Source organism: Tinamus guttatus, unplaced genomic scaffold, assembly GCF_059628265.1.
Source record: "Tinamus guttatus ecotype Peru unplaced genomic scaffold, ASM5962826v1 Tinamus_guttatus_pri_ptg000058l, whole genome shotgun sequence".
NCBI classification, from domain to species: domain Eukaryota; kingdom Metazoa; phylum Chordata; class Aves; order Tinamiformes; family Tinamidae; genus Tinamus; species Tinamus guttatus.
Window position 1 is genome coordinate 1,636,359 of NW_028288592.1, and position 144,179 is coordinate 1,780,537.

The 144,179-nt window shown below is 38.3% G+C and overlaps 1 protein-coding gene across 3 annotated transcripts; it reads left to right on the plus strand.

Moving 5' to 3' along the window:
• Positions 1–30,202: 30,202 nt before the first annotated feature.
• Positions 30,203–82,796, plus strand: RBM26 (RNA binding motif protein 26). 3 transcript variants are annotated; one of them, XM_088540279.1, is made up of 22 exons: positions 30,203–30,351; positions 43,705–43,823; positions 44,357–44,493; positions 45,390–45,478; positions 46,279–46,490; positions 47,150–47,410; positions 49,218–49,457; positions 50,755–50,922; positions 51,290–51,430; positions 52,366–52,477; positions 53,247–53,406; positions 54,813–54,977; positions 57,566–57,697; positions 59,132–59,203; positions 62,261–62,389; positions 64,670–64,744; positions 65,375–65,545; positions 70,266–70,370; positions 72,965–73,174; positions 74,435–74,521; positions 77,901–78,014; positions 81,964–82,796. In XM_088540279.1, the coding sequence occupies exons 1-22, from the start codon at positions 30,281–30,283 to the stop codon at positions 82,051–82,053; spliced, it is 3,060 nt and encodes a 1,019-aa protein (XP_088396405.1). In that variant the 5' UTR covers positions 30,203–30,280; the 3' UTR covers positions 82,054–82,796. The 3 variants fall into 3 exon arrangements, with proteins under 3 accessions (XP_088396405.1, XP_088396406.1, XP_088396408.1); XM_088540280.1 differs by having other exon boundaries at positions 50,755–50,895; XM_088540282.1 differs by lacking the exon at positions 62,261–62,389 and having other exon boundaries at positions 30,204–30,351.
• The last annotated feature ends 61,383 nt before the right edge of the window (positions 82,797–144,179 follow it).

Genomic DNA, 144,179 nt, shown 5'->3' on the forward strand with positions numbered 1-144,179 from the left:
TGCAAGATTGATACTGTTGAAAGTTAACTTGAAGATGGGAATCTGAATTCAGATGCACCTGAATTTAATTACCCAACTGCAGGCAGTACAGGATCGTTAACAAATTTAAACTTATTCTGTCAGTGGTCAGCAAATAAGGAAGTGCTATGCTTATCTTTATGCTTCTTTCCCTCTATACATTTTTTTAATGTTTCTGATGGAACACTACATAACATGTAGATCAATTTTATTTTAATAAGTATGCATAAAGCAATATTGCATTTTTATACTATTTTACTGTTTGATACTATTTAAAATAAATATTATGCTTACTATGCTGTTTTGCTTACTATACTATATAAAAACTTGGAATGAAAGTTGTGCATTTATATCAGAAATGAAGAATAATTTTAAACCTCATTTTTTGTAACTTAATTTTGCATCTTGAAGTCATGGTTTTCAAGCCTATAATCCAAAAAATATAATGGAGAAATAAATAGATTTTTTCCAAAGATAAACTTAAAGAAATTAATGTACTTACCTCATTTATTCTGGACTGACCTGAAATCAGGTTATAGCCTCACTGTGTTGTTTCCTTCACTGCTTGCAAGCTGTGGTTATAAATTATTTAGTTTTAATTCCATGTTCTTGGTTATGCAAACTGCCTAAAATTTCTGATCTCTGTATGGACTTTGATAGCTCCTCTAAGAAGGAAGTTGGCTGAGAAAAAGAACAAAAATGGATTTCTCAGAAAGAAACAGCAGGAGGTTGGCTTGGTTTTCTTCGTCTTTTCTTCTTTTCTAGGCAGCACCGGCAATGCCAAAACCATCATTACCAGGAACACAGGGCTACTTTTAAGATTTCTCAGCTGAATGCAGAGTTCCAATTACATTATCATCATCTTTGGTGTTTGTATACAAATGTATAGCCATGAAAAGCAGGTCCAATGTCACACAGAACAATCTGAACCAGCTTTAAACATAAGAACTGCAGCACAGATCTCGAGGTGGGAAACATCTCAAATATTTGCCTTGGTTTGGGCTGGATTTTGCAGCCTACACAGATCTGTGCACAGCCACAGCCATTTCCTGTTAGTCATGGAGACAGGTTAAAATTAGCTCAGGTATATCCAGACAAGCTTGTCACAGGTCTGCAAACGAAACGTACACCTTGCATAAATCGGTAGTGTGTTGCTTCCTTATAGCTTGTACTGAAAACCTTTACTGGGCAAGTGCACAAGAATGGTTAAAAGAGAGTAGCAGCATGGCAAGGAAAAGGAGCTGTCAGACAGATAAGGGCAAAATCAAGGAGGCAACTCCCACCTCAGCATCAGCACATAGCTTCTTGACTCCGTGTGTAGCTTCTTCAGTAAAATCTGGTTGATTGTTTTTTTTTGTTTTTTTTTTTTTTTCAAAAATGTAATGAGCTGCACTGAGACATGATCTGCTCAGCCAGTTTTGTGGAGTGAGCCCTGGAACGGGCTGCCCAGAGAGGTGATGGAGTCTCCTTCTCTGGAGATCTTCCAAACCCACCTGGATGCCACCCTGTGCCACGTGCTCTAGGTGTCCCTGCTGGAGCAGGGGGGTTGGACTAGATGATCTCTAGAGGTCCCTTCCAACCTCAACCATTCTGTGGTTCTGTGTGTGGGTCTCTGAGAAGGGATTCCTCATAGGAAGTCACATTTCCATGTAATGTGGCAGAGACTAATGATAACTATGAAGAAAGAATGGAAAAGCAAACACCGTTTCACTCCGGTTCCAGGTTTTCATAGTGAGCAAGAAGGATCTGCTAAACTTCCACTCCGTTAGAGATGTATATGTTCTTTGAAAGAAATCAGCACAAGGCAAAAGAATTATACTAGCAAATAGAGTGCTTCTCAGCTTAAAATTATCTTAAATGTAGTTTATCTGTTTAAAAGCTGTGGGTTTATAACCGTTTGTGATGAAAATACCTTGTAGTAAAATCATTTAAATATTTACATGGACACTGCTAAGAAAAAAATAATTAAGTAAAAAAATCAAAACAATTTTATATACTATAGTTTTCCAGTATTTTGTTCAAGTATAGATTTAGTGTTAAAAACCTTGCCTTCAAAATACCCCAAACGTGGTATTATGGAAATAAACAAACAAAAAAAGTCCCCATGTGGCTTTAAAGTTTCAATTTAGCAAATGGACCTGAATGTCTCAGACAGACTCAATAAAACTGAGGGGAGTAATGTAGAAATTCACTTTAAAACATATAGATACACACCAACATATGAAGGAATGTGGGAAATAGGTGAGAAAACTTATCAATAAAGACCAAACAAAAATCTTAACCACATGAATTCTAGTGGGAAAACATGGAGGAAATGGTAGAAAAATGCAGCCTGCTTGTGCAGTGAAAGTCAATACAGACTGGTGATGGAAGAAGAAATCCACTGGTATTATGAAGATCTTACTCGGACTAGAAATATCCTCCACTTTCAGCATCAGAATGAAAGTTCTATTTATAATTATCCAAGTTAGATGTAAAATAAAGCTCTGTGTAAGTTATAAACCCCTTGGGTTAGGAACCAGCCTATTTATTTTGTGCTTGGAACACGAATGCATTAAAAGCAGTGCAGTGCTGCACTGCTTCCTCCCACAGCTACAGTGGCTCCCCGTAACACTAGTATAGTTTCCTTTGGAAGAAAGTCAGAGTATAAACAAAAATATAATATTATTATATCATTAACTAAGATAACATCAAGGAAATCTAGCGAGATGTGACCCTAATTCATTCTAACATCTAGCCAAGACCCTATCTCCTGATCTTTCTGTTGACAAACTGTAAGCATTCTGTATTTTTCAAAGCCCTTCAAATGACTTTTAGAGGATAATACGTAACTCTCCACATTTAGAGATGAAAATCTTCTACGGAGCTAGAGCTGCCTGTGTATGACCCCTTAGTTCCACAGGTAACCTGCTAAATAGGGAAAAATGTTCTTTTACACTCGAATAGCACGTTAACCTCAGCGTGTTGCACGGACAGACTGCACTGTGCTGTTTTGGGTAAGCAGTGGAAGCCACCCAAGCTTTCTGCAGACACACCTCAGGAACTCGCAACGCACAAACACACAGTCACCACTGTAATTAGAATTGCTCAAGTGTTTCCTTGCTCTTGCTTTCAAAAGCACGTAGCTTTCTGGAAAGAAAATGCCTAATGCACTGAAGCTGAATGGAAGTATCTTCCAACATTTGGGCTGATCTGGCCCTGAAGTGGCAGGAAGTTAAAGTGAAATTTGAGAAATAATCTCGAATGGAAATTTTCACTGAAAAAGCCTCTCTCCTGTTGTGTGCGGCATGTACGTAACTGCTGGGATACAGTTTCAGCATTCATATCAGTTTCAAGGCAAAATGTGCTGCACTTGGATGGCTTAAATGTATGTATTTAGTGTAGAGAATGTGAAGAATGTACAAAGTGGTCTGAACTCAGAAGTTCAGTAAAGGTTTGATCTTGCACAGAGCGCTCAGCTGGGAAGGAGGAATACCTACCTCGAAATTCTTGTTGGCTGTGTTGTCCAGATTTATTCCACTCAAGAAAAGTTACCTCATCTAAATTTAGATGTTTCTATAGAAGAGATCTATATCTGATCCAGACATCTAGACTTTATTTATAGTCAATGGAGAAGAAGAGGCGCTTTCAGAATGCACTTCATCGCATCCTGAGAAAAAGGCATAGAGCAAGTCTGATGAATTGCTCTTTCTAAGTGTCTGTTTCTCTCCCTCTACTACAAAGGGATTCTAGGATGACTAGCTCAGCTGTACATGTCTATACAATAGACGTATGAGTTTTAAGTGAAATTAGTCTTACCTTAATGCTCATGCACTGAGATCAGAGTATGTTGACGATCACTACCCAGTGAGAATATAACAATTTAGTTTCTCTTTTTTTTGCTTCTTGCCAAAGTTATAAACACTGAATTGAGTAGTCCATAAGTAAATGGACCAAAACAGTATTCCAATTTACACAACTGCATAATAATGTGTATGGATAAATACATTCAGAATACATACAGATTTCTACTGTTAGATGACTCCTGGCCATCAGAAAGGACAATCTGCATCTCAACCCCACCAGCAAGAAAAAAAAATCTCAGATAATCACAGTTACTTTAAAGTAAATCTTCCTTGGCAGAGAGGGCTGGCCATATGAGTCACAGGTGGAGACCTTAGCTGAGGACTATAGCAATGTTCTGCCAACCAAAACATCAGCTCTGCCCATTTTCATCCAAGACAAATGCTACAACAAGTAGATATTGAAACCTGGCTTCTTTGTATACCTCCGATAAGGGCATGTTTCTCAGAAAAAGAGCAGAAGTTAGTTCATTTCGTTGTTAAACCTGAGGTTGCAGTCTTGGTTCATTAGTTCTTACTGGCATCTTCATTTAGTTTCTAGGGTTCATTTAAATTGTTCCCCCAGGCCTCAAAGGCTTTGAAGTCTTGCTATAAATATCTTAGTGTGAAGCAGGTAAAATACAGGCAATCCATTTTATTTCCAGTGGAAAGTTGAGGACAAGGCCTCTAGAGAACTTATTTTTCTAATCTCAGAATAAAGGGGAGATGAAGACAGTGGGAAAGGATCCTTAAAAGGTTAATTCTAGGTATAGTAAGCCACTCTCCTGCACTTCTGGAACTTTTGTTCATGTCTGAGTCATAGTCTCTGCATAAATCTGGGTATGAAGCAGCTACCTCCCCAGTTCTGCAATGTGGCCTTAACAGAAAAGAAATGCAGAAGGCACCCACCTGAGACAGGAGAGCAGGGGAGAGGCAATCAGGACCACTGCATGTCCCAAGATAAGTGCACAACTTAGTAGTTGTACAGATTAAGCAGGCTTAATTTCCTTCTATTTTTGGAACACTGTAACGAGCACTTCCAGAAGAGCCAAATCATGTGCTGGTATTAGCATCATTAGGCTGCTTGCACTGACAAATGCAATACCAAGCAAGACAGTGGCAGCTGAAGATGGGAGCCTACAAAATCTACAGGGTGATGCTAAGCCTCAGAGAGAAGAGAAGGCTCCAGACTGGAGGGGAAATGATTTGCAAGAACCTTTTGCAACCGAGTTGCTGACAGACGTGAGAAACCAAACAAATTTAAAAAGTTGCCTTTCAGAGAATTTGACTGGAAATAAGAAGGAGTCCTTTCCTCTAGGTATTTGTGGGTCTAAGATCTCTTTCCATTTCCTCAATACTGTTTTCCCAGAGCACACCCCAGCGTTTCAGAGACAGACTCGCACATGTATCATACCCAATTTCCTAGCCCTTTCTCTCTACCCTACCACGTTTCCACAGAAAAGAAGCCCGGAACTGGAGGCTGAATGGGTGCTTTCCAACTTTGGTGCTTTCCAACATTTTTCTGGTATAAACAACTGGAGATGAAGATCTTGGAGTCAGGTGCAAGAAACAGAACAAATGAATCTGAAACACAACAGTTATAGTCAAATGTCAGTATGCAGTAAGGAATATGACTGGAATTTTAAGCATCAACATAAAAAATGTTGCTTAATAAGCACAAAAAAAAGTCTATTTGGAATCATCGGGAATATTTTTACTCTGAGGCAAATGTTCCAGTCACGAGGAAAGGTAGTATACCATTTGTCTTATCCAGACAACATGAAAGTTATGAGCGGCAGAAAAGCTGGTACTGAATGTATAATGTTCCAGTCGTTCTGAGGTATGAAGTCTCACAGAGCTAAGGCACGTGTAGATAAGACCACGGTATCTGCATTTCAAAACAGTTCTGCCAAGCAGGTGTTTTCAGGAGGACCTGTAGAAGAATTATTTGATCTCAGCACTATCAGAATTGGAATAAGAAAAGATTAATAATTCACTCCCCTTGGAGATCAAGGAATGCATTTGTAGTGTATCCTGGACCAGGAAAAGTCACAGGAAGATTCAGAAAATATTTAGGACACTACATGTGGGATTGAGTAGATCAAATACGGACATCTATTACAGAGTGAACTCTTCAGACTTGTTAGCCTTGTAGCCCAGTACCTCTGGTGCTACCATTGCTGGTAGCACATTACAGGCTTTGTATTAAGAGAAGAACAGGCCTCAGGACTTGTCAAGATTTGCCTGGACCTGCCTTGGTCTGCCTGGAGCTTTATTTTAGCTTGATTAGCTGTAACAGCAATTTTCTGATAACCAGGTGACTATTACTTCATTATAAGCTTTCATATAGCTTTATATCATCGAATGGTGCAACACATTGTTATCTATCTGATAGATATTAATAGCATGTAGGATTTTTTTTTCCTATAATGAACTATCTATGACCTGAGAATAAAAAAACATGTGGTGTGGAAGAGTGCAGGCAGGGACGATACCAGGAGCCTTGAAGTACAGACACGGGCTGATAAGAGAGACCCCAGGGCCATAAACAACTCACCAGTAGTCAATTACTGGCCATCAAAGGAATGCAACCTTGGAAACTGGGTAGAAGAAGCCCAGTTAGGAGTTACGAAAGAACAAGCAAGCATCTGGCATATGTGGAACACAGCATACATAGTGCGTGCATTGGGAAGCGAGAGTTCATGATGAAAGAATAAGTGGACTGCGTTAGTCATCATATAATTGCCTAGAGAAGGCTGAGAGGAGATCTGATCAATATGTACATGTACATGAGGGGAGAATGTAGGGAGGATGGGGACAAACTCTACTCTGTGGTGGCCAGTGACAGGACAAGGGGGTAATGGATATAAATTAAAACACAGGAAGTTCCACCTCCATGTGAGGAAGAACTTATTTCCCATGATGGTGACAGAGCCCTGGAACAGGCTGTCCAGAGAGGCTGTGGAGTCTCCTTCTCTGGAGATCTTCCAAACCCGCCTGGATGCCACCCTGTGCCACGTGCTCTAGGTGTCCCTGCTGAAGCAGGGGGGTTGGACTAGATGATCTCTAGAGGCCCCTTTCAACCTTAACCATTCTGTGATTCTGTGATGATAAACATACTAAGCAGACCCAAGAGTCAGGGGGAAGAAACCATGAAGTTCGGCATCATATTTCCTGGAGAGAAGAAGAGGAACTCATTGTGCTACTGACAGTGAAGGGATGGGTGCTGACGTCCTAGCATTACACCCACATCCAAAGACTCAAGCTAGCGATGTTGGGATCCAGAGTTACAGTGGAAAGGTGAGCATAAGAGCAGTGAAAGGGACAGTTGCTAGAAAGCTTTAGCATTTCAATTTTAACTGTAGCATTATTGTGATGAGCTGTAGTAACTCAATAATCTGGACTTCACTAGTATCATTTGTCATTAGATGACAAATCCCCATCTCTGCATAAAAAGTGTGTGGTCCATATAAATGCACAAGTCGTAGTGCAACAAATTGTTGATTGCATTGATTAGATCTCCACTGACTATAATGGCAGCTTAGATATCTACCTTATACATAGATAACTGAGTTTAAGTACCTTATTTAAGTACCTCATTTTGAAACTCATCATCAATATACATCTGTTGTCACCAGATTGTACAGTAGATTTGCAAACATCTCCTAGCAGGTGCTAACTTCCCTCATGTAAACTCTTGTTTTCAGAACGATCTCTAGAGTGGTTTTTTTTTTAGAAATAGGAAACTACGACACAAAGGAAATTAGAATCCTACCAAGGCATAAATATTTATAGCATCAGATGTTTGAATGACGGGAAGACCCTTAAGATTCAGAATTCATCTGAACCAGGTGCTCATACAAACAGCACTAAGGGAGGAAAAAAGAGAAATTTTTCTGGCTTATCTCTGAATCACTGAAAGAAGAACACTGCTTGAGTACTGGAGAGATTTTTGTATAGGGAGCCTGTAGACACGTCTATAGAATTAGCCTTTTTTAATTATGAAAAGGATACCTGTCACCACACTGGTGATAACAGACATAGAAGGTGAGGTTTAGCAAAGGAAAAAGCAGTATGAGCACAACTAGATGCTGTACTGTTCCCAAGCGCTCTATCTGATATCTGCTATGAAAAACAAAGTGCTGTGATTGATGTATCAGAGAACGCAGTAGTCAATCCATCGATATTCAAGCAATCAGTGTTGAATAAAGGCAAATATTGTCTGTCTTTAAAATAATGCCAAGAGGCTGATACCATGCTCTTTTATTGAAAATATAAGTGGCAAATTAATATCTCAGGTAGAAGATGTTGCTAATTCCATTCACTATGAATACTGTGGCTAGTAAATGCGAGTAATTATATGTAGTGTTCAGGCTTGTAAATGCCATTAGAATTGGTTTATGTGAGCAGCATGGCATAGCTGGGTCATAAGAGTTCTTAAACTGGAAGACTTAAACCCCCATGCAATGAAAAAAAAATTATGTAGAAAAGAAACAAATGAGCAGGGCAAAATGTCAACGAGAAAAATATACCAAGGTCTAGCTCTATTTTTTTTTTTCTTTCCAAATATATCCAAGAAAATATTGATGGAAGTGGCTTACAATACAGCCTGCCAGGATCTCCCTGCTACTGCTGGAGCGGGTAAGAGTCCGGTCCCTAGTCCTGATACTAAGCGACACTGACCGGCTTGTTTTCCAACAGCATAAATAAGAAAAAGAAAAGGAAATAAGCAGGAAGGAGGCTTCTTTCATTCTTCATATCTTCCATACAGAGATTGGCAATGTTCAGGACACACAAGCAAGCCCCAGCAGACCTTGCTAACTAGAATACTCCAGTCCTAGGTATGTAGACCATGTACACCCAACCAAGAATATTCACAGCTCAAAATACAGATGCTTGGTACTTCAGAAAAAAATAAGCCATTGCAAGTTGGATCTGTAGTGAATATTGTGCAAAGTCCAAGCTTTAAATACCTGCCTCCAAATCTGTGATTTGAATCCATGATAACCAAGAAAAGAGGCAGAGCCACAACTGCTCTCTGCTGCTTTTGCAATATTAAATAGGCAAGAGGAATGCCTATGATTTGTGAATAGTCCCTCCATGACTCAATATTTCTTGTAGGGTATAAAACCTGATGAAATTTGCCTTCTTTTTGCTTCAAAGTGCAAGGTATCATCTAATTTTCTCTCACAGGCAAACACAGGCGATGACAAAAACTGTCTGGTTTCCTTCACGATGGCAAAGCAAAAGAAATGTCCGATGCTCAGCACCACAGAGGCTGGTGTCTCAGCAAGATGGTGGCAGTGGCTGCAAAAAGACATAAATATAGTGTGGCTGCTTATGAAGATGGCAAAATGGGTTTAAATGCCAGACTTCAAAGTGCCCACAGCTGAACATCCTGGCCCAAATCCATTTAATGCTTTGCAAGGATGTACAGCAAAAGCTGCAATTGAACAGCCTGCAGCCATATCTGTCCTTGCCCCACAGACATATTATCTCCTTTTGCAAATTTGGCTGGAATAGTCTTTTTAACATGATCATATTTCAGCTATTTTTTTTTCCTGTAACTTCCATCGATAACTGCAAGGTAAATATTTACTTAACACAAACTCCAAAGGCATCTTTTGTAATTATGGTCATTTGAAAAATATAACGGGAGTTTATTAATAGTTGTCTGTCACAATAGCTGAATTTTCTGGTGTTTGCTTTTTAATAGCACATAAAGTTTGTCTTCTTAGGTCATAGAAGGATCCAAAATTTCTTGTTTGGTGTTAAGACTGTTAAACAAAAGTATATATACAGCGGACCGCAATGAGATTATAAGGTTATTTCTGAATTGCAGGTAAATGCAGTGGCAATGCCGTTGCTCTGAATCTTGTTATAGAAAACCCAGAAAGGCATAGGAATGAACTCTTCCCAAAGCCCTGTTTCCTTCCTCTGAAGTTCTGTGGAACAAAAACAAATTTCCTGCAGAAGATGCCATTCACCCCAATGAGAACAGAACCATATACTTAAAAAGAAAAGAGGTTAACAAGGCTACTTATCAGCTAACTTTAAGGGAAGTATGTTTTCCCTGGCTGCTATAAAGGAGCTACTGCTTTGCCTGGCATTGCCCCGAAGCCGTGTCCTTGTCAGCACAGAGGCTGGATGGAAGCTCTTGCGTCACCTTTTATCAGAGGGAGACACCATTGCTAAAGATGTTGTGCCAAAGTACACATTAGTATTTGTTTTTTAAAAAAACACCCTCATGTCCAAAGATAAAGAACAAATACAATCTTATATTTTCCTATATTCCGGTACAATAACTTGTCGTCACTTCAGCTAAGTATGAATAATTCATTTGATTAATCACTATCTTTTCTTTTTAAACAAGTATTTGGCCTGAAGTAGGGTAATAGTGCCTTTTGCCAAAACAGTACCACAGTAGCAGAACTACCTAAGGGTACAATAAGCAAATTTTAAACAAGTATCTTTGAACTGTACGGGACAGATATTCTGTACCTCCTTAAGTGTTTTGATGTGCCTAAAGGCATCAAAGAGCTATAAAACCAACATTCACATCTCCCTCTTCAAAGAGGGAGTAATTCTCAGATGTCATCAAGCTGCTAAATTGTTCCAAAAATCTTTTTTTTTTTTTTTTTTTTTTTGATTTTCTGGAATAAAGTAAATATCCCATGAATCAGAATGTGGGACAGCAGTATTTAGAAGAAACCTAAGAAGACAGTATTAATTTTGGCTGATGTATTTGCCTTCAGTTCAACAAAGAAAAGCTGGATAAGTGCAATTCTTCTCTCTTTTTGTTGCCTCCCTCCCAATTACAGCTCTGCTACACAACTTACCAAACCAACCAAAAACTGGATCTTAGCAGAGACCCCAGCTTTTGGAGGGGTCTGATGACATCCCAAGCCTGAGGGCTTTTTAGATACTCCTAGATGCCTATATTTAAGCAACCTTTTGTATCCTTTCTAATCATCTACCCTTTCTGCTATTTCTCCCCCTCCCTCCTCTTTCCCCCAAGCCAATACAACAGTCCCCTGAGGAAAAAAAAAAGAAGCTCACAGTAGTAGTTAATTTCTGAATGGATAAAATTATCTTACTGAGATATCTTTTTTTTTTTTTAGATCTTAGATTTTTAAAATGGAGAGACTGGTTTCAATTTTCACAGAAACAAACAAATAAATGAAGGAGGAACAGCCTGACAACAAAGACTCAGTAGAAACCTGAAGGATATAAATCACTGAGTATTTAACTGATATTTTTTAGAGAATTTCTAGGCAAATAATGGATTAATTAAAATGATATAGAAGTTCCATAAAGGAGAAGAAGTTTGTAGGTTACATTTCAAAGACTGTATATTTTTTTCAAATCAGCTGTTCCCTAGCAAATGAAAATCACTCTCCCCCAGGTCTTCCGTTCTTTGGGTCCTTAGATTGTCATGAAAATTACAACATTTCTTCAATGTATATTTGACACATCAAATAAATCTTAAATATTATCTGGGATACAGAAATAATCAAGTATACTGAGACTGCCCAAAACTTGTTGACAGATTCTTCTCCAAATTTTATTCTGCTCCGTAGGAAAATTCCTTTTCCTGGAAGTTGTACAGATAGAGAGCACGTCCTATAAGATTCTCCCTGGAATCTGACTGGCTTCCAATCAAGTCTTAATGAAAACTAAAAAATATAGGCAATAATTAGACAAGTCTAATAACTCACTAATAGCCTCATCCTCTCAACCATCTCATACTTAAAGAACATGTCTAACTTTCAGTATTCATATTAACTTCTTTATTAGGTATGTAGAACAGATAGATATGCTTTACTTGTGCAAAAGGAGTTCAGAAGATGCTTTGAAATAAACATGACACCAGCTGGTAGTGGCTTATTTTGGGGGTGTCAGAATACTAATAAGGGAAGTTGACTGTGAAGCTGTAAGACACTGAAAGGCTGTGAAAAAAATATGTCACAATTAGAATTAGCTGAGTTGCTCTTAGAACACTCTTTTTTGAGGAATCCAAAATTAAGATAAGAATATCTGAAAATGCTAATAAAACAAGTCTGTGGATTTTAAAGCTCGGTGAATGTTATGGCTGAGCTCGACAAACAAGGAGGCCATCAGATTGTACGGCAACAGGAGGAACAACAGGAATGATATGAACAGTGTTTTGATAAAGACTGGAAAACAACAATTAAGAGCATATGTCTCAAATAGTGCATGTCTTCAGAGGCAAAATCCCTGAAAAAATATGATAAGGCAGGAAAAAGAACTTATGCATGAGACTTACCACGTCATACAAAATGTCCCCATTCCCCAGGATCTTGCTCCCCAAAGCCTCCAATATCAGATGCTGAGAGAAGAACAGGACAAGGAAGACGTAGCGAATATTTGCCTGCCCTCCAGTAACTTGTGGCTCACCCACCATATGTAACATCTTTGTATCAACAATCCTTGGAAGGATTTTCTTTCATTAATTTGTTTGTTGTCTTCTGATCTCTTGGAAAGCTTTAATATTCCAGATCTGTATGGGACAGAGTGCTACCATTGTGTGAAAAACTATTTCCTTTGTGTTTTCTAACCTGTTAATCTCCAGATTCATTTGATACCCCTAAAAGAGAGCGAGCAAATGATGTCTCTTCATGCCCTTCACCCTACCTGTGTAGACCAGTGTTGTGTCTCTCCTGAGGCTTGTCTTTTTCAGACCTCCTAAGTCTTGGAGTGAAAGGGCCAGTGCAGAGCTGGTGGTAAAAACACTATATAGGGAGCTCTGTGAAGAAAATGGAGCAGGACAAAAGGAGTGTGGGAAGGTATTATTGAACTGAAGACAGAGTTCTGATGGAAAATGAAAAATTGGAACCTTCATTCCAAAGAATACAGTTAACAGAATTACAGAGAGAAGACTTGAAGTCAAACTGGAAGTTTGAAACACTTCTGACAACACTACAAGAAGTAGAAGAGCATGGAAGAGTTTGGAGTAAAGTACGATACTGATACATTAACTGTTTTTTCTTAGTAAACCAATTTGAATATTTATGAACAAATGGGTACTTAGGTGAAAGTTGCTCCCTTAAAATTTTCACTGTTCTTAAGGCCAAAAGATGCCATACACATCAGGGAGATAAGTACAGGCAGTGGAGTATTCATAGCTTTGAGCATCTGATGGTGGGGTTGTTATACTCAATTGACATCTGAAAGTTGTTAGTTTTTTGGCTAGTTTTTAGACATAACTTGCTCAAAATTTCACTGTTTTAACAAAGAGGATAAATAATTATAGGCAAACCAAATCAAGGCATTGATCATACTATTTTTATCACAACTCTTTGGTGGTGAGTCTTTCAGAGGGTATAAATTATGTACAAGTGGGCAATGGAAGGAACATTTCTGGGTACTAACTGAGCCACCAAAGAGGGGAAAATCCAATGCAGTGCCTGGAATCTGGCCTGTCTCCTCGCTATCAAGTTCCCTTTGGCATTAGGGGAGAACTTTCTGCCCAGTATTTGCTCAAATATTCAGGCCATATATATATATATTAAATGAAGTCTATAATTAGACCCCAAATCCATACATTTAAGTAACTGGACTGTTAAAATTGTCAAGCATCTGGACATTTCAACCTCAGGGGCTGGTTTATAACAAAAAATCAGATATACCAAGGACTGTTCTCTTCTCCCTAGCCCTGTTTAAGTTGCTAGTGTGCGCACAGTAAGCATGCCTACGTGCTTTTGCAGAAAGGTTCACTTAAACTCCAACCTCTCTTTGTGTTTCTTTATAAAATTTAGAGAGGAAAGACCTTCCATTCGCCTTCACACCTTTCCTACGAAACTGTGGTATTCTGTGTAGGCTTTCACTAGCTTGCTTTCTTATCTTCTTTGCTTGAAAATCCAAACTACAGTCCCCTCTCTGGTGTTAAACAGTATCTTCCTTTGAATAGTCCATTCACATCAGTGGGATTGCTTGTGGTGGAAATGAATGAAAAAGGAGTCACCCTGCAGCTTACATGCCTTGATTCTATTATTTATCTATTTATTTTGGTCTGCTTGAAACTAAACCTGTTTGACAATGTACTAAATCAGTAAAGAAAAGGGAAAATTTATAAACTGAAAAGTTTCTGCAGTAAAATTAAAGCTGTACAAAAAAATGTCATTCATTCAAATATTGAATGCATTTAGGCTATCTAGCAAAAATACGTATATGGTTACTTGATTTGGAAGAAAAACATGTCAGGAACTTTTCCAAAACCACTTTGATTCCCTTTTATAAGCAGAATGTATCACTTAATGCTAAATTTCCTTCAGGCATAAGATGTAGTGATAATGTCCTGTGAGGGCAGAAGAACTAGTTAAAAGAGCATTCTCAGTACTACCATAAGGATTATATGAAACGATAATTTAGGTACAGGAAAATTCCTGGAGTTAACTGACAGTAGAGAGCTGTGTCAGAGTGTAATCTTATGTTTTAAGACAGCAATATTCTTTCAAACCTCACATTTTGGGACTGCTTCTTTTCAGCATTTAGGAAGTCAGGGTAAGAACAGCACTCTACTTACAGTTAAATCTAACGAGGCATGGTGTTTTGAAGAAAGTGGCAATTAGCAAATGCCTAATTCTTCTATAACTGACAATTATAACCTGAAAGTTGATTCAAATTGAGTTCAACCAACAATTTAAAATTTAATTTTAAAAGTTTCCTTATCTTCCATTTTGATAAAGATCACAAAAAATCATATAAGGAGACTCAATTCCCCCTGATTCTCTATAATTTTTCGATGCTATTTACTTTTGGTTTCATTATAGAATGGAATTATCTGCACAAGAGATCTTGAAAACGTATTTAGGATTTAAAATATTGTAAAAGAGAGCATCCAAGTGGCAATAACACTTAACATTAGAGCATCAATTTCCTCCATAAATAAAAGACTGCTCCCTATTGTGCATGCAGCAAGACTTCTAATCATTCTGATAAAAAAAATAAAAGGAAGAAAACAACATCATAACTTTGAGGAGAAGCTTTTAAGCATCCTTTTAGCATCTGGTACAATTTTCAGACTGGCTGCATATTGTGCTTACATATCCAGTTGATTTTTCTCAACACTTTAGATATATCAGGTATTCAAAAATAGATAAAATAAGTAGTGGGATAAATTTAATATATTTTTTTTCTGATTTTCAGAGAAGCTTTCAGTCTCTTTTTTGCTTCTGAGATGACATGCAGGGTAAAATCCATCCTTCTATTATGCCAGTGAGGTAAGGAGAACTGCATCAGAAATTATTTACCCCATACCATACATATAAATGTTTATGCAGAAAGCTTGCCTGATGACCCTACCAGGGTCAATCAGACTAATAAGGATATCTCATGTACGTATGATGTATTGAAATTTTGATTCGTATTTGTTTATCCAGGGTCTTCGCATTTGGGCAATGTAAAAAGCTCCACATTGATTCTGAGAGTTCAAACTCCATTTGAAACCCTGCATTCAAAAGGTTTGATATCAATAGCGTAATCATAAAATGAGTAATACTTGGCAAAGTAGAGAGACATTACCCATAAGTGCACAGGAGGCTACAAATTCTAATATATCTGAAATATTTATTTGTGAAATAAATTCAGGGAACAACAACAACAACAAAAAAAGGGAATGAATTCTTAGAGTATTATAGTAGAAATGATATATAACAATCACAGCTGAAAATACTATTTTTTTTTCTAAAAATTGAAACAATAATCTAGTATCATTTATTATCACTCATAATCATATAAAAAAATCTGGAGTTCTGACTCACTGTTACAAATATTTTCCATATAGGTCAGGACTGAAATCTGGATTTCTAAACATCTCTCCTGACTTTCAAATACTAATAAGACTTGAAGTGATATTTCTCTTTTATCATAGCATATATTTTTCAGGAGAGAAATAAACAACTAGATGGGATAAGTTCCTTCCGTATTTGAGCAATGACTGCTTTAAATAGCAAGGGCATGAATACTAGTTTTACCGAATATGCTTTTCATAAAAAATACACAAGGATCATATGAAACCATATTTTAATATTTTTTTCTATCATTCATGTTGGTAATGGTTCTACATATATCCACCAAAGTACTGTCTGGTATAATTTAAAAGAAAGAGAACAGCTCCTTTCCTAGGGTTAGCTCAAGCTAATCAGCTGACTGAGTTAAGAAAAAATCAGAAAAAGACTGAGCAGTCTTACAGTATTTGCTGTAAAATCTGGTAATATTTCTGTGAATGCATACTTGAACTACATTTAATTAATTAATCTATTATAGCTATAAATAAATAAATAAATAACAAAGAAGAAAGAATTATCTTTGAATCTAAAAGAAGCCATAATATCAGCAGGCAAAGAAGTAAGCACTGATTAACAGGAATGTAATAGGCTACCTAAGGACAAAAGTCAGTGTCTGAAAGGAATATTCTGGATCTTGGAACAGGAGATGTAACAGTAATTAATTTTGCTGAATGATGAATATGGTTTCTACAGGGAAAATGTGCCTTGTCTGCAGCAGGCTGCAGGAAAATGACTTAAGCTTCTTAGTACAAAAGGACTAGGCTGAACAGTGCATGTTCCAAAGTTTCACTTTGCAACAGTGAAAGCATTAATGTTGCCAGTAATAAAAAATTAATAAATAAATAAATCAGATAATTTGAATAATGATGGATATAAATGGATATATGACATAATATCAAGATCTTTAAACATACAATAAGGCATGGGCATAAAATGAAGCAAGTAGGTTATTCAGGAAGTATTCAGGAAGTAATTTTCCTTATAACATGATAGCAAAATAGACACAAGTCAGACTGTACGTTAGAGATTTGTGTCATAGACTAGTAAAAATTCGTCTGTGGCTATGTAAAAAGTCTAGAGTTTACAATAATTACGGAAACAGTTTGTACACGTCTATGGACGAGATGCTGAAAATAAACAATGGCAATCTGGCCTTGTTTCAGTGCTCTGAAATCCTAAATTTGCACCCTGTTGTGAATTAGAAATGCAAGCAAACTTCAAAAGAAAATATACATTCCCCAGGCTAACAGACATGTGTGTGCCTCAGGGCACTAATGTTTGAAGACAAAATACACCGTGTAGTAGCAAGAGTTGTGTCAGGAACACCTACTGTTTTGAATGCAGGATCACATTCTTGCTTTGAATTAGTGTGAAGAAAGATATTGTACCTCAGATCACGAAGAAGAGGGGTACTAACAGGCAAAGTGATAGAAGAAAAGCAACATAAAAGTGAAGTGTCTTGGTTTTGTATAATGAAGGATTATATGCAGGAAAAAACAAGATAAAGGTCATAATGCATAGAACACTAATAAAGCTTGAAAAGCCATGGCTATAATTAAGCCATAATCTTAATATACGCATTTGTGCAAGTTAAAAAAAATAATAATAAAAATAAAAGCCTATAATGGCATATACCCTGGAAAGGAAAATACTGAACATTTTCACATATATACTCTGAACGGGAAGGAAATTTCCAAGGAAAAAAACGAACAGTGTTATCCCTACTATCGATTAATTGTTGTACTTTGTCCCCAGCATGTTATTATTAGCATAAATGCACATGATTATATATCTAAGGCTACAGATACAGCTACAGAATGTATTTATATAAGCAGAATATGTCACAATTATTGTTACACTGACAAAAGATGCAAGATAACGTGGCAGCATGAATGGTACATAGTCTATTTATAAATTGAAGAAGAAAGCTTTCCTTCAGTAATTCAAAAAAAAAGTTCAAAATCAAAACATATCCATTTGCTATGAATAGAAGGAGTTCCAGCAGGAGAACTTAAATTAGCTTTTTATATTTTTACTGGTGTTGAGACAAGCTAGTCATTCATCAGTAGTAGTTGAGCATTTACTGAAGAAAAGAGAGACCTGTCCCTGCACAAAGGCTCCAGATTTCAGATATTTTTTTCTGTTATCTGTGCTCTAGCAAGCGTCTGAGCAGCTATGGCATTGAGCAAAAACAATTTAGTCCTTTTTTTACCTTGGTATCCAACCAGGGCCTTCGGGAAGCTGGGTACAGCCAGCCAGGATAAGATAGGCCTGAACTAATTTTAGGCACCTAGCATATTGACAGTTAGATCTGAGTTATCTGTCTGGACTATCTTCTTAGTCAGTGAAGAAGTAGGCAGTTTTATGGCATCATTCATCTCAGTTAAAACAAATACTCATCCTAAGCAGCTCAAATTAAACACAGCATTAACCATAAAGGAAGTCCGAGGTGAGTAAGAGCCAACATAAATCATTGATTCACAAGACAAGTAAAACAGGAAGGGACTCCAGGATGTCTCCGGACTCACCTCCAGCTCAAAGCAGGGCCAGCTCTGAGGTCAGACCAGGTTGCTCAAGGCTTTATTTGGTCAGATCTTGCAAACATCTAAGAGATGACCGGGACGGCACAACCTTGTGGCCTGCACTGCACTGCTTGGATGTCCTCATGATGAAAAAATTCTTCCTTATACCCAGCCTGTTGCAGTTTGTGCCTCTCCTCCTCGTGCCATGCGCTGCTGTGAAGAGCCTGGCCCCATTTCCTTGATGGGTGTTACCCCGTGGGTAATGCAGCTGCTCCGAGCGACCATCCAAGGACATCATCCAGCTTTCTCAGCACTCACAGATACAGCCCAGAAGGCCGTGTGTAGATGTTTGGAATGAGTCTTCTCAAGTAATCCCTGACTCAGTCCTAATTCATGCCTGGTATTTTCTCTCTTCTTTGAAATCTGTGTCTAAACGCAGAGGCCTGGGATATGTTGTGGGTAAAGGCTAAAGCAAAGAAGATATTGAGCACCTATGTTTATCTGAGTCTGCTGTTAGTAAATCATTCAGCAATGGCTCCACATTTTCTCTGCTTCAGTCCCACATTTTTCTTGTTGGCATAATGGACATAAAACTAGTATACTGCATCATAATTCTTTTTAATATACAATGTATTTCAATCAAAGGCAAATTAGGAGTAAAGTGTGGTATGCTAAATAGCAGCACTGTGTAGCACCTGCACTAGTGCAGTTTTAGGTAACTAAGTATGCTTCATTAGTAGTGTCTTTGATTACTAAAGTGCCTAAATTCTGAGCAAAGTGGAAAAAAAAAAGAGATTCTTAAGTTTCTTCTTGTGCTGTAGTCAATTAATACTATGCAGACAGAACCTGATTTTCTTTGGGTCTACTGTCAGCTCAGTTGTTTGTACATCTGCAGAGCAGACATCCTTGCACTTCATTCAGCTAAACCAAAATGGTTATTTTATCCATCAAGCCCTTTCAACACTTAGTGAGGAGAAGCAGCAGTGAATCATTTCTTTGCTATGGCTGGGTCATTAGCTTGACAGTCCTCGGGATGGGACACAAAACTGAGAGCATTTTTGCTTAATCTCGTGAAATATAAAGATGCCATAAGACTGCAAAAGGTATAGGTGGTTGTGCAGAGTGCTAGTCAGCATTCCTGCTCGAAGGGATTTAGAACCTGTTAACTTTCAGGACAGGAAGAGCTTAAGTTTATTGATTTCAGCTGCGCACACTGAAATGGCTTCCTAAATTCAGGATGAAGGATGCATTAAAAGTGTGGCTATTGTATTTGCCTAATGCATTATCACCAGGAAATTCATAAAGCACTTGGAAATATTTAACATATTGAAGATATTCTACTAAGCTGATCTGTGACTTCAGACAAATCAACTTCTACTACTTTTTTTTTCTTTTTTTTCTATTTTTTTTTGTGCTTACACTCTACAACATTAATAGCATGAATTGTCACATACAATGCGTTTGTCCAGAGCCCATAGTGTCATTTGGTATTTCTATACAGTTTAAAGGAGTGATCAATAATACATAATGCATATGCATTCAATAATCTACTATCACTTATACTACCTGCTGTACTTTATATTATCATTTTACAATACTCTTAAAAACTTACTAAATACTATGTCTAATTTATAATACATGTACCTACCTACCTGAGATGCAGGATTAGTCATTACAGCTTTCATAGGTTATAAACTATTCCAAAATCAGCTTAGCTTTTAACATCTAACATCTATGTGGTTATTACTACACAAAACAAGTGATTCAGAAATATTTTGTATCACAGAAAATAAGTCAGCATCTGTTCTCACATCTGGAATTTTAATACATAATCTTAAAATGAAAAGTATGTGTTATTTTTTCCCATTTGGAGGACTATATTACACACATCAATGTAATTTGCATGTAATTGAAAGTTCATTTGGATACTTAAAATAAAACCAAACTACAAAGTAATGGCATTATTCAAGCTAAAGCAAAAACCACTACCAGAATATGATATCTAAGTCACGCAATGAATTCACTTGACATGTAGCTCTTCTTTCGGGAGGCGCAAAGGATGCGCAAAATCACCACAGCATTTTCTCAGAGAAATGTAAGTGCTCTGCATTGACATTTTCAGTATGTGCAGTAGAAAGATGCTGTATGTAAAGGGATAGAAAAAGGGACTGGAGTGTTAAGTGATCACAGGAAATGTCTCAATTCAGAAAGCATCTCTGCTCAGGACAGGACGTAAGCAGCTCTGGGAGTCTCTTTGTCTGTGTCTAGACTGGCCGACGGGGGTCATGCTGTGGGGTCCTGAACTCCTCATAGAACAGGCACGGAGGCAGCTATGGCTCTCTGCTTCTTGTCTAGCCTCAATACCTCCTTCTTTTCCTCTGAAATAAGAGCCGAAGAGTAGACAGGGATGCCAGTACGTGCTAGTGTCTCATAGCTGGCTGCACATCTGGCCTGAGAAATGGGAAAATATTCCTGAGTCTGCTAAAATGAACATGAGTGGTGCGGTCACAAGCTGCTCAAGTAGCAGAAATGCTTCCTACGGAATGGTCAGAGCACAGAAACTCTCCGCTGCCAACAGCACTTCAGGGACACGGGAGCTTCCAGTTGGGAAAATGCCACTGTCATTACCAGGGAACCTGGCCCAGGCTGCCAAGTGAAGGACAGAGCTCTGGTCTTGCACAGAAATCATTAAATTGGCTTCAAGTCCCATTTCTGCCAGAAAGCCTTCTTGTATAACTTCAAGCAGCTTCTGCTCCTTATCCGAAAAAGAAAAAAAACGAGGCTAATAATATGTGTGTTTTCTGTTTAGCTTTTTAACTTTTCCTCTGCAATCCTTCACTATGTGTTGCCAATCTGGCTGGCTAAGAACTCAGCTGGACTTTGTAGGTATTAAAAAAGTGGAAACAAGAAGACAGAGAGCAAGGGTGCATATAGCAACAGCAAGGCTTCAGTCCCTGAGCTGAATTGCTGCCAAATAACAAAGACATCCTATAGCTATATCCTTATTTTGAATGCCTGAAAGAATCTTTTTTTTTTTCTTAAGCAATATAAAATATCTGCACATTTTTTTAGTAATGTTAAATTGCAAGATGTTTTTACTTTAATTTTACTTACCAGAACAGTTACTTAGGAGGGTGGGGGAGAAAGAGTTACCCTATTTCATATTTTGGTTATAGTTTAGTTAGCTTTGCAACTTGTGATACAAAAAAAATAACTTATCTCCTCCAAAGTTACTCTCTGAGGTCACTTTGCACCGCTAGCTATGACATCCAGCTGCCTCCACATGCAGATTGACTTGGAGGGGGCCATGCTCGAACTAATTTAACCCACTTTGATCTGGCTGCCCTTCAAAGCCAGCCGGTATTTTCCTCGCATTGCACAGTGGAGAACTCTCCTGTCAGCTAATTCGCGTGTTCCCCTTGCACTCATGCTCTGACACTCCATTTATTCAAGGGCTTTCCTCATCCCTCATCCGCCTCGGGCAACGAGGAACGGTGGTGTTCAAATCACAGGGATTATAACAAATATTGACAGGGTCTTACAACATTTAATATATCATTTGAAATTACTTTTGTAATTATGTGTTTGGTATGCACCCTTTTATAAAATATAAATTTATATGAATTATTTCTGTCGATGTTCTATTGTAAACTGTGATTGCAAAGAGTGTTGTCATCTGCCATTTTATCTGTATTATCATCCTCTTCAATACTTGAAAAACTTCTGATATCTATTATTTTTACGCATGACATCCTTTCAGATCACTCAAATGGGATTTTTCCTCCACATGTTGATTATTTACTACTTATGATTATTTACTATTAGTAGCATACCAGTAAATCATTTTTGGTGATCAGTTTATCCTAGGTGTATTTTTCTAATGTCATACACATCAGGGCAAACACAGCCAAAAGTATGTGACCAGTTTTCCAATCCGAACCCTTTTTCAAAACACAAACAGTGAATTTTCTTTATTTTGATGTGTGGCCCAATACATGCCATTATTTGTTTGGGTGGTTTCTCCTTCGAAAAACAAACAAACAAACAAGAATAAGTTAAAAATAGACCAGTAATTATTTATGATTCCCTTTGTTGTTATAGGAGTGTTTGGTTTTGAGAAAATGCTATAATCAGAAAATATTTAGCAATTCCCCCTCAGAAAACCTGTGCCTTTTCAGGTATCTCCAGATAGATCATTACATTTTATATAGTGAAAGTCACAGGTTGAATTTTGAAAAAGACAAACATGGAAAAAAACCTTTCCCTGTTGAAATTCTTGGTAAAACTGAGTGATTTCTTTGGGGATAGTGTTTTTAATGTAATGATTTTGAGATATTAATAACAAACTTTTTTTTTTTTTTTAAGCATGAAATTAAGGATCTTAGCTAGTGCATTAGCTTCTCATGAACATTTTCTATGCATCCTACTTCTTCCTTTTGGAGCTCTGGCCTCCAGTTTGTTTACATCTCCTTCATTAGATTTAATTAATCCACAGGTACCGTAGTGTATTTATAGGCAGTATAATTCCCTCATGGATACCCTTTGCTGATGAGACTAATTTCTATTTTTAGTTGAACTACATATTTACTGAGCGGTGATGCAAGTGTTTAGTTTCAACCTTGTAACACAGGCAACTTTTTCTGAGCCACCAACTTCCTCGATTTATTACTGTGTGTGTTAACAAAGATGTCAAATATTTGTGTACAAATCATATTTAATTTTTATATTTCCAAAAAATATATATATCTAAAATTCTCTCAGCTTCACACCTAGAATGTGTGTGTTTTGCCGAGTTCCCCTCCAGAAAATATATATCTACATCAAATAATATATCTCTATAAAGTGAATATAGTGGTAACTACCTAAGAAAAAGTAATACCAACCTCAATTTTGCAGCACAACGTGGCAGAGGTGAGATGTGATTCATCTGAGCCTGATCTAGCCATTACCATGCTCTTCACACTGTTATTGGAGTGTCTGTTTAGAGAAGTGTCTGTCGCTGGAGCTGTCCCATGAGTATTTTGGGAGAGCCCTCTCACAGGGGTAGAGAAGGGTTTTACAGAGCTGTTTATTTATTTATTAATTCATTTATTTTCTCTCTTTCTGATACACCACATACTGAGAGATAGGATGGACAGAGAGAAAGAAAAAAGGGAATTTTGCTAACATAACTTAGAGACAAAAGAAGTTATAGATCAGACCAGGTCAGATTGCTTCTCTTCCCTTTCCCCACTCCCTTCTCCTCCTCTTCCCCATTGTAAACTGCAGTAGAGAGATGAACAGAAAAAAAATCCCTCCAAATGCTCTAGTTCTTGTGATTTCAACAGCAATACAGTAGATGTGAGCTGCAGAAAGGATTTGTGAATTTGACCACCCTGCAGTGTTGGGAACTATTTTCTCAAGGCAGAATCCACACAACAGCAAATACTATACCCAGGGTAAGGAGGGTTCTCCCTGTCTTGTTTTCATAGCAGCCAAAGTAATTCTATTTTGTGGAGTGTATAAGGCCAAGGGGTTCCTGGCCTGCATTAGGAGGAGCGTCTCCAGCAGGTCGAGGGAGGTGATCCTGCCCCTCTCCTCAGCTCTGGTGAGGCCACATCTGGAGTATTGTGTCCAGTTCTGGGCTCCACAGTACAAGAGGGATGTGGAGCTTCTACAGAGGGTCCAGTGTAGAGCAATAGGGTTGATTAAGGGACTGGAGCATTTATTGTATGACAAAAGACTAAGTGATCTGGGCCTGTTTAGTCTGGTGAACAGAAGGTTGGCAGGAGATTCGATCAACATGTTCAAGTACCTGAGGGGTGATTGTGGGGAGGATGGGGACAAACTCTACTCTGTGGCGGCCAGTGACAGGACGGGGGTAATAGGTACAAGCTGAAACACAGGAAGTTCCACCTCCATATGAGGAAGAACTTCTTTCCTGTGAGGGTGACAGAGCCCTGGAACAGGCTGCCCAGAGAGACTGTGGAGTCTCCTTTTCCGGAGATCTTCCACATTTGAATTTAATCATGAACTCCTTAAAAGGGCTTCATACAACTCCTGTCTTAGGAAAACAGTGTGACTCTCCTATGTTAAATAGGTTGGGCAGTAGAAATGATTATCAGAGTGCAATTCGTCACTGCTCGTTTTCTGAAGCCTTTCTTTAAAAATCAGGAATATCTAAGTAGTATGAGAAAGAACAACATTTACTATTAAAAAGTTGGAGGAAACTTCATATACCCCTGGTGTATTTAAAATAATGTTTTTAATACATTAATAATTTTACTGAAAAAGTAAATGAGCTAAAGTCAAATTATGTGTATGACAACTCACCACAGAAAGGGTTGGTAACACGCTTAAAGACACTTTCTATTATGAGACTAAAGTGAATCAAACATTTCTAGTGCAGTTTTATCTTGATAAGCTTCAAATTTTTTAGGTACTGCACAAGGAACTGTAAAAAAAAAACAAAATCTAAAAGGTGCTACAATGGGAAACTCATTCTGAGCAGCATTAACAGCTAAAAGCACAAACAGATTTTGTGATTTTTTCTTCTAGATTCTTCCAAACATCCAGTTCTTAATTTTGCTGTCATTAAATCACATAAAAATGAGGTTGGCGGGAAAGTCTTCTAGAATGTCTCTTCTAAAAATAAATTCAATGTTTTTTTTCTATGACAAATAATCAAAGCCATCCCTACAGAGTAGTCAACAAGAAACAATATCTGTGCTCCCTCTTCTGGCTTTCTGGGAGTATTAACCTGAACAAATCCTAACGGCAGCATAAAGGATGAGGCCTGTGAGCACCAGCACTGTGAACACCATAAAAATGTAAAGCACCAGATTTCTCTTCAGCTTCACTGAAGAGAAAAAATAAAGGGTATTTCAAATGGAAACTCAAATCTCTAAAAAATATATATTTTATTTCTAAACTCCCCAAAATAAGATATTCTCCAAGATCCAACAGCTGAAAAATAAGTTTCCTTGTGTATTAGATGATCACACTTTTTCAATATCTGTAATACTAAAGTAACTTGTAATGATCCAGCCAGTTACAGAAAATCTGATCTCTGTAGTGGCCAATCTTAAAACAGTAAAATAATGTCATATTTTAAACAAATTCTTAATAAGAAATATTTAAATAAACCTTTTTTTGACAATATTATATCCTTTTTCATCGGCTAATCTGTAAAACCAACAATTCTCCCTCCTCCTCCCCAAATAGCTAATGGAAATAAAAGAAAGAGTTATTCTCATACTCTGAGAAGTACTTCAGTTATATTTCTCTAGGAAGAACTTACACCACCAAGACTTTGCTGTTTCACTATCCCTGATTCCGCACTGAGGAGTTATTGAGGTTTACGGAGGTTTATTGAGGAGTATAACGGATACTGCAAATGATGCAGCTCTCAGCCCAGTATTCCAGGAAGCACCTTTCCGAATTCCTGGAATTCCCGGAATTCCAGTGCCCTGAACACAGGGCGCATCCAGCTGCTGTGCGGAGCTGCCTTCGCCAGCCCAGTGACACACAGGGCCATTTTAAAAGGTGGCGGGCACGCGGTTTTCCCTGAAATGCTTACTTAACTTTATTTATAATTAAAGATAAATTACTGGTGTCAAGGTAAGAGGACGCACTTGGATGGATTCGTGTACAATTTGTCACCCATGATTGTCATTTCATTTACTACAAGCTCGATTGTGATCACAGATAGCTGAGGTAGCTCCGGGGAAGAACGGGGTTCACACCGTGACTCAGAAATGCCCTGATTCGAGGGTGATGGAACCTGCACAAGTACAGGCTTGGAAAAACCCTCTTGCTCTGCACTTGCTGAAATTCAGCTCCTTGGGAAGGTCGTCTGGGCACTCTGCACAGCAGGAAGGGCGACATCGAGATCCCCACGTCCACCGTTCCCATATACGCGCCGGCGACACGGGGCAGCGCTCTGAGCTTCGTCCTGCCCCATGTCACTCTGCGAGGAAGAGGAGGCATTAATCACACCCTGGGCCCTTCTCACGCCTCCTGCCCGCGGCGTTTTGCAGCAGAGCCATCCACAACAAGCTGCCCCCTCATTACCTCCAGCTGCCGCGAGCACCCCTCGCTGCAAAACCGGCCCGTCTGGCTTTTCAAAGCGCAGTGACACTGGGAGATGCACGAAAGAGCTTGGGAGTGTAATACGGCTTCAGAAGTGTGATGTTCGCTGTGAAATATGCACTGCTAGTAACGTGTCTGCACTTAAACAATGACAACAAAGCAAGGAGCATATCCATTGGATTCTCAGCTCATCTGGCCTTGGCTTTTGAGAAAACCTGTCTAACCAGTATTAACATCTGTTTTATAAGCAATACTCAGCTGTATGACTTACAAACTCAGGCTAAACGCTACATGCATCAGCTTCACAAAAACTTGCAGTTCAGGTGTCTGGAAAATGAAGAACCAGTGTCTATTACTAGGGATAAATCAGCATCAACAAAAATAAAAATTTACAGAGAGATTTTCAGCCATGGATAGTGACTGAATGATTTACAAAACCGATCCTCCCTTACATAAGAAAACAGAGGAAGGGCAGGATCACAGCCCCTTTCAAGGGCTGTATATTCACTAATGTATTCGCCTGGAAATTTTAAATATGGAAGCATCCCACAAAAGACAAATCTGTTAATCCTAAATATAAAAGCACATGCTTAATTTAGTGCCTATAAATAAGATAAAGGAACAAAATGCAACAACTCTAGCAGATTTTAGGGATAAAAAGAGACAGAAAACCTGGCATCAGAACTATCTGGCTTGGGACATTCTGCCAAACCCTTTTCCAGCGGTGTCGCCTTTTTTCCTGCAGTAACAGAAAAAAAACAGGAATGATATACAATCCCATAACTTAATTCTGTCCCACAGAAATACCATTTCCATGGAAATGTCCTCTAATACCCACAGCTTCAGCTATTCGTAGTTTCAGAATTGGAGGGTCACATTCCCACATCACAGACCACGTGGGCTGTCAAGTCCCAGTTTTTAAGTGCCAGTGGTTCAGTTGGATTCCCCTCACTATGCAGAAGTAAAAAAGCAAAGGACTGACTGTTCAGAAGAGCACTGATCTGGCCAAAACAAGGTCGAGTAATGGTAAAAACCTGCAGCTCTCTGGAAGCACTGGTACGTGCATTCACACAAAAAGGTCTCCTGGTGCCGCAGCTTTCAGGTGCCTGGAAATTGGGCGGCATTTGCTACCTGCGCAGGATGGAAGGGTGAATTGTGAGGTCTGGATCAGATCCCTAGCAGCCTCCCCAGAGCTCATACTGAGACCACCTGAGGTGAAATGCGCTCTGTAGTGGATGAGGAATATCTGAAGGTAACACAGTTCATCTAAGATCTCATAGTCTCTTCTCAGCATTAACATACAGAGCCTTGGTTGCCTCAGGAGCTTAAATTATGTGGAGAAACCTGGGTCCCTAGGAATCAGGGGAAGCGAAGGAGGATGTCTGTGTACTGTGCAAAAGACGCACAGTACACAGGCATCCATCTCTAGAGACGGGAAACAAGGACCTAACAGCAAAACCAAAACCTAAACCTAACCGAAACTGAAGTACAAAATCCAAATCTGAACAACAAATAAAAACATTCTTGTTCTGTACAGATGTTCAGGTGCCAGCCAGTTTCACTGACCCTGTCATCACCTTCCACAAATAGCAGCTATTTTAGCCAGGACTCTGATGTTAGGGGCCGTGGGAGGTACATTGCAGGGCTTCCATTGCATGGAAGCCTTGATCTCCAGACCACGCATTTACCTTCATCCAGACCATAGCTATCTCTGTAATATGTAATATTTTCACTCCTTTTCAATTCAGAAAGATATTAGGATCCCCAGGCCTGGAACTGATGGATTACATCCATGATACAAAATTAAACTCACATTCAATGCTAGTAGAAGACCTACAATCAGAAATTAATGCTTAAATCAGATGAAGCATTTGCAGATCTGGCTGAAGAACTTCATAATGCTACAGGCCACTCTGAGACCTTTCAAAAATAAAACTCACATGAAGCAAAAAAAAAAAAAAAAAAAAAAAAAAAAAAACTAGCACCATATATGTGACATAAACCCTATACCCTATAACCATATACGTGACTGAAAAAGTAGAAAAAGTTTGGTAAAAAGATAGAGGTGCCCAAAAGTATCTCTCTTCAACAAGTAGGGTTTGTTTTTAAAATTTTAAAAAATAAGAAAAAAACCCACCAATATTCAAGAAAATGTCACCTTTCAAAGAAACTTTTTCGACATTTACAACACTGGCTTTATTCATTGACAAAGACCGTTAATGAGCAAAATTCCAATGGCTTTAGCAAAGAATCACTTCAGAATGAGAAATAAAAATTCAGAAATCTCAGGAAGGATGGAAACGTCTGTCTCGTTCGCAAGAATGTTGGCAACATTCAGCCCTCATGTAACTGTGTGAAGCTATAAAGAGTAAATACAGCCTATTATCTTTAGACATCACATATATTGAGTTCAATATAGACAATATGCTGCAAATTAGACACAAAACGAGCCTAAAGCTAATATATAAGAAAACATATCTGCTGCTTTGAGGAACTCAGGACATTTTAAGAAATCACATTTTATGGGTAGGAGACTTAGATACTGTGTTTTTGTTGTTGTTCTTGGCTGTTGTGTATTCAAGGATCAAAGTTAGGTGTGAAGATGAAAATGACGCAGACTCACAGAGCGCTATTAATGTTGTTTGCCTGAATTACTGCCATTGGTCCTGGTTTTCACAGAGGATTAAAGGATAGAAGAAATTTAGATTCTTATCACAGTCCCTAATTCCTGCGTGCCTGTCTCTTCAAGGAGCAGCCCGAAACCCAAGCTAAGTGATCCCTATTACATGTTCAAGGGGAGTTAATTATAGACTAAGAAACTTTGGGGCGCCCCAAGTTCCTGGCCCTAAATGCACACCTCCAATACGTCTTGGTTTCAAACCTGGGAAAACTGCAACATGGAGCCTCCCTTCTCCCTAAGTCCTGGTTTTCACGGAAAGAAATCCATGAAAATTGTGTAACCCAAAGTTTCCTTGCGATGGCCAACACGGGGGAGCTCAGGACTCTGGTAGCTGCCAGTGCTGCTCCTCTGCTTTCGCAGATGGACTTTCAGCCCTGGTGACTACCTTAAAGCGGCCACAGAATGCCACAAGCTTGGTGATTATTAGCTTTATGCCATTTTAAACGTCCAGCAGTCTACAGAGAATCGCAGCCTCTGGAGGTTTTCAGGCTATTTACAGGAAGGGCAGAACCAGACGCCATTCCCCACCACGCGAGGAAATCAAAATACACCTTATAGCCAGAAACCCTCACAGAAGCGCCGGCTGAACCGGCGGGTCATTGGGACGACTTTGGCTGCCCGGATGCCAACCCGCTTCGCCTGGGCAGCGGCAACCTCAGCAGGGACAGATGAGGAGCTTCCCGAGACACCTTTTTTTTTGGAGGGGGGTGTTCACTGCACTTAGCGAGACAAACTCGCCTCATGAACAGCCAGCTGACCCGGGGCGGACGAGGGCAGTCTATACGAACATGCAGCCCTGTAAACACCGGTATTTATTACGACTCTCCCTACATGATGAGTGTTTATGTCCCCGCAGGTGTCGCCGCTCATATCACCATTTCCCTCCGCGTTACCGGCCCTCCACGTCACCACCACGCTCCCGCCCCCCGCCACCGCCCACTACGCGTGCGCGGGCACCGCCTCGCCGCGCTCCCGGCGCGCCGCCCGCTCTCGCGAGACTGCTTATTCTCGCGACAGCGCGCCGCCGCCATTTTACTTGCCCGCTCGCCTGCCCGCTGGCCCGTAGCTCGTTCCGTGTCTCGCTGCAGTCGCGGGGGCCGCGTGTCGGGGCCCCCGGCGCTGCCGCCGCCCTCCCGCCGCCTGCGCCGCGGGGAGCCGCGCGGCGGCCGAGAGGAGCGGGGCCCGCAGGGAGCAGCCGCCGCCGCTCGGCTGGTTCCGCCCCCTTGGCAGCGCGGGGCCTGAGGCGGCCGCACCGGGAGGCGGCCTCGGTCGCGGGAGCCGCGGCGGGGGGAACGGCGCGGAGGCCGCTGCTGCCCGCGTCGCTGCTGCCGGGGAGGCGGGGGGCCCGGGCCGCTCTGGATGGTGGTTAAAATGATCATAGAAAACTTCGAGGCGCTGAAATCTTGGCTCAGCAAAACCTTGGAGCCCATGTGAGTATCCTCCCCACTCCGAAAATAAATAAACATAAACAAATAAAGCCTTTCTTTGTAAAGGCGGGCGGGGGGGAGGAGGCTTTACCTTCCTCTCTGGGACCCCGCGCCCCCCCCTCCCCCCCGCCGCGCTTCTCTCGCCGGAGAGGCAGTATTGTCTATTTATTTTTTACCTTTATTTTTTTCTTTTTCCTAAGGATTCAGCTTCCCTCCCTCGCTAGCGACCGCGGCATCGCTGGCGCCGCCTCCGTAGCGCGGGGCGGGCGGGAGGCAACGCGGCCCGTGCCTGAGAGCGGCCGCCCGCCCCCTCGCAGCGACCCCTCGTCCCGAGCCTTTGCCCAGGACGGGCCCTTTGTGTGTGGGGATCCCCTCGGGAGCGCTTTCCACGGGCCCCTGGCGCCTCGTTCCCGCTGTTGTTGTGGAGCTGCCCCTCGGGAGTTTCCCTCTCCCCAAATAAGAGTTACATCAGTTTTGAAGGGCTCTGGGGAGGCAAAGCCCAGCAGGATAATTTGCCTGTGTGCAAATACGTGTTTGGCCTCAATGCATAATGTTCTTGTGAGTAATTGGGACTCCTCCTGGTCCGTGTAAAAAGGCATGTCTGCTTCTCTGGATAATGTTGGGGTGGAATCAAGGTGTTAAGGGCTTCATTTTCTGGGAGTATGGAGTCTGTACAGACTCCTTGGACTAAGGCATACACGTGACAGGTCACCCACAAGCACCATTTCAACATAAGTGTATTTATTTGCTGGAACTTGACTCAAATCGATGTAATGAGATCTTGAATTGTACTCACTTCTGAGATGTTTGAGCACCATTGGCTGCAACACTGTTGAAAGGGATAAAAGGCAGTTCTAATGCTTATATTTGAAGAATGTATGTGTACAGTTTGTGTGGCTTATGTTGGGATAATTTGAATAAGGCTCAAGAGCGGAAACTTTTTTTTTTTTTAGGATAGCTTTCTTGTGATAGTTTTGAGATTTGCTTTTCATGTCTTTAGAGCCTCATCTGCAGTGGGCTTTGCACCAGGCCTATAGAACTGTGATGGCTTTTCTATTATTTTTGTATATATATTGTTATTTATTCTTTAGTCATAAAATATATCTTGTGAAATGGAAAGATGCAGTTGCACAGAGGTGAATGAGTTTTCCTTTTGTGTGAAAAAGGTGGTGTTACAACAACAAAGCTTGTTCTGTTCTGTGGTAGTAGAGCCTACTAGTTCTCTGATGCACTGTGATTCCTGTTAGTCTGAAATGCTTTCTTGCATGTGTGTTCTGTTAATGGCAGTTGGCAATTTGATATAAATATTTAACATGTGTGGTTCCAGAGAGCTGGGACAGGTAATTTTTAACTTGAGAAGAAGTTGTGGTTTGCAGATGTTGGTAATTTGAAGTGATAGGTCCTGCACACTGGCCTTACAGTTTATCAGCAATTGGAGATTGATATTTACAAGTACTGTCAAATTAGGAGAAACCTAAAAGTGGAAATCTGCCTGTGACATTTGCAGCAGGGCTTCAGTGGGCTTCAGAATTCCTCGTTTTCTTGAGTAAATCTAGTCAATGCTTTTGATTTTGCAGGTCTCTTAATTGTGTGCCAGCTGCTTAAGTTTTACTTTACCAGTTTGTTGTAAAACAGATTTGTATCGATTCTCCGAAAATTATCAAAAATTTATCAGACACCATTAAGCTGAAAGTCAGGATGGTTCCTCAGTCTGTCTTCAACCTCATTAATTTGTGATGTATGATGGTAATTTCATATCCTGGTAACACACACAAGTTGTTCGGTGTTGCTGGATCTGTTTGAATATTTGAATATATTCAATATATATCTGTTTTAATATAGGCTGCAGGCTGCTAGCACTAGTCAGCACGTGAAGGATGAAATTGGGTTTTTCAGCTTTTGGAAACAGTGCTTTTTTTTCTGCTTTGTGGCACTAGAATGGCCAGCCTGTTGCCCTTAAGTTTGACGTATTGTGTGAGCAGTTCAAATGTGGTTCTTAGGCTGGAAAAAGACTTTGTGTGGGATTGAGTTGCTGACCCGGAGGGTACTCTGAAATCTTTGTTTTTGGAGGAAACAAACCGCCAGTAGCTGCCATTCAGTTTTGTGCAGTTGCTTCTGCAACTTCTTCCAATCAATGTTGGAATTAGTAGAGGGCTGTTGATGTCACTACTATTGGGACTCTTTCTGCTCTGGTTATATAAAATGTGTGTCTTAGACTTCTGGCTATGTGCAGACTTTATAGTATGTAGCTTATAAAGTAACTGCTGATGGGGTAATGCTGACACAAGGATGACCTAGGTGCTGGTCACCTGGAGGTGTCACCATAGCCCGAAAATATTTTTGAACTTTTCTTTTAAAGAAGCAAAAATGGTCTTGCTGTTTGATTTTATTGCTCTTCTAGAAACCTTTAGCTATATTATGATAGAACCAGAATTTGGTTCAAACTACATTCAGGAAGACATCCTATTGGATCAATGTATTCAAAACCTGTGGAAATGTTGCCTTTGTAGTTGTAAGGAAGATAATATATTTAAGAAGATGTGTATGTACATTTGTATGTAGACTTGTATATAGATCTAGATTTCTGTACTAGATAGTAGCCTCGGTAATTGGAACATGCCTGCGTTTTCCAGGTGCCCATTTTTCAGGAGTAAGGCAGTTACTAACAATAACCTGTTTCAAAGGCTGTCATACAAACATACCTTAGGATTAGAAAGAATATTTGTAAAGCTTACTTCATTTCATCACAAAAATTTATATTCAAACCGTTTTAAAGCATTGTCAAGAATGCTAACTTTTCAGCATACTGGTTTACATAGCTCCATGGGCTGAGCACTATTGGTTGTTAGACTGCTTTCTTGTGGTGCCTCTGGGAAATCCTGTTCATGGGCAGGAATGCTTGAATGGGAAGGAGGTTATGGAAATAGTGTTTTTTGGATGTTTTTGGTACTTTTGCATTTGGCAAAATCTCAGTAATCCTCCATACAAACACCCCTGTCTTGGTTATGGAGAAGTAAGGCAGGAACTGTACAAACGCCACCACACCAGAGTTTAGCGGCTCCAGCTGTAGTTGATTCTTCAGCAACTTTCTGCAGCTCTCCAAGGTAGAGGCTTGTAACAGTTTTTTTTTTTTTTCTCTCTCCTCTGTGGCTGCATTGTATTTGAGTAAAACTGCCTTGCGTGTATAATTCAAACCAGCTCTGTAAAGAAAACATCTGTCTTTTCTTCACTGATTACAGACTGCACTATACTTACTTTCTTCTGCTGTGTGCTTTCACCTTATCCGTGGCATATCTTTTGTGAGTAAAGTATCTGAAAGTAATGTTAAAGTTGGAATAAAATGTTAATGTCTGTAACTTCTAATTTCTTTACTAGCAAAGTCTTCCGAGAGCTGTATCTAATGCAATGGATTTTCTTTTTCTTTTTTTTTTTCCTGCTGTATGTCTGTTCCAGATTCTATATAAGCTTAGCATTTAATACTTGCTAAAACATGAGAATATAGGTTGGCAAAGTTCCAAGGAGGTACAGTGTTTACGTTTTCTTTTTTTTTTTGTTTGAGCTTCCACCTGTAGAAAAAAAAATGCTCTTTTGTACAAATGCTGCACTGTACGTTTTGCCCCGTAAGTAATTGTAATGTGTAGGTGAATCTTTTGTCCCCCTTGCCCTAATTCTTTATGGTGGAGCTGTATCTTGTTTTTAACTGTTTAGTGTAAAATAAATTTAATTAAAATCTTCTGCCACATTTTTTTTTTTTAATCTTTGTTACATTAACTTTTTAGTTTTTTGTTTGTTTACTAAATCAGACTAGTAGGGAAGACAAAAGGAACAAAAAAAGAACTAAAGCAGTATTCATGCGCTATTTGAGCATACCTCATTAAAATGGAAAGGAATTTTTTGCATTGGTTAATTCTGTAAATGATTGTGGTGCTGTAACTATTTATGACAAAGGGAATAGAATCCAAATTGTTTAAAATATTCTGAATATATTTGCATATCATTAGAATATTCTATGTGAAATAAATAGGATGTGTTGGTTTTGCATTTCCAGCATCATTCTTTCGTTTTATTTTCCCAACCTTTCATAATAAAACCTGATGTTTTTATAATATTTGGATTTTACTTAACAGGTGCTAGATTAGTAGTTAATTATTTTCACCTGGTTACTTAAACCCAGTAAACCAGAGAGATTTAACAATGTTGTAAGTAATATTGTAGTAACCTGAAGATCTCGAAAGAATAGGAATAAGTTTAAAAAATGTGGGCATTCCTTTCCGCATAGGTTTTGCGTACTGTACTACCAGTAATGCTCACCAGCTTCCAGGATGTTTCACTTATATTGCTTTTAGACTTAAAAAATAAAGTTTATCTTCATTTAACTTAATCTAAAATGTTAACAGAGTATTTATAACACACACATCAAATATGTGAAGAGTAACTGCAGTAATTTGCTCTTTGATTCACCTGACTCAGAAAGCTGCTGTATTTAGGAATGGGAGTTTCTTAATTTTCAGTAGTGATATTGTTAAGCTTATTCAAAAAATACTCTTATAGAATTAAAATAGTGGTATTAATGAAGAGGGGGTAGCTGAATGCAGAAAATAAAAAGGAGAAAATTATTCCTGTTGTTATGAAATTTTCTTCTTGCACTGAGAAACTTCAGCAAGAGAGCTCTGAGCTGTATCTAAAGTCCTAGAGACAAAATGGGTGGGTTTTGCTTTCTGAACTCGAAGACAGTCCGAAGACAACCATATCCATATTAACAACCAGCAGCTGCTCTGCCTCCCGACGCTCTTGGAAGGCTCTTAGGAGTCTAGGTGTGGCATTAAGCTTGCTGCTAGCTGCTATGAACATGCAAATCTGGTACCATCATAATTAGAACGAATAGCTTGTATAACAGCATTTCAAGCTGTTAAATTACTTGAGGAATTCCTCAAAATTACTTTTAAAGATTTTGCTGAAAGTGAGCGTTGCGAGAGTAGCCATTCCCATCTGCAGCAGGCATGGCTTCAATTAATAGCCACATCTTGCTGAATGAGCCTGCCATTCATTAAACTTACCCAACATTGTAACTTATTTTATAGATTTCGTTGAATGTAGAATCTAAATGATAGCAGCACACCTGAATTGGCACACTGGCCTACTTCGGATTAACTGTAAGGCCCAATATATGAGGTACTCTTTTTCTCTATGCACCTGAATGGCACACTGCCTACTTCGGATTAACTGTAAGGCCCAATATATGAGGTACTCTTTTCTAATGCACTCAATCCTCCTGTTACACAAATAACATGCCCTCAGCCTTCGAAGTATCCATACCACATGTCCTCAGCACTTCAGAATGTATCCAATCACTTGGTAGAGCATAAATATTAATCTTCAGGGGGCCAAACTAGACTTTGAAACTAGGACTTGAATTAGGTTTAAATTCTGTGGACTGGAGCGAGCCAAAATGTGACACCTGCAGCACCTTTTTTGGTCCATAAATCTATAAAAAACAGGCGCAGCTTCTTTAACGAATTAAAAAAGTGGTGAGTGCACTAGCTGCTTCCAAAGTGAATTGTAGGGTTGGGTTCATGATGTCAGCTTGAAATAAAAGCAGTGAAATATATTTGAAATTTTAAAAATCATGATTTTTGGTTTAGAGGGGGATTTGATGATGATTTTTTTCTCCTTCTTCTCAAATCCACTTCTCCCTCTAACCCCCCAAGTGTAATAGTATTTGCTTTGTGAGAACCCTCAGATTATGGTGTGAAAGGTTTAGCTTGGAAAATATATTTCCAAGTAGCCAAAAAGCTAACCAAGTGCCTTACACACAACACTAGCTATGTAAGAATCTTCCTTTGAGAATTTGCATACCTAGGCCACATGTATGTTGTAGCAGAGGAAGGTTTGAGTATTCTGTGTAGTAATACTGTGTAGTAGAGTGAAGAAAAGTATGAATTAAGTTATAGTGCCAAAACGCTTAAAGAAGTCACATAATCTTCTGTATTATGGTAGATTTGCTGTCCAACTACCACAAAAATTAAAGTGCCCTTTGCCATGCTAAGGGAGCATTTCAGCAAAATTAAGATATAGCCTGTTGTTAAACTGAATTCTCTAGTATTGTTAATGTCCCATTGTACCACATGTCCTCCAAATACTATGAATGCTGCTGAGAAATTGACCAGAAATGATGATTTGTGTTATTTTCTAAAGCTCTACTTCGGAGTGGCTACTTTCTTTGTGAATTACTGACTTAATTGATGAAAAGAGCAGGAAGAGCTCTGTAGCCCTAGAGATTTGGGGGGGGGGGGGTGTTCTGAGAGAAGGAAATTGGATCAGTGAAGCTGAGTTTAGGTTGTTAGGCCCTTTCCTCATACTAATTTGAGAGGTGGCAGCTTGGTATTTGCAAAAGATACCTGTAATACATATCTTTGCTTGCTCTATGCTTTCAGACTTAGGAAACATTGAGGAAGTCAGATTTAGAGCAGGACAGTAACATTAATAAGCTATTTAAATATGTGATTTTTTCAGGTAAGTTTTCATTAGCCTCGCAATCTTCTTGATCATTCTTAAGTCTACTTGCTGATTCTTTAATTTGTTGCCTGTATTCCTCTTTAAAAAAGTTTTACATTTTTTTTTCAGCTGATGTTAGTATTGTAGGAGTCTTTGTGGTGTTATATTCAGTATTTGCTTGGTAGGAGGCTCAGGGCCCTGTGGGAGACAGATTCCCAAAGCTCTCAATTCTAGGCAGGATATTTAGTCCAACAGACTTTTTTTTTTTTTTTTTTTTTTTTCCCCTTCTTATACCTTTTACATATTACATAAAAAATATTCAAGTAAAGAGTGTGTCTTGTGCTCCAGTTTAATAGGTGTTTTTACACTGATGCCTAAAAACATTCATAGGCACTAACCTGACAAAATAAGGCTTCTGTATACTGTGCATGTAGGTTATTGTATCTCTTAAGACTTTAAATGTGTTTGCTGTGTGCTTATATTCAGTATCTTTTGAAGTGGTTCTTATGCAATATTTATGGATACAAAGATATATATTTTTCTCTTTTCTTTCCTCATTGAGTTAATTTTAGCTATTCTGGCAGCCCTTTTTTAATCCATATAAGCTATATTGTTACCAAGAGGTTTTATGATGCAGCTACACCTGTAATAATTTTTTTATAAAACACATGCAAGTTTATTCCATGTCTGCCAAGCTTGAAGATTAACACTGTTGCCTGGAATTACATATCACTTAGCAAAAATCAAAGTTCATTCTCAGAATATATTTGGTGTTTTATATTTTGAAATATGCAATTATGAGCCAGAGAGTGAGATTTTTTTTATGTTTAATTGATGTTTTCAATTAAGAAGTCTTTACTGCAAACTGATTCCTCTTAGACCAAATTACTTTTCCATGCCCATTATTAAAAACAAATCAAAAAGTACTTCTGGCTTTTACATCTTCATCTTTTCTACTTTATTTTGTTTGTCTGAAGTAATGACTAGGTGTCATTATTACTACAAAGCCTGAAGAGATTGGAAATAAATTATTTTAAAAGAAAGAACTTGGTGATGCATTGCAAAAACTTGATTCTACGAGCTGTTGTTTCTCTTTTGAAGCTTTTTGTCATCCATTAGCAGTTGGAAGTATTCAGATGCTCTGTAAAGAATGTATAGAGCTCTAGTAAGAGAACGCTTTTATATATACACCCATATATTAAATAATCTTTATTAAGAGCAATATTTTTGTTTGATATAGAACAGATGCATGTTCTCTGAGTAATATAATAGTCTGCAAAAATAAAACCCTTAACTAGAATCATGTCATTGGAAAGTGGTTGCAAGAAAATGTGCTTGATGTTTAATTCTGTTATTGGGTTGTACTTGCTATAGTGGAATTGGTGTAGATTCCTCATGCCGATGATCTTTTATTTGTTAAAGAAAGTAGCATGAAAGAAAACGGGGAGGAATTTATGGTTGCTGATGCTTGTGTTATGTTTTTTTTTGTTTGTTTGTTTTTTTAGCACATGCCTACAAAAAGTTAATGGGATGTAGAAATGGGAATCAAAGTTGAGACATACAAAATGATTTAAAATATGTGGCTATATTTTTTTATACAATATATTAATATTTTATACTGTGTATAGTTACAGTAAGTATTTCAATTGTAAGCAGATATCACAAAGATCCCCCCCAGAAGCCTGGCAGTTTCATAATTATATATTCTCTTAGTAAAAGTCTCAGTTCTATCTTTGTTAAATTTGGTTATTCTGATTTTAAATGAATTGGCAAAGATGTACCCAAACTGAAAAGCAACTTTTTGTGAAGTGTTCTGGAATGTAATCTTCTAGTACAAAAAGGACTCAAATAGCCTTTAATAAGAATATGAATTTAATAGGAGTCCATTATCATTAATGAACCAGTTCACTGTTTAGTAAACTAATAACATTCCTTATGAGACCTGCAGGTATTGTCTTACACATTTGAATCCATGAAAGCTTTTTTTCCCCTAACCAGGTTTAAGAACCCTATTTTTTTTTCTTTACCTCAGTACAAGAATGGAGTTAAAGCAACATTTCTGCCATACCTCTCGTGCAAATACCATACCATATCTCTCATGCCATACCATGTATGCCCTGGTCTGTGATAGCCTGCAGCTTATTCAAATTAACCTGAGGATTCAAACTTGGATCTAAGAGAACTGCAAGTGTATCATTCAGTGAACACTATAGTAAGAAATTATTCAAATAGTTTAACTGGCATTTCAAAATTCAAAATAATTTTTGATCTGAAATGTGCATAAGTGATATTGTGATGCTACTTTTTTTTTTTCTCTTTTTCCCCCTCTAAGTATTCAGTTAAAGACCTTTGTCACCATATTGCTCTTGCAATCTGCAAGGAGATGGTATGATAGGTTACTGTAAGGCAAAGTCCTTCTGCTGTGCAGTGCACTTCGTTGCTGTTAACATGGGTGTCTTTCCTGCTTTTTTAAGGTGGCATCACCAGGAAAAGAAAATACTAAAGCCTTGTCAGCGTGTAAGGGCATGAAAAGCAGGTCAGAAAAGCTCAGAAAAACTAATAAATAGGCTCAAAAAAAAATCCATGTGTGCATAACAAAGCACATGGTATGCTATTCATGCATGAAGCATCCTAATTTTACAGGAAGATAGACTACAGAACGAAAGAAAATTGTTACCCCTAAAAACCAGGAGTAGCTCACACTATGGCTTGGCCAAATAAGATATAAAAAGTCTGTGTGCACTACTTGTTACAGAAGGAAGCAAGATCTTGATTAATGTGGAAAAAAAAATCAGCCAGGTTTTTGTTAGTTTAGAACAATCTTCACAGGAGGCTTCTGTTTCAGATGAGTGTCTCAAGAGGGATGACTGCCTTTGCTTGCATGAAGATGATGCAGTGTGGTCTTAAAAAGTGAAAATAAGTCACCCAGAATCATGTTTTCAGTTTACAAAGGCCTTTTTCTGTGTTGCTCTTTGAATGCTGAAGTTAGCAGTAGTTTGAAGCAATGTTTGTATCTTTACAAAAAGTAGTATTTACTGACTATCCAAAATAAGTGGACTCTCTTAACTTGAAAGCATGTAAGCTCTTGCTTTTCTATACATTGGAGCTTTTACAGTAACATGTTGAAGTTAACAGAATAAAATAATAACCTTTGCATTGTTCATGTGCAGCAGTTGAGCATACATACCATGTAGTAGGAGAAAGCAATTCTGTATTTATAAATAAAAAGTACTTTTATATACTTTTAGTGTAGTTATTTTCATGAGAGTACTTTGGGAGTTGGGTGGATGGAATGAACTATTGCTAAGATTGAGTGTCCAAAAAAAAAAAGACAAGTCAAGCTTTTCAAAATCATCAGTAGAAAAAAGCCCACAAATTGTTATTCATAAAAAGCATATGCTTTTTCTTACCTTTGGTTTTGAAGTTTAGGTGCTTTCCAGACAAGACATCCTGTTTTGCTCTGCGCATGTAGAGGAATTACTTTAAATTGAATATGCATAGTCACTACTGTAGGAGTTGGATAATTAAATAAATTGCAGTAGCTGTCAGCAGTGTTGTTTTTAATCTTCTAGTCTCTTTTTTTTTTTTTTCTTCACTGAGGTTCTGGTTTGTGCATGTGTAATTATTTAAATTAGATTATATCTGATACGCTCTAATGTTCAGATTATCGTGTGACAACTGAATGAAAATCAAAATAAAATTTTCAATCTGTAATGTTTTACCTGATTTTTGAGGATAATAAAAATGACTGGAAAAAAAAAAACCAAAAGCTTTATCTTGTGGAAAGCTTCTTCCTCCAATTTTTTTCATCCCCCTCTTATGACTGTTGATAATATGAAAATAGCATGTTGATTTTCTGAAGTATAATTCAACTTGAAACTCTGAAGGGAGAGGGTTGAAAATCTGTAGTGAGACTGAAGTTGTATTAAGGAACTTTTTTTTAAAAAAAAAAAAAAACTTGCAATTTCAAGCATTCAGAAGTTAAGAAAGATTAGAATTAAAGCCTTTTGGAGGCTGTGCAGAATGGGAACTTAAGAACAATCTGTTCAACATTGGGCTTCCAAGTAACCCGTGCTCAGGTTTCCAAGATGCTGTGCTCAGGCACCAACACTGTGGAAAAGACCCTGCAGTTTTATCTTCTATTACTAGGCAAGTTTTGTGCTTTTGTTTTGAGTACTCACTTAGACAAAATTTTCTTTTGGATAATTACTTGATCTGAGGAAAGCCTAAATAGATGTAGTAGTGGTAGTTAGAAGAAGGCATCTTTGAAGGATTTTCAGTGACTATACAGGCTCTTTTTCAATAAAGAATAGGTGTTTGCGTGTTGTTCAGCTGATACAAGTTCTTCTGGAGCTCAGACTGATCATGACCTCCAATTTCCAACATCGACGAATAATGCAAACTAATACAGAAAATTGGGGTATGTCTCCCTAGCAGCTCAAATAGCTTTTACAGCAGGAATTTCTGCTCTTTCCTGCTTTCTAGAGGATGCTGAATTATGTTTTAAGTTTTGACCTTTCACTTCTTCTAAGGATACCCATATTGGCTTCCTTCTACGTCCAGTCTAAAAATGCACGTCAGTAATCAACATTCAGACTTAAAATCTTCATTGTTAAGACTTTATTTGCCTTAAGATGCAGAAGAGATTGGGAATCGCTGTTCTGTTGAGTCGCTGTGACTAGCGGATTGGGACTAGTGTCGTGCGTGTTCACTGGAACAGCATTGCTATAATATTCACATTCAGTGCTATTACCTAATTACATTTAATTTTATTCATAACTTGCTTATTTTTGCTAGAGAGAATGTACAGTTAGGCTCTATCAGTGGAATATTTCCCTCATTTCAGTTTTTTAAAATGGTGCTGTTAACCTTATCTATCATTTGAACAAAGTAGCTATCCTTGTTACATGGCCTGTGTGTGTGTGCTTGGAGGGCTGGGATCTTCCTTTGGCTTGTGATGATTCATGGGAAGAAATGGGTTAATAAAATGTTGCGGTTCTGCCTGCTAAACCAGTGCATCACACTTGCTTAGCTATTGGATTGGCATTATGAAACAGGTGATGTGTTTCTGCAGTATTCCCTCTTGCTTTGGTATGTTTTCTTCTCTGTATAGCTCCGCTTCAGAATTCACTGCAGATTCCTGTTTCCGAAATGTACTAAAATACCAGTTATATTAAATAATTTTTTTCTTAATGTTAACATATAGCTTAGCTGGTTCTAGCATTCTTTGTTAATAGGGATGTTTGCTTTCTGTTCTGGCTTCTCAGTCAGGGATTATCGTGAGACTTGAAGTTATTTTCTGCTGAAGAGTTTAATCTTAATGCTCCGAGATCTATTGTCAAATAAAAAGCTATAGCCATATCTCCTTTTTTTTTTTTTTTTTTTTTTTTTTTTTTTTGGTCATAATTTTCTGAAGTTGCCAGGCTAAGCTTTTTAGCCAGTCTGGCTCAGTGACTCTTGGGAGACCTTAGCACGCTGTGCCACTGTTCCTTGATATTTGCAGGGTGTATGGTTAGCCTCATGTGCCAATTCTTCCCCTTTAAAACCTTGTCCTGTAGAAATCCTACAGTGAGGAGTTTCAGTAAAACTGCAACATCCTTCATACTAAGGGGCCTCAGGCAGTTGCCAGCAAATGCAGGTGCAGGGAACTAGGACAGCTGGAGGGACTCTTGTCCCCACTGCTGCTTCACCCCCTCATTTGCCCAGGGAAGGGAGGACCCAGCATGCCATGCATGGCTCGTGTGCTGCTGCCAGGCGTTTTGAAGAGGACGGGCACTTCACTGACAAGATGGGTGGTAAAATGCCATTCAAGAGCATTGGGAACATCAACTCTTGAAGGAGGCTGGTGACAGACTTAAAACCCTTAATCTTTTTCAATTATGCAACATTGTTTGCTTTCTTCTGGCTGACTTCCAGTTGGGACCGCATAACCTGATCAATGACATTGGTGTTTCCAGTTGTCTACCCAGATCCCAGTATGGAATAGCTGAGTTGCTAGCAGCTTATCGACTGCAGGTTGCAATATAAACATTTAACATGAACTTAAAATGCAGTAAGTGATCATTTGTCTTAGCACGTGCTTTTCATTGCAGTGGTTCAGCCAATTCAGGTAGCTCATCTAAGTGAACAAGCAGTCACACTGCTCCTTCACACTGCCATCAGCTTCTGCAGTGCTCCAAGCCTAACTCATTTAGATACTCAAGAGCAGTAATGAACCTCTAAAGCTACCTTTGTTATCTGTGCACTTCTTATGCAGGTTTCTGTAATATTACTTCTAGGCTTTTGAGAATAAGAATTTCAGATAATCTGCTTTCAATGACACTTTTATGTAGGCAAGATTCCTTTAAAATACTTTAAATAGTGAGTTTTGTTTCGTTTGTAATAGCATAGAACATGTCTGTTCCATTTTATTCATTTGTTAACTCCCTGAACTATCTTTTTCCCATTAACAGTTGCTGTGTGTTTCAGGGGTATCTCCATTGTTTTAATCACTGGAAAATTAGGGAAGCGCTTGTTGCATTTTTTAATAGTTTAGTTAACTAGGCAGTTGAAGCTTTTTCACTGTAAACAGTTAGTTCGTTCCAGTTTGTATGTTCCATAAAATACAGCGTGGAAATCTCCCAGGGAAACATATCTTCTCCAGAGAGAAGAAAGTGATGTTTTGTGATCTTAGATATCTGGACTCTGTCTTAAAAAAAAAAAAAAAAAAAAAAAAAAAAAAAAAAAAAAAAAAAAAAAAACTACTTTGGGCATTTTTCATTGGCTTTGATGGGAAAGATTTTGGTCCTTGATACCAGTTCCAGATACTCAGTTGTTTATTTTATTTACTCCATTTTTTTTTTTGCATAACTCTCTTTGCAGATGCGATGCAGATCCATCTGCCCTAGCTAAATATGTTCTGGCTTTGGTGAAGAAGGATAAAAGTGAAAAAGAGCTGAAAGCTCTGTGTGTTGATCAGCTGGATGTATTTCTTCAGAAAGGTACGGTCTCTGTCATAACTGTTAAGCTCGAGTGAATTGCTTTCCTGCTTAATTAATGCAAACAAGCTTTTAACTTAGAACCCTGTATTTATCTTTTCATAAGCCTTCTTACTTGGAATTATATACTTGAATTTGCATGGAATATATATATATATTTTTTTTTACAAAGACAAGTGTATAGGCCAGTATGTGTTATATTGCATTAAGTGTATTTTTTGCTGTTTATTGATATTGCAAAGAAAATTAAAGATGTTAAAACTATTGCCAGGATAGAAGTACTGGAGCTCTGTATTCCAGAAATAGTCTCCCAGATACTTCATTTAAAGGCATTAAGTAGTTTAAAGGTTGAAAACCTGTATGAAACATTATTGTTATGGACAATGTTTCTCCAGTCTGTTTTAAATATAAACACTATAAGAGATGCAGAGTCTGTCATTGTTGTAAATTTCCTGTGAAGGCTTATTATTTTTTTTTCAGTGTTAACTGAGGGTTTGAATACTGGATATGTGTTTTTATACCTTCTTTTCCTTTAGAAACACAAATCTTTGTGGAAAAGCTGTTCGATGCTGTGAATACGAAAAGCTATCTACCTCCACCGGAACAGCCATCATCAGGAAGTCTAAAAGTAGAATTTTTTCAGCACCAGGAAAAAGAAACAAAAAAGGAAGAGGTAGGCATTTGAGACCTTACTGTAAATGTTTGTGTTTTCCCCTTAGCTCGTTCACATGATTCAACTTCGTCATCTTTATGTGATTATCAGCAGTAGTCACAAAACTTACAGTACTGCAGCAACATCTGTTAGATTTGTGCCGGGTAGGTTGAGTAGGTTGAGTAGCATTAAAACAAATTTTCTTGAGGAGTGAGTACTTCATAGATAAACCAAAGCAGTCACTAGCCCAACATGAACAGCATTGCTAATAGTGTGAGAGCTGTGGCACAGTCTGCATTGCTCCCATGCTCAAAATAATCTAGCGGGGCTATAGGCCTTTAATCCAGCACAGACCCACGCTGGCATTCGAAATGCCCATCCTCCTTCCTCCAGCTGCACAATGCACGCTTCATCCTGTCTAGAGGCTGGCTCTCTAATGTGTGTGTGCCTCTGTGAGCCAGAGAAGAGGGAGAGGAAAAGAAGGGAAGATTGGACATCTTTCAGCAGCAGCCCAGATTTGGCTGGGTGAATGTGACTGTGTTACCCTGGTCTGAAGCAGTGAAGTTACTGATAAGAAACGGACCGTAATGTGTCTGTTGCATCCTTCCAAGTCTCTCAGAGCACCTCGATACATATTTATATTATAAATAGCTGTATTTTCATTGCAGCATAGTGAGGTTTCCTTGCTTTATTTTTCTTATAAAAGCTAATATTTTCTTGCAACTATTGTTTTGAGTATTCTCAGAAATTACAGAATTCATTTATTATGAAGTTGTCTCAGACAAAATATACTGTCACTTTGAGTGTTAAGGCTTGACAGATTGATATTGTGAATTCTTCAGTTTTATTCAGTTATGCAGAAGACTTAGTTAGAGAATATGCATGTTTTGATCTAATGTATATTTCCAAAAATTCAGATAGTTAAAGAGGAAGAGCGAGAGAAAAAGTTTTCCAGAAGATTAAATCATAGTCCTCCTCAGTCAAGTTCTCGATACCGAGATACCAGGTAATAAAATTTTGCTTACTTGTGTTTTTTTTTACTAATCAAATGTTTTCCATAGTTTTCCACTGCGTTAAATATTTTCCATTTCCAAATGCTTTCCATTAAATGTTTTCCATGTTCCCAAAACATTCACGTTTTTCACTGTATTAAATATATCATTTCTGTACAGTCACTTGATAAGTCTCAAGACTTTTATTGCATTTATGCCTGTGTAGTCAAATTGTGACTATATTGAGTGATAGTGTAAACTGACTCAGTTATGCATAACTGTCAGTTTATGATGCAGATGGATGATAAAATTGTGATTTATATTACACCACTTGCTCCATTATGTATTGAAATGGAATAGTGCTAAATTTAATTCAGAAGCATTCTTATTTTTTAGTATTTCTGACTTGAAGGTGCATTTTTGTGCAGAAGCGCTGTTTTATCTGCATTGAAAATCTCTTGGATGACAGTAAATAAAATACCTAATCCAACTGAAATAATTATGTAAGTCTTTTCAGAAGAAAAAAGGATCACAGTTAAGTTTAATAATTTTTAGAGGACTGTACAAGAGGTGGACAGTCAATGTAAATTGAATGTCAGTGTCTGTATGTTACCAGTGCCTTCTTTTAACCTGGCTTTTCTCTTATTTGTACTTAAATTTTTTTGGTTATTGAGCAGAACGTTGCTCAGTAATGTTCTTTCATTTTTATAATGTCCCCAAAGCCTTTGTCATTCTTTTTAGATTTTTAAGTTAAGATTTTAAATTATGGCTTCCTAATTCTTGTATTTTACAACTAAGTGAATTGTGTTTTCAGAAGCCGCGATGAAAGGAAAAAAGATGAACGTTCTCGAAAGAGAGATTATGACCGAAACCCTCCCAGAAGAGATTCTTACAGGGATCGGTATAATAGAAGAAGGGGGCGAAGTAGGAGCTACAGCAGGAGTCGAAGTAGAAGTTGGAGCAAAGAGAGGTTGCGGGACCGGGATCGAGACCGGAGCAGGAGCCGGAGCAGAACACGAAGCAGAGGTACCTATAATTGGTCTCTAAAATGTGGTGGATATTGCCTATATTTTTAGATGCCAGTTTTAGAAAACTCGGAATCTGATTTGGGAAGATAGAGAAATAACAACTTATTCACAGAAGTAGAACTAGGAGAACCTACCCATTGCCCTCAGTATTTTACCTGTGCTCGTCTATCTTTTACAAGGGAATTTTATTAATGTTTCTCTTACATGGTGGTGTTTGAATTTACTAACTTTTCTCATGATGGAGCTCTTTCTTAATCTGGATACTTGCTATTTAATTAATGGTAATGTTAGGGAATAGACTTTGACAGAAAGATAAGACAGTAACTTGTATATATTCATTAAAAAAAAGCCCTGTTACTACTGTATCTGATTGGGAGTGTTTCACACCTTTCAGGTACTTCTGTATATTTAAGCTTGGCATTCAGTTGAGCTTATTGAACTTGGATATAAATGAAGATGCAACATTCTTAAAACTAGAACAGGTTGCTCGGGGCCTTGGAGATGGAAATTCTGCAGTCATTCTAGGCAACTTGTAGCACGTTTTAGTTGCCACTTTTGTACTTTGAGTTGAATTCATTTGGAATAAAGATGCTTGTATATGTTAGTGGTGAAAATGTGTACAAGGAATCACGCAATACAACCTTTTTTCTCTTACAGAAAGAGATATGGGAAAGCCAAAATACGATATGGATAGAACAGATCCATTAGAGAACAATTATACTCCTGTTTCTTCTGTAACAAATATTTCATCTGGCCACTACCCTGTCCCCACACTGAGCAGCACTATTACTGTCATTGCTCCCGCTCATCATGGAAATAACACTACTGAGAGCTGGTCAGAGTTCCATGAAGAGCAGCTGGACCACAACTCCTACGGGCGGCCCCCGCTGCCCAAGAAGCGCTGTAGAGATTATGATGGTAAGTGTGCATTTCTGAAACTGCTTCCTGCAGCCTTTCTGAAATGATCCGTTTCTTCTTCCCTTTTCTAATACTATGGTTTTACCTGTTACACAGCTTGCCAGTTTTTTTTTTAGCAAAATTCTTTAATATTGTCCCACTCTTTAATCATTTATATTCTACACAGCCTTCTGTGCTGGTATCAGTGTAGTTGCTTTAGTTGTTAGAAATACTTTGTGCAGTTGAAAAAGAGTATGTAATCTTATTTAAATTTTAATAGGCTTTTACACATTTTTCTATGTTCTGTCTTGTTCAATCCAAGTCCAATATTTAATGCTTTGGATTATGATTAGCACCTTATTGACCTCATCTATATTCTACTCTATATTCTAAGGATAGAATAAAAGTATTAGAATCCTTACAATACCCATCCTTAGAATATTAGAATAACATCTTTAAGTAAAGGGGCTTAACTCTTAAAATGTTGACAGTTATAAAGCAAAACTATTCTTAATCGGTACAAGCGGTATTGTGAAGCTGTGTATTTTGAGATACTCTTAATACAGGTGGAATTGTAGAATGTTTTATTGTGGTCTCCTGTCTATGTATTTTTTTTTTTTTTTATAAACAGGAGAATTAGTATAGGCTAACATACTTTTGAAATAACATCTTGAGGCATGACACTGGATCTTTGCATCTTTAAAAGAAACTAGTAGTTTCCAGTGGAGCTTCCGCATGTGGGGCAAATGGTACTGCTGATGTTATAGTTGTCTCAAATCGTTACTGTTTCTTTGTACATCACTGACTGGAACAAAAATCTTTTGGGAAATGACTCTTGCACTAGCTTTTCCTATAGCTATGTGGGTGTCCTGAATTCATACACCTACCTTTCTCTTTAGTAGCTAGCTTGTTCTGTCATACTGCTCGTCCTTATCATATTTTCCATTTCACCCTCTCCTCAGAACTTATATTTTTCCTTAATCTTCCGGTTTCTGAGCACAGTTACTTTTCCTAAAGATGAGATGAAGTAACATACACTTTTAAGTCTCTTATTCAGTAATCAGACACACTACTTTCTTTCTATGTTACTGGAAAATGTTTTGAGCCATTTTTGAAGGGGGGAGGGTGAGAGGAAGGCAGATGTTGCTAAACGAGCAGTGTTTTGCTTTGCCAGAGAGCAAAGGGATATTGATGTGCTCATGGCATATTTAAAAAGACATGTTTTTGTTTGTATATATGTATATTGTTTGTGTGCATGTGTGCACATACATACATGTAAGCAATACATAGTTATAATTAAAAATACTGTTTTTTACTCTTAGATAAGCACCAGAAACTATGATAAAATGTTTCAAATATTTTCAAAATAATTGCAGAGGACAAAGCATAAAAGAACTGAAAGGAATTTTCTCATGTTAAAATTTGATAGTAATATGAATATTATATTAATTACCAATGATAACAGAGGTGTCTGAATTCACTTTTTACACTTTTACTTAGAAATGTTGTATTCTTGATATTGTAATGACATTTCTTCTTTGTGTTCTTTGATTTTGTACAATTTGCTAGAAATGAGCACAGAAATAATTTTTAGAGAAAAATCAAGCTCTTACTCTGCTAGAATGTCCCTGCAATATTCTCACGTTCTGATTGTTGGACTAAAGCTAAACAGGCAGTGTCATACGCCAATATAAATGTCGGTTACCACACAAAGCTCTTAATATATGAATTCCTGAATTACACGTAGAACTATCCATTTTGAGTAGTTACTCAAAACAAAACCTCAGCTGCTCAATGCTAACACTTCCTTTTGCTTTTGCTGTTTCAGAAAAGGGTTTTTGCATGAGAGGAGACATGTGCCCTTTTGATCACGGGAGCGATCCGGTCGTGGTAGAAGACGTGAATCTCCCTGGCATCCTGCCCTTCCCAGCACAACCCCCTGTTGTCGAAGGACCACCGCCCCCGGGGCTGCCTCCCCCGCCGCCCATTCTGAGCCCTCCTCCTGTCAACCTCAGGCCCCCAGTGCCACCACCAGGCCCCCTGCCACCCAGCCTTCCACCCGTAACAGGTAATTTACAAAGGGCTAAGACACATTTTGGGATGGAAGAAGCTTTGTGTTATTCTGTCGAGTCATGAAATCTGACGAGATTGGAAGAGACCTTTGGACATAGTCTAGTCCAAACCCCCAGTGCTAAAAGCTACTCTGGTGATGTGAAGTATATAGCAAGAAGTTATAAAATGCTTTCAAAGTCATGTTGGAATACTCTGCCCCCAAATTACTGTTTTTCTAGTAATCACTGTAACGCTGGTGGTTATGCTCTTTGAATGCTACAGGTTTGTAGGAAAGTTTGAGATCAACTATTTCTAGACAAGATGGGAAAACCTTGAAAACAACAAGTGTTTGGCATTTCACTTGCACTACACAGAAAGTCCCCGACCATATTAAACTTGGATCTGAAAATTCATTGCTATTAATTTGAAAACCTAAAACAAACAAAAAATTTCTCTCTTATTTATCTTGCATTGGAATTTCCTTTGGCTCAAATATTAAAAATTGCACTTTAATGCTGTGTGCCTGGCCATTATTTATAAAACAGCAATTTAGTATTCTGTGGTTTTGTTTGTTTTAAAAATAGCCTAGGTGTCCTACTTGGTTGAATTATTCAAGAAAATTTGGGTGCTCTTTACTGTTTGAAAGTTTCTTAAATAGTTTTCATTTTCAGTTGATAGCATTTCTAAGTAAGAATGGAGTTTATGTATTTCAGTTTATAATAGAGTAGCAGTCTTGCTGGGATGATCAATTCTCCTTCACAAAGTATTTTCAGATTTGTCTCAAATTGACTTCAAAGTGTGTGATTTTTATCTCTTCTTCCAGTAAGCGTTTTTACCAACAATGAATTTGGACATGAGGCTTGACAGCTTAGCATCACAAGTCTCCCATTACTTTTTGTAGAAAAGCTCTTTTTTAAGAAGAATCGGTTTGACTTTCAGCATGAATCATAGCTTTCTTTTCAAGTGTTTGGAAAAATTATTTCAACTAGGTTATTTTTTGTTAGCATAGAATACTTTTAGCATAGAATAGCATAGAATACTATTAGCATAGTATTATTGCTAGTTAGCATAGAATACTTTTGTTACTCTGTTAGGGTAAAAATCCATTTCTGTTTTCATAAGGGTTTTTTGCATCTTTATCTTCACTATCTGAAAATCTTTAAATATTTGGTTGTCAAAGTGTGTTTATAGGAAGAGGGCTGTGTGTATTTATATGCATATATTAATAACTATAAAATACTTTCATATCAAATTCCTTCTGAATGGAGTATAAATCTAGTGGGTAATGCAGTGGTGCTCTTTATTTTTGACAGGACCACCTCCTCCCCTTCCCCCGTTGCAGCCTGCTGGCATGGATGCTCCCCCAAATTCAGCAACTAGCTCAGTTCCCGCCGTCGTTACGACGGGGATTCATCACCAGCCGCCTCCTGCTCCACCCTCTCTTTTCACAGCAGGTGTAGTACTGAGGCTTTGCCCACAAGGTTTGCTGACTAGAATAACATTGTTTTCTATTTGACGCTTTCGAGATTGTAATTTTATTGTTTGATAGAATAAGTTTTATCTTTATCTTTATCTTTATCTGTCTATCTATGACAGTAACATAACACTTTTTTCTAACTTAAGACAGAAGTAAAATTTGCATGTAAAATGTGAATCTTGAACAAGGAATAATGCTATGTTTAAATTGTGTTTAAGCAAAAACTTGTCATGCCGTTTTTTACGGTGATAATGTTCTGAAACAGACTGTTCCATTGTAATTGAACCTTATAATTAAATGAAATATTACATTTGCAAGTTGTTCTTTCTTAACTGCAATTTATTTTAATTAGACAATCTCTTTGTTACCAGAAACGTATGACACAGATGGCTATAATCCAGAAGCTCCAAGTATAACAAACACTTCAAGACCCATGTACAGACATAGAGTACATGCTCAAAGACCAAATTTGATAGGACTCACATCAGGTGACATGGATCTACCACCCAGAGGTATGGTCTCAAAGCTATGCTTACTAGTTTATCTGGTCTCTTATATGACTGGAAATTGTGGCATCTCTCAGAGAATGTGATCCTGGAAAATAAATTTTGAATCATTTGGATTTCAGAGAAATATAACTGAACAGGGAATTATACTGATATGTTGTTTTGCCTTTTTACTGGTACAGTGAAACCTGTTATGTGGATTGTATGGAGTACACAATTTTTAGACCTAATAACCAGACACTGTACACCTCTTAAATAGAAAAATCTTACCTTTATTTAATAAAATCTTAGATATTTTTTTTTATTGTGGAGGGACTGGGGTAGCAGTCAGCTACGCTTAAATAATCTTACCTTATAGTTTCTATGGCCATGAGAAAAAGAAGCAGCATATGAAATGGGAAGGTGGATATGAATTATTTTGCCATTTATTTCTATTTTTATTTGCCTTGTATTTAATCTCTGTATTTAAGTTTTCATTAGTATATTTTCAGTGAAGAGTTCCCTATTTTGATTCATGCTGTTCAGCAAGAGCTACTCTCTTCCTGCCTTGCACCTCCCCAAAGGTTGCTCCTAGGTGTCAACACTTTGGAGCACCCCACATTTCCAACTGCTGACATTTTTTTCTTGTGTGTTATATAACAGTAGAATGGAGTATCTGGTGGGACATTGAGAGTGAGCTAAATCATTTTGAGGCAGGTGCCTTCTGTCACATTTTTCTTTTTTCCTTATGTATGATGTTTTTTAGACAAAATTAAAGCTATTAGCTATTTCGATCGGTCACAGCATCTGTTAATAGTTGAGACTGTGAATCTATGACCAAGATTTCATCCAGTTTGAACAAAGATAATAATCATTTCAGGATAAACAGTTTGTTTTTCAATGCACGGTCAGTATGAGTAAGAAAATACAAAAACAATATAACGTCTCTGATCTTTTTGCAGAAAAACCTGCTAATAAAAGTAGTATGAGAATAGTGGTAGATGCTGAGTCCAGGAAAAGAACAATTGGTGCAGGGGAAGGTGGAGTTCCTACTAAGAAGACTTGGTTTGACAAGTGAGTGATGATCAACACAAAGTTGCCTTGATAGCTGGAATTTGTTGGAGGTCTTTTCTGTCATCTGAAACAAATATAAACCAGTATAATTACAAACAATCTTAACTCTGAATGAGTGACTGTATTAATATAAATCCTACTGTGCAGGGGTCTGTGTTTGACTGTTTTCTCTCAAAGACAGTATAGAGATAACTGAAGTTGCTTGGGGTGATAATGAGATCTACTTCCCAAAACCTGGAATGATCTAAGGAATAAGGAAGCTGCAGTGTTTTAGTCAGGCATTAAGGGTGGCTGGTTTTAGTTTTGAAACGCGACCCCTATCACTGCCAGCATGGATTGAGTTTTAGGACATGTTACTGTTATAGGATGTGGAGTGCAGATTTCTTTTGAGGTGACCCAAGGATGAAAGGTGAGACAAGATAACTGGGTTGGAGGAGAGCCTTGGAGATATTTAGGTAAGGAATCAGAGGATTTTGGAAAATAGTTTTTGAAGAGAAACACCATGAAAGAAGCACGAATTCACTGACAGGAGGGCATTGTTGGAAATTATCTTGCAGATTTATGCACTGGAGAATGCTGAGTGTAGGGATAGAGGAGATTGCAGGTGTTTGAGCTTGTGCTCTTTTCAGCTCCTCTAAAACTGTGGTACTTAGGTCTGCAAATATTATCGCCACCCACCCCATTCTCCTGTGTAGGTGTATAAAGCTTAACATTGTATTTGCTAGCTTGCTATGGATTTCTGGCTTGTTGTTTTTTTATCTTATTGCAGGCAAAATTTTAACAGAACAAACAGTCCAGGTTTCCCGAAAAAGGTACAGTTTGGAAATGAAAACACAAAACTTGAATTGAGGAAGGTTCCCGCAGAACTTAACAATATCAGCAAACTTAATGAACATTTCAGTAAATTTGGCAACTTAGTAAATTTACAGGTAAGAGCCAACAGAAGAAAAAGGCAGTGTCTTTTGACTTAATACTAAAGATAAACTGCTAAAAGGAAGATGCAAAGTGCTTTGTAACTGCTTCTTTGAAGCTGCTTAGTTTTCCTAACTTGTTTTTAGGCACGATTTTTAATAAACTTGTCATGGAAGAACCAGAAAAGAAATGTTCAGTCTTTGTTTGAATTTTGAAGAAAGGTTTTCCTTGCAGATAAGGCTTCTAAGGTTAAATGTTTTTCCTTCCTCCCTTTCTGTAGTCGTGTATCTGATGTCCTAAACCTCCAGTGTTTTTTGAGGCAAATCGTGATTAGAGAAGACCTGGATTTTTCATCCAGAAAGCAGTCTCTGTTGCATATGGAATAGTCTCTTAGTCCTATAATTGTGATATTATCCCTGATGTATCTGAGTGAAGTACTTATTTTTTTTTTTTTTTTTTTTAAAAAAAGGGCTTCTAAGCAGAAATAAGTAAATAATTAGAGAAAAGATTCAAAAGAGATACCAAGACCTGGAGCTTAGTTTATGTTAACATTACATATGGCAGGCTGCATGTGTAAGGTCTGCATTTTGTACCCAGTGTCTGCTTCTTACTCTGATATTTCTTCATGGTTCTTTATCAGCAGTGATAAGCTTTGTAGGCTGTATATCTGGTGTTTTCACATACACTTGTTTGCCTTGAGAAGTCGGATCAACAGGTGGTAATAGAATATTTGTTGTGCGTATAGATTCAGTACAGAATTAACCTCCTTCACCAATCATAGCACTGACAGAACTAGAATCTCTTAATTGCTCCTAAATATTTCTTAAGCCATTCAGTATAGTACCTAACAGTATGGGAGTGTTAGTAGGCAGTATGATTCAGTAAGGAAAGTAAGGCCAGGTGTATGCATACATACAGAGAGGGAGCAGGAGCTAGAGCAAGCTTTGCTCCTCTTGCCAAAGGTGGAATTTTGCTCTGTGAAAGTGTCTGAAATAGTATATTGCCATCCAGAGGAGAGGAAAGTGAAAATACTTAGTTGTGAACCTATGATGCCAGGTCACTGCCTCCTCTGTTTGTTATGGCAACTGTCTTGCCTCGGGCATTGCTTCCGTTTCTCTTCTAAACAGCCACTCATAGCCACGGTTTGGAAATTGTTTGACTTTAGGTATTTTGTTTCTTTTTTTTTTTTTTTTTTTTCTTCCCTCCTTAAGCATTCTTCAAGTTTATTAATTTAATTTCAGTGTTGCTTTTGACAATAGCAGGCTTTTCAGGCTGAATCATGAATAGGGAATACTCATCTGCTGACCCATACTGGATTTAAATAGTAAACTTTTGAACCTCCAAAACTAGTGATTTTACGATAATATTGACGCAAACAAAAATCCTATGTTCATAAGTTTTGTTCTTCTGTTTTAAATCATAGGTTGCATATCAAGGTGATCCAGAAGGTGCTCTGATTCAGTTTGCCACACATGAGGAAGCAAAGAAGGCTATATCAAGCACAGAAGCAGTATTAAATAATCGTTTTATTAAAGTTTATTGGCATCGAGAAGGCAGTGCTCCACAGTTACAGACTGCTGTACCAAAGGTAGAGGGCCTTCTATCTAGAATCCTATGTAAAATATACTCTCTTTAAACTATTAGATTTTAAAAATGTTCAGAGAAATAAACAAAGTACTCCGGAAATAGTGAATAATGAAGTCATTTTTTTTTTCCGTAGAAGTTATGCTTTAGCTGTAGATTTTTGGACCCCATAAATACAGGGTACAGGATTTGATTAGCAAAGTACTTAACATATTTAAAACCAGTATGTGATGTACAAAGAATTAGTCTACTACTTGTCTTATGCAAAGCAATGTTTGATGTTAGTGTGCCAAATAACTGCTATTTTGTTTTAACTGAAATATCCTTTTTTAAATTCTAGTAATCATGAAAAAGCAGATTGGTATTTCTTTTTTTTCTGGAAAGATAATCTTCCTTTTCTTGCCAAAGCTGCAGATTTTTGGGTTTGTTTGTTTGTTTTTCCATTTTCTTCCTTTTTCCTTTCCTGATGATCTGTCACACTGCAGTAGGATGAAGCAGTATAGTCTGTTTTACACACAAGTACTCTGCTCTGTAATTTTCACTGTAGAAGAGGAGAGCTGCATTAGCCTAATTTTATGGGAGCAGATTAGGGACATTTTCCATTTTGGGGTTGTCTGAATTGCACAGTGAAAGCATCTATGGGTAACTGTCAAGTGCATAGAAACATTGACAAGTTTTTAAGCGTATAAAAGAGTAATTGTTGTAGTGGAGCTTATTGGTAAGTATGGGCAAACCAAACCCCCTTTCTTAGCAAGTTTTGTAGCTCTACCAGAAATTACAGAAGTGCTTGGATTCTCCCAAGTTGCATACATTATTGGATGAGAGTTTGTAAGTTAGCTCCTGGCATTGCACATCCATCTAAATGCCTGGGAATCCTGCTTGGGCATCCTGCGTTACTGGATATGCTATCAGTGTGAAGCAACCAGTTCCACACTTAAAATGTGAGATGGGCTTTGCAGCAGAAACATTTTCATGTTTCTATATGCCATGGAATAAGCTATTATTGGAGGATTGTTTCATTGCTATTCTAACTTTTGAATGCCTTCTTACTTGGAGTGGTGTGCACTGTCTTTCAGAATCAGTGATGTAGTTTTCCAAGAGCAGTCGTCCTGTTGATGTTCTAGGTAGCAGTTTCCGATGTCTCCCTTTTTTGTGCCAAAGGGGGTGCTTTTTATCTACACAAATACCGTTTTAATTACTCCCATTCACACACTCCCAGTTACCATCTTCTATATTGATTATGAATCTAAAATGGTTGGTCTCGAAGCAGTGCTACTTTCAAAACACGAGGGTGGTTTTTACTAAGCTTGGCCTGCACCTGATGAGACAGAAGAGAGTGGTGAAGAATGTCACATACATTCACCTGAGTTAGCTGTTGCTGCCATCAGCTTATTTGCTGATTGCAACATCCAGATTGGAATATTGACTGTATATTTCCAAACGGATACCTAGGCTACATATTTCTAACCCAACAAGGCATCAGTTTTGAATAGTCTGCTGTTTTCTAGTCATGTTATCAACTCCTCTGGCATGTTAACCTTGGCAGTTTGCAGTTGGGTTTCACGTGGTGCCAAGTAACAGTGTTAAGGGTTCCTGTTTCATAGACAGCGACCCTTTATCGTGTGTCGAGAGCCTGAAATCTGTTAGGGAGGAGGGGGCGCAAAAAATAAGAACTTGAGCTTAGAAATGAATAAGGGTGACACCTTTGTAACAGACGGCTGGATGAGTGAGGAAGTGTTTCTAATTCGTAAACATTTCATAACAATGAACAATTACCTCCCCTTTAACTGAAATTAATGTTTTGTATCATATTCATAATTTTTGGAAGCTATTCTCTTTTAGCACTTCCATTTTTGTCAGGGTTTCTGCTGTTTGCTAATTTAAGTTCACCTGTGTGTATGGTGGTTTCTAGGCAGATTTTCTTTTTTTATTTAATATCTGGCACTAAAGATAGATTCCACCAAGATTATTTGTCCCTTTACTAATATTCAGTCCTGCACAATTTCTCAATTTTTGGCCATTATGATTGCCTCGGCTAGATTACTTTGGCTAGTTTGGGGCAGTATAATTCAGAAAGATTCTGAAAGGGGCAGGAGAATTAGTAAAGATAGTGAGAGAGTCAGCCATAATAAAACATCAAATAAATAAAAGGCTTCTGCCAAGAAGCGAGAATAATCTGTCCACATGTCTCTGGCAGGCTTAAGAAGGCTTAAAAGCACAGAAGATTTAAATTGGACACTAAAACATTTTCTCATGCTAAATTATGGTGAAATAGTCTCATTTCATTCACCGCATAATAGCAAATGCCCAGAGAGGTAATAGAGGTGATTGGGTGCCCCCTTTTTGACCTGTGTGGCAGAAGCAGCGGCCGAGAGGTGACGTGGGGCCCCGCGCAGCACGTGCAGGGCTTGGCTCAGGGCTCTTCCTGCCGCGCCGCCCGGCTTGACCGGGAGGCAGGAAGAGCCTTTGGAGCGAGAGGCAGGAGGAGATGTAAGGCTCAGTGCCCTGCGCGGCCGCGGGTTCCCCGAGACGCGCGTGTGGCAGCTGCTGCTCCTCATGGTCCCTCTGCCTCTTTCCCGGGGGTGGCTCCAGGTGATCCAGCCCCTGGTTCCGCAGCCCAGCCTGCCCGTGGTGAAGCAGTCGGTGAAGGAGCGCTTGGGCCCGGTGCCTGCCAGCAATATTGAACCTGCGGAAGCACAGGGTGCCAGCACAGACGTCGCTCAGGTATGTGCCCGCAGCCAAGGAAATTCAGGCTCTCTTTTCCTCTGCTGGGTTCTGCAATGCATAAATGTGTTCCAACAGCTGTATTCTTCAGTTACTCATGTATTATAAACAGGCATTTACCACATTAAAGTGGTAATTGGTAAGTGGTAATTATTTGATTGTGAAGTTTCCTGTATAAAAGTTTCCTCTAAATGCAAAGAAATGTCTTTTGTACCAAAGAGGAGTGTTCAGTCTTTCAGGCCCTAGCTTTTTATTTTTCTTAAAATCAAAACCCCGCAATATTTCATTAACCTTTTAAGTTGCATTTTCTAAGTTTGAAAATAAAAAGCTATCCTTTTTGTTATCTAAAGGTTATATTGCTACATACTGATTTAAAAGATTCCAACATAGCTGATTTTAAAGGCTGACAGAGATACTAAATACTTTTTCCTTTTTTCCCTCTCTATATGTTGCCTTGTTGATCAATGTAAATCTTTTGAGCATGAATCAGTTTTTTTTCTTGCCCTTTGCTAATCCCTAACCACAGAATTAAAAACAGTGCTTGGCAAACTCAGTGCTGGATTTTACAGTACATTTTTTATCGAAACTAAAGAAAAAAATTAATTCAGGCCATATCTTTCTGCTTCCCACGTTTTACCAAAACCCTCAAGAGATCAGAGTGATTTTTTTTAATAATGTTGTATTCGAACTCTGTATTATACCCAATGAATTGCAAGTCAATGCATGTGCCTGTTTGTGAACTTTATATAGGTTGTGCTATTGCTGGCAATTAACATGACACTAATAAGTGCATGTTAAATCTGCGAATTGTCAAAAAACCCTGCAATAACTGAACTCCTCAGAAATCAAAAGTTCCGTTAGTTACTACCTGTTAAGTAAGTAAAACCATTGGGGACTAATGGTCGGCCTTCAGAAGTGTTTTCGATATTTGTACATCACTCTTAAAACAAGGAAGAAGGTAACTAGTACTGGTATGAATCATGCCATAATTTAGCACGGTACTCTCAATTTTACATAGACTCAATTCTGATTACCTTGGAAGTACTTGATTATTAGTATTGAGAGCAATTTAAGAATTTTAAATACTTTTTTTGAAGTATTTTAATGAACCCATGCTGATAATTCTCTGCCTTTTAACATGTCATGGCCTACTTCGAGGAGAATATCTAGTCTGGTCTGTAATTGCACATTTGGCTATATCCTTGTATGCACAAACCTATTTACAAGATAGAGGTGTATGTTGTCAGTAAAATTCTATATCTAAAATACAGATGCGTTAATATTTTTCTTGAATTGTTGCTCAGAAGTCTGTTATTTTACTAATTTTTAAAAATCTGCTTTGCTAAATTATTAACATGTGGACTCGTACAGGAAGTTGTAAATTATATGTAAAGTTAAACATATTTGGAGGATAATTTTGCTTTGTTTTCTTAGAATGTGACTAAGTTATCTGTGAAAGATAGACTGGGTTTTGTCTCAAAACCAGTGACTCCGACAACTGAAAAGGTAGGTGATTGTCTCCTGTCGCCTTCCTCCTATATTTAATCTTCAGGAGAATGTATTTTGTTACGACATCCTTTGAATCAGTGTTCCTGTTATTTCATAACTATGAGTAGTTATAAACTGATACACAGAAACTCGCGTTAGCGAACGGCTACAGTAAGAACGAAGCGTGGTAGCACAGAAGCTGCTATTCTGTTTTTTTACTTTAATAGATTTTCTGTGAGTTCATATATAATACCAAAACTCCAGGATCCTGAGTTGCTGGAAGAAAATAGAAGTGAATCTTAAATAAAAATTAATTTTAATATTACACGTTTTTTATAGAAAGCATTCCTATATTTGGTGTTATATCCCTTGAAAGGTGATGCTGTAAACCTCTTATTTCTTATTTGGTTGGTCTTAAAATTTGAAGTGCTTGGGGAAGGATAAAAGCGAATATACAAAAGACAAAGCGAGGTAGGTGGAAAGACACCTGAATGATGTTTATCAGTTATTATATATTTTGCCTGGTGGTTGCGGTTTTCAGAACATGGACTTACGTGTTTGCCTTAGTAATGAAATTCTTGATGCGTGTCCCAGACCTGTTCAGATATATTCTGTTCCAGATTAATTAGCGATCAGGTCTCCCCAGTATTTACAGCATTCAGAAGACTTTTGTTAGAAAGGCAGCAAGTTTCCCCCAACAACAAGATGTCCCTCCCTGGGCGTGCATCTTTTCTCTTTTGACTTGGCCTGACCTGAAGCGAATCAAGCATCCTCAGCATTTTATTTCCCTTGGCAGTGCATTAGATAAGGCATTTAGTGAAATGCAATCAGTAAAGTTCACTCTAAATACACTGCTCTACTTATTTTGCACACAAAGATACCAGTATTTAATGCCGGGCTATAAGTATATAGGGTATCTGACTTCAAGTCAAGCCAAGCAGTCCACTTGCATACACTGATCTTGGCTTCTTGCCTGTATTCTAGTTTGGGTTAATTAGTTGTGCCCCTAAATCATTACAGATAAATGTCTTGCAGTGTATTCCTGAACTACATTTTACACATGTGCCATATACTTGCTTTAATAATAAGGTCTGCTTCAGTTGAAATAGGAGTAGTTTCTTCTTCTCTCCCCATAGAGTGATTTATTCTGAAACAGCAGAGCAAATTCATGCTAAAATGATTGTGTCGTCTTATACCAGGGACTGACTGGGATTAGTTGCTGGGCTCTTTAATGGATTGATTATGAAGCAGCATTTTCCTTGGTGTGGATTCTGAAACTGCCTTTGACCTCTTTTGGGTTAATTTTTTCCCTTCACAAGGGAATTCTCTGCTTCTTCTGCAGTGACTCTGGTCTGTGGTGATTAGAAATGAGCATAGTAACAGCTGTCACACATCACAGTTCTCGTGTTACAGATACTTCCCTGCTGCTGACTGAGTGCAGGGAATTACGACAACTTAGACTGGCTCTGCCTCCCGTGGAGCAGGGGGAAAGGAAGAAGAAACAGTCGTGGCGAGGCCTGTTAAGATCTGGATAGAAACTGTTCTTACCATTTGTGAACTCAGGAAGAGATTCACAGTATTCTCTCTCATGAATACTGTTAAGACATTTGCAAGGTGTTGCTATTTTGCTTCTGGCTCTTCTGTGTTAGTGGAAGCAGGTTCATCTGCTGTGAACTTGTATTAAGAGAGGTAATGAGCTTGATTCACTGCGCCGTGCAGGGAGGTCAGGGATCAGGGAATGTGCCAGGTTGGTTAGTTCTGTTCTTGGTCCTCTGCTTCTCTGTGATGTGACCTGTCCTAAAGCTACTTGGCAAAACAGCTAAATGTGTGGGATGTGAATGGTAGCATATGGTGATGTGTGTTACAAAAGATTTAAAAAGTTTACTTCATTTCCTTTTTAACAGACTGCTTAAAGGACTTTATATCGCTTTTATAGTACCCCATAACCTGCTTTGCCTTTGTCAAAGGCAGAGAAGGGGAAAAAAAAAAAAAAAAAGGAAAAAAATATCGGCACTGTCTTTCCTAGGAAAAAATACTGTTGGGAGAGTTAATATCAATAGCACAATGAAGAGTAAAGGTTTTGTATGAAGTATTCCTGTGTAAATTCTTCTGATCTCTTCTGTCTTTCTGTTGTTTCTTGGCCGTCCCTTTTTTCTCCTGTCTTTGGGTGTTGATTTTCAGGGAGTGCATGGTGACCAGCAGACTTTGCATGCATCTCTTAATCTTCACTTGGTGCATAAAGTGTTATTAAACTCCTAGAAGTTGGTACCGACTTGCAGTTGCTGCGATTTGCTAACACGGAAGACAAGATCATGGCGGGATCATCTGCAGCAGTTAGCCGTGGATTTTTCCAGTACTACTGTAGTCAAAATGGCCCTTAGGAAATAGAGAAGCCCAAATCCAAAAGTGCTGTTGAGAGTATGTCTTAGAGAGGCTCTAAAGCAGAAACAGTTGTGCTGTTGTAAGTTTCCATGCCTCACTGGCAGTTTAGAAAAGCAAACAGAGGGACATGGTCTCTTCCTGTGCCGTATGGTAGGACCGCCCAAGTCTCTTCCTTCGCTGTGCGGTGTTAAAGACTTCCCGGTGTTCAAGTACATCATCTTGGCTAGGCAAGATCTACTTTTCACAAACCTGAATATGAAAAGGAGCTGTTCTGTCACCCTTGGGCCTTAGTCTCTAAAATTACATTAATTTTTTTTCCTAGAAAATCCAGCCATGAAAATTGCACTTAAAACTTAACATATTTAAAAAGAAAGTTATTTGTGGGCAAATCTGTCTCCCGTTTCCTTAATTATGCTCAAATACTTAATTTTTATGTATTTCAAACTTTGAAGTACATATGAAATCTTAGTATAAAGGATTTATAATCTGCTCATCATTCCTATGTATCTGATGTTGTTATCTTTTAAAGAAAACTAACTTCAGTTACTCCAAGCATACTTGTTTCACCAAATTTTAGTATTCCGCATTATCGGAATAGACAAAAGACACTTATTTTGAAGCATTCGTGTGTGTGTGTTCTTTAAAAAAAAAATGAAATTCACTGGCAAAAAATAAAACAATTTCCTTCTATAGGTTTTATCCACTTCTACTGGCTTGACAAAAACTGTGTACAACCCTGCTGCTTTGAAGGCAGCACAGAAATCTTTGCCTGTTGTTTCCACTTCCGTGCTAGACTCTAATGAAGCACAGAAGAAAAAACAGGTAAATTGAAACACTTCTTTACAAAATAGACCTAGATTGAGAATTTCTGACCGCTAGAGGTAGTGCACGATGTATGTTCATCTTAAGAACCTAGATGGACCAGTTAGATTCAATTTTGCTGTTATGGTTTCCTTTCAAAGTTCAGAAAAGAATCGCTCTTGGTTCTGTTAGTTTTTTTTTCTTTATTTTTATTTTTTTTTTCCTTTTTTATGGCAGCACAAGCACCTCTTTAGGAGTTCAGAATATGAGAATTTGTTCCCTGGAAACAGGATCTCCTTGCTGAGGCATCAGTTGTCCCTTAGGAGGAAGGAGGGAGCATAGTGTAATCACTGTCCTCCTCCATTAAGCCCTTCTGAAACTGGCCTTTATTCTCATCGTATTTTGAATTTGTAGTGACCAAACTTTGAGAGAGCTAACTCACTCTCTTTTATTGCTTCCAAACTGCAGTTCTTCACCATCCATTTTTGTTTCTGTATAGGACTAGATTTTCTCCTTAATTTTTAAATTAAACAGAAAATATGAAAAAATGCATTTCATCATCTCTGCATGAGTTGCTTAGTTGTAGTTTACCTTAGCTAGATTTTTCAGAAGAGCCCAGTTAAGCTTCTGTTTTAGATTTCTTAACAGAAATTTCTTTAGTTTCTTTATAATTCAGAAAAATTAAATGTAGAACGGTGTGTACCTTACTGGTTTTAAGTTACAAAGGAAGAGTTGAATACATCATCTGAGCCTTGCACAGAAGCTCTGAAAGCAGTATAACTGTTAAATGAAAAATTTAACTCAATGGTAAACTTCTGGAACTAATGTCAAATTTAATTTGCAATAGCAATATGCAGCTGCATGTCACTTGTGGCATTGAGCAAGACTTTCAGGAAAGCACTTCTAATTTTGATATTTCATTTCATGTTTGTCCCTTAAAACATGTTTTTCAGAAGTTAGAGCCTTTACCTTACCACTTAAGAAACTAAAAGCCTTTGAGATGGTTTAAAAAAAAGTTTGAAATAAAATTATTGACTCATCATTGCAGTTGTGGCTCTTTTTGCAGAGGAAGCCCTGGAGTCTTGCTATGTGCTTGGTTCCTTTTTTTTCTTTCTGGTGGCTTTTACTGTCTTTAAATATTGCAAGATACCAGCAGTTGTGGAAAAACATGGTTTTGTGGGACTTATTTCCTCCTTTGCTCCTCCATCTCTCTAGTTTTTCTTTGCATTCATCCCCATGTCTTGTCTTCCCTTTCCATTCAGAAAAAAATATGATTGAAAACTATATTTCACAGAGCATAATTTTTTTGACATTTGGGACTTAGAGGCATTATGACTGTTTCTTTTCTCAATTGGGCGTTTACATCCTTGTGGTAGGCACTTAAAACTGCAGTCTGATCCCATCCGAATGGTGACCCAGAAGTGCAAAATCTTCTTCTGCCTCTCCTCTTTTATCCTATCAGATATGTTGGTATCAAAGCTCCATTGTTTTCTGCAAATATCTTGGTATCTAAGACCCTTTTCATTCTGCATCCAAGAGCAAGAAGCAGCTGCTTTCTCCCAGGCAGCATTAGTAGGAGTTGAGCACAGCAGCTGTGTCAGCTTCTGCTCCTCCTCCTGAGTGCAAAATGTTACCAATTTACCAGTTTCCATTAATTTGCCAGTTATGATATTGGGTGTCTCTTTCGAGCAGCTAGAGCAATAGTGTTCGGCCATTCCAAGCTGAATGGTGCAAAAGTCAGGTGCAAAAGAGATGATTTTCTATTGGTAACTTTTTTTTTTTTTTTTTTTGGCCTGGGACGGTGTTCTTTGTTGTGTTTAATGGGCTTGCTGTACAGTTGCTTTCAAGATGCTGCCCCTTGCATGCTTGGACTCTTGTTTGTGGTTAGTGTGCTTGCTGTTCTTGTGGTAGTGGATTATTTTGCCTTTCAGCTTTACTGGAGTTGTATAAGGGATTACTCTGAACACAAGTAATCGTGAGGTTTAGCGTTTCCCAGCACAGATACATGTGTAGCTGTATGCAGTGTAGGACGTGGCTTCTGCCACGAGTTTGATGTTGCTTAGTTTTTCTAAATATAACTTTATTCCCTATTTGTACTTCACACTTCTGATAGTGAGGGGCTTTTTTTTTTTTTTTTTCTTTTTGTGGTGGTGTGGTTTTTGTGTTTTTGTTGTTGTTGTTGTTGTTGTTTGTTTATTTTAATTTTTTTTAACTGTTAACAAAAAAACCATAGTCAATTATTGCTGAAGAGTTGTGAGCTATAGTATACAGAAACCTTCTCTTCTGTTTTTTTACTTCTAGGAAGCATTACGACTTCAGCAAGATGTGAGAAAAAAGAAGCAAGAAATCTTAGAGAAGCACATTGAAACACAAAAGGTAAAATGTTACTGTTAAAGAAAATGGGCAATTTAGTTTTAGTTGTATATCTCCATTGTTAAAATCTTTCAGAACATTTAAGCATAAGTTACCTTAATTGGCCTATAAAAGATTCCTATTTTCTTTTGAAATGGTAATATCATTTTCAATTTAGAGCTTTAATCTAACTTGTCTTACTAGTTTACTTCAGAACTGCAGGCTTCTGCAATTTACATACGGTTTTAGATAAGATTGCCAAATAAGAGTGCAAAATGTATGGCTTTGGGGGAGGAGTGATATCCAGAGTCCTACTTCACAGCACAAGGTGAGGTGGCTGTAGAAAAGGAGTGCTCAGATGTAGGAGGGGAAAAAGGCCAAAATGTGATTAAGGTTGATTGTGAAATACTCAGGTATGTTGCACAACCTCAATCTAGTTAAAATCAAGATGCCGGGTGTTTATTAGCAGGTAATTAATCAGAGAATAAATGGAAATCTTTATTTGAATATAAACTGTTAAAAGGCCTCTATAGTGAATTTGAAAACCGTGGTGAAAGAAGTGCAGTGTTCTGTTTTACCATTATTTGTAATGAATACTTGAAAAGAGATCACATATTGTAGTTGAAAGTAAAAAGAAACTTTTAAATTGGACAGATGCTGATTTCAAAGCTGGAGAAGAATAAAGCCATGAAGTCAGAAGACAAAGCTGAAATCATGAAAACACTGGAAATTCTGACTAATAGCATTACCAAGTTAAAGGATGAATTAAAAGGTGTATCATCAGGAGGAACTCCTCCCCTAAAAAGCATGAAAACCAAGGCTCAGGTCAGCTTTTTAATAAGATTAACTTACATGCTTATGTCATTTGAATGAAAATACACAACCATTTAGAATTATTCAAAACCTTGTTGTTCAAAGTTTGAAGTCTTCTATGAAATAAGATTTTTCTATCTTTGCCCTCACTTTAAAGGCATATTGTTAATTTAACAACTGTGGTGTTGTCTGAAATGCTTACGCCGGATTACACAGGAGGTATAATATCTGGAAGATATGTAATGAAAAATGCTCTCTTTTTGTTTTATCTTCTGTGCATAGTCTTTTGCTTACTTAAATATTTCATGGAAGTCAGGGAATCAGTATTTTTAATGTAAGAGGATTTGCTCGGCACAGATATTGGAAACAAAGCTTTACTGCTTTATGAAACTGGCTGACTACTGTAGTGGTACAGAATATTTCTTTGTCAGTGATTTTTTTCAGTTTTCTAAACTGTTAAAGTTGATCATCACACCAGTCAGTTTTTCTTTGGTTTATCTACCCGTATTTAGTCTGTAGTCATGAGAGGAGTTTCTGTTTTCTTTTAACTGTTTTGTTAGTAAAAAAAGACTTGATATTGGTCTTTTGTACGGCTACAAACAGTTTTCCCGTCCTTTGCTTAAATGTACAACTGTATCACCTTCTTAAATGTAATATTTTCCTTTCTGTAGAAGCATTCGGTCCTAAACAGACCACAATGTGCTTGAGAATTCAGAAAGGATTTTAAGAATTACTGTCTCAAGGAATCTTCAATTGTTCTTTTAAATAAAAATAGCACTACCTTTCCTTGCTTTATCAAGTAAAGAAGTGCATACTAATAAAAAGTAGATTTTTCCACAATGTATTTTCCTGTAGGAAACAAAAACTCTTGATCTTATGAGGCCTTCTTTTTCTCCGTTCAACTTCTGAATCTCCATAATGCTTAATTTTCTCATGGTTGGGATACTGTTTTAAAAAGTTGATGTAATACTGCAACCCAGGTGTAGTTTAAACAGATCATTAACTTTCATTTCATTTTTTCTACTTTTTTTTAAAAAAAATAAATAAATAGAAATACAGGTGTTAAAATTGACTGCATTGTAGCAGTGACGTGTGTTTGACAAGGAACATCAAAACGACTGTCAAAATGACCTGTATGTTCTCAGTGGGGCCTCTTATATCATTCCTGAGTCAGGCAAAAGCTCCAGCAGTGTATTTTTGTTCTGGGAACGGGCATAGATTGTAATTACTGATAGTTGAGTTCGGATACTGTTATTCCAATATAGAGTTGTTTTCCCTGCTGTGTCTTAGAGGTGGGACTAGAGCAGATAGTTCAGACCCTGATAATAGGTCAGACACTGCTGTAGACTGAATTGTTCTTTAAATTTCAGAGATTGGAAAAGAGATTTTTCTGATGTTTTTGGGAGATGCTGAACCAGTCTGGTTAGGAAGCAAATGAGCTAGACCTGTCTGTAAAGGGAATTCAGATGCAAAAGGCCCAGAAATTAGCAATATTTTCAATGCTGTATTTGATTGTAGAGAACACCTGCAAAAGCCTAATGCTTTTAGCAGAAAAACTCTTCTTCTGTGGGTGGACACTGCTTCATAAATTTGAACTGGTAAGATGAGTTTATAGCAGTTTTGAGCTAAGAAAAGTTAGTTCTGTTTGGTCACATGCAAAGAAAGGAAAGCAGATCCATAGAAATGAAGCGTTAAAACATGGTGAATTCTTAACTAGAAAATCTTAAATGCAGTATTTTAACCCATGATAATTTTTTTTTTTCCTCCTCAGAGTGGTCCAGCAAGTTCTTGAAGTGGTTAATATTTCTGCAGTGCAACATTGCACAGGGCGGGTTGAGGCTGGAAGAGGCCCTGGGGGATCCTCTAGTCTGACCTCGCTGCTGGCCGGGGCAGGTTGCTCAGGGCCACGTCCAGTCCCGTGTCGTGGACATCACTGAGAGGTTCCCCCGTGTTCGTTAGCGCCAGGTGGCTCCCCTTGACAGTTCCTTCATCACCCGTGTCAGAAAGTTGCCATCAGGGCACTCCCTGCCCTTCTTCTAGCAGGTATCAGGGTGGTTCAAGTCCCTCCGGAGGGACCAGGGTCTTCAAGCCTGAGGCTTCTTTCAGTCATCTGAAGATGACCTTGTAGGACCTTAGCTGATAAGGCCGGTCTGTGGTCGACACTCATTGCTGGGCTGCCCACATTGATCCTCCCTCTTCGTTTTGGCTCACAAGCTCTGAGCTGCCTTCCCAGCCATCCCAAGGCAGAGCTCCGGGTGTTCCTGCCACTTCTTGCATGGAGCGTGACCCTCCTGCTCCTCGCTGTCCCTGTCTGTCCTCCTCAAAATCCCCATCCCGTCCACTGCAGCTCGCCAGTTGTGAGCTGTCCCTCCTTGTCCCTGGCATCTGTGCCCAGAGCCCTGATTTTCCCCAAAGGTATGTAGTTAGTGGACAGGCTTTTCAGAGAGGCACCCACTTGCACCGATTACTCCAAAAAGGTATGAGAGCTCCCCCCTGCATATATCTGCTGGCACTTATATACAGCGTATATGTATAGTATAGAGAGATGGATGTAATCGAGGCGGTCCTTTTCCCCCTTTCAGCCACGTTCTGTTGGTCACAGGATCTCTCTGACCGCCAGCACCTTTGCTTCCCGCTTCCCCGCTTCATACTTTTGTCATCCTTGATGAAGATGATATGCTTTGAACTACAATGTTGATACAATTCATGAAATGGTTTTCCCTTTATCTAGGTATATAGAATGGGAAGAAACACTTTAAGGAAGCCTATTTCCTAATATTCTGCTCTTCATGGGCTTTTTATAGAAGAATTGGTTTTAGCAAGATGCCTAGAAATGTAGCTTTTGAGTAGCTTCACTCAAAGTGTGCCTCTGGAAGCGTTGGTTTGATAACATTTCAAAGAGATGGAGAAAAGTAGCTGTCCCATCTGACTTTTGTGCAGGGGAGGAATTACAGGTCCTTCAATTACAATGCACTATTTTGACAACTTTCTGAAAGACTTTGCCCTAAGTTCTCATGCATTTTCTTAGATTTGGAAATGCCAGGCAGTTCACAAGGCTCTGCAAGCCTTGTAGGGCTCATGTAGGGCCCATGTCCTTGCCTTGTCGTTATCTATTTTTGTCTTGTTGTGGTTCATGCAGATTACAAAATGCTCTCTCTGAGTACAGAAATCTTGGCTGCCTCCTGGTATATCTTGAAGGAGGCATTTTCTTCTTAAGACTTTGCAGAGCTCTATAAAGGAAATTCTTCACTCAGTGCACCAGAAATAAAGCTCAGAAAGTCTAGACATGTCATAGCACAAGAGTCTGAGTTCAAACTGGTGGTCATTGTTAAACTTCAACGGTGGTGGTTTTTGCAGTGTCATTGATGCATTGTAGCAGAGTGGGATTTGACAGAAATACTATTCCTCAGCTTGGGAAACTCTGAAAATAATTACAGGAGAGGATGAGGTTTTCTGTGATTGCTGTAGATTACCAGAAAGTGAGATTGAAATGGGCTCAGATTGAAGTTGCCAGTTGAATAATCCATCTTTTTTTTTTTTTTTTTTTTTTTCTTTTCCTTTAAAGCTCCCGAGGGCCCGGGGGGTAACAGAGATACAAAAAGCCTTTTTCTCTCTATCATGCATTGGTGATCATTTGGTTTCCAACAGTCACAGCTGCAAAATCTTCATCTCTTGACAACAAGCCCTTGAATACGTTACATGCCATGGTTTTCAGTCAGCAGGTGTAAATGTAAAATTGTGTTTCATGATCTGCTATAATTTTCTTTTTTATTTGTGATACCGTTTGAACATTTGGTTGCTGCTCTTTTTTTGTTTGTTTGTTTTTTTAAAAGTTCCCAAATTGGAAGAAAACTTTGGGTAAAATTTTTATGGTCGCACTAATTGTCCTGCACCTGCACCAACATCTGCACCTCAGTCGTTATAGTGAACATGTCTGAATTTAGGGACACTTTTCAGTTTCATATATGCTTTTGCCCTTTCTACTTTTAAGATGTGGTGTGCTGCAAGGCCATTTTTGGTGCATTAGAGACCAAGCTTTTGTTAGCAGAGCTCTTGTTACTGTACCACACACTGCTTGTTCCACCGTGGTCTGGGCAGAGCTACCATTAGTGCTTTTTGCACCTGTGTTAATCTTAGGAGTTATTTGCCATATTCAGTGTAGATTATGCAGTTATCCATGATTGCATTTTTTGTAGAATCCTTTTTATCTGATTATCGCTACCATGTAATTCTGAATTTTCTATTTTGTGTATCCCTAGCTCAGAGCCAATTCCTTGGCCTTGTGGGGTAGATTAAAAACTTTTACACCCCTGGTTTCAACAGCTTGCTCTTGGCGCCTTGAGGGTTTGTCTTGCCAAGAAGACTTCTGAGCCTGTGCTTGATAAGTTTCTGAAGTTGGAAACCTGGCATAGTAAGCAATATGACTATAAAGCCACTACTGTGATTTAAATTAATAAGGTGCAATTTAGCTAAGTTTAAAATCTCAGTCAATCTTCTAGTTTTCAAGTGTCCTTTCTATGCTTCTAGGAACCTGTTTTCCAGGCAGAAGTGCTGTGATAGACTTCTGAAGACCACGTGAAGACCAGCAGTAGCCAGTTTTTAAGTCTCTGTATTTTTCTCTGTAGTTACCTACTGACAGGAGTACAACAGTAGATTCTTGGATTTTATCAGAAAACTGTTTCTCCACTGGAGAGTGTGAGCTGTCTAACAATTTGCCATAACAATTTCTTAGATGCAGAAAGAGTTACTAGATACTGAACTGGATTTATACAAGAAGATGCAAGCTGGGGAGGAAGTTACTGAATTGAGACGAAAATACACAGAGCTGCAGTTGGAAGTATGTGCACCTCTTATTTTGTAACACTTGCCTTGTAGCCACACAGCTTCTCATAATTTTTATTAGCTTGTGTTATGTGTTGTATGCTGTTTTTTTTCCAGAATATGACTGTTAAGCTACATATAGGTGGAGATATTTAGCAAGAATATTTTCCAATACCACTTTCTGGATTCTTCATAAGTAGAGAAATAGTAGCATGCCTTTAATTTTGAATACTAATCACTTGAAATTCTGTAATTGTTTGGGTGTCGTGGCATTTTATAGCTACGCAGTGATTGTGCCTTCACAAGATCATAGTGTATTTTTAAATTACTGCCTATAGGTCGTGCTGTGTCTGAGATAAAACATTATGTGATCTTGTATTTTTACGTGTCAGTATCCTCTTACTATTAACCAAAATAGTCAAAGTCCCCCAGAGTATTATTATTATAGAATTACCTACACGAGAAGGTAGACTTACAACATGGAAACATGTTGTCCTAAGAAGTGCTCAATGTGTAGAACCACATGCTTGCTGTTAAAGGACTTGTTAAAAAGAGAAAAAAGAGGGCTGTGTAAGAATTTTCAACTGTGTCTTATTTTAATCAGTGCTGAATGGCATTGGGGGTTATTTCATGTTATATGACACCTTTTTTTCTGGTATAATTGTGCAATATTCACTTAATTACATGATATTCTGTCTCTTTTTGCTCTTAAGCAACTGCTTTGCTGCTTAAATTCCTCTTAAGGAAGTTTGGTCCTATCTTTTAGCTCTTCAGATTGACAGTAATTACTAATAGTACTCACCTAACTTTGACCTTGAAGACTTATTATTTTCAATGTCTGAGAATATAGGAGAGAGAAATTCTCTGTAGAATAGAGAAAATAAACAGAATGTGTAAAGGATTCATTCATTTATGAGCTCATATGAGCACATTCATATGGCAGATTGCATCATGCCTTAAAATTACAGTTGTTATGTTACGCTGGTAATTGTTAAAATATCTTTGTTAATAAGTGAAGCCAACTGAGTAGCAGTGACATGGAAATGTACACTAACAATATGTATTCTAAATGATGAATATATATTTCATAGCTACTCTAAAAGATAGGTAGGTTTTAAAACCTACATTTTTAAAGTAACATACATTAGGTGATCTTGAATATAGCAGTACTTCTGTAATCATGCAGTATAAAGGAAGATGCTAATTGGATGTGCTAATCCTACTGCACTTCTATTGAGTCTGTTTATACTTCTGCTTATGAAAAAAATAATTTAGCTGCTCATCGAAGTATTTTTTTTTTACTAATAAAATGGATATTCTGATGCCTTTTAGCTAATATTGATCATAGTAGATACAGAAGAATTAGAGTTGTAAATAAAGCACACTGTAAGGAATCACATGAAATGTATCCCTTTTATAATTTATGAAGGGATCAAATCTATGTGTATGCTTGTTTTTTAATTTGTCACTTGTTTGAATCCTAACTATTCATTTAGAACAGCTTTTATCCAACCATTGTCTTTGTGACCTTCAATCCTGCACTGTTTGCATCTTGCTTCTGTGGCTCGTAACCTACCATTCTCTTCCAGGTGGCCCTGTGTTTACTGTGGGAAAAAGCAGACAGGATACATTTGGAATTGTTGAAGCAGCCTATTTTTATTTAACTTTTCCAGTTATCATACCCTTGAAAATCATTAAGAAACAGCTTTACTTTGGCAAAAAATATGTGAACTGTTTATGTGTTATAGTTATCCGAATAAGATCGGAAATGGAAAAGCCATTACAGATCGTTCTGCTCATGAGGATTATTGCCATCAGTGTCTCACCTGTAAACTCCATGTATGGCATAGGCTAAAATACTCTGTTCTGGTGATTTTGCTTGATGTTTTTATTCCTACATTGAACCTGCTTGTTAAAAAAATATATATACATGTTACAAACATTCAGATTATGTGTCTTAAAATTACCTTTAAAATCTTCAGCTTTAGCAAGTTGAAGGAAACAAAACAACTAGATATTGCCATTGGCCCTGAGAGTTTTCTTAAAGATAGTGCCTGCCCGTTCTCTGGAAGGGAAACACAGGTACTGTGGAAATTGAAATGTGTGGAGCACTTTAAAGGGCTCTTTAGAGCTGCTGTTTATTCCTTACAACTCTGTGGTCAAAAGCCACCATGCTGCTTTGGGCCTTAGATTAAAGTTCCTGGTTGAGAATTAGGAGAAGAATTCAGTACCAGATCAAAAATAATTGTTAATGACAAAATAATTGTTAATCAAGTTTAGAAGTTGGGCTGTAGTTGCCATCTCCTGTGAGCCATTGCTTTCACAAGCAAGGAGTCTTTTAATCTTCTAATATCTGATTTTTCTACTTTTTTTTTTTTTAATTTCCCATCCTGTTATTGATCTGTTAATAATTTAAGGGTACTAGTTCTTTCTTAATGTTGTTAACATGTTAATTTTTGGTTATTTCAAGTTATGTAAATTGGTCCATCTGAGGCTTGTTTGGGGATGTGTGTTTGTTCAGGAAACAGAGAATATGTGTTTGTGTGTATTCTGCTAGCTACTCCGATCATGAATTATAATACATGGCCATGTTATGTATGAACATCTTAGGCTGCCAAGCGAGGGATTCTTTCTGCCGTTCGTGGCAGAGGGGTTCACGCAAGAGGTCGGGGTGCATCGCGTAGCAGAGGTAGAGGAATCCGAGGCCGGGGTAGAGGCAGAGGAGTTCCCGTGCACGCGGTGGTGGATCATCGGCCTCGGGCCTTGGAAATCTCTGCGTTCACGGAGACTGATAGAGAAGACCTTCTGCCTCACTTTGCGGTATGTGGCATTTTCGCTTCCTCTCCTCTGGGGATGATGCTCTTCAGTGCTAAAGGAGCTTCAGCCCATTCCATTTGGTTCATTTGGTAATCTTATTTAGAGATTGGTATATAGCGTGATCTCCCTATCTTTGAAAAAGAGGGTGCATCAGAAAAAAAAATGTAAAAACAAGAAATTGGTTATAGTAGCATCCCTGTGCCTACATTTAGAAATTTGGGTTTATTGTTTATTTGTTTTTTTTTTGCTTTTTTTAATATACGTTCACAAAAAATTGGGATATAAAATAATGACTTTAATATTCAGTTACGCAGAACAGAATACATGTAAAAATTTTAGCAAATCTTTAGGCATAAAAGGTTAAATACCTGAAGGGATGGTGCAAACAAAGAATACTTTTCAATATCTTGTAGTCCCTCTATTTTTCATAAAATATCTTAGCAAACAGTTACCAAAATAATAAACATGGTTCCATGTATTCAGGTTACTTTTTTTTTCGATAATACCTGTAATCTTTTAAGTACGTTTTGCATCTATTATGATAGCAAGTTGATCTGAAGTCTTCAGCATTTTTGCCTAACCTTCTGAATTTAAGACTAATAGTGAGAACTGTGCATTTATTGGTAGACCTTGCCAGGAAAGGCACAAATTTCTCGCCCTTCGTTTATATAGACCTGAGAATTCAGAGTTCTTTCTACAAGCTTTTTTTTGTTTGTTTGCTTAAAAAAAAAAGTCAAAAAAATGATACAGATTTTTTTTTAGCTTTTTTTATTTGATGTGAAAATGTAATAAAATGAGAATTGAGCAGAAGGGGAAAAATCTTTGTCCTTTTCAAAGCCTACGGTAAAGGGAAATTTGTTTTTGTTGAAAGAGTGCTGAGAATATCACAGAATTGGCATAAATCATGGGTGAGTTTTTATCCCCCTCTTCCTTTTTTCCATATTTAGTTTCAGTAAAAGGATACAGTATTCTAATTTTATATGATTTCTAGAACATTCTGCATAGGACAACATTTGTAGAGGGGGAGCACTTGGGTGACAGAGCCCTGGAACAGGCTGCCCAGAGAGGTTGTGGAGTCTCCTTCTCTGGAGATCTTCCAAACCCACCTGGATGCCACCCTGTGCCACGTGCTGTAGGTGTCCCTGCTGGAGCAGGAGGGTTGGACTAGATGGTCTCTAGAGGTCCCTTCCAACCTTGACCATTCTGGGATTCTGTGGGAGGACTGTGTCACTAAGCTTTTTTTTTTTTTTCTCTTGCTAAAAGCAATTTGGTGAAATTGAAGATTGCCAGATAGATGACTCTTCTCTCCATGCAGTGATTACCTTTAAGACAAGAGCAGAAGCTGAAGCTGTGAGTATAATCTTTGCTACAAAGAATATGCTTTTACGTATTAAATTCAATCAAATATAGTAATATGTATAATTACTGCTGAGGAAAAAAACTATATAAAAACTGCTGAGTATTTTCAAACAAGTCTAAAACAAAGCTTTATTTCTAGATTAAGAAACACAGAACAAATCTGTCAAACGTGGATATTGATACACTGAAATTCTTAGTAAATGAGGGAGTTTATAACAAAGGAGTCAAGCACAGGATGTAAGACAGAAATTGAGAAGAATATGCTTGAATTCCTGGGTGCAAATCTTGCTTGCCTGTTGTTTTCACCTGAAAACTTTGTATCTCACTGTTGTCTTCGAAGTTTGATGTCCTATAGAGTGTCCCTGAATATTCTGTGTGATGAGACAGAGTGATATTTAATTGAAAGCCTATGATAGCATATGTGTAATTTCCCATGATGTGATATTTCTTTCTTTAGCGTATTTCTTTACAATCTAGGAGATGAAAGAAAGACTTTTAGAGACTTTCAGAGACATCTAATAAATGAATTATTAGATAAGTAGTTCAAGAGTTGAGATATGTTGTAATTCAGCATCCTTACATTAGGACTTTTTGATTTTTATGTAGAGCAATTAAATGTAATTATATGCACACACGTGCACGCATACACATAGTGGAACCTCTGCCTTATCCAGTCAAGGACATTTATTAACTTGGGCATAGTCATTCTGCAAAATATTCTGTTTTCTGTTAAATTCTTGCGTCGTTGTTGGTGATGAGTATTCTGAAAGTAAGGGGGACCCCAGAAAGAAGAAACGAAAGGATTCGTATTTCTCGTATGATTATATAAAAATATTTCATTTTATGTTTGTATTTTCCACAAATTTGTTCTTGTGGAAGTTCTGCAAATAGAATTTTCATACGTGGCCAAAATTTACTCTTTATATATGCTGAGAAATCAGCAACCAGAAACACAGAAATACCAATGTTTACAAATGAAGTTTGCGAAAGCTCTAGGTGAATGCTTACATGGTTACATATTTTGAGAAATAATTTGAGGCGTCTCCCAAAGATGAATTAAAGAAGAACAGAAACACTCTTTGTGAAACTCGCAGATGCCATAGTGATGAGCCCTAACTATTTCAAGATTGTAATTATTCTGTGAAAAAAGGAAATGTAATTAGTGGTGTAATTAATGGTACATTGTATATATGTGTTCTTACTGAATGATGAAAGTAAAAATAGCAGAGTTGTGCAACTGTCCCTTGAAGGAATGTGTTTTGGCAGCAAGCAAAATTCATCTATGGGGAATGAGAAATGCCTGATCATGGGTAAAAGTGGTTCTAATTAGTTTATACACAATCAGACTGAGTCAAGTTTTAATTTTGGTGCTTCCTAACTTTGGATACTGCATTTCACAACTTCCTAGCCATTGCTTCCATAAGTAATTTATTAAGTATTGGGAGGAACTTATTTGCACTGCCTCTTAAACAAAAACTAGGAGACTCGGAACAATAGTTTATCACTGTGAACCGTCTAAATAAAGTCTTTATTGATACTGGCTTGAGCATGATTCTCATCAGTTATCCGGGTATTTGCTATGAACAGAAATTCTTCTTGAGATACCTTTTTATCAGTGAAGTACTTTTTTTTTTCTTTTTTTTATTGTTACAACTTTTGTAAAAAAATTGGTATGATGAACCATTTCACATCAGCACTGCAGATCTAAATATTTGTGTCCAATAAAGCAGGGAACCCACGTACTTTGGAGGTAAACTTGGAAGCCTAGATTTGTGAAGCACCTGAAAAAGAGGAGGGTTAATGCAGGACTTAGGCTATGGGTAGGAAAAAGACAGATGTATTTGGGGGAGAAGGAGAATGCAATGTTGTGAGCGTTTCCTTTGGTGTTTCACTCCATGTGAACAACAGCGTGTGTCGCTTCAGTCATTCCCCAGTAGAATAGGGGGAGCTGCCAGCCTGCGTCGAGGAGGAGTTTGGGATTCCTGCTGTAGACAGAGGTTTGAGCTGGGTCAACTGTCCTGATTGCCACGGGATGTGTTCACCTCCTGCTTAAAGACACTGTGCAAACGTCTCATATTCTGTGTTACAGTTGTCATGTTTAGGTTACAGTTTTGTGCAAAATGTGCTTGATCAAATACAGTTGATTTCTGTATCTTCCCTAACATATTCTAGCAGATTAAATATATTTCTCTGGAAGTTATGTGTTCTAGTAAAGCACACTTGAAGATTGGTAATTGGAAAAGTTATAGAAGTGGAATGTAATTGTCCCAATTTTTTTGTTGAAGCTGATTGTGAAGTAAATGTGGCTACTATTTTGCCATTGTAAAATAAAAAAGGCTTAAGCTTTATGACCCTATATGTTTTAGCCTGGAAGGAAGAGGAGGATTCCCTAGTGTAAAATGTTGCATTTTTATGTAGTAGTAATTTCTTCCAAAGATTACAAGTTGTTTCTAGACCTACGTGTCACATCTAAGTACTTCCGAAAATCCTAGCTGTGCGACATTGTGATGAGACCATGGACAAAAAGCTCCTGAGCTGCATTTTAATAGGCATAGAATCTTTTAAATTTATCATAAATTTATATGTACAGATTTAAAATTTATACCTGGGGACTTTAATATCGCACAATTCATGTTCAGGTGTCACTGGACATGTAATTGTTTCTCCATTTCACATTATGCTGCACTTGGAGACTGTGCTGTAAATCTTCTGTGACTGTGGCAGTTATTTCGGGATGTTGCTAACGCTGATTTATGCTCGTTCATGTTACTTTAATTTGAACACACTATTTCCAAAGCAGCCGCTTAGCGCATCTGGTACTTAAGGCAGCATGAATATCCCATAAGTTAATTTTTTTTTCTTTTTTTTTTTCTTTTAACATTTCAATTACCAAGACTTTGCAGGAAGTGCAGCATTTTCCAGGAGATTAAGCTGTAATCATGAAGTTAATTATTTTTATATCAAATTGTTTTTGTTGTGGGATACTTTATTTCTTATCCAAATAAGTAATGTATTAACTGATTTTTCACCTTCTGTGTCAGACTTAGAAAGGTAAATAAGACAAAATTAAGAGGTGTGCCATTGCACAATGCAGTCCACATCACCATGGTTTATAATTTTCAAAGCCTTTCTTATGTTTTATATTTTCTGATTTTATATTCTTATTTTGACACTTTTTCCAGCAAGGATATGTGAGTAAGTCTGTTCTAGTCTGACCTATCAACAGTAGCTCTAAAAGAGGTTGTGAACTCAGATTTTCCCAAAAATAACTAAATAAAATAGAGACTGTTTATTTCTGGCATTGACGTTTTATGAGAATTATATTCCTGTGTTAAGGAACAGTAAGCTAAAAAATTTAAATTCGTTTTAGGCTGCAATTCATGGATCTCGGTTTAAAGGGCAGGAGTTAAAGTTGGCATGGAACAAACCCACTGCTAGCATGTCTGCTGTTGAAACAGAAGAAGCTGAACCGGACGAAGAAGAAGTAAGCTTGTTCTTTTGGTTTAAATACTCTGTTAATTATTTAAGGTGAAATAATGTCTGTCTTTTCTGAAAATGATTTGTGGATCCATGCTTCTGTGCCTGAATGTGACTCTCATCTTTTGATTTCTATCAGTAAATATACTACCTGTGTTCTAGCCTGCTGACAGTCCAGATATTTTACTTTTTTTTTTTTTTTCAGGAAAGTTTCCTCTTTTAAAAAACAAAACATTCTGGAGATTGTGTTTAGAAAATTGGAGACGTAGTTGTGAACTTGCCTGAAAACAGTTGAGGATTTTATCCAAAACCAGTTATTGGTTCAGTCTACCTAGACAGTAATTCCTTAGAGGATTGACATTCAGAATGAAAAATAAATGCCGCTTGGGATAAAAATAGACATTTGTTGTCTTAAATTCATGTATTGTGACTTAGTTGTTTCTTTGTGATAGCCATAGAGCAGCTGAAGTATTTTAAATACACCGTGACTTTGCAGTGATGTTGTGTGTGTGCTCTGTGGTGCTTTGGCGTCTCCACCAAAGGAGGCTGTTTCACAAGTTCAGATTTCAGTATGACCGAGTTCAGTTTGTCTTTCTGCACTTGGTAGTGCCCAGTTTTTAAGATGTGAGTGAGCAAGAGACTGTGCGAGGGAACCTGGAGAGGATCTTAGGTATTTTGTCCCTTCTCCTTCAGGGTTGTGTTGCCTCTTAAGATGGACACAGTGTTTGTTACTAGGAGGAGTCTGCTTTATTGAGAGGTCTCACTGAGAAGCTGCTTCCCTGAGACATCTCTGTTTTGCTTAATGAAGAAAAGGGCATGCAAGGATGTGCAAACACTTCAGCAGAGTAAAGGCAGGGAAGTACAAATTGATTGGTAGGTGAGATGCAGTGGGATTTATCTTTTAGCCCCACTTGGAGACACTGGACGTCTTGGTTGTAGTAGGAAGTGAGGGAGGGGGGAAAGACAGTAACAAGCTGTGTGCTCTGCCTCCCTGGTAAGGGGAGAGAAGAGGATAGATTCATAAACTCTTGAAAAGTTGTGAGCCCTTAGGTATTCAACAGCTCTGGTCTGCTGAAAAGATAGTTTGGCAAGTGGCCAATCCAAGTGGATGAATCCTCAACAAGATTCATCAAGTATGGAAAGAAACCTGTTGGCATGAGACCATTTTCTGTGATTGGCAATTTGTTGGACCTATCTAAAACTTTGTGTAATTTCGTGGCTTAGATGTTCAGCTTTATTGTATAATCTTTATTATGTTTTTTATTTTAATATATTTTTGAACTTTGTTTTCTTATTTTCTTTTTTCTTTTTAATTTAACCATTTTCCTCTGTCTTTCTCAGTATTATTTCTGCAATTAAGTCTTTGGCTAGTGATTTTTGTGGAAAACATATGAGAGGTTTTGATCTTGGGTCAAAATCCTAGATACTCACTTCCTTTGTATGCTCGCTGAAATTTTTGCAATACTGAATGTCTGATACAAAAATATCATTTTACCTGTATATTTGTCAGCTCTGTTTGTGGATTCTTACTTGTGCTGGTGTTTACAGATTTCTTACTTAACATGATGGGTACATCTAAGTACTAATTTACTCTCCTCCATTTTCTTAACGGTCCAAGTATATGTCACGCACAAGTATATCTTGTTTGCTTAACATGATTGTATTTTACTTGGATTCTTTGCAACCGAATTAATCCCTCCAACCTTTTTACTTACTAGCCATTGTGAAATTTGTATTTCTTTCATCTTGAGAGCTTTTGGCATTGTTTCTAGCGTTTGATTTAAGTTAATATTAGAAGTATAATATGCCCATTGCAAGGTCCTGGATGGATCAGTTCAAGAACAGCAAGTTCATGTGCTGACGATTAACTAGTTGCATCGAAGAAATTCTGCAGTCCTGTTGTTAGAATTTTTACTTATGTAGGGTTAGATCAGGGTGGTTTTTCCTATTGTCAGTGGCCTGAATTTCAAGTGTGTAAAATGACTTGAGTTTCCATGGACTTAATTAATCTTCCTACTTAGACAGTTTTACAGCAGCTATTATACATATGTATGAAAAAGCTCTCCTGCTTTTATTTCCATGCCCAAACTCTGTCATTTTAGGAATAGTTAGGAATAGTAAGATAGATAAATAAATAGGAAAAACTATTTAGGGAAGATAAATAAATAGGAAGAACTTATTTCCTGTGACGGTGACAGAGCCCTGGAACAGGCTGCCCAGAGAGGTTGTGGAGGCTCCTTCTCTGGAGATCTTCCAAACCTGCCTGGATGCCACCCTGTGCCACATGCTCTGCCATCTGTCCCTGCTGGAGCAGGGAGGTTGGACTAGATGATCTCTAGAGGTCCCTTCCAACCTCAACCATTCTGGGATTCTGTGAAATAGAGATAGTATGCCTAAGACCTGAATGAAACAAAGAAACACCTTGATGAACTAGAAAATGAACTAGGTCATTCCACAGAATGACATCTCTGAACAGTAGTAAACCATGGCTCCTAGTCTGCTTATGAAAATTGGAAGGAAGGTTTTTTTAGACTTGGGCGCAGTAGAGTCTGCAGCCCCCACAACCCAGAAAATCCCTGGTGAGGAACCACTTGGTTATGAAAAGCCCCTGAGGTGGCTACGTGTCAGCCTTGCTGCTCGTGGGGGCCTCACAAGAGAGTTGACTCTCCTGCGTCAACAGCAGGTCCCTAGGGAGAGAGTTGCAGAGATGCTCGTCGAAGGAGTTTGCAGTTCAGGGACGTCTTGAGTGAAAGGGGGTGTCTCCATAGCCAAAAGGCTTTTACAGATACCTGTTCCATGAATGGGCTTCTCTGGAACTTGGGGTAATTAACATCTGTAATGTCCCGTGACAAGGAATGCTCCTGTTCTAACCATGCATAGCAAGTATAATTACCTTTATATTGGACTCACCACCTTCACTTCAGTTTTTATATTGTCTTGTTCTTGTGTCAAAAAAAAGGAAACAATCATCATCCTTCCTCACCTTAGCTCTAAGACACTTAATAGACCGCCACCATACTTCTCCCACGTTATGTTTTTTCCAGGCCAGACATTCCCAGGCTGTGTGGTTGTTCCTCTGTAGGGTGGTGGTTCCATATGTGTGGTCAGCCTCGATGCTGGGCCACAGTACCCATGTTTGTTTTTCATTAATGCATAAACTGATTGCAAAGTGTGCGATCTTTAAAAAGCTCTGAGATAATGGATAGTTCATATGTAATTAATTCATATATATGTATACATTGTTATGTGCCTGTACTTAGGGAAAAGTAGAAACATGGCTCCCTGATGATCTTTTCTTTTTCTTCTTATTTTAGCTTTGCCTTCCTGAAGGCAAACTCTTAACTTTTTAGTGAGCCAAAGCTGTTTTTGTATAGTCTTTTGACATGTTTTATTGTTACTGAAAGCCAGCATAGCAATTGAAAACCTATTAATATATTTTGTTTAGATTTCTATAAAGACCTATTTCGGCCCTAATATTATAAAGATTGGGGAGAACAATTTTGAATTTAATTAAGCTGTCAAAATGACTCTGACTCAAACTTTATGCTGTTAAAGTAGATTAAGCTCTTTGAGGTAAAAAGAGGTGAAATTTTTATGAACAAGGGAAAGCTAGCATTAATTTTCAGTGTAGCATCTTAAAATTCTTGGCAACCTAACAGCTGGAGTGTGGATGTTATACTGAAGAATCAGAAAGGTAACATCTCTCCTGGTCGTTTTGAAGTCCACTTACAATTTGGTGTTTTTTTGTTTGGTTGGTTGTTTTTTTATTTGCCATCTATTTAAAATATATATTTGTGTCCGTCTGCATGTACACACTGTACTTTCTTAAAAGCTTTTTTTTTCTTTTAGAAAATGAATATATCCTATATTAAATCTCTTCAGAAGTTTATATTTTGCTTTTAGATCTCTTAGATATTCTGGCTTAACCTAGAGACTATCCTGTTTTCCTTCTGAAGTTTCAGGAGGAGTCTTTGGTGGATGACTCGCTGCTTCAAGATGACGACGAAGAGGAGGAGGAGAATGAATCTCGTTCGTGGAGAAGATGATTCAACTGATCACTGATAATGCTAGAACTGCACCTGCATTGCATTAGTATTACCTAATGTACTTCTGCATCTTTGTAATAAGAAGGGTTTTGGTAAATGTGGTGAAGTTGGATTCGGATATAGACTAAAAAGCAGCTGATCAGTTATATGTTTTGAGAGATTGATGTTTGAGTTACATTTCAGTAAATGATTGCTAAAGACATCATACTAGGAACATATGCAATGTTTTTATTACATAGTTCTACAGAAAGTTACAGAATTCTTTGGGTTCTTTGTAATTTACTGAATTGGTCAAACACACATGGCCAGAAGTTGTTATAACATAGATAATTTTTGTTTTATTCCAGATACGGAATGAAAATTTGCATTTAAAATCTTTGTGAATGTTTTCAGAAATGAATAGATAACAGTACTAAACCGAAGTCTCTACAGTTATGTATTCATAATATTGCATAGTAGTATGCTTAGGCTTTACTATGTACTAGCCTTTTGTTGGATTTGTGTACGTATTTTACCTATGGGTTTTAATGATAAAGTGTATGACTGCTTTGCATATAAGTCCTTATGACTTTAAGATGTTAAAAAATAAAGAAATGGAATGGTCTTCAAAAAAAAAAAAAAAGAAAAGAAAAAAAAGCAATAACCAAAAAAGCTAAGGGCGATGGTCCTTCATAATGAAAAAAAAAAAAAGAAAAAAAAAAAAGAAAAAGACAAAAGACCATTCCAGATGGCAACCCCACCCCCATGTTCACAAAAAGAGCTATAATCACTATCTCTTACACTACCCTAACGTCGACTATAAAAAAATAAAACTTGAACTAGACTTCCGTCACGCGCAGGCGTACTTCGCTGCCAGGTAAAAGCGTTTGCATGTCTCCTGAATTCAAACATCCATTTAAATCAAACTCCCAGTAGAATAATGCTTCAACAAGAAGGAATTCAGTCTGCCTACCTACACTGTCCAACAGTAGAAGAAAGTTTGATCCCACAGTGTGATACGTGCACTACTGAAATGGAGTCTAAAAACACATTTAAGAGAAGTGAAATGTTTGGTATTAGTCTAAAAACCCTAAGTCTACATGCAGTAATGGATCTTTTCTATTCCTGTGTGTCTGTAATTACCTTTTTCCATTTCAGTAGCAGTATGTGGCAGATACTCAGTTCATACTATATTGTATATATTCATTATTTTTTAATGTGCACGTGTGAAGTGTTGCCACACTGAGGTAGCTGAAGTAACTCTGATGCCAGAGTTACTTATTTGGCGGTTTTTAAGAGGACACTTGTTATGTAAGGACATAAGTTCATAGAAAGGGGAAGTCCCGACTCCTTTGCACTAAAACACCTCTCATCTCAAAGAATTTGTTTCTCTGTCCCTTAAGTGGCATTCTGCTCTGCTGCTGCTTTTTTACAAAAAAAAGGCTGTTTGTTACGTATTAGAGTTCCTGTTTTTTCTATCAACTCATTGAGCTCAGTACAAAGCCTCTGTCTCATTTATCAAATAGATGCCAAGGACAGTTCTTCAATTAATAGTGTTTTTTTTTCTTTTTTCCACATTTATTTACTCTTTTTTTTTTTTCAGGCAGGGACCATTAAGTTTTAAACTGTTATTGTTGTTAACAACAACATTTTTTTTTCTCTTTTTAATTCCAAAATAATAATGTTGGGAAGTTATTCCAGAGATAGGACTTCCCCTGTAAACTTTTTTCTTGCTTTTCTGTGCTTAGTTTTTTAAGGGTTTTTAGAGGCCTGGATCCTGTGGATGTGTGTTTATTCTTGTTTTAATGTTGCTTTGCATATACGTATCTCGTTGCCCGATATGCACTGTAAATTTTTGTATAAGTTTCACATTGAAATTTCAGAGTCAACTGCCATGCTTGTTACAGGAAGTTTTAAATCTTGCCATAAGGAGTCATATTTGGGAAAATGATTTCCTTTTGCACTGAATTTCAGGCAAAATAAAATATTTTAAGAACCCTTTTATCCAGTGCTCTGAATGAGCTGTTCTTGCTAGTTCACTGGGTTAAATACATGATTTCCTACTTTTCTCTTTTAATAATTTAGTATATCTGAAGGGTGCCAGTCTGATAGTGCAGGAGTTGGAAGTTTCTTATATGTTGTTTTACAGACTAGGTACGACACAGGAAAGCCCTGTGCATGTTGCCTTAAGGCCATTGCATAGCACGCTTTGCTGCTCAAACCTGCCTCTCCACTAGCCCTCAACCATAATCCAAGCTGCCAATGAACATTATTGAGTAATGATTTACTTTAACCTTTGCTTACTTCAGAGATTTCACACTTTAAAAAATGTCATTTATCATTTGCTTGTTTTGAGTCTGCACTGGTAGCAGTAACGCATCCATGCAAGACTCATTTCATAGTAGCTCTCTGGATCCTGGTCTACCTGTGAGGGTGAATAAATCCTTTAAAATGCTTTTTGTGCTCATACCTACACCAAAACCGGGAAGGAATCCTTGTTCACGTGTATTCTTTCCACTCTTGTTTTCTTGCATCATTTTGAGTTACTGGAAACCACGTGGATCAGAATGGTTTGGTTTACTCTTACTTCAAGAAACAAACCCAGATGTTTAGTTTTCAGTCCAAAACTGCTGTGCCTGGATGCTATTCCTTGCCCTGTCACAGTCTAAACTGATTCTGTCAAATGACAAGATTTTTTTGGTTTGTTTTTCTCTATCCTTGTGTGCTTTGCCTGGCAGTGTTCCCGCTGTTTGCTGCTGCCTTAACCATCTCTGTTGTTTCAGTTCTGTCAGGGCCCTGTTGAGATGGGCCACCAATGAAGTCTCTGTCACCTGGAGCAGCGTCTGAACCAACCAAGCATCCTGCTGAGCTTCATTCCCCTCTTAGTTGATCCTGCTGAGCATATTCCTTAAGTATGATTAGCTAAATCATTCTGGTTTTTTAGCAGTTCTGGATGGATTTAGATAGTCTGAAACACTAAGAATGTTTTTCTTCAGAAAACTTTCCCAAATTTCTACGGGGAGAAAGGAAAACATTTAAGAAGGTATTTTCTTGGTAGATGAAAGAGGACTTGAATAAGATGTGGTCTGATAGGTACTTCAGTGACAACATTGTAGAAAACCATATTGGCTAAACTACAGAAAAGATTAAGTAACACAAGTCAGTAATTAATATAATATAATTAAGTTTTTTATATCTTTTCCAAGAAGTGAAAACATTTCATATATTCTTGGTTTTATAGTTGCCAGACACCTAAGGAGCATAGAAAATCAAAAGAAGTGCAAGATTCTTTTTGACTAAACACTAATTTTGATTAGAAATTTCCTTTTTCCTTTAACTAACTCTTAAAGTGGTAGGTCCCACTAAGTATACTTGGGATGGGAAGAGCAACTCTGGGAACTTTCACCTGGCGTTGCACAACTGCTGGACCAACACAAAAGTTAACAGGAAGAGGCATAGGTTTTTTTTTTTTTTTTTTTTAATTTTGAAAATCTGCACAATTTTGACTTACGCTATAGTAGAGTGGAGTAGGACTGCGTGGAGTAGGACTTACTGTGTTGTTACTTAATTACTTTCAAAGTAATTTCTGTTTTAATAGTTGCTGTGAAGTCAGACAAACTGGATGTTTCTTAAACCTCTTGATTAAGAGTTCAAAAAAAAGATTCAAGGGAAAAAATTTATAAACTAATTCTTGGTGAAAATGAACTATATTTTGGGGGACTAATATACATCTTTATAAGCATTCTAATAGACTTGTCACACAGTTGTCTACGTAGTGGTTTTTTTTTTTTTTTTAACTGAAATAATTATTTTTGTTTTTTTTACCTTAACATGCTTTGGCATATCTCTTTTCATTCTGAACCGTGATTTGAGTCTGCAGATATCAAAAATGCCTATAATAAAAACAGGGACTTTCGGCTAATTTTGTTATTTTGATTATCTTTAGACCTGATTGGTCTAAGATACACAAATGAGAGAGGTTCAAGAATATCCTATACAAGTAATTTCTCCCTTTCCTCTTAATGAATCATTACTTTTAAATTCCTCCTGAATGAGCTATTGTTGAAGCTTACTTGAATATTGATACTTCTGACTTTGTCTGTCTGAGTGAAGTTTTCTTTGTTCTTCTTGTTACAGTAAGCTTGTTATGCCGCCTTTGAAAATCATCTCATCTGACCACTTGGCACTTCACAACATTTTTGACACTTTTGTTGAACTCTTGAATTCCAGGATCCCGCCTGCTTTTTCAGCACAAAAGACTAATTCCTTTTCTTGCCTTTTTCCCACCAAGACTTGAAAATTAGGTTCAGCAAATCTGTCTGTTCTAGTTGATGAACTGGTTTTTAACATTTCCTGTGGGACACTTTTCCAAAATTCATTTTTCTGACAAACATCTGCAGTAGACCTGGCTTTTTTGGCCTTTGGAGACAGAGTCGTTTTTACGGTTAGCAGTACATATAAATCTGTTCAAGTTTTTTATTTTTTTTCTATTAAAAAAGCAACAACAAAAATTTGTAAGTATCTTACAATTTCTCTTCTACGTTGCAGTTTCACTTAAGATTTTGAGTAGCATATTGATGGTATATGTTCCTTTTAAAAAGCAGATCTTTTTTTTTCTGTCATTCAGCATATATTTTTAAAATATTTTTATTTAAATTTTCTCCTGAAAAGCTGTAGAGATTATATGTACCTTTATTCGCAGGTCTCAGAAATGGAACAGCTCGGTGACTAGTTAGCGAAGAGTGACTTTTGTTTCTTAGGCTTATTGTTCTTTTAATGGCACTGGGTTATCCAAGATGTTTTCCTAATGAACTGCAGCTAGATGGAAGATTTCTCTGCTCTAAGGCATGCCAAGCCGCCTTTCTATACAATAATTTCTTCTCTAGGGAAAGGAGAAAAGTTTCTTAGATTTTAAAAGTCATAATTTATTCTTCATCTTGCGCAGAGTTTTGTGTAATGCAGATGTTTGAGTCAAAATGTTTCCTAGGAGTAGAGAAAACAAAGATTTGACAAATATGTTTGTTGACCTGTGCATCTAAAAATCCATATCCCTATGCCAAAATCGTGTTTGTGTTGCTAATGCATATGTGGTGTAGGAGAGCTCTACAGAAGCAGAGAAATGCCTTTAGTCTACAAGAACTCGCATTTTATGGAGCTCTTCAACTCTGCAGGACTCTGCTCGATAAAAGCTGTGAAAAGTGCCCTTTCCATTAAAAGAAACTTGATTTTAACGAGAAGAAATGTTCTTTCTCACATTTGCAGACCGTCCTTTCTCTGCTCAGAAAAGGCAGTTCTGAGTTTGAGTTTTCACTTGAGCTGCAGCCCTGTGTTTTCTTTTTTGGGTGCTAGAGGGCACTATGGCTTCGCAAGTGAACCCGACAGTAACGGGAACACTTCTGTGATATTTTCCCCTGTTTCAGTTCTCATACTAATATTTGTATTTCTTGCAGGAACCTGTATGCATCTCTAGCATGTCAGCAGAAAATCTATTTTTTGTGAACTGATACAAGTTATCTCTCTTTGGAATTAGGTACCAGTGATAAAACATGACTCCAACTGTTTAAGTCTGGATAAAATAGAAGAATATTTTGTGTTGCAAGAGGCACGTACCCGTCTCCTCTTCTGCTCTGGGAGTTGAAGTATTTTTTCATAGATTACAGCTGCGGTAACAGAAAACTTTATGCAGCTATATCCTGTTTGTCAAAGCTTTTTGTAAAAATCAATCTTTTAAGTACATGCTTATGATCTAGAGTATAGGTAGCAAACAAGAAACTAATTCCCAGCTGGAAAATGTGCATGGCAGAGGATGCTCTGCTTTTTGTAATCTGCGAAAGAAATCACAACATTACCATGGTGTGAAGAAATTTTGCAACCGTAGCCAGTTATATTTGTTTTCGGATAGACTCATTTTAAATACACCAGAGAATTAACTGCTAAAGCTACACCAACCGGTGCAGCGTAACTACATAAAATAATTTTTCAACTATAGCATGGAGTACTTGCTCATGGTGATATTTTTGATAGTATTATCTTAGCTGTCCTGCTTGTGTGCAACCTCCATGCAAACAAATCCTTGCCAGGCCAGCGACACAAGGGACGTCCATTTGGCTCATTCTGTGTTGTTTTCTTACGTCTTGTAGTTGAGTTTAATATCAGAAAGTGCTGAAATATCACTAATTTTGTTATGATTTGCTTGATCTAGAAATTCAATTATGGGGAGATTATTATGCACATTTTTAGTGATCACCCGTGGACAGACATCAGTGAGTCCTGGACAACTGAAAAGCCAGTGTCTTTCAATCCACTTGAAAAAGGAATCCTTACTGTTCCAACAGGTCTGCGGGAGAAAAAATACTTGGAAATTCTTATTGGGAAAGAAATGTTTTTATTTATCACAGTCATTTAACTGTGCCAAATCTGATGGATGCTTAATATATTACTACGTCTGTTCTCAGGGAGATACTAGATATCATTTAATATATCTCTGTATGCTATTTCTACCATTTTGACATTCATATCTGTGCGCATACTTATTTCGACACAATTTTTGGTGATATTTTCCACCTCTGTTGTCCATGGGGGATATTTTACCATAGAGAACGGAGAGAAGTGTTAAGATACTGTTTATTTGTTTGAATAGTTCTACCAGCTTAGCCTTTCTCACTGTCGTGAGGCAAAAAGCAGAAGAGACAGGAGGAACCAAGCAAGCTGCAGCTGAGCAGGTTCAGGTAACTCTGCTGCAGGATAGAATTGCACCATATAGATGTGCCAAAAGGTGGACTTTCCACAGTTCAGTAATTAGACTTATGACCATCTTCCAAATAAAATATTGGAATAAAGGGAAATACTATCTGGTCATACTCAAAAACCTTGCTTCCATGTGTTTTCCCAGTCACTGGTTTGGATGTGGAGCCTCTAATTGCTTATGTACAAGAACACCTTCAAAATCAGTTCATCTTTTTATATACAGAGCGCAAAAGTTGTTTTGTTTCTATATCCAGGAATGAATATATTTCAGGAAAAAAAAATCTGTTTACTTTTACACTGCGAAAGAATAGCTGCTGAATATTTGTTTCCAGACGTGGACACGGGACTGCTGTAAATGACTTCTGTCACTTTGTTTTTGCTGGGCTCAAATTTTATCTGTCATTTTGCAAAACTAACTACTGGAAGCCAAAAAAAAAAAAAAAAAAAAAAGACATTTTCTCATCTTAAGATCTTGGATTTTCTTTTGCTGTTCTCGGAACCAACGTCCTGCACATCGTGCGTTCAGATGTGCTGTTGTGATGCAGCCAAAGTGTGAGATGGAAGAGCTGGGAGCAGTCGGAGCAGCAGCAGAACCTCCGCCGTGTCCATGGGTGGTCAGGGAGCTGCGAGGAGTGGCCCCGCGTCCCGGCCTCAACCGCGGAGCGGCTTCTGCATAAGGATCGCGCAGGGGTGTCAGCCGCGCAGTGGGATGAAACTGAACCTTTTTTTTTTTTTTTTTTTGACAGTATATAATGAAAAACAGTGAAACCATTATAATTTGTTAGCTTGTAAGAGGTCTGTATTTGCACTTTTGTATTGATGAATTACCCGCAGTACTTGTATTCACTAAATATATATTTTGATAACTCTTATTATTAAAAGCATTTAAAAGTATTGTTTTTTTCTATATTGAACTATCTCTAAGCATCCTTTAAAGTGATCCTTTGCAAGTGCCATTTCCGTTTTCTGTCTAACGTTTCCTAATGGATCTGATGTTGTCTTGGGCCATGCCTGCAAACTTACTACATATTGAAGACTTATTTGCTCATTTTAGGAATGGAAAGCTCTGAAGAATTAGCTATATATTAGGGAAATAAGTTGCAAAATCTGGAATCTGAAAAAAAATGAAAAGATTAACCAATAACATTTAATTGTGATACCGTTTTTAAGATGACAGTATATCATGTTTCAGTACTATCTGTAGATAAGCTTTTGTTAAACTTTTAAAGTAATTCCAGCAGGTAATTACTAGTGTTATAATAGTCTGAGCCAGAATTGATGGTAGCTTGATTGGCTGTAGCAGTTACTAAAGTTCACATTTTATGACCTCCTTAAAAATATTAATTTAGAAGCTTATGAATTACTCTCTGGAGTCACTCTGAATTAACAAATACTGAGCTATCCTTTAGCTCTGGAAATTTAAGCAATTTCTACCTATTACTGCATTTTACAGTGTTTTTAAGAACTCATTTTCTACGTAGTGAAGAGGTAACTCTTTCATGGCCACTTGCAAAGAGTGTCCTGTTCCCCTATTAAAAGAGCCTGGATGGTCACGCCTGTGCCTCCTGTGTGCTTGGCACACGCGCATTTGTGTGATCTTCACTTGGGGAGCTAGGACATGCTGTTAGCAATGAGATGGTCAAAACTGAATCTCTGTCCTACTCTGCTTCAGCAGGTGGCTGGAGAAGTTTGTAGTGGAGGCTGCAGCAGCAGCTGGGACCAGCTGGGATCGAGGGCTCATCTCCCCATGGTCTGATTCAACTTTCTTCCCTGAGCTACTCCCACTTGCAAACCTGGCATCACTACACGGTTCCTGGCTACTTGTGTTTGGCTCCAATTCTTAGTTGTATTTAGCAAAATGTGGAAGTTGAAGAGCTTCCACGGGCAGTCAGAAGAGCAATTGCGGAGAAGGAGTGAGGAGCCTTGCACGTGTTCACACGTGTTCCTCACATGCACGAGGCCTGCTGTGGGTCAGGAATAACCTCCTGAACTGAAAGGGGAGGCAGTGAGGAGGATGGTGCTGGCCTCTTTTCACTGGTGGCCACGAACAGAACTGGAGGAATCGGCCAGAAACTGAAGCATCAAAAGTTCCACAGGAACTTAAGGAAAAATTTCTTAACAGTGAGGGTGACAGAGCACTGGAACAGGTTGCCCAGAGAGGTTGTGGAGTCTCCTTCTCTGGAGATCTTCAAAACCCGCTTGGACGCAGTCCTGTGCCACGTGCTCTGGGTGCCCCTGTGTGTGCAGCAGGGTTGGACTAGATGATCTCTAGAGGTCCCTTCCAACCTTGAGCATTCTAAGACTCTATGAAAGCTGCACGGTTTAGCGTCTGAGCAGGGCCCTCTGTGCCCCTTTAGCAGTCAGCAAAAAGGGAGTCTTGGTAACTTCGCTAACAGGGGCTTCTGTTTTGGGAGCCCTGGCTTCTGTCACTGCATTCAGTGGTTCCGAAGGGGGCAGTGCCTTGGGGTAAGGAAAGCCCTAAAAGACGCTCTGAACTTTACCAGATCTTTTGGATCTCTGCTCTGCCTGTCAAGGGAAAAGCAGTTCTTTGTCAAAAGCTGTGGCTCATATGGCAGGACCTTGCTAATGCAGCAGCAGCGAGCTACTTAGCGAAGCACCAGTTTTTCGTGGGAAGCTGAGCTGAGGGAATGGGCCACAGTGCTGCACTCTCTCTTCCTAAGAGAACACGGGTTGCCAGCTGGCTAAAGCAGCCCTGAGGCTAGGCTGCAGCAGGAGGAGATAATTCCCCTAATGGAGCTGTGTAGACAAGCTAACCCTTTGGAAGGGACCACAGGCAATTCTGATGGCATCTAGTGTGTGTCGGGAATTTTGCCAGTCACGGAACCAAGTTGGGAAGGAGCTAAATATAATTTGCTGAGAGACACAGCAGAATTGGACAGTGTCAAGGCTGGTTTTGCTGATGTTGGGTGCTGGTAAAATAAACTACCAAAGTTAAATGAGAAAATGGGAAAGGAAACACTGAGGCAGATGGAAGCTGGGGTTTCGAGTTCTGGTTCAGGCCAAAGAATTGTTCCTATGTGTGTTTTCTTTTACATAGCCTAGCTGCTCTCTGTCACCCTGTGGGACAGCCCAGTTTGCTGCAGAAGAGAGAACCTGCTGTAGAAGATTTGGAAAATACCACCAAATTCACAAAATAGGCCGAAGGAATGCTGGTTATTTTGTTCTGGTTTCACAGAGGCTTTCAGGTGGAGCTCTACGTCAGCATCCAAGGCACCTCACAGTCTAGATGCAGCTTGGTTTGGTGCTTCCTTCTCATCTCGGTGTTGCTTATTGAGAATGCCTCTGAAGAAAGCTGCGTTGTTGGTTGGTTGCTGTTGTGAAGGATCCCTGTCCTCTCCCAATTGGTAGTGTTGGTGTGGTCACACCTGTGTGCCAGAGCAAGATGGGGTAGTTTAAACAGGTCAGGTAATAGATCTTGGCTGTTATTAAGCTGTTTAACCCTGTCGGCTGAGTGAACAGATGAAGCAGCAATTACACAAGCAGTTTAACCGGCAGATCATAGTTTCAGATGGGAAAATGAATGGTGATGAAGTGGAGCAGAGACTGGAAGAGGGTACGAGGCTAAACTCAAGCGAACCTAAACTCCAACCACTTTATTCACAGGTACATATGTCAACTGAACTGCTAGAATGGAGCACTCTGTAATACAATGCAGAGCTTTTCAGTGGCTACCTCCTTTCACAGCTCCAGCTTTCTGCAGAATCACTGGCCCTGTCTCGTCTTTCCTCTTACGGAAAGATTGGGAACGGAGCTGAGCATTTGGGAGTGTTGGGAGCCGTACCAAGTCCTGTCTTTATCTGAGAGAAGTTGTGTTTCCTTGAATGCTTTCTAAAGTCGGACAATTAAAAATGGATTCAACATGAAATATAATGAAAATATTAATATGAAGAGGAAGGCGGGCTAAAATCTTACGTCTTTTTGGGAATCCAAAAATCACAGTGAGAATCTACTTTCTTATCTCCATGGATCCATAACTTTTGTAATTGTGTTTACAAAGATGCCAAGTGAAATCACATAGAAACCTCAAGTCCTTCTAAATTTTTACACCAGATGTTTATAGGATAAACGATTGGTTACAACTTGCGTTTCTATCCCAACAACCCAAAGAACCAAGTAAGAAAGGGGAAAAAAAAAGGTCTCATGACCAAAACTTGCACCTGTCTTCAGCACCTTGATTTTGCTAGGTGGTAGACTGGTGACTTCTGCATGCCTTGATGTCACATAGTCGTGCTGTGGTTTACTGTGCTGCCTGTCCCGCAGTATCACATTTCAGCACGTCTTTGTAGCTTCTGCTTTTAGCAGAACTCACTGGAGACGTGGGTTATTTCAGTGTCTTGTTCCCTGTCTGAATGTTGGTACTCAGCCTCTTAGTCTACATCAATACTAGTAAATTAAACATAGCTGGGACTACAATGTTCTCTGATGCTGAAGCCAACTGGCATGGAACAACTCTCATGCACATTATTAAGCTCCAAAACAGGGCAACCGCATCCCTATTCTCTACTGGGAATGGTCTCCAGCTTGGGACAGCTGATCCAGGTCTCCACTGTGCTGGGGCCTAACAGCTTAACAGTATGGGCAATCAAGTTCCAGTGCCCAGGAATATATGCCTGACCTCTATATTTTACTAACAGAGATTGCTCCGGTTGCATGATATCTTCAAAAACTACCAGCAGTGGGTAGAGTGGTCTAGCTCCAAAAGTAGCCTGAGGTCTTGAGGAAGGTCCGTTCTGTGGAAAGGCAGAGACAAGAGACAATGTTATTCTGCAAGAAGTCCCTGCTCTCTAGCAGTGGTTGAAGCTCAGCCAGTGATTAAAAGAGAAAGAATGCCTTTTTTTTTTTCCCCCCCTAATTCCTGGTGCTTTTTGCTAGCACAGAAGTGGCAATTAGTTTTCAAAAATGTAAAACCTTAGAAGGGTGGCAGCTATTGGATTTGATGAGAAGAGTAAAATACATGGTGGTCTCATGAGTATAGGCTCAGAAGAAACCTCATTAAAGAAAGTGAATAAAAACCTTGAGGTTGGGAAACAAATCGTGTGGAATACAATCCATTGTATTCAAAATCTCTGATCATTGGGGGCTTCTTAAACTATCCTCCCTCTAAGTATCAGCAACCATCTTCAGAATGAACCTAGCATGAATTTAACGTTCCAATCAGTGGTGCCCCATTGGTGCCGTGATATTTTTCTTGTAAACCTACCAGTAATATTGCAGGTTCCTGTAAACTGTCAAAGGGGAGGGGGGCTTATGCACAGATAATTCCTCCTTTATCTCTTCAAGTATGCTTTCTGGTACAATTCATCACCTTAATTATTATACCCTCTGCAGCTGAAAATTCATTGAGATATTTTTTGTTGCCAAATTACCTGCACATACATGGTGAAAATATTCTCTGAGTCTGCACGCACATTTCATCAGGCATGTTCCCATCGGTCAAAGTAGTGTGAATACCTTAATTACTTAATCAGCTTTCTGGGTCTCCCACACAGACAAGAAAACGCTGGAGTGAGTGGTATGGCTACGCAGACGTGCCTAAGAAATGATTAGAGGTAGTTTTCCTAACTTTTGTATTCTGATAGGCAACCAGCGTCTTAGATCCAGTGATCTTAGAAACACTGTTACTTAGTGGTGGAAGCTGATATTTTTTCTCTCCTCCATTTTTACATTTGAGGATAAAGCCTAATTTATGTCCTGGGCATCGTCTCCTAGAAGTTTTAAATCACTTCATGAGGCTTTCAGCATGGCTTATGTCATTTATCCATCAGCGCTCAGTCCATTTAATCCAGGCCTCTCAGCTGCACAGACCTAGCCCCTGTTGTGAGTGATCGGCCTGCTTGAGTGCTCCCAGCTTCTCCTGTCACATCACATTTGCATAAAAGAGGACGGATAACCAAATTTGAGCACACAAATGAAAATGCTAAGCGCTGAACCTGTCACAGTTGTTGTTCAACTAATTGTGAAAAATTTGATTTGCTGGCTTTTCACTGTTTATCATGCGGACCCCCTTCTCAAATTTGCGTTGGCTTCTGCCTCTGTACATGTAGCTTTTAAACTCTCTACACAAGCAGCCTACCCTGGGGATTACTTACCTCTCCTACCAGCTTTTAATGTTGGCTCATCTACTTGACTAAATTAGGCCACCATGGCAAACAAACACATAATTAAAAACCTGGGAAAGACAACTGCAGTTGCACTTCTTAAATTGATTTTGCAGTCTATTACTGGTCTACGCCTTTGCATTTCACCATTTTTTCTTGTCCTTCCGTAAACCCTGAAAATACCTATCCTTTTGATTCAGTATAGAAGCGATGTGTATTATTTCAAAATGAAGACTTAAGGATTTTCTTCTCAAAAGATAACAGTAAAGAGAAGTGTTCTTATTTCCAGTTAAACTGTAGCAGCCACTATCCAGACAGACACTTGATTTTTTCCAATTAATAACCCTTTTTGAATTGATGTAGAAGTTCATGTGATTGTGAATTATAGCAATTTTTCAAAATTCTGTTTTTTGATAATTTCCAAGTGTGCTTTCGGCTACTGTTGGGTATGCCTCTATTTCAAAGCACCTTCTTCTAACTTATTTGTATAATTTACATGTCACTTCTCAGAAAGGAATACCAAAATCAATTAAAAGAATCAAATCTCATTTTTCTTTTTTCTTTAGGGCAGGGGGGAGGGGAAGGAGGTAGTCCAGCCAAAAAGTCTCTACAAAGGTATAGAAATTACCATTCACATATCCAAATCTTCCAATGCTTTGTTATAAACCGTGGTCCTACTCTGAATGCTCAGAACTGTCATCATTGAAGAAGGTGGATAACATGCACAGACAAATACAAATTACAAAGAGCATTTAAAAACCTCTAAAAACAACCTGATAAGAAACCTGGCATATAGAAGTATACAAATAATTGATGTTTTGCTGGCTGAACTGAAATATCAAGATAGTAGTTTGGGAATACAGAAAATATTTTGTCACCATTTTGTCAAATTGCAACTGATTTTTTTTTTAAATACAAATATTAGAATCCATTTTGTTTTCATCTAGTTTTGTTGTTAAAGGAGAAACCTCCCTGAGGTGCCCTTCCTGTCAGGCACAGGTTATTCTCTTCTTAGCCTTCATTTTACCAAGCTCACCAGGCCAGACTTTGATATGGGCTTTGATATGTAGGGTCTGATGTGTTTGAATGTAGGTGTTTAAGATATTCAGAGCTCTGGGTGCTAGAGATCACTGTCCCTTAGCTCTTATTAAGTTTTGCCCTTTTCTTCGTTGTTACCACCAAATTCTACAGTCATTAAAAATGCAGCTAAAGAAATAACTCTTACATATTAGGTTTTTCTTGTTTGTTTGTTATCAATTTCTTTCTTCACATCTTATTTCACAGCATATTTTATGTCCTTTCTCATGAGCAGCTTTCAAGAGATGACCTCCTTTCCTGCCCTCTTTACTGCATTTACCAATGAATATTGATTACACAATTATATTTTCAAAATAAAGTATTTGGAAAACAGAAGTACTGAAGTGTTTGGAATTAATCTACTCATGATCATTTCAGACCTAAACATCAAACTGAGAAGCAAAGAAAACTCAAGAAATGAGTTAGCTAACAAAGCAAATTCATTCTACTTGACAAACTGCAACTACTTTGCCGACAGATTTAGCTCTGAAAAAATGTGAAGTAGCTGCTCTGTGCCTGATGCAGGAAAGCCTAGAATAAGAAAATGGCATTCAGATGCCCTGAACACTGTTATGTCATTTGGATTAGTCTTAGTAATCTGCAACAAAATGTATTTTATACACGCAGAGTGTATTTTATAGACCTTTCTAGCTCTTTCAAAATTTCAGAATTACTCCTGGTAGCCAAAATGTCCTAAGATGTTGTTGTGATTGAAAAGGCAGAAGATTTCTCTTTTCAAGAGAATATTGTCCTATCTTCAATATCCTTTTCTTCATATCAACAAAACAATAATATTTCCAGAGCTATCCTTTTCCTCAACAGTGGGATTAATATCTATTGGTAAACCATTATCTTTTCTTACCATGAGGCAATTTGACATGGAAGTCTCATGCTGATAGCAGAACCCGAATGTATATTTAGGTCATCTAAAAGAATTATGCCAATCTCCATTAAGAATAATGTCTCAAACAATATGTGGAGCATACTGGTGATAGGAAGACACATGCCCATGAATGGGGTGAAGCCATCATCATTTTCTCAGATCGTAACAAAACAACAAGATATAACTATCTTGCTGTGTTTCTAGCTTTATTGATATGTGGAATTCTATTTTAAGTCTTGGAAATTTAGCATTCATTTGAAAAATAAAAATCCTAGTGCCTTGTTTTAATTACTTTGCCTCTCTGAATTGAGTTATGGATCTTCTTATGTTTATTCTGAAGCAGTACAAGAAAGGGAGAATAGAAAGGAATGGCCACAGAATGAAATAGCTCTTGAGCAAATTTTACAGTCTAACTATTTGAGACAAATGAACTAAAAGGCAGTTTTTGCAAAGGAAAAATAGGATGCTAGAATTGTTTTGCTGGACAAGTTGAAGAAACACAACAGAGAGAGGGCACGAAAAGTGTTAAAATTTAGCAGAAAATGTATTGTCATATTCCTTCAGCTCTAACAAAATGTACACTTGCCATTTATCCTTCAACTAGGTATCTGCTAATGTTTGATTAACAAAAATCTCCCTGTGTAATTCATGGGGATTTGCTCATTTTCCCAGGTCCACTTGTGTGTCTCCTCAGCTCAGTCCTTAGGTTGGATGTTGGAATAAATTAACTTACATTGACTTGCTTCTGATTTTGCTTCAGATTGTAAATAACTTCATCATCATATTAGAGAAGCCGTATGATATGATATCCATAGAGTATCCATAGAGAAAGTGATATATTTAACTGTCTACTTTATATATATATATATGTGTCTATATATGTATATATAAAAGAAACTTGTATACCCTATGGATAAAATGTGTTGACCTACTGTATAAGCATGAATAAAGTTACTTTCCCCCCTTTCTGCTAAGTAATAAGGCAACTCATGCTGAGAGTACAGTTAAAATATACCTCTAAGTATTGGAAATTCATACATTGTAAAGCCAGATGGGACTATTATGTTCATTTTGCCTGACCTCTTCTATAGCACAAGCCATAGGGTTTCTGTAATATTTGTGATTTCCAACGCATTAGTGTGCTATTTATAGAGTGCTTTTTATAGGATATGTATTGTATTGAAATGGCAGAACATACAGTACTCTGAAATTCTGCTGGATATTTTTAATACCATGATAGTACAAACGCTACTGTGCTTTAGTACATATAACTTTTTCAAACAAACAAGCAAACAAACAAACAAACAAAAACATAATTTCTAACAATTTGCTAAAAATATGTCTTTATCTCGTAAAAGTGCTCAGGGTAAGAGCTGCAAGATCACATATAGTATGAACATACAAGTGATATAAAATAGTTTAGATAATTTATCAATTACCGAGTCCCATAGAATCAAACTAATAAAGAAAAAACACCCTACTGGTGCATCACACAAACTGAAGTATTTGAGCAAGAATAGAGAAAACTTGAACAAAATTGTCATACCTTTCACAGACTCAGTCTTGTCCTTTTCCCAGGGTTCCATTTCCTCCTGATTTAATATGAAGTTAATATGAAGTTAATATGAATATTTTGTTTTTTAAAGTAGTGTTGAGTGTAAAGATTTCCATGGAACTACTGAAACTGCTATAAATGAAAATTGATTTTAAATTTTGACTAATTCAGAAGCAGATCTCAGCTCTGTTATAGATCTAAAGCAAATTGAACTGAATCCCGTGCCTTATTTTGTAAAAATATCATCCTTTCTTTAAATTGGCGAGTATGTCTAATATTTCCATTAATGAAAAATATGAAATCATTACTCCTCAGTTTTCACTTCCTGCATGTCTGCGATTCAGAAAATGGTCTCTGCGTTTTCAGTGGGAGTCACTAATGAAATGTACTGCTTTAAGCGATCCTGTCGGTCTCAGCCAAACCAAACCAGCCCCCTTTGACTGCTCAAATCTTGGCAACAGGCAACATGGTGATTTTTAAAGATGATGAGAATCCAGGTATCATCCGTGTTTGTTCCTGCTGCTGGGCAGGGAGCAATAAAGGGACAATTAGCATTTCTATTGTTCATTGGTAAAAATGATTTAACCTGCCTTTTAGTAAAGTAATAAAGAGGCTTGAAGTAATTACATCATTTTGTGAAACAATAAGAATGATGAGGTAAAACAGCATCATTGGTGCAAGCTGTTTATCTATGTGTATTGAAATGTGTTAAACAAGATCTTGTGGCAAAACCTGTGTAATTCAGATCAGTCCCTTCCTCTCGCCGTCTTCTCTAAAACTGTGCAAATTGAAAAAGAGGGATTCTTAGAAGTGTGCCTGGAAAAAAAAAAAGCAGACAGGAGGCTAAATATGTCACTTAAAAATTTACTGAATTAATTATCAGCAAAATAGTTTGGTTTTGTAAAATCTGAAATGCTTTGTTCATCGAGCCTCTGTTACACCTAAGTTTTGACAAACTCTTGTGATGAGTGCAGAAGGAGGGTCTCATTTGATCCATTTACTAATAAATTCTGTGAGAGCCTAGCTAATTACAACATTTAGCTTAAAAAAAGAGGCTAGCTTAAAAACAATTTTAAAGGTATTTTGATGGAGAGAAAAAGAAAAGGGATGAAGAGGCCAATTAACCAATTTTTCTTGGCCATTCTCTCACATGCAGACGCATTCTGTACAAATCCCTGTTTTGATGTATGATTTTAATTAATCCCAGCCTTTTGATTTCTGCAAAAAGAAGGTTAGCAAATGTAACAATGCTCGAGAGTTTCTTTATCGTAAAAGACACATAATTTCAAGCATTTAATAAGGTAGATTTATTCTGGGTAGTTTAGTTTGCACATTCACTCAAACAGCCCTCCCCAAAGACAACATTAAAAATGTGATTAGTTAGCTGCCATCAATAACACAAAATAGGAAAACACTCTCTGAAGGGACAGCTTTGTGGAGGGCACTGCACAGTGTGTAGTAAAAATATATGGCCTAATAAGTTTACATTTGCAGGCTCATTTGTTAAAACTCTTGAATTTCTAATTTGTGTCGGAAAGATAAATGGATGGGGCCTCAGTAAAGTGTGAGATTAATACTGATGGATGGGGATTCAGATTTTTGCTAGCCTCTTACTTCCGTGCAACCCAGTAGGCAGTTTATGGGGAAAACCAAATGTAAATAAAAAAAGAGGACATTATTTACTTTGGTCAAGGCCAATTACCAGTTATATTGTTCTTTTCAACTTTATAGTTTAGATGTAAATTATCCTTATCTAATTATTGTTTAATGCATTTTGGTAATCAAGCCCTTACAAAGTGTAATTAGATGCTAAAAAGGACAGGCAGCCGATGGTTACTTTGATGCATTGCAAATAGTCAAATGGTAGAAAGAGAGGCCTCGGGGACCTTTGAAGTGGAGGGTGGAAGAGTAATAATAAAACATATTATATAATAAAGTCTGCCTTACACCTGAATAAAAAAAACACACACTAATTAAAAAGGAAAATGAGCTGATACTAAATATAAATACTAAATACTATATACTAAAACCAATGGGAGCTGCAGGTGCCATACACACTCTTTCTATTCCAAGAGACTTATATGTGCAGTAGTAGAACAAGGTTACATGTATGCTATAAAGAAGGCTATAGGAGTATTTCTTATTTGCTTGTCTAAAGGGATTTCTAAACTTGGACAAACTATGCAAAAAGAGAGAACTTCTCATATTCTAAAGAAGGAAGTTGCTATTTTTCTCTTTTCAGTTAAAATATGGATATAGATATGGTGAAAAGGAAGGCATTAGTAAAAGAATAAACAGCGGGTGACTGCGATATGAATGAACACGAAGCAAAGCTCACTGTCGAAATGCCTCGGAAGGTTGGTGCTTTTAGGCCACGGATAATCAGGAAGTCTCCAGTATTTGGAAAACTGCATGTTTTGAAGCGGCGGTATTGGAGGAGCAGGGCAGGACGTTATTGCATTCCCCCACCTGCCAGTGTCTCTCTGTGTCCTTCTGTGCAGAGGGAGACCAGGTTTATATGGAATAACCCAGCACAGACTAGTGTCTAGACGAGCTGTCCACTTAGTGAGTTTGAACAGCCATCCTGAAAGAAACAGGCTGCGGTGGGACTGGGCCTTGCAAGGAAAATCTGTGTCCTGCTGAACAATAATAAAAAGGGAACCATGTCATAAAGCCATTTGTTTAAGCAGCTGCAACTTAAAATTCAATTTCAGACCTAAAAGTTATTTACATGTATTTTTCCTTCATAAGTATGTAACCGATACGCTCTTAATATCACAGAGTTCCTCTAATACCAGTACCATTTCACTGCTTTTTAATCTAATTGTTCCAAAACAAATATAGTTATGAGACGTGAAGGCAGGCTCTTCTTTTGTTTTAGCATCATCAATTGGATTTTCAGTTAAATTACTTCTGTAAGAACTTTAACCTTGTATCCTTACACTACGCAAATGTGATTTATGGCATTAGTGCTCTGTGAACCAAAAGAATCAAACCCCAGGTCCAGCTTTCTTTCTTTTATTGAGGACTTCTTAACAGACAATTGTGGAGTAAAAGCTTTATAAGTATAACGTTCTGTCAAAATAAGCTAAAACAGAAAAGTCTATTAAAATGGATACTTAAGATCACGTGTGCTTAGAGTACAACCAAAGAAGACTGACTCACTGTTATCATACAAGTTTAATTTCTGTACAACTCATGCAATGTTATGATTCATGTTTATTTGAAAAGGTCACAGAATAATCATGACGCTGATGTCAAAACAGCCCTTTCCTTGTAGGTAAAATTATTACTGCAGTTTGCATGGCTGCAGCCTTTGCTTTCTGCCTGGATAAGGGATCCATTTGTGCTACAGTCGCTCACGGCTTGAAGTTTGAATTTCATCACTGAAAGCAGTTACAGTATCAGCGCTGCCCCTGCACGTAATCCCTCACTTAGTAATTTAATTAAAAACAAGTAGTTCCACGAGCACCGAAACTAATGAAGCCTCGTTCCCGATAGCCCCGCGTCACATGTTTGATTGGCTCTAACTGAGCCACGGGGAAGCTGCCGCGCGCCGTCCTCCACGCGCTGCTTCCAACATTTCCGAACAGGAACTTGGCGCACACCGGTTCTCCACCGCTGCTGCTCCCGCGAGGAGGGAGCAAGATCGGGCCGAGTGCTCACAGGGAGAAAAGGCTCCTCGGGAAGGCCTGAGCAGCTAAGGGAGCAGAAAGCCCCTGCCACAGCAAACCTGGGCAAATGTTAGAGCTGAGGAACAGTTCAGTAACAGTGGCTGGGTATTTCACAGAGTCAAACACATTTTTGTACTTGTATTTCTATGAAAGTAAGTGCCAAATCTAATGTATTTCTGCCTTTCCTCTCCCCCTAAAAAGCTATTTCTTTTGTCTTTCATTCCTTCTGCACTGGATAAAATAGGAAAGACTTCAGCAAGCTGAAAGCAATGGAAGTTTAAAAATAGACTTTCAACATTACAAGTATGAATCTGCTTCCATCAACACCGACCGCATGCTATGCCCGAGTCTGAACTTCTTAAAGTGAAAATGATGCATCTACTAGCATACTGTCTTACTAACAAAACTGAATGCTATCATTTCCTCTCTAGAGCAGTGAATATCTATCATTTCCTAATGTTTGGAGGATTTAGAAAAAATAACATCAGTTTCTGCGCTCACTGGAAAACTAAGAGCAACTCTTCTTATTTGTTTAAATGGGCAGCAGCCTGATTTTTCTGAAATGAATCCCTGCTTTAAGCAAAAATAGCCATAGGAGTACATATACATATGTGTATGTATATGAGCATCTTGCTTTTGTCGCATACCTAGCTAAGAAATTCATTTAAAAAAAATGGATGATGCCATCTTTTGGACGGTACTGCACTTCTACTTGGTTTTGCTCACTAGTGTTGAATTGTCTGAACATTTAAAAAAGAAAAGCTTTACAGCTTTAAAATTGGTACATTTAATTCAAATTCTTTTACTTAAAAGGGTAAAATATACACAAAAGCAAGGACAGAAACGTGACTACTTGAGGTTATAACCAATGCAGTCATCCCTATAGCATTCATTCATGGCTTTTGCTTGTTGATTAATGCTTGTTGCTTTCCTTTAGCTTGAAAGACTCTATGAAAGAACAAGCACAGGAAAAAAATTGTGGCAATAAACACGTTAAGCTTGGATCACTGTAGGCCATTTAGCTTGAAATTTCTCCTGCAGAATGCCTGGGATAAGAGACAAGTGATAAAGAATGAAAGTATAATAGTAAGGTTAATTTCAGATATTCTCTTGACTTTATGGAAAAATAAATTAAAAAAAAAATCATTGAACAACTTGAGCGTTGCCTTTTTGACCAAGGCGTTGCCTTTTTGGCATTGTTTTTTGCCAAGGTTTATCCTAAACTCTACTGGTGGTTGAGTTTCTGCGTAATGCTGGAATATACATCATGTGACATTCAAATGAAAAAGTTAGTGCTATAAGAAAACAGTGCAGAGCCAGTAATAAACAGATTGAAAACTGGCCAGCTGCTCTCGGAAAATATTGCCGACATTGAGAACGTAACAATAAGGTGTAAAAGACACAGACTACTCATTTCAGCAACTCACATTTTGACATAAGCAAATGAAATAGCTTGAGTCAGAATTGCAAGAAAGCATACATCCATTAATTAGGACCACGGGGAAAGGATTTAAGATCAAAGTTATACCACAAAAGCCATGCCATAAGCTTTCAGGCTTAGTGACATGGCAACTGGAGAGTGTGTCCAGTTCTGATGTCTTCACCCCCCAAAAGCAGCACTAGAAAAAAAAGAGTTCGACATGAATGTCCATGCTAGTTAATATACCAGATCTTATTGAAAACTGGCCATCTGAGGCATGACGGAGAAGTTGCTGGTATCAAGTAATTCCCTTCCAGAATAAAACATGTGTACATTTAGTATTGGGCAAAAGCAGAAGCAGTCTCGGTTACGAACACAGGCAATTCCAACAGCTCAAAATTATGCATAAAACAGTTATCATTTGAAAACTTAAGTTGAGAGAGAACAACTGTTGGTGTTTTTTTTTTGTTTGTTTTGTTTGATTTAAATCTAGTGCTAATGAATCTTTTATTCTAGACATTTGAGATAATGGTTGCTAATTATAAAATTTTATTTGGAAACGCCTTCAAAAATATTTCACTTTCTAGTCTCTTGAGACAATTGCTCCTGGTAAACTTTTATTGATAGTAGCACACTGGGACCAAAACCACACATCCACTAAATTTGTTGCTTTGTAATATAATTACAGCTCTTGAAAAAATAATTGAAATCAAGTTCACATGGAGACCCATGTTCAGATATGCATACATTCAAGTCCATATATATTCAGCAAAGGATGCAAACACATGTTTAACCTGCCAGAATCTTAACCCTATTAACTTCACTAGGATTTAAGCAGACACTTAAGTGCTTTGCTGGTGTTAAATCTTAAGAACCTTAACATAAGTTTTCTGTCTATCAGTAATAATATAATAAATTTTATATTTTTAATCTATTCATTATATCTAATAAGTTTTAGTGATGATGAATATGTTTCAGACCTGAAAGGGCAGAATTATTTATCCATCCATGGTGATATGTCATTCAAGTCTTATTTACATGTTTTTAGCAATCACTGGTGGAAATTAGTGATCTACCTGTTCTCTGTGTGACTATTTGATCAAAACTGGCATTCTTCGGGAAACTTTGAAAGAAACAAATTGTATGTTGTATTATATCTTTCAAAAATTCCATAAATTCCTTCTACACTCAAGGACTTTTAAATATTCTACTCTTCCACTCCAGTGTATTTTCAGTTCATTTTTCCTCCCAGCTTCATGCATTGTTAGCAATCAGGTGGGGACATGGAGTTAACCTGTTTAGTACTGAACAGCATGAGCCTCTGCAATAAAACCAGCAGCAACCAGAGCCCTGGAAGAAATTCCCCACAAAAATCAGTGGAAACTTTCATGGAATTCCTTTGCTATACATGGGAAATAATTTTCCATGAAGCCCTAAATTCCGAAATTTCATACACTCACTTCCTAACTACATATATAGAGAGAATTGTATGCCCTATTTACAGAGACCTTCTGCAGCACAAGCTCAGCTCTCTTGAACCTGAACATGGCCTGAGGAGACTAGCTTTAGGTTCTCAGCTGAAAAATATGTAACCATATATAGCTTCATGTTTGCATCAGAAACCTGTGAGGAGGGGCCGGAGAAGCTGGTTCACGACTTGCAGCAAGAGCAAGGGCAGGCAGGGGGGCGACACACGACCCTGGCTTTCCTGCATGCCTGAATGGCACCTTAACTAAAAGGCAGGTATTCTTCCCCAAAGTTAAAGCAATGAAGTAGCTGAGCTGAGGCTGGCTGCTTACATGATTCTTGAATTTTATGCAGAATAGGTGTGAGTTCAGTAATGAATCCATGCTCAGTTGCTTTCAACTCTTCTCCAAGCGGATGACATTCTTGTGTACATTCCTCCACTTTTGCAGCTCAGATAGATCACTGCACCTGACATTTCAAAGACTAGAAATGATCTAAAAAAAAAAGGAAGCACTCTGCAATAATTTTGAAAGATGATCAGCCTTTTAATGCAGTGTCAGTTGACTTTTAGTTTGTAAATTAGTCAGCAAGTTGATTCTTTATCAATTTTTAGTGGTGTTTAACATCACCTAACTCATGAAGACGGCAGCATCGGTAGCCTGAGATGCAACAAAGCTTTTATCTACTTGAGAAACAATGACAAGGCTTTTAAAAAAATGGGGATGACTTAAGCACTCATGAAAGAGATGCTGATGGCACTAGCTAACACAGATACTGTGCAAACATGAGTGGTGAGCTCCCAAACACAGCTCTGATGAGTCCCCTCCTCTTGGCAGGCTCTCCTGTGGCAGGAGAGGGCATCCTCTCCTGCTGCAGTGAAGAACGGGAAGGAGGCCTTCAACCCTCTTCCAGGTGAAGAAGAGGTTCAAACCAGAAAGGTGCTACAGACACAGAGTTCCCATTGGCTTAGGACTTGCTTCTTTTTTTTGTAGGTATCTGATAATGAAAACTGCACTCCAGACGCTCCGAATATCTACTCACTTCTAGTGGTTTCTGCAGAAAGGAATTGCTTTGGATGTAGTATTGAAGACTGAGTAGTTTTTTTAGTCAGACTCACTCACTCTTACCAAGTATTTTTTGTTTTGAAGCTTTATATGATGTGACAGGATTTTTTTTTCTTATATTTTGAAGGAGTTCTGGTTCCTGACACAAATGCATAAAACAGCAACAGAAAGTTTTACTTTACTTTTACTTCCCCTTTTGCCTAAAAGGGGAACCCAGAGGGTATTACCAAAGATGATAAGATATCAAAAGACATCTGCAGACCACCTTCACTCACATCTGTGTTGAATACCTCAGTCAAGGATATATCAGCTCTTCTGGAGATGACATTTAAGCTATTTTGTCAGCAGCAGTACCAACTTCATATGGGACTTGCATAGTACAGGTAGTAACACATTACATCATTAGAGAAAGTGCTGCCATGTATTTTTCTTTCCAATTTTACCTTCTTGGAGCTAAAGAGTGATTTGGGGATTAAGTTAATTTGCCATTAAATTTGTCATTTAATTTATCTGACCTTAAAAGAACTCTTGTAGGAGGCATTTGAGTGTGTGGTAGTGTGGAAACAACTTGGGTTGGCTCGACTGGTTCTAATCCTGATTGGAAAAGGTGCTTTGAGACCTCTGTAATGGACAAGCAAATAGATATAATTAATCTATCCTGAATGCAAGTTATGTGTGAGGTTGATTACTCTGCAGTAAAATGGTTAATATCAATCCTTGGCAAGTGAATCAACATTTCTAAAAGAGCAGCAAGATAAGCCACCTTATTTTTTCACTCAATATTATCTAGGTAAAGTGAAATTTAAATTCATGCCTGGGCTGTTGAAATGATTTTATAGTCTCTCTTTCAGCCTTTGATTTCTACTACAGAGCAGAAAAGGTTTGTGTACATTGTTATAAAAACGGTTAGGAGTCATCTGAACAAGACAACTAAAACAAACAGAATAAGTTTTCTGAGCCCAAAACTTCCTGTGTGTTTGATGGAGACATACACATATATCCAGGGCATGGCTTCATTCACTCTAAAGGAGAGTTTAAACTTCTTCAGAAGAATCATGTTCTGCAAAGTTCCTATTTTTCTCCACTAACTGAAAGGGAGGTTTGAGGTGGGGAGCAGTGGCTGACTCTGTTGTTCATTGCTGATGCTGGACGTTGGGTGAGACAACTCCCAAAAGCTATGCCAAATAGTGCCAAAAACGTATCACTTTGCTTCCTCAGCACTTCAGGAGATTTAAGGAGATAGCCAGATCCTAGTCCAGCATGTGCGATGATATGACTACTTTGAGTACACAGGGTTGGGGTAATGGTTATGGTTTTCATGTTATGGTTTTTAAACTTTGTAGCAAAGAGTCTCAAATGTACTTTCTCTTCAAAATGGTGAAATAATTACCTGCAGGTAGTGAATATTAGGAAGTCTATGAGCAGCAAATAATTTACTACTGGAATTATCCAATAATTATCTCTAGATATCCAATAATTATCTCGAGATGAAACTGCAACACTGCAGTGTTTTTAGAGCCCATTTGTGGCCTATAAAATACAGGTTAAAATCTCGCATTCCATAGATAACTTTTGCAGCTATTGCAGCAAATGGTGGGAGAGTATAAAGCAATCACCAGAAGAGATCTCTTGACTACTGACCCTTCTGAAAGAAACCAAAAAGCTAGAACAACTTGGGCAAAACCTTGATACCTATCTCGTTTTATTTACCAGTGCGAAAACTGAGATGCAAGACTGGAAAAAAAGAGACATTTTTACAGTAATTCACCCTAACCTACACTAACTTATACACAGATCAGAAAAATTATCTCTGAAGGTCTCTAATTCCTCTATTGACTGTCTAAGAACTTTTAATTTTTAAAGGTCTGAAATTAGTTAAGGCAGATCCCACTGTAACAGCTAACTCTAAGGAAGTCCTCTGGAAAGCAAACTGTAATGATGGGATTGCCTTTGATGTCATCCTTAAATTAGTTTTGCAAAGAACTTCAGTATAGACGAGTGAGTGTATTTAATTGAGATTTTGTGTTTCTCAGATTTTTGCTGGCTTCAGTGAGATTCAGGTATCCTCCTCTCACCACACTTCAGGCCCACAATCAACTTAAGCTTAAGCACAAGGTAGGGAAAAAAAAGGCCATGCTGCAGGCAGAGAATGAGGGAGAGGTGTCTGAAACAATTAAGAGAGCGTGTAAACATGCAAGGAAAAGGCTTTAATGAAAGAGACGTGTTGACTTCAACTAGTAGCAGCCTTATAACTTATGATGACTGGAAACAAAGTAATGTCACCAAACTATTCTTACTAAAAACAAACCAGACCTAAATCAAACCCAACAAACAACCCCCCTTCCTCCCAGCACAAACACATCAGCAGAGTGAAAATAAACTACCTGATGAACAGCAGTTGTCTACTCTTTCCTGAAAGACTATTGCTTCTTTTCTTGCCATACTGCATTCCTATCACTAAGTGGCAGTATATTAAAGTGTATATAAGTATCACCGTTGCTAATTCCGTATATCTTTCCCATAACATAAAATGGCTACATGCCAACATCATATCTTACCCTGACTCCAGAGAAAACTACCAACAACCAAAATTTAAGGTAAGTTTTCCCCTATTTCTGCCTTTGGAGATCAAAAGCGGTTAGAAGAAGGTGGCTTCTTTTTGTCTTTTCCTCAATCGACCTTTCCTGTGACCCAATATAACTTTACAGACCCAATATAACTATACAGAAGAAAGACCTGTATTTTGCATTAGCATCTAGATCTACGGCTTTTAATATTCCTATACTATTTTGATCTTTCACTAGCTTTCCCGAAAGAAGAGCTAACAAAACACACTAAAAGAGTAGAAAACACTGAAATTATTCCTTAGAAGTAACTATATGGTCTACTGACTTTAGCAGGAATCACAGAATGGTTGAGGTTGGAAAGGACCTCTAGAGACCATCTAGTCCAACCCCTCTCCTCCAGCAGGGACACCTACAGCACGTGGCACAGGGTGGCATCCAGGCGGATTTGGAAGATCTCCAGAGAAGGAGACTCCACAGCCTCTCTGGACAGCCTGTTCCAGGGCTCTGTCACCCTCACTGGAAAGTTGTTCTTCCTCATACGGAGCTTAAACTTCCTATGCTTCAACTCACACCAGTTACTTCTTGTCTTGTCACTGACCACCACCCATCCTCCCTACATTCTCCCCCAGGTACTTGAATATATTGATCTGCTCTCCTCTCAGTCTTCTCTTCTCCAGACTAAACAGGCCCAGGTCACTTAGTCTTTCCTCATACAATGTTCCAGATGCTCCAGTCTTTTAATCATCTTTGTCACTCAAAGGAGAATATTTTAGAAGGGAGTCCCAAGTTACTTGGATAAGATGTCAGCTAAGGCATCACATATGCTTTACAAAGACCCATACCAAGGTAGCACTGCCCAACACGCATTGCAAGAGAAAGTATTTTTAATGTCTTCAATACCCCTTTTCTCCCCCAAAACACTGAAGGAGTAATTATTGTCCGATTCAGCACTGTTGAATAAGAGGGAGCTGAGATCAGAAATACCTCATGTTTACCATAACAGAGGTTATGGTGCAGTGCATTGAAAACACATCTTCACTGCCCATTCACCATTGCCCTCACCTGCTGTTTTTCTAGAGAGAACTTGTGCTGCCTCGTGCTTTAAAAATCATTTGCTGGCAGTAATTTGCTAGCATTTTTTAACTTTTCCTATACATAGCTTCAGCAGGAGTTGTAAAAACTCCCAATTAAGCTTTCTGAATAAAATATAAACATTTAAAAAGCAGCTCTACTTGAGCACTGCTGAAACCTAGGACAGCGCCCACAGGAGAGAACCGCGGTGCTCTGCTTGAAATCTGAACGCCTCTGTTGGCTGAATGTGTTTTCAGGGGAGAAAGGAAATGAGTGAGACATAAAGGGATAACAAGGGCTTAGCTCAGCACCCTATTCCACCTCCATCTCCTGCATGATCTTCTTCTTTCCAAGGTGGCTCCGTTAGCAAGAATGATCTCCACGACCTCCCTCAAAATTTTTGATAAGTCACCTGGCTATAAGGCACAGATTCCCAAAGATGCTCCATTTTTATCTATGCTCACTTGAGGAAGAGAAGTGGAGAAGATCCTGTTTCTGAAAATGATGATGTTTTATCCATTTATGTAAGGATGTCTGCAGCATGTTCTCATGTGAAATCTCTGTAGCTTGAAGGCATCCTGATCCACTCTGATCAGAAACCTGCATTCTTGGTGTGGATTGTTTTTTGGGGGGTGGGTTGTTTTTGGGGGGAGGAGGGATTGGTGTAAATTCAGAAATGGGTGTCATTTTTCTCCTGAAGTTTTAGAAAGGGCTAAAAATCTGAAAAATTGGCAGTATCAAATAACCTTGGAAATAATTCTATTAAAAAAAAGTCTCTGAAAATGTTGAACAATGCAACTGATTTTTTTTGCTTTGATTTCTTAAATCTCAGTGAAACTCTTGAAACAATCTCAACCTTTAAGAACAACAAAAAGCAAACATATTTTTTCTTGTGAGCCTGAAATAATAAAATCTGTCTAAAATTTCTAAAAAATATTAAATTAGTATGATCATGCTCTGTATTCATCTGTGCATCTACACTTGTGCATATTTATTTGTCATTCTAACCGTAATAACTTTGAGCACACTTTCCAATTTTAAACACATTAGAGAAGGGTTTGAAAGATGCCACAGGCTTACAAGTTTGAAAGATGCCACAGGCTTACAAGTTTCATAGAAGGAAGAGAAATATAGAAAACGTCTGGAGTTCTTATTCATGATACAGAGGAAAGAAAGGCTACAATGTATTTACTGGCACTACAAAGATTTCACATGAATGATAGAACTGTTGAGGTAGGAAGGGAGCTTTGGAGATCATTGAGTCCAGCCTTCCTGTACAAGTAGGAACACCTAGAGCATGAGGCACAGGATCACATCCACATGGGTTTTGAAGATCTCCAAGGATTGAGACTCCACAACCTACGTGGGCAACCTGCCTTTGTTGAACTTCATAAGGTTCCTCTCCAACTCTCTGCCCATCTCTCCAGCCTGTCCAGGTCCCTCTGAATGGCAGCACAGCTCTCTGGTCTATTAGCCACTCTTCCCAGTTTTATGTTATCCAGAAATTTGCTGAGAGTGCACTCTGCCCCTTCATCCGGGTCGTTGATGAACAAGTTGAACAAGACTGGACGAGTATCCTGAATTATGCTTGGACTGGGCTTCCTTTTTAGCCTGCTATGTTGTGCTCTAGCATGGAGAAAAGTCCACCAGCAATGCTGACGGATCACCTCTTACATTCCCTCCTAAGACTCTGATTTTCATTCCATTTCAAGATCAACTCTGAACAGGTCAGACCATCTTTTCAAACATGGGGTTACTTTTCTGCTGAAGAGCGGTAACAAAGAATGATGTCTGTTGTTTGGTGGTCTCCCTCTTACAAGATTTTTCCCTTTCCCCATTGCTTTAAATATGCTTTCATAGTCTGTGTCTGCATAAACATCATGTCTAAATTGTTGGCTATATTTCCCTACGGCTGAACCTCAGGACAGAACAGCTGATGCTTAACTCAAGGGCATTCTTGAACACAGCAGTAAACTACACAGAGCAGTGAAAAAAAAAAAAAAAAAAAAAAAGGGAACAGTTCATTTGAGGGATGAGGAACAGCCTGTGACCACAGGTCTCTGGCTTAAAGATTTCAGCGCTCTGTCTTGAGACAGAAATTGTCATTGTCATTCCTTATATTCCTGATGTCTTCTCCAGTCTCTCCACTTCACATGCCGTTCTCTCCTTCTAACAATCGACCTCTTCTCTTCCCATTCACCTCTCCGCTTAACAAGGCTCTCTGCCTCCCTCTCGCCACCAAAGGATGTGCTGCCACTTGGCTAACTAACTACTTGCCATCAGAGCAGCGTGTGTGATTTAAGGAGGTCTAATTCCCAGCTCCATGAGGTCAGCGCTGGCTCCATTCAATATTCTTCAGATAAAAAGCTGGCTCGCTCTTCTGCGCCGAGCTGGCAGAGAGATGTTCCCTCCCTTTCCCCTTCATTTTATGTGCACATTAAAAGTATCCATGACCAAATCAAAAATCGTGCAGCTGTTTCAATAGCTGCAAAACTGCTTAGAACTGGGAGCCCTGAGTATAGAGAAAGAGGCCTTTGTGGATTGAACACTCTCTGAACTAACTTGTTTGTGAAAACCCATGTATAATTAAAGCCTCTCTTGTTAGTGAATGGAGCCATACTTAAATACACACAATGTATATCTTTATTTGCAGCTCAAATCTTTTCGGGAACATTTTCCAGCGAAGCGTATTATGTGGCTTCAGCTACTGCAGCACATCATCATCATCATTCAAACAGTGGAGCTCCCTGCTACATTATGAGCATCTTTCCCCTGAAATACTTTTTGATGGACTACAGTATAGCTGGTCTAGACCTGAACTGCATAATAAATTGATGTTATGATTCCTCTAATGGCAAGGTCCTTTTCCCCACTGCAAATGGAGATGTAATTCAGATGCACACGCTCTCACCCTTTGCATGCTGAGAGACAAAATAAATAGGAACATTCATTTGTCTTTTTCCACTTCCCTTACCAAAAAGTCAACTTCCAAAAAAAATGTTTACCCAAACATTTCCCCGAACAATCCAAATAATATTTTAATGGACCATTTACTTAGTATCTAATTAAATTTTGCATCATGAATAGTATATTCAAATCGCTGTGGTATTGTGAATAAGAATTCAATAAAAAAAAAAAAGGATAAAAGAAATCTGCAAAATAACCACCATTAAACTAATGAGTAAAAATTCAGCAGCTATAATAAAATCCACCAGAGAACAAATAAACTGCGAACAACCATATTACCAAACAATATTAGTCAGGTTTTAGTTTGTTCCCTCACGCATCCCTTCACAGAACAGGAAGGCAGAAATACTCGGAGGAGAACATTTTGACAGAAGTAAGGGCTAAGCGCACATAAGCAGGGACATGCAGTAAACACCAGCAGCTGCATGGCTTAAGGTACCAAATAGTATGAGATCTCTTAATTAAAAAAATGAATTAATTGTTGCGAGTATATTTCTCCTGACAGAGCGCATTTTCACTTGTGCAGCCCAACTCTCAACCCATTAAAATAAAAAAAGCTGTCAGTTATAACACAAGGGGTAATTTTAAGAAAAATGAAGCAAGTAATTGCTCTTCTTTCCCTTGAACCTGGGCTTCTCAATCTCCACCTGGGAGTGGGTTTTCCTACAGGCTGGTGGGATTCTATGTTACTCCATGACCCATTTCAGCAATGCACATCCATAATACTAAGCGTGAGTTGTTCCACTGAAATCGATACTCACGTGCCTAAATGCTTTGCTATAAAAGGACCTGGATGGCTATAAGGCCATTGCCCTGTCACTCCGTACAGAGTGATTTCCCTGCTGCCTAATATAACTCTGTAAATGCAATCTGTTCCATGCATCAAATAAATACCCCTAGTGGAACATTCCACCTAGGGCTTATTTGTGACGTGTGTGAATGTTATTTATTAGAAAATTTAAACATTATTGTAGCCAATTAGGAAAGCTCTTTTTTTTACTACTTGCAGCTTTTGCTGCTGTCAGTGCCCAACGTCCTCCCCACTGCCATGGCCGTTATATAGCGGCACACTTAAAAGGTGCCGTGAGCGAATGTGCCCAGCTCTGCAAAGACCTTCTGGAATTTGAACTTCAGGCCTGTCAGGTTTCTGATTTCAGCTCTGCTGCTTTTTCCTGAAGATGAGCAAGCATGAACACGAGTATTTGCAGGATCCAGATTTCTAGACATTCATAAATTAGAAAGACGACCTAAGAGAGATGTTCATTCCTCTGAGCTTTTGTTCAAACCTATTTCTGTTCAAGTAACATATCCTCCATACTTAGAATTTTAGGAATGATTTTCTGGGCCACTTAATTTATTCAGCAACAATCTTACCTGATACTATAAAATAAGACAACTATAGAGAAGAAAAAGTTGAGTTAAACAAGTTAAACTTAATAGCAAAAGGAGGATGAAACTCATTATCCCCCAAATTCCCTGTACCTGATTTCTAAATTTATGCTACCTTCTATTATTTTGCATGGAATTTCCTTAGGTTAAGGGAAGAGAAGGGAAGGAAAGGGAAGGGAAGGGAAGGGAAGGGAAGGGAAGGGAAGGGAAGGGAAGGGAAGGGAAGGGAAGGAGAGTTATTCAACTTAAATTTATCTGTGAGTTTTTCCTGATGATCCCTAACGTGATGTTTCCTGAGGCAATCATTTTCAGTAAAACATGTTGTATTGATTGGAATCACAGTTGTGTTAATATTCCAGCATACTTCTGAAAACTCTGCTTGACAATGCTGAATGAGGGCAGAGAATGTTATTTTTCATTAATTATTTTTTAGAGAAGCAGGTCTCATCCTTAAAGGCTCCATCTGACTAGTTACCTTGAAGATAAAAAGAGTGAAGAAGTGGAAAGCAAATCTGGAAAACTTCTGTAGGATATGTTGGCAGAAAAGCTATTCCTCCTTTAGTTAGCAAGTTGAAATTTAGGACATTCTGAGATATAGGAGATGCAGCTCCCACCTCTGTATATCTCCATCTTCTCTGTTGAATATCAGTCTTCCATTTCCTCGTGGACTGGCTTGGGAGCACAGGAGTGCCATGTTCAAACTTCTCCCTTTCCTTCTGCATAGCTATTAAATGTTAATGTGAGAAGGGGCTAGGGTCCAAACTTCTCACACTCTGCATGCATTCCCTAATCAATAGATTACCATAAAAAAGGACAGAGAATCTCTCCCTGTACCTCTCAAAAATGAGGTATTTTATTGTATGCAGCACAAAATGCAATTCTTCGTTTTTTTTTTTTTTAGTGGGAAACTTAAACCTCAAACTCGGTTTAATCCTAAAATCCTTTTTTTTTTTTTTTTTTTTTCTTTTCACCACAAGGGAATTCTCCTCTCCCCGCACCTCTAGTCAGCCACAAGAAAAGACCAGGGAATGAGCACCATGAGAACGGGAGGAGAGGGGTGCTGGGATTAACACGATAACAGTGAGCCCAGCTCCAGCCTGGGCTCATGTCTGCACCAGTGGCTTTTCCTAATTAAAACACAGTCCTTATCATCTGTGCCACCCACAGTGAGGGCCGTGTTACGCAGCCGCTCGCTTAATGGGAAGTGACAGGAGCAGGGCTGGCTCCCGCCGCCGCAGAGCTTTGATGGGCTCTGCGCTCGGCCTGGGTCAGCTCCCACGCGAGGCAAGCTGGATCGGAGCATCACGGCTGCTGCTCCATGGATGCTCCAGCGTTTCAAAACAAAAAGCATTTGCTCTGCAACCTCTCTAAAAGTCCCTCTTAAAGAAAGCAGACTGCATGACAGAGCTCTGGATAACTACACAAGGAAAGGCCCGAAGCCCCACCAAATATTAACCAATCGTCTAGTAGATAGTTTCTAGGTCTGCAGTAGAAGAAGGAAAGCAATGTGTTTAAAAGACAGGTGGATATGGTATTTTGGGGTTAAACAACTTTAAAAAATAGATTTCTGTGAGAGCTTGCATTCCTCCTCCCATAGGAACGTCTTATGGGGCATCCTGTCCTTCAGGCTCTCTGATCCTCCAGGACGAGGTGGCCTCCAATCCCTGAATGACTATGGAAAACCCTAATGGCTACGTCTAAATGACTACTCTCAAACGATCTTACAGTGCATGCATTTGGCATTAGGGTGCCAAATATGGCATTTGTGCCATTATAATGTTGTGCTTTATATATGCACATACAGCGTGAGAACAAGACTCATATGTCCTTTAATTATTTGTTGTTACGCTTCCTCTCATTTTTAATACACTAGCTGTAAAAATCTTATGCAAGCTACACTCTATGGTTTCTGCATATCTCTCACCTTCACTTCATAAAAGGAGAAAATAAAGATTTGAGAGGTGTTTCTGAGGAAGAAGAATTTGAGAGCACTGATACAAGCATTGGCGGGTCAAAGCTGTTGAAAAAAATATATTTGAATATGAGGTGAAAATGCAGTAAAAGGGCAGTGGAGAAAAAAATAGCAGAGTAACATTAAAAAAAAAAAAGAAAAAAAGAAAAAAACGAGGATTACCACAAGAGATGAAGCACTGGACACAACAGCGGACTTTCCCACCCAATCTGCCCAAAATAATACCAATTAAATTAATATATGAGCGGCAGTCAAACTGAAGAGACAGAATCATTTTGCTCTTTACATTATTTTATTTAAAGTCACCTGTCTGAACAGCTTGCCTAGCAAGGTGTTTTCACAGGAAGACAGAAAAGTAGCAGGTGCTTGTGAGGTGCTACATGTTCTCTCAACCCAGGAAATAGGCAGGAGCCCTTTTGATAAGGTACATACATACATCCCCAAAAAAGTAAGAAAAGATCCTTTATACCTCCACTTAGCAAATAAGAAGTAACTACTAAAAGGTAGAATCCTATGGAAGGCAAGCAAGAGAGCATTCAATTTACACACACTGACAGATAAAAACTTACTGGTAGAATCTCTGATTTATATCATGCTTCTAGAAGAACAGAAAAATCTAGGATCTTATCCCAAATAAATCATATTTTATTTATTCCAGTCTTATTCAGAAGAAGAACATCTCTTCTCCTGCAGTTGAAAAGGACTCAACCTGTGCTAATCCGTCATAGTTTTGCACAGCTTCATGCACAGGAAGAGAATAGTATTAACTTGTTTTCCCACACAAAACATCTTCTGTCCTAGTCACAAAGAGAGCTGGTACCATTTGGTAAGTAAATTTATACTAGGTGTATTTGCTGGGAGTACGTATGCCGTATTCCTGAAAATGTACAGATTTTTACCCATGGTAAACCCATATTTATGCCATCTCTGCCCTACCTGATGTATTTCTGTAGGCCAGATGACATATTCATACTTCACTCTATTTTTGCTTCATTGATTGAGAAGAAAACTTCAATTATAGGTGAGCTGGCTCTAGTGCTAACCTCAAGTACTTTCCCATTTTTCATTTAAAGGAGGGATTCAACCATTGAATACCATACAAGAATACCAAAATCCTGGGCTGCCTAGAAAAGCATCATATCTCCAGAAAACAATGTGTATCTGTGTGAGAAAAAAAAATGCAAATTAAAAATAAATACATCTATCAGTTACAAAAAAAAAAATGTTTTAAAATGCTTCTCTAAAAGACGTAATTCTCTACATCAGAATACTTTATGGACAGATTAATCTTACTATCAAATCTCAAAAAAAAAAAAAAAAAAGAAAATGAAAGCAGAGGAGCCTGAGGAGAAGCCCAGTATAGAATCATACAATCATTATCATTGAAAAAGACCTTCAAGATCATTGACTCCAACCGTAAGCCCCTCAACACTACACCTGTTAAACCACGTCCTTAAGTGCCTCATCTATACGTTTCCTCTTGTCAGGGACGATGACTCCACCACCTCCCCGGGCAGCCTGTTCCAATGCTTCACCACTCTTTCTATGAGTGCTTTATCACTCTTTCTAGAAATTCTTCCTAATCTCTGCCCTTAACCTCCCCTGGTGCAGCTTGAGGCCAGTTCCTCCTGTCCTATTGGTAGTTATTTTGGAGAAAAAAACTGATGCCTGCCTCCCGACAGCCTCCTTTCAGGTAGATGGAGAGAGCGATAAGGTCTCCCCTGAGCCTCCTCTTCTCCATACTCAATAATCCCAGCTCCCTCAGCCGCTCCCCATAAGGTCTCTTCTCCAGCCCCCTCACCAGCTTCATTGCCCTCATTTGGACACACTCCAGCACCTAAATGTCCTTCTTGTAGTAAGAGGCCCAAAACTAAACACAGTGTTTGAGGTGCGGCCTCACCAGTGCCACATGCCAGGGGATGATCACTTGCCTGGTCCTGCCGGCTACACTGTTCCTGATAACAGCCAGGAGGCCATTGGTCTTCTTGGTCACCTGGGCATGTTGCTGTCTCGTGTTCAGCCGGCTGTCAGCCAAAGTCGACAAAGCATCTCAAGTGTCCTCATACAGGCCATGCTACTTGGACTCACTCATAGCTTCTCTACTGTTATTACTGCTACCTACTGACAAGATTAAAGGCCTCATCAGGAGCTAATGCAATCACACCTTCCTTTCCTCTGTAGAGAGACTTGAAGGCTCTAACTGAAAAAAATAATTACTTCTGCATATCATGGTAACAAAGGTGACTAGCTCATATGTCAAAATGAATTATCAGTAAGGCCAAAAAAAAACCCCAAACTGTCACTGTATAATTAGAAATAATAGCATGAATAGCATGAAATTAGGAAATAGTAGTGTGAATAACATAAAAAACAAAGCAGGAAGCGACAGTGCAAAATGGCTTAAGCAGACCACCACCATCTCTTCCACATTAGGAACTAGGCAGGTTAGGACTCACTGTGTCTAATGTAAACCTAAAACCTATAAAGTAACACTAATGTATTCCAAACCAAACAAATATTTGAAATATTTGTCCTGATTTATAAAAAGTGAAGGAAATCAAAGTTACTGAGGTACCAATAAAAATGTAGAAACTAAAAATGTGTTCGATTTTGAACATAAACAGGTCTCTCATTATATGAGAGGCTTATACAGAGGTTATCTTTACAACACCTACACGATGCATAATTTGAGAACTAAAAGAATCTTAGAGATTCTTATAAGATTTATTTGTTACTTTACAAAGTGTAATCATCAAATGTGTCTAGTAAGACGATTCATAAATTTTATCAAGCTTTCTTTGTCGCAAAGTATTATGTTTGTTAGAATAATATACATACTTCACATACTCCGTATAATTAATTAAATTTTTGTGCAGAAACTGAATTTGAAAAACTACGGACCAAAGTAATAACTGCTGTATTAAGTGGTTGCAATCACACCAGATTCAGGTGATTCAGAAATGAATGTTTGGAGAGTTAAGAGGTAAACTGAACTTGGTAACACCTTCCCTTGTAACTAACCTGGATGGGATGGGAGCATTTAATAAGATGAGTCGGTGATACAAGCCAGACTTACTAACTTCCAAGCTAAACCATGAGATTATCGATATGACTCTAGGACTACTATTTTTGTTGTGATCTCAGAGAGAATTCAATTGCATAAGAAGATCTTGCAGCCAGAAATGGAACAATGCACCTGGGTTTGGAAGTGGAAGTGAAATCACAAGGCAGTTATTTCAGAAACTGCTTCCTTATGCTATTGGACATCTCTCAATATCAAGATGCTCCTTGGTTTTGCCTTCTTCATGGTTGAAACCATTTAGCTGTATATGTTCTCCATATTTTAGAGAGGGACCTCTTTTTCCACAGTCCATGGCACTGGCTGAGTCTCTCAGCATCACCTGACAAACTGGTGCCTCTCCAGATCCTTTGAGTGAGTAGGGAGCCTGCAGGTTCCCCAAAGCGGATATACTCTGGCAAAAGGTGACTTCCTACAGTCGCAAATCCAGAAGGACCCGCAGCAGAGGATGTAGAGAGGAGTTCTGTGGACTCCCACGTATATTGAGAGTTCTTGTAGAGATGCTGGTGGTACCAAAGGAGCAAAAACCAGCCCCCTCTGCCCCTGTTGCTGTCACAGCCTGCCATGGATAGATTTACTCAACGTACATCTCCCTTCAATCACCTTATACAACAGATTGAAGCAGGAGCAAGAGACGAGACAATGCAGTGAAACTGAAAAAAAAAAAGGAGGAAAGCAAAGGGAAAAAGGAAAAGCACAACAGAAAGGAAGAAGAAGAAAAAACAATTGAGAAAAATCATGATTGAGGAGCTGACTTTGACTCCTCTTGTATGTGTACCAAACTTTTGGTATATTAGGTGGGTTTTTGAAAGCAGCAGCATGGTATGATGTTCCTATTGCAAACATTGTTTGCAGACTGTTCATTTTCATTTTTAGTCATATCACAGTAAAGCTAAGGGGGTGTCAATCACGCGCAGTACATCTGACTGGGAGAGCACTCCCTTCACAGCTGCAGCTGGCAGAATACACTCCTTATTTATTATATTTTTAGTAAGGCATGCTATCCTGTTCATGTGTGAGAAACTGTAATGCATCTTTCACATTTAAAGTGCCCTCTGAAGCTTTCTGCCTCACAACCTCCTGCCTACTTTCACTGTTACCACTAAATTTTTTATATTGTCTTGAGCATCTCTGAAAGAATTGCAAATTCCAGATAGAACATGATTAATTTAGCGCTGTCGTCTCCTACAATATAGCGTACAGCCGTCCATCCTTCTTCAGCACTGCTACATCTTATCTCAGCTCTTAGCGAAAAAGTAAATTAGAGGCAAAGGCTGAAGTCATTCATGTGTACTACTTTTAAAATTAATTTTTGCTGACAGCACCACAGAGTCAAAAGCATGTAGCTGCATTATGAAAGCCAGAACAGAGATTAAAATATATGTGTATTTTTGTTATTCTGGGAAAGAGAGTCTTTTGCTTCTTCTACATTAGTCATTTTCCCAAAGGACCCTATATTCTTCCTTATATGGGGAGTAAAAGTCAAAACATGAGTCTCCTCTCCATTTGCTAGGGAGTTCTGCTTTTTGCTGTGCCTAACTCCATGTACCCTCCGTCTTCTTTATAAGATGACTGAAATTTTCTGAAAGACATTTTGGGTGAGGGACATGAATGACCATTTGGAGACAGTAACCTTTTCTTTGCACTGCACTTCATTTCAACAAGTGATTTCATTCGAGAAGAATCCTCAGTTTCTAGAGCTAAAATGTTTCATATTCATGTATTTGAAGCAATTTTTCTTTTAAAAGTTTTCTTTTATTTCTACTTTAAAACTTCTAGCATGTTCCGAATTGAAACTTGTTTTTAATCTGAGTTTAACATTTTTAAAAACTTTTTGATTAGCTGGAAATATAACATTTTCCTCTTAGCTTGAACTATGACATTTTTTCCTTGTATTGTTTTAAATTACAGTAAACCTCAGAACTGTGTTTGTGCATTTCTATTTTCTTCTCTTCCCCCCCAGTGTTGTCAGGAGAGCTTTTGTAACGTGGAGATGAAACTGAAGGAATAACAGAAAGGAAGTTAACATATTTCCCATTCTGGACCTGCTTATCCAAACCCACATATTGCTGTTAAAGCTGGTCTGAAGTGCCACAGAGGCAGTCTCTGTAATTCCTTGTTTACTGCTCTCCAAAGCAGAGCGAGCTAAGTTCACTCCTTTCCAGATTATTAGCATTTTTCAGTTGTTGCTTCTGAATTAGATCAAAGATGAAGGGAACAGAGACCAACCGAGCAGCAGCCCGGCTCATCCAGCATTCCCTTTTAATGTGCCTAACATTAGGCAATAGTCTGACTTTTTGCACAGTGACCATAGTTACAAGAAACCTTTGCAAAACCTCTGGAGCGAGTCTCTTCCAAAATGCTGCAGCAAGAGGAGGCCCTTTGAAGACAAGTTTGAAAGCAGAACGTGGTGTGCCATCAAGCTGAGCTCCTCACAATGTGAGTATCAAAGGGAACAGTTAGAGTAGCATCGAGACTGCATTTTGATGGCTTGGCATAACCATTAGTCAAGGGAAATTAAAAATTGAATTAAAAATATTATCTAAAGACCAGTGCATGAGAGTGACACTGTTGGAGAGAGGGACAGTAATACCTTCTAGGAAAAAATTAAGAAGACAATGATTTTGATCAATAAGGGTCCTGTGCTGGATAAATGTTCAATATAGAAATCTTAAATATGATGATGAGATTATGTATGGATATAGCCAGATTATACATGGATCTCAAACTAAGTGACCCAAAATGTATTCTTAGAAAGGCAAGTGTTGTAGTAGGATGTATCAACAGGAGAGTAGCCTTCAAAACAGGTGAATATGTCCTTCTGGTCTTGCCAGCCCTGGTCACGTCTCCTCCGTAGACTTCATCTTGTTTTGGATACCATGTTTCAAGAAGGTGTGGACTAAATGGAAAAAGTTCATCTGGCTAGAAGAATAATCAGAGTTTTAGAAAGCTTTCATCACGACTCCCCACTAAAATAGAAACAACTGAGATGATTGTGTAGTCTAGAGAAGGGTCACTCTCAAGCAGCACCATGGTAAAAATTTCCAAGTTCTTACATTTTCTTTTCATAAATTTGCATTTGAAGAAGAAAACAGAACTTCTTGCACATTCCTGTGAACAGGACAAGAAGGAAGGCACTGATATTACAACAACAACAACAAAAAAGAAAATCACGTTGGATAACAGGAGAAACTTTCTAATGATAAGAGATAGGGAGGCACTGGAACAGTCTGTGTGCATTAATTATGGAGTAATTCTCATTGCAGAGCAGGCCAGAGAAACATTCATCAGGAATGACACGAATAGAGATGATCCTGCACTACAGCAGCAGAGTGGATGAGATAGATAACCTCTCTAGGACCCTTCCTCTCTACTTTTTGTTATCTCAGAGCAGTGGATGAGCGAGACTAGGAGAACCAGGTGTTGGCTTTAGTATCATTTTGTGTCTCTTCCAAGGTGTGCATGAACAAATCAAAGGCAACTGGCAAAAGTCTGCTGACAGAAGGCTTGTAATGACATTTTGAATGAGATTTTCTTGTCCTGGGCTTTCAAGTACTCACCAGACAGTGTCCTTGCTTTTAATGGATGAAACGAGGATCTCACTGTAAAAAGTTTCCCAAAGAAAGAAAGTTCTGGTCATGTATTCCAACCATAAGACATAAGGCAATGAGTGCAAAAAAGAATAGCTCAGATCTCCAATTTTTAGATAACTTTGAACAAAGAAGGCGGGCAGCTTAAAGCAGATAAGCAAGCAAAGCCCATGCTTTGGCAAAATCCTGTTCTAGCATGCTCCCATCCTTCAGGGCCCATTGGTTTATGCATGTGTGTCTTCCTGAACTAGTCATAAAAGAAGGAAATAAGTTGAGTCTAAATTATTAGGGACAAAACTTAGCACCAGGTAGGTATGGGGCAGGAGGCACATAACCCACGTGCTGATCTCTGTGAAGACTGCACTATATCAGAAAATCCAGAAATCAAAACATAAGGCAAAAGAAGCTCGACATTTTTACTAACTAACCCTGGGAATTCTCTTAATGGCAGTTCCTTACTGAGTGTTGAGAATGTAAGGGAAGAATAAAAATGTTTCTTGAAGAGAAGCCCAAAATAAAAATCAGAATTCTCATTCAAGTCATTCTTTTAAAACTATGGCTAGAAACTGTTTTTTTTTTTTTTGGAGGGTATTTTTGAAATGTTTTGTTTTTTATTTTATTAACAATTATCAGCAAAAAAAATTTTGATGTATTTTGTAATAGTCTTTGCATCATGCCAAGATACCAACATGATTTAGAAGCCAAAGTATGATCTCCAAATGTAGTAAGCAAGAATAAAAAGAAAATCTCAACTTCATTTTAGTTCATCAAGCTGTATTTTAGATCTACTCTACTAGGAATTTAGTCCATCAACATAAACCTCACAGGGGGTTGGTAGTGTTATTCCCATTTTAAACAAAAGAAAACTGAGAAGGCAATGAATATGGCTATGGAAAGGAAGTTGCTAGGCTTAGAAAGGCTGAGGAGAGCTGTTTCAGTCATTAGTTTTACCTCCAAATCAGCAATTATAAGTACATAAAGAATGCAAGGGCTCACAGTTAACTTTCACACACTTGAGAAGCTGTTATGAGGAAACAGACTTTTACAATTATTTGGAATAACTGTGAGATACAGTGGTGATGGTTTCCCTGCTCTGCAGCTAGATAACTGCAGTATAAACCTGGGGAAAGGAGGTGTTTCAGAAAATAAAATCACAGAAAAAAAAAAAGATTCCAGGAAACAAATATTTTCATTTGTTTCTGAGGGTGACAGAGCCCTGGAACAGGCTGCCCAGAGAGGTTGCGGAGTCTCCTTCTCTGGGGATCTTCAAAACCCACCTGGATGCCACCCTGTGCCACGTGCTCTGGGTGTCCCTGCTTGAGCAGGAAGGGTTGGGCTAGGTGATCTCTAGAGGTCCCTTCCAAACTCAGCCATTCTGTGATTCTATGAAATGTTCTTTCAGGTAGACTTGAAAAGCTTTTTGATTGAAAAGATATATCTTCAGTTTTCAGCTTACTGACCCTCTAAAGCTTCTCCAAAATCAAATTTTAATTAAAATACTGTTTCAAATTAAGAAAACAAAATATTTCATTCTAAGAGCACCGAAATGCAGACTTCTGACTTTATTTTACTAACTCCTTTCTCAGTTTATTTATGTCACAAGTATTTTCCAAAATCACAAGAAGCTCTCCTGCGTTGAAATGCATCTTTGCCAACATTTTGCAAAGCCACAGACTAAAATAACTGATTTCTGAATAACTAGCCATACATTTGTTAGCAATAAAATGAACTCATGAACTGTTTTCATTACCTCACACAAAAATCTATGCCCATCAATTTTCCTGCAAGGACTAGCTTTAAATATAGCTCCCCTGAAAGCCAATAAGTCTATGTCATTTCATCACTTTAGTAAATTGCCCTCAGATCTCCTATTCCAACACATACATGTATGCACCAAATCCTCTACATTGCATATATTATAAATAAATGCATTTTTAAGCAGCATTATGAAAAGGCAAAAAAGCTAAAAGAAAATTCAAAGATTTAAGTGGCTGGCATTTGTGTTTTAAGAAGAATGTGCTACAGCAAGCACCTCAGTGCTCATTTCCAGGGTGATGGTTGCATTTTTAAATGACCTTCTACAACCCCCTGCCCATGTTCCCATTCTTCTCCCCACTAAGCAGGCATAGGAGTGAAGGAGCACCAGTTCACTCACCAAGTTTGTGATTCCATGAGCCCTAAAGAAAATATTATAAGTGACAAATTGTCTAGAGTGAATTAGGAGTAGTATTTGCACATTTTTCTGCTTGGTTGAGCTCATATTGTTTCTTTGGGAATAAGCTATCAGTTTTTAACATTTCCTTTGCCTTATTCCCCTAGCACAGCATCACTCGCCTTTTACATTTGCTGCTGTTTTATCTCGGTGAGAGAGAGGTGTAAGATAATTTTGCTCTTGGGATAGAGACATATAAGAAGCAAAATTTCCAAACTTCTGATTAGCGGCTGGAGGCAGCCAAAGGATCCTCTCTGTCCCGAGATTAAAGGACTGTTGTATGCTGAATATTGCTTTCAGGCTTCTGGAGTTTGCACCTAGAGCCATCATTTAAAATACTGGCACCAAAGAGGCTGTTTTAAAGAGAAGGGTCTACAATACTTCCCCCACTCTTCGCTTGAATATGCAAAGAGATTTCCTATTATCTATGGAAAAGAAGAACAGAGCAGCACTTCTTTCAGACCGCTTATCTCCTCCTCTACATTTCGATCCTGATATATTCTGCTGCAGCCAGGTGAAGACTGCTTGGTGCCTCCTAAATTTCCTGAACACTTTTAAATCACGTCTTCTTTGCAGCCAATATTTTTTTGGGGGATGACACAAGCACAGATTATTCTCTCTTAAATAGAGTATTCTGCAAGGAGCAAGGCATCCCATCCCTTGGGAAGGCCATTGCCTCTTTTCCCTATTGTGTTTATCCCCTCACATGCTTCCTTCATGCTTTGTGATATCGCCCAGGTATTCAGGTAGAACAGATCAGGTCTCAGCATAACTGCGGCACAGCTGGTGTCAGTGGAGGACTTCCTTGGTTGAAGCTGTATCACAGAGATGGTGGTTCCCAGGCAAGACACCATCCCTCAGCCTGAGGGACTGGGAAAAAAAAAAAGATAGAAAAAAAGAAAGTACATGGAGATGATTTTGCTGGGCTCATATTTTAAAAATGAGCCTGTATGTAATAGCTTTCAGCTCGCTGCTTGAGGGGCCCAGAGTGGGTAGAAAGGAGAAAGTAAAACCGCAGGCTTCAGGCACGGTGCCAGGAAGGGTGCCCTTTCTCGACACGGATCCATCGCTGCTCAAGGAGTCCCTGAAAGCCCTGGTTTCACCCCACACACAGCACAACATCAAGCATGAGTTGGCTTCAATACTCCTCCGCTTTGCCCTGTGGTGCAGGAATGACCTGTTGCCTTCCACCACCTGGCCAATGCTGAAACTGAGATTGTCGGGATTTTGGCTGACAGGATGGTGCCTCTGAAGAGAACACGTTAGGATAGCAGCTGCCTCATGCCTAGGTGACCTCTTCCTGCCAGCGGGGTGCTCCTCCACACTTTGAAAGCCTCAGAAGTCTTCAGCCATGTCACTGGACTCATGGTGAAGACATCCAGCATGTCTTCAGCACTAATCTACCTATAATACACACATGCTCTTCTTGAAAATGTTAATCAGCCAGGCTAATCACATTGCACCAGATGTGAGAAACTAAACATCATGCACCAAGAATGGTGTTTTTTCACATTATCTGAGTGCGAAATGGAGCTTGCCCCATGCCCACGACAACAAAAAGGGATTTCTCTGCAGGCAACCCAGAAACAAACTCTTTTGAAAGCATCTTTGAAAATGCTGATGGAGAATTTTCCATGCTTTACAATCAGATAAACAAGAAAAGTGTAGAACTGCATACATCATATTTAGGTTAGTGGGGAGTAGGGGATGGGAACTTGGCAGTGCTCCCTGTCAAGTTGTGCTGATGGCCAATGAAACCAGACTGTACTAAGCCTGGCAAATTTTATATAAACATCTCCTGAAAGAATGTTAATGCAAGAAATTAAGAGAAAAGTGTATATGTCCATCACTTAAAGCCAACAATACCGGGTGGCTCCCTCAAGAATTAATATTCACTGTAATATAGTGATTAATTTTGTGCAGCAGTGTGTCTTTTGAGGAATTGATATCCCAATACTAGTATAGATAGGTTGAATTCTCCTTTTGTTTTCATTGAAACTGATATTTTGACACTCCCTCCAAAAAGAAGTTTGTTTTTTTCTTCATAATCTGAAGGAAAATGATTTTCCTGTTTGTCCCCTGGTAACTGATCAGAGATGTGTGTTTCTTTAACCAGGATGAAAACCTGATAACATTTTTCAGTACTAAATATGCAATTGCAGAAGGAAATCATTTAGGAATTGCTGCACAAAGGACATTTCCTTTCAGATTCATAAGTTCAAGTCATTTCTATTTCATCCATCTGTAGGTTCTTGGGATGGGGCAAGATTAGAGGTTTGAGCATGTTAGAGTTTTTTCTGTTTGATGAGATTGCTTAAAGTCAGTCTCTCCACAGAAGGAGAGGGAAGAAAGTGGAGGGAACACCTATGTTCCCCTGTGGAAGGGAACACCTTCCTGATGGGAGGCACCTGTAGAAAGATCTTCCTTGTTACTACTAAAGATCCCCTGTTTGGTTTTGGAGCCCTGAATCGCACCTGTACATTAGGTGCACGATGTTGCTATTTACCAGAAGAGAGTGCCTAAGGTACAGACAGGAGAGAAAAGCAAGTGATTTTAAGGCCAATATCTCTTTCATTTCACTGTAGGCACCTAAGTTAGGCAGATTCTTCTCTATTTAAAGGACTTCATCTGTCTTTCTCCCACTAACTAGGCAGAGAACTTTTGCATTACAGCAGGCACCTGCAATTTGGATGCAAATCAAGCATCCCAGTCCAGGAGCATTTTTGTTTTTTTTGCCTTTGCCTCTTGCAGCATTCATGTGCCAACTTCAGAACTGTCACTTCCAGCTGCTATAGGAAGCAGCAGAGTAAACATCTACTGAACATCCCACCTCAGTGAACCCCAGTGTCATCTGTGCCGGCAGACTGCTGATCCTGCTTATGATCCAAGGCCACTCTCTAGTTTCTCCTCTTTTGAGGTCTGTTTCTCCAATTAAGAAGACATCTCAATCTACCACTCTAACTATCCTAAATTTCTTTCTCTTGTTGCAAACCAAGTAAAACCATTTTTTCAAACACCAGATAAGCATGATGTTTTGTTTCTGAGGCAGCTAATCATTGTCTGCTGTGCAAGGTGGTTTGTATAAAGAAGGATGAATCAGTTGTCCAATATATCTCACTGAGGCAGTGGTATAATCTTGATTAGACCCAAGAGCTCCCATTCCTGCTATTTTAATACATAGCATCTTCATCCCCACTCACCACCTATTGCCTGCGCTATTTAGCTGTGCTCTGTACCAACCAGTAAGTGCTGCCTGTGTACGTTGCAATCACAATAAACACAATTTTAGTTTTGAGCATGGCAAAAGTTGCCCTATCAAGATGACTCAGAGAGAAGAGTAAACATGACCTTAAGACTTACTCAATGTCCATGAATCCACATTCAGAAAAGATGTCCTGAGCAGTGAAAAAACTTCAGTGGTGGTTACATTTAGCAAGACACCTGAATGCCAATATAAAACACCTTTCTGTAAGAAAAAAGGGTTATTTCTTTTTAAAGAAGTCCTGGTTGCTCTTTTTGTTTTTTTCTTAAAAATAAATAAAAAATACTAATGTTTGCAAAGAATCTCTTGAAAAAGGAAAGCTGAAAGCCTGAAAGCCCACTTTTTTTTTTGTAAGAAAAAGCGTCATCATCTATAAGTCAAACTTTATTTGCTTGTTTGAAGTATCTAGGCTGCCAGCACGATTACACTGATCTTCACTGATGCTGCTCCTTAGATTAAATGGAGGACAAAGGAGTTTTTTTTTTTTTTTTTTTTTTTTTTTTTTTTTACTGTTGCTCTTCTAGACAGAAGGATTTTGGTGTAACTTTATTCAGAAACAGGTATTGACCATCTCCGATTCCCTTTCCTTGAAATAAAGTTCAAACTCTCCCTAACTCATTTCTTTTATCCGGTTCAAATTTCTGAGGAAATCTGGAGAATTCCCTATGTCACTGGAAATCTATGGCAACATTTTTTCTTATTTTCACCTGTAAAAATCAATTGGCTTAAGGCTGTACAGGCATAAGGAAACCTAAAGCCTTTCCTATATGGTAATAACTTTTAGTGATCAAAAAATAAGAACAAAAATAAAACAAACAAAAAAACACCCTTATCAATTTATATTACTCAGGGACAAAAACAAAACAGACAGAAGAAAGTTATGGTTTTAAAACCAGAAAAAGCTGCCAAAATATTTCAGACTAGTCTTGAATAACATCAGGCCCATCAGCCTGGCTAGCAAATTTTTAATTCAGAGCAAACCTCTGTAGACTTTTTTCCATCTGTCTCTCTCAATCCTTAAAACATTCTTAATCAATCTAGGTGCACTTTTTCCTCTTCTTCACTATCTATCAACAGCACTAGCAGTGTTCACAATTTTACCCTCACATACTCAGTGCCTCTGAAATGATCAAGGCAAAATAATTTCAGTGCAGGTTATTACTCTGTTTTAGAAACGTTTTGCTGACCAAGACCCTTAGCATAGAAAGAAAGTCACAACAGCTTGGTCTGTTTTCAAAAGGAAAGAAAAACCTTTCCCACCACTTCCCACTGGTGGCTTTAGAAGATATAGAAGAATCATATTTAAGCTTAAAAAATCACTGTTTTAGGTGATTTCAGCAACACAAAAAATATTTGTTTTTCCTCTGCAGAATCAATTTCAAACTAAATGTTTAGTTGGCTTTAATTGCTATTGTTCTAACCCTGACAGCACGTATTTTATTTCAGTTGTCTTTTCCCTTGTTTTGGTTCATGAATAACTGCCACAAGTAACTCCCAAGGTCCTTTGTTTATCTGTCTTCTCCTGATCGAATGTAACACTACTGTGGATTTTTAAAGGAACACTTCTTAAGCAGAGGTCGACAGAGGCAAAGCACAGCTTCCCCCTAACACCTTTCCCCCTTCTTGAAAAAAATCAGAGCTGAATGTATTTGTCTTTGCTTGTAATAGCTATGTTATCCCTCAGAAAGGAGTCATGGATTTTCTATAGAGCTTAATAAGGAAAGTCCTTTAACCTGTATTAGCCAGGATTACATGACTGTAATAGTATCAGAAATGATTATAATAGTATTAGAAACATATTAACATTTCAACTTTTTTTTTGACAACTGTCTTCTCAATTATCATTCTGCTGATACAAGTTTTTCCTCCAGTTTAATTAAGGGAACTCCAGCAATATACTATATATACATATATTTATATCAGCAGGTGGATCCAGTTTGCTGTCAAACTCACCATTTTAAACCAAGTATCTTTTCCCTCTTAGTTAGAACTGGTCAAGCTGGCTGTTCATCATTCAAGCAGAAGAAAAACTGGTCACAGATGGTTATTGTCAGGTGTTTAATATGCGGCTATTCCTTCTATTAAATGCAAAATCACAAGTCTACAATTGTTAAAAATTCAGAATTTATACATCTGTTTTAAGTCTCAGGATGACAGCAGTGAAGAGTTCAGCAGATAAAAGAGCATTTACCTGGGTGGTTATTTAACTTTGCAGGCTCATTAATCAAGCAGGACAAACCTCATTCAACAAACAGGTGTTTAATTGAATAGGTTTTCTCATCCATCCAATTTATTTTAACATACCCTGTGCTAATTAGTTCACACTTATTCCCAAGTTGATTCACAATCAATTTCTGTTCTCCATGAACATGGCTGATGTTTTCAGGTGAGAAGCACACAGCAAATGAAGCACCTCTAGTATTTGGAACTGACTGAAGATCCTGCCAGGATGCAGTAAATGCTGAACCCCATTATGAACCCTGCCCCAGGGTAGGAAGGGGCAGAATGAGCACTGAGGGTACTTGTGCAGGGGCCAGGGCATTCTGCACCTGATTAATCTCCGAGAACATGTGGAGTTGGTAGGAGCAGGGAAGGAAATGAATTTGAATGGGTAACTTGTAATAAGAATGGGATACTTGTAGTAAGTAGGGGAATCAAGGGAAGGGATTTTTGTGACTAAGGATCAGCAGCATTATGGTCTTCAGTATGTTAAGTCTCGAATCAGTTTTGAAAAGAGTGGCAGCATTGTGTAAGGCGCTGAAAAGATGGGACCCAAGCACTCAAAGCACAAATAAATCAAGCTTGGCATGTACATAAAGGGCATAAAGTAACTAGCTGGTAGGCATTTGCGTTGGAGGCATGAGCCCTTCCAGGCAGATCTCCTGCTGTCTTCTCCAAGCTCTTCATCTTGCAATCTCTGTTCTTCTTCTTCTGTTTCCAGGAAAGTTGCTCCGCATACGGAAAAATATTTTGTACCATAACATATTTTTGTTTGTTTGTTTTGTTTTTGAGAAAAAAAAATCTTGACTAAGAGAAAGGCTAACTGCAATTACACTCTGCTTTTGCAGGCTGTGTGGGTTAACCTATTAAGTTATTTGGTGATCACCTCACCACCAATACTAAATGTCAGTCTACAATTTGAACATGGTCAAAAAATCTGCAGATGGAGAATTAATCTATGTCCTAATTGCTGGAATGATACCAGAGTTCCACATATATAACATCTGCCCTTAGATGTATAACAATATAACAACTACTCACAGAGAGGCAATTTACAAAAATAAAGAGTCTGAGAATGTTGCTTGGTTGGGCTGGAAGGTGCTGGAACTCAAAATAAGAGCATTTTTTTTGCCCTAGCTGTATTTTAACGCAGTAACTATGCTTTAAGTATAACCACGTACTTGGAGATATCAGCTTGGATTACTTGGAGATATCAGCTGCCCTAGATGGAGTTTTAGGTGAGTGGGAGAGCTGGAAGGCATGTTTCCATACCCCAGCTTTTCCTTAAACTGTTTGGGACCCTGATGTTCAAAAAGAAGCACCCATGATGAGTACTCCTGAGCTGTAAAATGGAATATAAAACTTGAGACATTGTTTTATGATTTTGAAGTCTGCATTTTAACACAGACTTGTGGAACTGCTTTTGCAGCTCTGTAAATAAGAAATTATCTATGCCAGGAGATGAGTCTTCTTTTCAAAGGAGCAGATGGCTGGAGCATCGAAGGCATCCTACTTCTTTCTTCTTCTGTGCAAATAAATATATTTTTAAAATGCTGAACCTGATATGAAGTTTATTTCAATAATTAATGTAAGTGGTGTGCACTTGGAGTGTAGGAATTCCCATCACTTCTGGGCAGCGTCCACAGAGACATCTTGGAACAGAAGAATGCTGTGCCCTTCAAACTGTCACAGATTTTTTTCATACAGAATGCATTCATTTGTTCCATCAGCATATTTGTGGAGATACTATAAAAATGGATAATGTAAAAATAAGAACAACAACAACAAAGTGAACTCTTTCTATTTTGAAACTTAAGAATCCCCTCAAGTCTTGGCTGTTGCTTTTCCCCTTCTCTAACCCAGATGCTCTTTGATCTGTCTCTTCCTAAGTGGATAAATATATTTTAAATTATTGCTAGCCCCAGGGGAACTGAACTGGTGTTAGCTAGCAAGGAGATGCTTTTAGAATATGTCACTAACATAGGTGGGAAAAACAAGAAGAAACTGTTGAGGCCTGCAACATCTCAGCTAGATCTGAGTCGAATTTAGGGCTAGAATAAAGCAGCATGACTTTCACTTCTTTGGGATATTCAGTCATAGAAGCTCTCTGGAATTTCTCAGCTGTGCCCTCTTATCATTAGACATGGAAACCCAGGAAATTCCAGGGGTGCAGTTTACTCTCATACATAACTTTTGTCTTAAAATATATAGAATTACCACAGCTAATACCCCTGGAAACTTACAAATCTTGGACTGGTTTCTCCATTGCATTGCATTTAATAATTTTCATGAAAAAAGGAAAGGCAAGCTATAAATATTCTATCTATCTGTTGACTTGTCAGTTGTGTCCAATAGCACAAAAGCTTGCATAAAAAGTGGGTTGACCACTCCTTGGGTTGCAGGACTAGCTCCATCAGGAGCTCCATCAGGAGCTAGTACTTCTGGAAACCAATAAAGAATGTGCAAACCAGGAAGCAACTCCTCTCTTGACCACAAGTGACCTAAAATACCCTGAAGAACAGCTCAGTGATTCAGGAGGCTGTGTCTGGAGCAGCTTGAGGTAGCTAACAGGCACACATAACAGCTCCAAGAACGGTCTGTACAGGTGTCTCATGGATGTACCTGCACCTGCAGAATAGCAGAAGGCTGGGGATGATGCCTTTCAGGGTATAGAAGGGAAGTTACTTCCTCCACACAAAATATATTAGTGATGTCTTCCAGAAACTATGATTATATTTCATACTTTCAATACTGATTACAGAAGAAGTGATCAAATTAGTCCTTAGAGTAGTCACCTGCTTCTAAAGCTGTAGCCTTTGGCTTTTTTAGCCTCCCCATCTATCCTTGCAATCCAGACACAGAGAAAGAGTCATCTATGTATGACAAGGCCATTCTTCTGAAATAGTTTGTAACCTGACGGGTGAGGTATGTTCCTGGTGTGCAGAAATGAAGTTTCAAAATCTATCAGTATGAGGTAAGGTTATCAACCTATCTTCTACATAGGAACAGAAAATGGATACCAGTGAAGAAGCTTTCTGAGCTGAAAATAATGATACTTCATCAGAAAGGATTTATTTACACACGATCGATCAAACTCCATGAGCTGAAGTTCAGGTGCCCCCAAACACAAGCATAACTGATCATACACAGCAGACCTTGATCAGGTGCCTAGGAAATATCACGGCCCATGACAGGGCCTCTGAACAATCTTCAGATGTCCTCAGAGGGCTGAATCCATGTGAGATTAGCCAATCAGTTCTTCTTGGAGACTTACAGAACAGGGCTCATCTTGCATAATTTTAGACATCTAAAATGCAGATGATAACACCTGAGTCAATCACTGTAGGATTTTTTTGTGGAGAGGAGATAGGCACTTGCAAGATTCAATTATTCTGGTGCACTTTAGATATCCGCCCTGTGTTGATTCAGAACCTAGCAATATCTGCTGCTCTCCATCAGGGAAATTCACCCAGCATATGTGCATTTATTAGCTTAAGGCATTTTGAATATTCCTTCAAGCAATGTAACTAACACGATCACAAAAAAGCTTAGGTTGGGTATAAACTATTTTGTGCTTTCCAGCATGGTGAAGCATTTTGTTTTGAATTGTTTTTTTATCAGTGAAGGCAAATGCAAGGTAGGGTGTAACCCAAGAACACAGTCAGATTTCTTGCCTCCTGTGCCAACAGCAGGACAGCATCATGTTCTTATCTCCCATAGATGTACATATTTTAGTGAGTTTTCCGAAATGCCACCCACTGCTCTCAGCTTATTTCTGGCTTTTCCAGACCCCAAAACACACTGTCTGTTCTCATGATTACACTGGATGGCTATATCAAACATGCCCTTCAGTGAAAAAGGTGATGAAAGAAAAGACTTTCAATTTTAAAGACAAACTAGATCAAATATCTTCTGAGGCTAGTTAAGTCAACACACTTTCCCTCCAGCTGGCAGGATACCACCAAAGCCAGGCATTTATTTATGGTTGGATCAACAAGGGGTGGATTTCTGTCTAAGTGTGAATCAAGTGTATGCACTTGTAGCAAGCTGACTTATTGAAACTGCCCCTGAGCAACAGAAATGCAATGAAATGGCTGCAAGGGACAGAAAACCCCCTTTACATCAAGGTCACTGCTCAGGGTCACATGATATGAATTAGTTGTCTCCAATGTTACTGGTGGCTGGATCTTAGCAGCTGCTCAGCACTTAAACACCTGTTTTTTTGCTGCTGCACACCATTAGCTATAAGGGAGACAAATAATGTGCTCCTTGTGTCTGTGGCACTGTTTACAATGGGGGAAAAAGTAGAAAGGAGAGAAAACAGAGCCCTGGATTTTATATATATATATATATATATATATATATATTAGTTTTTTTCCAACATTTCAATGCTCTTCAAATAACCTTGCTGGATTTTAGCATAAGGAAAAAGAGAAATAGATGCCACATATAAAATCCAGCAAAGTTGAAAGAGGGTCTTTAGGTTGAAATCAGTGGAGCAGGAGTTAGGAATAGGATGAAGAGAAGACTGAAAAGAGAAGCTTTCCTAGATAACCCATATAAACAAAGACAAATCCTGATTCCTTTTCCACATCTGCAAAAGCTGGGTTTGATCAGACACAAATTACATTCAGTATCGCAAATATCTGCTTCATATGTTAGCAGTGTAGTTTCCTCTCTTTGAATCTTTCTAACCTTTTTAGAAATAAAAAAGAAAGAAATGTAAACACATACCTTTAGTTTTTCATGGCAAAATTAAGCCTCTAGATAAATACTAAAGATAACTCTTGTAAATGCACACAAAATTAAACATTGATTACGGACTATTTACCTTCAAGAATCAAATTATGTCATTTGCGGACATAAATATTTCTGGAAATATCTAGTTTTGATCAAATTAATTATGTGAGATGAACAACACTGCCACTTAATCAAAAAGGTGTTTTTTGTTTTAAAGAGATATCAAACAATTAGTTCCTAATTTCCTCTTGACATTTATTGTTTGGATTTTTCTGAAAGGTTTAGTAGGCTTTTCTAATAGCTGAGATAGACTTTCTGACAACTACATTTGCAGTTTGAGCAGATAAACCAAATTTTATGTGTATGAATAATCTATCTTGAAGTGGCAATACATTTTCTTTAGTTCTGCAATGCATTAACAGTACAAATCCTACTAAAACTGGACAAGAATGTATTACCAATTCATTTTGTTGGTATTTAGTTACTCAGTGAGTAAATAAATACTTGTATTATAAATTAAGAATTTTAAATTCTCTGCATGCATAGAAGTTGCTTCCACTTACAGCATATCTTTGTTATGTGTATTATGACTGCTGTGTGTAATATGCTTTATTAGCAGTTTGAAGTCAGAGAAAGAAAATGACATGCAGTATTGAAGTGTTACCAGAAAAGTATTTGCACACAGCTGAAAAAAGTTAAAAATTGAAGTTCTTAAAGTTCTAACACAGGTTACAACCTTTTTTTTTTTTTGATACAATTTACAAACCTCCTTTTAATAAGTAATAGAGGCATAACAATATTCTAATATGTAGGATATATTATAGACAAATGCATGATTTTGTTTTACAATTCTCACAGTAACAGAGACAACAGAGACAGTGAGAACATTTTTCTGTGTTCCCTGAATAGCATTTTCCATTTTTTTTCAGCAAAAAGGAGAATGTCTTAAAATAATCTTACATTGAACACTAAGGTGAGAAACAATAGTCATTTTTCATTTAGTTCTGCCATGAGTACTAGCAAAAACAGCAACAATTTTAAATCCTCTTATCTTTCTTGTAGAAAGAAGTTACAGAGAGCGGGGCTGACTGAGTGCAGGTCTGTTCATTTGATAAACAAACTGGTTTACAATACAGACATCTGGAGTCACCATTCTGGAGAACTGCTATGTGTTTTTGGACCTATCTTACTTTTTAATGCATAAAAATGGATGTTATTATCTCTCCTGTATATTTTGGCTATCTATATGAAGGACTGTAATGCTCACCAAGCATTTCACCAGTTTTCTTAAAAATAGATGTAGCAGGTGGTGATCTATCTTGTGTAGAATAATTAATTGGCATTTTCAAGTGATGATCAATCTAGAATGATGTGATTGGGATTATTTGCTTAAAACAGTATTTCACTTATTGATGATGAGTGCTTTCTGTCATTATTTTGATGTGTAGTGGCAGAACGCACTAAATAAACTTACTGAGAGATGTCAGCTAAAGAAAATAGGGGGGAAAAGATATATTCCGTGTGAAAACATGAATCAGGGTGGATCAGATTCTGGCAGTGGACTCCTGGACATACAGCAACTGGAATTCATAAACTCACAAAGGACCCTTCACAAAGCATTGCCTTAAAATATGTAGTCTTAAATATCTTTAATGAAATCCTCAGAGCAACAAGTAACTCCCACTCGCTACAAGTGGATTATTACAGCCTCCACAGCCTTGTGGAAGTTTTAATTGAAGGGCACTACTTAAAGGGATGATGTGGGATGACTCTAAGGTAAGATTGATCAGTACAGGCAGAATTTTATTACAAGTGTCAATTAGATTGAAAAGTGTTATAAAAAAGATCATTTGCATAGCTTTAGGCGACAAGGAGACACATTATTCTGAAATCTCCTTTGCTGATTGTTTAGTGATTCTCTAAGGGTAACAGGGAGGAAATATTCCCTCCTGCAAGAGGAGACAGTAGCCACTTTCAGACTGGCTTTGATTTAAAGCTCGTTAATGAGATATGTGCTGCTAATTAAGAGCAGGGAGAATTTTGCTATATACCACAGTGGAGAACAGCATTTATCAGAGAAGATCGGGCTATTGCCCTATAGAAGTTCAATGATGTGCTGCCAGGAAAGGTTCAGGTCCAATATTGCAGAGGAGAGCAATATAGCAAATACCAAAAGCTGACTGAAATTTTCCTTTGACATTTTTTTTTTCCCCTGGAAAAAATAGGGTTGCCCTGACAGTGCATTCTTTTAGTGAAAAGCCTCATTTTTGGTAATTCAGGGCAGTAAAGATGAGATCTTCCTTTTCATTTTCATCCATTTTTTTTTTTTCCTCTGAAGGGAAGGACAAATTAGCAGACAGAAAGCCTTAGGCTATTGCAACTAGACTATTTTGGAACCGAGCTAGACCGTGGGAGTGTCTGCAATAGCTTTTTAGTCAGAAGCAGGAGCGTACTTCTGCAACAAATCATCCTGCAGCCCTCCCAATTCCCATAGTTTTGGTCTAATCACAGAACATTTTGGGTGGGAATGTAGATTTCTTTCCAGACTGAAACACATCTGAAAGATGTATACCAGGAGTGGTCCTAACATGCTCCAGCTGCTAACGAGCATTCGGACCCTAGGGCAGTCTGGATCTAAACCAAAATATACCCATTGGAAAGGTCTTTAATACTGATGTTGAGTCCCCAGATCCAAATGTTTCACTGTGGAGATTTGTTTCTGGTGCTCCTTGCTGATGCAGATATAACCATGTCTCTCCATGCAAGCTGAAAACACAGCATAGACACACCAGGTGGGGTTCACAGTCACATCTGGTGCAGACTGGCCTGCCCTAACTCATCAGAGACACAATGTGCAGAGCTCACACGCAGGACACAGGGCTTACAGGAAAACCCTCTGGCTGGCATGGTGAAGGCCAGAAAGGATAACCCACAGTGCCTAAAATGACAGTGCTTAGACAATGTGATCATGCTCACCTGCTAGGAATTCATCTCCAGAGTGTTGACGCACAACGTGTTTTATTCTGGTAAAGTCAATGGGAAGAGATGTCCTAAATTTAGCGTCATTTCAGATGTTCTGGGCACCAACCTGGTCTTCAGCTCTCTCTGCAGAAAACTTCATTTTTTTATAGACTGTCTGTTGCATTAGCTAATATTGTGCAGAGATCCCACCTATCATAGGAACACAGGATAAGTCAAGATCCTGAATCCCACTATTCAGCTCACTCCAGAGCTGATGTAGGACACAATCTGATTGCCAAGATATAGCCATATGGTGCTGTTTGAGTCCCCCCAGAATACACAAAACAGGGCTCGCAGCTGTGACACTGGGTTTATAGGAGATTCACATCCTTCTGTGCTGGTAGTTGTATACCAAGGTGCAATACTCCACAGTGCTTAAAATGAGATAAGATGCCTGAGTTTGGCAATGGCCTCTGACCGTTTGTTTGAGCTGGTTCAAGAAGCTCTCCAGAGGACAGAGTAGCATCTTGTGAAAAAGGGGATATAATGCTTTGCCGCTTCCCTCCTCCACTTCATCATAAATCTTTTGTCTTTATAAGGACTAGTGAATAAGCATTGCTAAGAGAAAATAAAGTAAAAGTGAAATAACTGGGGAAAATGTTAATTAGAAAACAAGAACAACAACAACAACAAACTAATGTCCCCAGCCCCAGAATAGACTTTTGCTTTCAGGTCCTTCTCTTCTGGTTCCCAGTTATGCCTAAATGTATGTAGATGAAAACAGGATGAGAGGAAAGAGGATGTTGGCCAGGATTGTGTGACTTTGGAGCTTTTCTGAACAAGGGCAAGTGAATTACACATTATGTTTACTGGTCTGGAATATGCATATCATCTCTTGGCTGCATTTTGTCCCCCAAACAGTTATAGATTCTTCAGGGAGATATGGTGTGTATTTAATTAATTTCAATTTTTATTTTATTCTCTTTTTGAGGAACAGATTACAGTTTATGGTGAACACATCATTTGTCAGAAGAGACTGAACTTTTTTTTTTATCAATATCTGAAACTCCTAAATTGCACGCCTGGCTACTTACCTTAAGGCTTCTATGTCATTTGTTTTGCCATGTGAACTGAAACTGCAAGGTTACATTGAAAAAACAGCCTGAGAGAAAGTTGCAAATCATGGACATTTGCTAAGTTTTATCTCACACAATGGCATTAATTTCTATTAGAAATACTTAATTTGAGGCGTCGTTGGCAGTATATGGAGGAATGCAGTCCTAGTGTGTGCTCTTGCTGCACGTGGCTCCTCCTCTTCTCTCATTTCCAGCTGATGAACTTACAGGAGCTAAAACAGGAGTTCTTGGTTTTCATCTCTCAGTGCATCACTTCTTTGCACATTGTACTATTAATTTTTAAACTATTTTCCTTACTGCCGTCTCCAGTGTCATTCACCTTTTTATAAAATATTGCAAAGTTCCTCTTCCTGAGGATCTTCGTGATGATCTAACCCAACTTTGTGTCATCAGAAAATTTCATTTCTACATGGCAATGTTGTTTGCCTAACTTGGTAATTAAAATATTAAATAAGTTTGATCTCAGATTCTTAGGAAAGCGTATTAAGAACATCTTTCCACTCTGATAAAACCCCAGGTAACACAATCCTGTGAGTTGGCTGTATTTTACAATTTTTTTAAACTAATACCTAGTTTGATCAAATGTTTTACTATAAAGGAAATATAGATTTATTCCACCATACTTTTCCATATAGAAAATGTTTTCTTATACTAATGAAATTATCATATCAGTCTGGTGCTGTCTCTGTTAAAACTTAAACTCTCTCATCAAAACTTGCTCTACTAGTGAGTATACTATGGAAATCAATAGACATTCAGCAATATTTTTCTTCCTTACAATATAAGAAATTATTTTGCTATTTTCTCAAGTACAGTATCTCCTTCAACTTGAAAGATTTGTGTTTTGACTATAGAGTTTATTTAGGCAGCTTGTCAATTCAGCATGACTTTCAGGTGGTCAGATTTAACACACAGTTAAGAAAACTTGTAATTTAGCTTTGCCCATTCATTTGGTGTTGTTGGAAGGAACCTTGGGGGGGATCATCTAGGCCAACCTCCTGTTTAAAGCAGGGCTGCCATCAACGCTAGATTAGGTTAAGTGTGGCTGTGTCTAGTTTTTGGTGGATAGAATTTCTTTTTATTTGCTTGAGTGCTTTAATGCTCAAGGAAAGCAAACAAAAACAAAAACAAAAACACAAATGGGTCGTGAATAAAGGTGCTCTGAAATTTGCATTTGAATGAATATTCGTGGATCTCCTTCTCTTATTAATCCCTTGGGCCATGCAAAATACCACCACAGATTACTAAGAACTCTCTAGACTGACTGATTGATATGGTTTGTATTTGCCATGTAAATGTATAGTGTTTAATACTGTATCTATACAAATATAATTGATTGACAAACTTGCCCAGAAACAGAGAAATCTCCAAGGAAGAGAAAGTCATTAACATTTTAAAAAGCAAAACCCTAAAGAAAGGCTGTTCAGACACCACAAGAGGAGGTGGTTCTTTGAAATGTACGAAGGTATGAGAAGTCAATATTAAGGATTCTTTTGTTTTTCTGGAACAAAATTCAAGAAGGCTTTTTTTTTTTTTTTTTTTTTGTAATAGAGCAACACTTGATATGCAAACTAGAAGAATTCAAAAAGGGCTGAGGAATAATTAATTTTATGGAATATATTGGAACATAAAAACAGAATTGTAAATTGTACATTTAAATTTTAAAAAATGAGAAAATGTACAATATGTTAAAGAGCCTTTAGCATTTGAGCTCCACAGAGGACTATAAAGGGAAGGACACTAGCTCTGAGCATAGCCTACTTGATCACAAGTTTCCAAAGAGCAATCCTCTAAAAGTCAAACAATATGCTGCTTACGGTTCAGGAAAAAAAAAATAAGCACCATTTATTAGGTAGTATTTTTACCTACTGAATGTATAACAACATGACTATGTCAGCTGAGATACTTACTGTTTATTGCAGTGTTCTGCCTTAGAGGATGAGCGAGTAGTTTCCATGTTGATTAGCTGTTGTGAAGGAGGTTTTTCATTCCCAGACCATTGAAGCAAGAAATGCTGATAGATTGAGCAATAAGTATAAATGAACTTTGTTTTATCAACAAATCCTGCTGCTTCTTCCACTTTTCCATTTCAATATCCTTTGGCATCCTTAGCACAGGTCCTTCCACTTTTCTGGATGTCCTTAGTCATCTTCGTTTATCTATATACCACTCTGCTCCTTAGACTTTTTAACTCCCATCATCCTTGGCCTTTTTGTTACTTCTTTGGGGCTGCAGAATTCAGTTCCTTCCATGTCTGTGACACATCTGAACTGGAAATGAACACTGTGGGGCAGGCCTGCAACGTGCTCAATTCTCTTGCTTCCCATTAACTTTGGGAGTTGATAGTTCTCTGTGTGGTTCCTGGCCGTGGCATGAATCACTGCAGCTTGCTCGCTGTTGGAAGGGGCCTTGGCGATGCCTGCAAGATTGAATTGCTTTCCAAAAGCAGGAGGTGGTCCCATGAACGTCCCACACTAGCCCTCTGCAGGCTGGCTGATGATGAGTAGATCAAAACACAACACATAATCTGGGCTATGCTTAAAGGCAAACTATTTTCCTTGTAGTTCAGGTGAGCCTAAGCCTAAGTTATTTTGAAATTCACCAGTGTGCAATGCAATTTCTGTAAAGTACATTCACCTTTTTCTCTCTCTAAACTTATGGCACTAGCTCCCTTATTTCCAGTGCAAATGTTGATTAGGCAGCTAAAGGATAAGACTGGTAATTCTGCTATGCAGTCTCTCTTGGGAGTTAGTATCTTTGCCTAAATCATGACCTTCTTCTAGAAAGCCACTACTTTTGATTGATTTGATTTCATGATTTCTTTGGAATCAAAGGAGTTTCCAGGACCAATCTGTTTACTCTTCTCCTCCACTTGTCACAAGTTATTGTCCGTGGAGTTGTACTTCTTCAAATGTTTGTGCAGTCTTGTACTGAAAATCATTATTGCAGTGACCCGTGTTTTAAAGCAAAAACAAGTGGGGAAGAAACAGGAACTTCCTAAACCATCTTTGTCAGGAAACTATATCCTGAGTCTCAGGATTAGTAGTCTATCTCAGTGATGCTGATTCCACATATGTTTGATATTATTTGATAAGTACAATATTCTAGGCCTAACACACTAACAGGAGCTCTCATGGTGCAAGTATTTTATTCAGATTACTCTAGGGACTATAAGTGGGCTTTTGGTCATTTTCTCAGAATAAAAAAGTACAATCAATGCACACCAAGACACATGCTGTCTTGCCCAGAATACTGCTGGTGACAAGTGATCTATGTCCCCACTGCTACTGATGATATTTGCGATTTCTGATTTTCTAGGTTTTCTTATCCACTCTTATTATTTAAGATGATTGTCTTTTAGCTTTGACTTGTCTGTTTTTAATTTTTTTAACATATTTTTCCTTTCTTTTCCCACCTTGCTATTACCATGTTCCAGATTCTCCCCAGATGCAGTTCAATTATTTCTCTGCCCCATTTCTGTATATCCACACAACTTCCCCCATGCAGAAGGAATTATCTGCCTGTTCTCTCCCTTGTGACCACATCTTACCCCATACATTATTTCCCCTACTTCAACTTCTGCGTAGGCTCTCCTCTCTGCAGGAGAAACTTTAAGAGCTTTTTGTACCCTCATCTTCCCTCTAGGCAAGTACACAAGGTTGGTACAGGGCAAGAGGAGAGATTTCCTATCGGCAAGGCTGAGCTTTCAAAGGAGAACGAAACATCTTCCACTAGGAGACTAATCCTTGGGATTTGGCAGCACTCCTCATACCTCACCTGTAACACAATATTTTCCTGTGACATATAATGTTAAATGAAGAACAGTCACTTTGAGTTTCTTTCAAAGCGGATTAAAGATAGTTGGGATTCTACCTCTCATTTGAGCAGGTCTAGAATCTAGATCTAGAACTAGATCTAGGATTGTGGGAGACAACAAGATTTGTTTCTTTTTGTCTATCATCTGCTGTGTTTAAAAATGTAAATACAGACGTAGTGGAATAGTCTTACAAATAACCTTATTTGATTGCTCACTGAAAGCAGAGATGTAGCTAATGGTGACAACATTTATGTTCCTTATTAGGATACCAAAAAACAAAAAAGTTAGAAGAGATTAAAAAGTGAAGCTGATGAGTATTTTGCAATAAGGAGTTATTTAGAGAGAGAATTTTTCTCAAAAAAGTTTTGTGCAAGGAATGTGGTATATTGCAGCCCTAATTCTGCTTACTGTGAGAAACACACAACCATTGATATACCGAACATATTTGAAATACAAGCTGAGCATCCACTGAAATATGGAACCCATTGCTTCTGCCTTGTGATTTCGCATAATCAAGCTATAAGATCTTTGTTTTCAGCTGTGACGTGTTTCTTTTTTTTTTTTTTTTCCTTCTCTCAGTTCTTCCATCAGAGTACTGGAATTACAAAAGTATTTTATGACATGAATTTTGCAGAAAAAGAAATTAATCATTACTTGATTTTAAGTAAGCTTTTAGTGACTTTTACATTTTGTGAGCAGAAAACAACATTTGTTTGTATCCTAGAATCATCACATTTTGCAAGGTTGAAAAACGCATAACAAATAATTTTAATTATTTTTTAAAGGGCAAGTTTTTACATTTTTGCTTGCTGCCTTAGAATATTGTGCTCATTTCTATAAGGCAGACATTCAAATGGCTCTTCCTTAATAAGGTAAAACATACATTTGAGATTTCATAATTAAGTACTCAATTTGAGCATACTTACAAATGCCAGAGGTAATGATTCCTTGAACTTTATCGTTCATAGAAATCTTTTCATACTACAGAAAGGCAAGTAATACTGTGACCAAACAAAATTAGAACCATAAATCAGATTAGCCTTTTGCTTATTTTTTCACCAAACAACCAATTCAATAAATCATTCTACGTGGCCTGCACATTATGCTTACTGCTTTTCTTGTATCTACATCAGCACAACAGTGTGTCATAAAATCTTA

What these genes read in the sequence shown, in the direction of transcription:
- RBM26 (XM_088540279.1), top strand. Translation starts at nt 30,281, where the DNA reads ATGGTGGTTAAAATGATCATAGAAAACTTCGAGGCGCTGAAATCTTGG. An exon ending in TCTCGATACCGAGATACCAG is followed by an intron (nt 45,479 to 46,278) that starts GTAATAAAATTT and finishes TTGTGTTTTCAG; the next exon opens with AAGCCGCGATGAAAGGAAAA. An exon ending in CAGCCTTCCACCCGTAACAG is followed by an intron (nt 49,458 to 50,754) that starts GTAATTTACAAA and finishes TATTTTTGACAG; the next exon opens with GACCACCTCCTCCCCTTCCC.